At 46.6% G+C, this 141,900-nt stretch overlaps 8 protein-coding genes across 13 annotated transcripts; 3 read left to right on the top strand and 5 right to left on the bottom strand.

Moving 5' to 3' along the window:
• Nucleotides 1-44,433: 44,433 nt before the first annotated feature.
• LOC117854129 (signal recognition particle 19 kDa protein) lies at nt 44,434-48,176 on the bottom strand. 2 transcript variants are annotated; one of them, XM_034736423.2, is made up of 4 exons: nt 48,049-48,176; nt 47,708-47,930; nt 47,500-47,599; nt 44,434-44,772 (listed from the first exon to the last, which is right to left on the bottom strand). In XM_034736423.2, the coding sequence occupies exons 2-4, from the start codon at nt 47,894-47,896 to the stop codon at nt 44,639-44,641; spliced, it is 423 nt and encodes a 140-aa protein (XP_034592314.1). In that variant the 5' UTR covers nt 47,897-47,930; nt 48,049-48,176; the 3' UTR covers nt 44,434-44,638. The 2 variants fall into 2 exon arrangements, with proteins under 2 accessions (XP_034592314.1, XP_034592315.1); XM_034736424.2 differs by lacking the exon at nt 48,049-48,176 and having other exon boundaries at nt 47,708-48,042.
• Nucleotides 48,177-55,143: 6,967 nt separating this feature from the next.
• LOC117853945 (eukaryotic translation initiation factor 1A) lies at nt 55,144-55,924 on the top strand. The gene has a single exon (XM_034736222.2). It carries the CDS (start codon nt 55,250-55,252, stop codon nt 55,682-55,684), a length of 435 nt encoding a protein of 144 aa, XP_034592113.1. The 5' UTR covers nt 55,144-55,249; the 3' UTR covers nt 55,685-55,924.
• Nucleotides 55,925-59,849: 3,925 nt separating this feature from the next.
• LOC117852926 (RNA-binding KH domain-containing protein RCF3) lies at nt 59,850-65,418 on the bottom strand. Its single transcript, XM_034735233.2, has 8 exons — nt 64,532-65,418; nt 62,839-63,291; nt 61,725-61,973; nt 61,141-61,368; nt 60,691-60,770; nt 60,510-60,618; nt 60,296-60,422; nt 59,850-60,215 (listed from the first exon to the last, which is right to left on the bottom strand). The coding sequence occupies exons 1-8, from the start codon at nt 65,264-65,266 to the stop codon at nt 60,199-60,201; spliced, it is 1,998 nt and encodes a 665-aa protein (XP_034591124.1). The 5' UTR covers nt 65,267-65,418; the 3' UTR covers nt 59,850-60,198.
• A 1,392-nt stretch (nt 65,419-66,810) lies between these two features.
• On the top strand, nt 66,811-71,308 carry LOC117852927 (uncharacterized). Of its 2 annotated transcripts, XR_004639976.2 has the most exons (9): nt 66,811-67,296; nt 67,413-67,553; nt 67,690-67,782; nt 67,860-67,986; nt 69,335-69,441; nt 69,681-69,761; nt 69,892-70,097; nt 70,422-70,507; nt 70,613-70,666. XR_004639976.2 is itself a non-coding variant. In XM_034735234.2 (8 exons), exons 1-8 carry the CDS (start codon nt 66,919-66,921, stop codon nt 70,830-70,832), a joined length of 1,233 nt encoding a protein of 410 aa, XP_034591125.1. In that variant the 5' UTR covers nt 66,823-66,918; the 3' UTR covers nt 70,833-71,308. The 2 variants fall into 2 exon arrangements, 1 of the variants encoding a protein (XP_034591125.1); XM_034735234.2 differs by lacking the exon at nt 69,892-70,097 and having other exon boundaries at nt 66,823-67,296; nt 70,613-71,308.
• Nucleotides 71,309-72,186: 878 nt separating this feature from the next.
• LOC117852925 (probable pre-mRNA-splicing factor ATP-dependent RNA helicase DEAH5) lies at nt 72,187-75,682 on the bottom strand. The gene has a single exon (XM_034735231.2). It carries the CDS (start codon nt 75,560-75,562, stop codon nt 72,356-72,358), a length of 3,207 nt encoding a protein of 1,068 aa, XP_034591122.1. The 5' UTR covers nt 75,563-75,682; the 3' UTR covers nt 72,187-72,355.
• Nucleotides 75,683-105,431: 29,749 nt separating this feature from the next.
• On the top strand, nt 105,432-107,065 carry LOC117854095 (probable galactinol--sucrose galactosyltransferase 2). Of its 2 annotated transcripts, none has more exons than XM_034736384.2 (4): nt 105,432-105,784; nt 105,913-106,003; nt 106,074-106,122; nt 106,243-107,065. In XM_034736384.2, the coding sequence occupies exons 1-4, from the start codon at nt 105,655-105,657 to the stop codon at nt 106,438-106,440; spliced, it is 468 nt and encodes a 155-aa protein (XP_034592275.1). In that variant the 5' UTR covers nt 105,432-105,654; the 3' UTR covers nt 106,441-107,065. The 2 variants fall into 2 exon arrangements, with proteins under 2 accessions (XP_034592275.1, XP_072149046.1); XM_072292945.1 differs by having other exon boundaries at nt 106,074-106,136.
• Nucleotides 107,066-116,539: 9,474 nt separating this feature from the next.
• Nucleotides 116,540-136,296, bottom strand: LOC117851609 (uncharacterized). 3 transcript variants are annotated; one of them, XM_034733450.2, is made up of 13 exons: nt 135,844-136,280; nt 126,198-126,314; nt 124,401-124,465; nt 123,896-123,995; nt 123,738-123,809; nt 122,249-122,308; nt 122,006-122,135; nt 121,726-121,919; nt 121,358-121,536; nt 120,896-121,023; nt 120,100-120,368; nt 117,840-118,071; nt 116,540-117,657 (listed from the first exon to the last, which is right to left on the bottom strand). In XM_034733450.2, exons 1-13 carry the CDS (start codon nt 136,144-136,146, stop codon nt 116,951-116,953), a joined length of 2,556 nt encoding a protein of 851 aa, XP_034589341.1. In that variant the 5' UTR covers nt 136,147-136,280; the 3' UTR covers nt 116,540-116,950. The 3 variants fall into 3 exon arrangements, 1 of the variants encoding a protein (XP_034589341.1); XR_011898044.1 differs by lacking the exon at nt 116,540-117,657 and adding an exon at nt 119,535-119,656 and having other exon boundaries at nt 117,933-118,071; nt 135,844-136,296; XR_011898045.1 differs by lacking the exon at nt 116,540-117,657 and adding an exon at nt 119,535-119,741 and having other exon boundaries at nt 118,043-118,071; nt 135,844-136,296.
• Nucleotides 126,323-129,858, bottom strand: LOC140222465 (uncharacterized). The gene is made up of 3 exons (XM_072293124.1): nt 129,740-129,858; nt 129,617-129,689; nt 126,323-129,510 (listed from the first exon to the last, which is right to left on the bottom strand). Exons 1-3 carry the CDS (start codon nt 129,856-129,858, stop codon nt 128,470-128,472), a joined length of 1,233 nt encoding a protein of 410 aa, XP_072149225.1. The 3' UTR covers nt 126,323-128,469.
• Nucleotides 136,297-141,900: the final 5,604 nt, after the last annotated feature.

The raw sequence follows: 141,900 nt of genomic DNA, 5'->3' as shown, positions 1-141,900 counted from the left end.
GTAATGATTCCTTTTCCAAAATTAAATTTAAAATTCCACCTTTTAATGGCAAATATGATCCTGCTGCATATCTTGATTGGGAATTAGAAGTTGAACAGAAATTTTCATGCCATGATATTCTTGCTAATTCTCAAGTTAAAGCTGCTATTAGTGAATTTACTGATTTTGCTTTAATTTGGTGGCGTGAATATAAACACAAACATCCCAATACCATTCCAACCACTTGGGAGCAATTAAAAACTGCTATGCGCCACAGATTTGTGCCTTCTTATTATGCCCGAGATTTGCTTAATAAAATGCAACGTTTTCAGCAAGGTTCCAAATCTGTTGAGGAATATTTCTAGGAATTACAAATAGGCATGATTCGTTGTGGGTTATTGGAGGAAAATGACGCTACTATGGCACGTTTTCGTGGTGGTTTGAACCACGAAATTCAGGATATACTTGATTATAAGGACTACACAGATATGACAACATTATTTGAATATGCTTGCAAAGCTGAACGTGAAGTGCAAGGACGCCGCTCGAAGACATATTCTAACTCTTTTGCAGGACGAAGCTCGACATCCAACTCCGCACCCGCTCTCCCTGCGCCACCCACGCCCACCACTACACCGCGCGAGCGAACGGCCAAACCTGCAAGCTCTGCCCCTTCCACAGGCGCTGCCCCTCCCACAGGCCGTACACGGGATATTCAGTGTCATCGTTGCAAAGGATTTGGCCACGTGATTCGGGACTGTCCGAACAAGCGCACTTTGCTTCTTCGTGATGATGGTGAGTACTCTTCCGCTAGTGATTCTGAAGATACTCGACATGCGATGCTTGCCACTGACCATGCAGCTATGGAGGTACATGTCAACCCGGGCGACGCCGATAGGTATGAAAGTCTTGTTGTGCAGCGTGTTCTTAGTACACAGGTCGCCCCGTCCGAGAAGAATCAGCGACACACTCTTTTCCATACCAAGGGCGTTGTGCAGGAGCGGTCGATTCGCATCATCATCGACAGCAGCAGCTGCAACAATTTGGCGAGTACCACGCTGGTTGAAAAGTTGTCTTTACCCACTCGTAAGCATCCACATCCATATCACATTCAATGGCTTAATGATGGTGGGAAAATTAGAATTACTCGATCAGTCCGTGTTCCTTTCTCCATGGGTGCTTATTCTGATTTTGTCGATTGTGATGTTATTCCCATGGAAGCATGCTCTTTGTTACTTGGGCAACCTTGGCAATATGATACTGATAGCTTGCATCATGGTCGTTCAAATCACTATTCTTTCATGTTTAAGGGTCAGAAAATAATTATACATCCAATGACACCTGAACAAATTCTTAAAGATCATCTTGCTAGAGCTGCTAAAACTGCTAAACAACTTGACGCATCGCCATCTGTTAATTCTGAAATCAAGTTGAATGCTCCTGTTTTGCTTGCCACACGTGCTGATTTTGATGAGTTACGCGATGCTCCTTTGCCGTGCTATGCCCTTATATGCTCTAGTGTGCTCGTTTCACTTGATGATGCACCATCTTTGGATATTCCCCCTGCGGTTGCTAATATTTTGCAGGAGTACGCTGATGTCTTTCCAAAAGATTTGCCACCGGCACTCCCACCACTTCGTGGCATTGAGCACCAGATCGACCTCATTCCCGGCGCACAGCTTCCGAACCGCGCACCGTACCGTACAAATCCGGATGAGATGAAGGAAATCCAGCGCCAGGTACAGGCGTTGCTTGACAAGGGTTATATTCGTGAGTCTCTTAGCCCTTGCTCCATTCCCGTGTTACTTGTTCCAAAGAAAGATGGCTCATGGCGTATGTGTGTAGACTGTCGTGCTATTAATAACATTACCATTCGCTACAGATACCCTATACCACGCCTTGATGATATGCTAGATGAGCTTAGTGGTGCCATTATTTTCACTAAGATTGATTTGCGTAGTGGCTACCATCAGATTCGCATGAAATTAGGTGATGAATGGAAAACGACTTTTAAAACGAAATTTGGGTTATATGAATGGTTGGTTATGCCGTTTGGTTTGACAAATGCTCCCAGCACATTTATGCGTTTGATGAATGAAGTTCTGAGGCCCTTCACAGGATTGTTTGTAGTTGTCTATTTTGATGATATCCTCATTTACAGCAAGTCTATGGAAGAGCATTTCGAACATTTGCATGCTATTTTTGATGCGTTGCGTGCGGCCCATTTATTTGCTAACCTCGAAAAATGCATGTTTTGCACACAACGTGTCTCGTTTCTTGGCTATGTTGTTACTCCACAGGGCATTGAGGTGGATAGCAGCAAGATTGATGCCATTCGGGAGTGGCCTACACCAACGACGGTCATACAAATTCGAAGTTTTCTTGGCCTTGCAGGTTTCTACCGCCGGTTTGTTCGTGATTTTAGCTCCATTGCAGCGCCTCTACATGAGCTTACAAAGAAGGATGTTCCCTTTGCTTGGAGTGATTCGCAAGAGGTTGCGTTCAGCACCTTGAAAGATAAGTTAACCAATGCTCCTCTTTTGCAGTTGCCTGATTTTACTAAAGTGTTTGAGCTTGAATGCGATGCTAGCGGTATTGGGCTAGGTGCTGTTTTGTTACAAGAAGGAAAACCGGTTGCTTACTTTAGCGAGAATAAAAGTGGTGCTAGCTTGAATTATTCTACTTATGATAAGGAGCTTTATGCTTTAGTGCGCACTTTGCATACTTGGCAGCACTACCTTTGGCATCGCGAGTTTATAATTCATTCTGATCATGAGGCTTTAAAACATATTCGTACCCAAACAAACCTGAACCGTCGTCATGCTAAATGGGTAGAATTCATTGAGTCTTTCCCTTACATTATTAAACACAAGAGCGGGAAGGAAAATGTCATTGCTGATGCTTTGTCTCGTCGCTATACCATGCTGTCACAGTTAGATTTTAAAATCTTTGGCTTGCAAACTGTGAAGGATCAATATGTGGATGATGCTGATTTTAAAGATGCTTTCGCCCACTGTATTCATGGCAAACCCTGGGGCAAATTTCACATACAGGATGGGTTCCTGTTTCGCGCTAACAAGCTGTGTGTTCCAGCTAGCTCGGTTCGTCGTTTGTTGTTACAGGAAGCGCATGGAGGCGGTCTCATGGGGCACTTTGGCATCTACAAGACGCATGAAGTGCTGGCTGCCCACTTCTTTTGGCCCCGGATGCGTGCTGATGTTGAGTGCCTTGTTGCATGCTCCACTACTTGCCAGAAAGCTAAGTCACGATTGAACAACCATGGTTTGTACATGCCTTTGCCTGTTCCTACTTCCCCTTGGCTTGATATTTCTATGGACTTTGTTTTGGGATTGCCTAGAACTAAGAAGGGGAGGGACAGTATTTTTGTGGTTGTTGATCGTTTCTCCAAAATGGCTCATTTTATACCTTGTCATAAGACTGATGATGCTAGCAATGTTGCTGAATTGTTCTTTCGCGAGATATTCGTTTGCATGGTATTCCAAATACAATAGTCTCTGATCGTGATGCTAAGTTTCTCAGTCATTTTTGGAGATCACTGTGGAATAAAATGGGAACTAAATTGCTGTTTAGCACCACTTGTCACCCTCAGACTGATGGACAAACTGAGGTGGTTAATTGAACCTTGTCCACTATGCTTAGGGCTGTTTTAGATACACACTTGAAACGTTGGGAAGATTGCTTGCCTCATGTTGAGTTTGCTTATAATCATGCAACGCATTCTTCTACAAAGATGTGTCCTTTTCAGGTTGTTTATGGTTATATTCCTCGGGCGCCTATTGATTTGTTTGCACTTGATGCCGAGGACGCCCCACACATAGATGCCGCTGCACATGTTGATCAAATGATTAGCTTGCATGAGTAAACTCAACAAAACATTGCTGCTGCTAATGCTAAATATCAGGTTGCGGGTAGTAAAGGTAGAAAACATGTTACTTTTGCACCGGGTGATCTGGTTTGGTTGCATTTGAGAAAGGATCGTTTTCCTACTTTACGTCGTTCTAAATTGATGCCACGTGCTGCTGGTCCTTTTAAAGTGCTAACCAAGATTAATGATAATGCTTATATCCTTGACCTGCCTGCGGAGTTTGGTGTTTCCACGAGTTTTAATGTTGCAGATTTGAAACCGTATGTGGGCGAAGATGAGGAGTTGCCATCAAGGACGACTTCAGTTCAAGAAGGGGAGGATGATGAGGACACCACGAGTACATCTACACCAGCAGCACCTCAGGCACCTCCAGTTGCTCCTCCACCTCAAGCGCCTACAGTTGATCATCCAGTTGGGCCAATCACTCGGGCCCGTGCGAGAGAATTAAACTTCATCATGGTGTTAAGGAACGAAGGCCCATCGGAATAAGAAGATGGCCCAACAGGGCAGCCCAGGTGGGGCGCCTAGGGTTGGGCGCGTGTGACCTCTCCGGACTCTAGGGGCTACGCCCCCTTTATTTAGTCGGAGTCCTTTTTGTTTACGACTTGAGTTTTGTTTTACATCTAGCGTTAGCTACTCTTGAACACGCGCAAATACGCGCTGTCCTTGTGTGATTCAGAACTCCACCTTCGAGTGATATTTAGATTGCTCGCCTCTTTTTCTTGTTCGTTCTTCGATTACGGACAGGAATCGATCTTCATGATCAGGCTGATCTCGCACCGGCGAGGTTGGTAACCATCGGGAGTTGGTTCAGCGATTGCATTGGCGCCTCGGGTTCGCTCGTCGTAGTCGGATCGTGAGGGTCTACTTCCACCAAGTCGAATTTTATCTCCACTCACCGAAAGATCGGGCACTCCGACTCTATCATGGACCCCCACAAAGAAGTACTTGTGGAATTGTTTCTCCAAATCGGCCAAGTGACGATGGAGTTGGGCGACAGCGTAGTAAACCATTGAAAGGCCGACCCAAATAGGGATGATGAGAACAACTGTACCCTCAGAGCGTCTTGTGTGGCAGCTTCTCCGCACTGGATGATGAATCTGTTTACATGTTCCACCGTAGATGTATCGTCCTGACTCGAGAATTTGGTGAAGTTGAGCACCTTGTACCGATGAGGGAACGGCAACAGGTCGTAGGCGGGGGTACAACATCCTGTATGTGTAGGTTTGTACCTTTGGCTTTAGCTTGAACTTGTCTTGTATTATATCAGCTATTCTCGCGGTCCAATCCACATGCTGCTGCTGTTTCTGATGAACAATCAGCTGAGCCATCGGCATATGCTGTTGAACTTGCGGCACAGTGATTGGGTGGAAGATTGGTGCGTGCTGCAGAGTTTGCGGCTGGACAGTCGGCTGAGGAGCCAACGGCTGCTGACGAGCAGGGTCAATGTGTCGTAGCGCATCTGTCGCCTCATCATATAATACTATTGGTGTTGCGTCTTTGAGAGGATCTAGAACGTCTGCCCCCTTGCCGATTTCTGGAGAAGTCTGTTGATACTGCGGGACTGTCGGTCGAGAAGCCAATGGAAATGACGTCTGCACCGGAGATCTTGGAACGTAAGCTCCTGGAGCAGCTTCGCAACTAGTGGATGGATCTAGACTGGCAGGTATTCCTGCCGTTCCCCACTACGCCGATGTCGTTAACGGTGGTTGCATAGGAGGAATAGATGCAAGCTCGAGCGGTACTCGTGTTGGAGAAGAGGGTACACTACTATAACCTAGAGGCAATGTGGTGTTGTACCCTCCATTCTGTATCTGCATCGGCTGAGGAGCCGATTGGAAGATGCTGGGTGCCACCGAGAAGCCTTCGACCGGTGCGCTAATAGGAGGGGCGTAGGCTGGCCCCTGATACCCCTGCGCCACACCATTGGCCATAGAGCTGATGACGGCGTTGTACACTGTGTGAGTCATCACCTTGGACTGATCAATCATAGCCTAATAAATAGACTGTTGGATCATTTCGGACATCTTCCTCGAGTCCTCGGCGATGGTGATCTGGCAAGGAGTCGGGAGGGCGGTCTTCTTGATGAGCTCCCCGCTCCTGGTACGACTGTAGGATTGCAGGCATGCCTTCTTGAATTCTTCAACAGCCTTTGCCATCTCATCCTTTTGGTCGTCCTTGAGATCTGCCTCGGTGACCTCAATGATATTGTCTTCCGAGATCTCAGCAGCCTTCTGTTTCGACATGTTGGATCTTTCTTTCGTCCCACCGGGCGTGCCAAAAGTGTGTTGACGCGAAAAATCGGACCATGGTCCTGACTCCTGCATCAAGCACACGACCCAGGAGAGTATGCTTAGCTCCTGTTCGGGTTATCGCCCTAGTGCGGTTCGTGCAGCGTGCCAGTCAATCTGACCTGTTGATTGACAAGGAAGAAAAGATATCAAATTCCAGAGATTCGATCGGCTGAAGTTCCGATCTATTCCAAAAGATGTATCAGTGAATTGGCTGATTTGATGTAAGGATGACCGGCTATGAAACAGCCAATAATCACATAGCAAATGTAAAAGAAACTACTAGAGTAACTTCAACAATGCTACAAAAACAACACCTGAAATAGATCTAATCGGTTGTATGGTAATAAACAATGTATAAATATAGCCGACAGTTCGTGCCTCAAGCTGGATAACTAGTGATAAAAACTAAAATAACAGGCAAAACCTATAATTCTAACAAATATCAATAATTAGTGAATAAATCTAAACGAAATAACAGTGTTGCGCCCAAAGTTAAAGCTTAGATACTATTTGAAACGCGGAACTTACAAATTGACCGGAGGTCGTGTTGACGCAGCCCTGCCAATTCGCACCAACTCATGAAAAGAAAAAGAGCTTGGCGAATTCACCAACTTGAAAGTAAAGTTGCGTAAAAAAGTAGATCTGTATTGATGTTTTGTTGATTTTTTTTACAAGCCTCACGAGGCACCTATTTATACCCTGTTACAACTCGTTTCCTAACCGACTATGACTCCATATTCTATCTCTTATTCAAAATAACAAATATTTACATACAGATACAACCCGCATCGGAGTCGAACACCATTCAATCCTCTATGGGCCAATCCTACCTTTATCTTGTTACTGCCTTGGCCTATTCAGGCCCATATCGGCCAGTCCCCATCGATCTCATCAGCTAATCGGCTGAAACACTGTAGCTTTATCGGCCGATTCTTCTAGCCATAGCCTCTTGTCTAACCGCATCGGCCACTTTCTTCTCTTCTTGACGCCGACCCTGACACGTGTCAAAAATCGGCGTCAACAATATGCAGCGGTAAGCTTTCTGCTGCTTCGTCCACAACTAAAAATCAGTACCCATATCTTGACATGAGTACCTGCTCTATTTTGAAGGATGTAATCAAGCACTCCTGCCGAACGTCGGAGATGCTCCAAGGCTATGGAGACACCGCAATGTGAGCTCAAGCACTTGAGCGAGAGCTTTCCAAGGAACGGGAGTACTCCTCTCGGCTACTCATGAAGTACGACAGTCAAGCCGCCGAGTACCGCAACCTTGTTCAAGAAGCCACGGATGAGAAGGATCTCCTTTGGAAGTGCAATAAGATGTTGAAGCATCAGCTAAAAGGTAGCTTGTCACCTCTCACTGGTCTTCGAGTACCAATTGTACTTGATGATACTGAATTATTCCTTGTGTTGTTCTTGCAGAGCTCTAGAAGATAAAAGATGATCTCCAAGGTCAAGCCACTGACTTTTAGAACTCGTACTACAAAGTGACGGAGCAACACAACAAGTTATCCACTCTGTACGAGAACCTAGAGCACGACTTGGAGAAGGAGCGAAAGATGCGCGCTGACGGAGAGGTTGATCTGGTGAATGCCATGAAGTCCATCCGGGAGCGCAACTCAAGGAAGTACCTGCAAAGATCACCGGCTACATCCAAAAGATGGCAAAGTCGATCTTGAAGAAGTTGTTGGCAATGGTGAAGTCCTTCTACCGCAAGCTGATCTGGCTCCAGTTGTGGAGGGGATTGCACAAGACTGCTCTGATGAGCAGTTCCAACGGTAACTACAAGAGATGGCTCCTATCGCTAAGGAAGTAGCCAGTCAAATAGACCTTGAGTAGTTGTATGTAAATACATTGAATAATTGTAATATAAACATCATATGAATCAAAATGTAAATGAATTGAAGTCTTGTTGCAAATTTCATTGTTGTCGACTTGTGTGAATTTGTTGGTTTAGTGCATCTCCCGAACTACCCTGATAGTTGCTCATGCGGTAGTCGCTAATGTCTGCACACAAGGCTACTCTTGTGAGCCTCTTCAGATACATAGTGTAGAGTACATTTAGCATGCAACTCTTTCCTACGAAGTGCAAGCACTCAGGTATCTGGGTAGTCAGACTCTTTAGGCGAGTAGACTCTTCAGGACTTTGCTAGCTGAAGCTTATCTTGGCAACCTCTATGGGTTGTCTAGATGTTGTGCTCCTAAAAGCCTGTAACTATAGACTTATTATTACAAGGTGTGACTAGATAGACTTGTTTAGGTAAAAACTCGAGTAGTATAATAACTCCCAAATTACAGACAACTTCTTTCCTGGAGGTCGCCGATGGACAGACCTGTCCAAGGAGCTGAATAGCTCACAATTTTGTGCGTAGGCTTGTCTTTGTAAGTCGCTGCTGGACAATTTCGTCCAACAAGTTAAACAACTCGAAAAATGTGTGTGCAGACTTGTTATTACAAGCCGCATGTGGACAATTTTGTCCAACGAGCTGAGTAGCTTTGTATAGACTTGTGATTACAAGCCGTGTGTTGGGCGATAGTACCCGGGGAGCTGAATAGCTCTGCGAACTTGTTTTTGCAAGTTGCAATCAAGCTGAAATAGGTAATCGTTTGACAACAAACATAAATCTGCTTTGTTAAATTGTAAATGTACAATTGAGGCCGATGGCTAATTTGCATGAATATGCAAACTAAGTGTAGAATTGACAAAGGTGCTCGATGTTCCACAAGTTGTCAACTTCTTCGACATGGAGATGTTGTAGCCTGTATGACCCAAGTCCAGTGACCTTGGAGATGATGAAAGAACCCTCCCATGGCAAATTTAGCCTGTGCAGTCCCTTGGTGTCTTGGATACGCTTGAGGACCATGTCGCCTATGTTGAACGAATGTTCCTTGATGTTGCGATCATGATAGCGGAGAATTCCTTCAAGGTACTTTGCTGACTGGACGAGTGCTACACAGCGAGCTTCTTCGAGGCAGTCCAAGTTTAGACGTCATGTTTCTTCTGCTGCGCCCTCCTCATACTGCTTGACTACTAGAGATTTCCACATGACGTCGACGGGAAGGATGGCTTATGATCCGTAGACCAGGAAGTAGGGCGAGTGCCCTGTAGGCTTGCATGGGTGGGTGCAAAGCCCCTAGAGGACATTAGGTAGCTCCTTGAGCAACTTGCCTCCTTTTGAGTTTCCAATGTCGTGTAGTCTTTTCTTGAGAGCGACCAGTAACATCCCATTGGTGTGCTCAACCTGGCCGTTGTCCCACGGATGAGCGATAGAGACGTAGCGAACATCAATCCCGATGTTCTCATAGTATTCCCTGAACTCTGATCGTTGAAATTGGAACCCAAGTCTGTGATGATGCGATTGGGGAAGCCGTAGTAATGAACAATTTTGTCGAGGAAGTCGAGTACTCTGCCTGCCTCAGGGAAGGTTACCGGCTTCACCTCAATCCACTTTGTAAACTTGTTGATCACCACGAGTACTCAGTTGAACCCTCCAGGCACAGTAGGCAGCAAGCCAATCATGTCTAGCCCCCAGCATGCAAAGGGCCAAGAGGGCGGTATGGTGATCAGCTTGTAGGCAGGGACGTGTTGTTGCTTGGCGAAGAGTTGGCATCCTTGGCATCGGCGAATTAGTTCCTCAGCATCAGCGAGAGATGTAGGCCAATAGAACCCTGCTCTAAAAGCCTTGCCCATGATTGTTCGTGAGGATGCGTGATTGCCACAGATGCCTTTGTGGATTTCCTCAAGTATGTCCTTGCCATCTTGCCTTGAGACGCACTTCATGAGTACTTCTGATGATGCGCCTCTTTTGTAGAGCTTGTCTCCGACTAGTACATAATTCTAGCCACGTCGTGAGACTTGTTCTGCTTCTGTCTTGTCTGGAGGTATCTTGTGCTCCTTGATGTAGTCTATGAAAGGTGCTCTCCAGTCTACATCGATCATCATAACCTCCCGGTCTAGTGCATCGTGACCTCTATTGGTGGTTTTTTATGGCACCAACTCTACTATGGATGGCTTGTATAGTTCATGGATGAAGACCCTAGCTGGAATGAGGGCACGAGTAGATTCGAGTTTGGATAAGACGTCCGTGCATTGTTGTCACAAACCACATGGTGGAACTCCAGATCAAAGAACTTGTTCTCTACCTTGCGTACTTCCAGGCAATACGCATCCATGTTATCCTTATGGAGATCCCACTCGTTGTTGACTTGATTGATTACCACCATTGAGTCACCATAGACCAATAATCACTTGGTTGCCAGCGAGACTGCCAGGCAGAGCTCGTATAGAAACGCTATGTATTCAGCTTCATTGTTGGATACCTCCTAGAAGATTTGCAAGACATATTTGAGTTGTTCGCCTTTGGGAGAGATTAAGAGTACCCCTGCACCGGCACCCTTGAGCTTGAGTGAGCCATCAAAGTACATAACCCAATGCTCTGGGCATTCTGCTGGCGTTGGTACTTCATTTTCCCGCCACTCTGCCATGAAATCGACTAATGCCAGCAACTTGATGGAAATCCTTAACTTGAATTGCAGGGACAGTGCTCCGAGTTCTACTACCTACTTAGAGATTCTTCCTATCGCATCTCGATTGTGGAGGATTTCTCCCAAGGGGAAGTCTGTGACGACGGAGATGTTGTGTTCCTGGAAGTAGTGTCATAGCTTTCGTGAGGTGAACAGTATTGCAGATAGCAGCTTCTGGACTAGCAGGTACCTGGCTTTGGAATCTGACAACACCTCACTAATGAATTAGACAGGTCTTTATACTTTATATACATGGTCTAGTTCTGGTCTTTCGACCATGATCCGTGCTGATGACATTGATAGTCGTGACGATGTAGAGCAGCAAGTCTTCATTAGGATTTGGCGCTGTGAGGACCGTTGGCTTTGATAAGAAGTCCTTCAACTATTGTAGGGCTTGATCCACCTCCTCGATCCACTGGAATTTATCTTGCCGCTTGAGTAGTCTGAAGAAGGGTAGTCCTCGTTCTCCAAGCCTTGAGATGAATCTGTTGAGGGTCATCATGCATCCAATCAGCTTCTGGACGTCCTTGATGCACGACGAGGTGTGCAAGTTGGTGATGGCGGAGATCTTCTTAGGGTTTGCCTCAATCCCTTGGTGACTGATGATGAACCCGAGTAGTTTTTCGGAGGGTACACCAAAAACGCACTTTGTTGGGTTCAACTTCCACCGCAACTCTTGCAAGTTTGCGAAAGTTTCTTCCAGATTTGCAATCAAGTCATCGAGATTTCTGGTCTTTACGACCATGTCATCCACGTACGTCTTGATGTTGGGTGTAGTTGATCCTTGAAGCACTCATGGATTGCTCGTTGATAGGTGGCACCCGTGTTCTTCAACTTGAAGGACATTGTAGTGTAGCAGAAAGCTCCGTATGGGGTGATGAATGTGGTCTTGATTTGGTCTTCTTCCTTGAGAGCTATCTAGTGATACCCCGAGTAGCAATCAAGAAAGTAGAGTAGAGCACATCCAGTCGCCGAGTCGATGACTTGATAAATCCTAGGGAGCTCGAAGGGATCCTTTGGACAGTGCTTGTTGAGGTCTGTGTAGTCGACACACATCCTCCACTCGTTGTTGTTTTTCTTCCGCACCAAGACGGGATTAGCCAGCCACTCTAGATGATAGACTTCTTTTATGAAACCAGCCGCGAGTAGTTTGGCCAACTCTTTTTTGATTGCTTCTCTTCTATCTTGGGCGAATTGATGTAGTCATTGTCATTTTGGCGTAGCTTTGGGATCCATATTTAGTGAGTGCTCAATCAACTCCCTAGGCACCCCTGGCATATCTGATGGCTTCCATGCGAGGATGTCTCTGTTGGCCTAGAAAAAGCTAACGAGCGCGGCTTCCTATTTCGGATCCAACCCTGAGCCAATTAGGGTTATCTTGGAGCTATCACCAGTCTCAAGGTCAATGGCTTTGATATCGACTTCACTTGCTGGCTGGACCTTGGTTGCCCTTGACTTTTTCTCTGGGATCTCAAGTTCTGGTGGGGACAGTTTCTTGGAGGCGGCGAAAACTTGCATCATCGAATTCTACACTTGAGTAGTCACTGCCAGCTCCACGACTTCTGTGTCTTAGTCGTATGATCTCTTCAAGTCTCTGCGCAAGGACTGTACTCCCGTGGATCCCGGCATTTTTTAAGTACTAGGTACACGTAATGCAGGATGGCCATGAATTTGGCCAGTGCAGGTCTTCCGAGTATAGTGTGATATGAAGTTTTGAAATCAGCTACCTCGAACCGGATGTACTCTGTCCGGTAGTGTTCTTTGGTCCCGAAGGTAACTGGCAAAACCACCTGACCAAGGGGTACAACCGTGTTGCCTGGGACAATACCGTAGAACGGAGAGTTCCTTGAGGTGAGCATATCTGTAACGTCGAGGCCCATCTTTCTCAAAGTCTTGGCGAAGAGTACGTTGAGACCACTACTGCCGTCGATGAGTAATTTGGAGAGTCGAGAGCTAGCAACTACTAGGTCCAGGATGAGAGGGTAGCATCTTGGGTCGGAGAAACTAGTCCACTGATCCTTCCTAGAGAAGGTGATTGGCACCTCAGACCACTTGAGGAACGTAGGTGTTGCTGGTTCAATGGACATAATCTCTCAGAGGGCTAGTTTCTAGGACCATTTAGTAGCAGTACCCGGTGTGCCGCTGAAGATGACGTTGACGGTGTTGGACGGGTTCTGAAATTTACCGTTATCATCGTCGTCTTCATCTTCTTTGACCTTGCCCCTGTCCTTTGTTCCAGAAGGTTCCGGCAAATCTTTCATAACCCTGCACAAACTATAGCAGTCCATCACATAGTGCTTATGGTGTGGGTGCCACAGGCACTGCTTTTTTGTTAGCTCACTGAACGGAGTCCTTTCTTGATTCGTGCCACCTTTCTTGGAAGACTGGGACATTACCGTGATAGTATTGTTTGGCTTCCTCTCGTGATTTTGACCACCCGAGTAGTTTCCTCAGTTGTCATTGTTGGGGCGATCGTTACGGTTTCTTATCATTGCGCTGGCATTATTCTGATTGTTATTGTTCTGACCCCTGTTACGACTTGACGCAAACCTCTCGATCTCCTTGTCTTCTGAATCTACCCAGGCTTGTATCATGATCTTATGAGACTAGATATTTTTGGAGCGTCACCTGCCAAAATCTTGGAACATCCGGTGGTCATAGAGACTGTTCTGCAAGCAATCTATGGCGTCACGCTCCGTGATGTCCATGATAATGGCCTTCTTGTTGAAGAAATAGCATAGATAACTGTGCAGAGTCTTACCTTATTGATGTTTGATTTGAGATAAGTCGATCATGTTGCTAGGACGCTGCATTACCCCTACGAAGTTGTTTGTGAACGCCGTCTTGAGATGCTTCCACGTGTTGATGGAGTTCTTCTCTAGGGACTCGAGCCATGTGAGTGGCCCTGCCTCCATGCAGATGGGGAAGTAGATGACCTTGGTGTCCTCATTTCCTCCTACTGCCTGTACTGACAATGAGTAGCACCACAGCCATTGGGCTGGGTCCTGCTTGCCATCGTACTTAGTGATACCTGGAGGTTTAAACTTGTCAGGAAGAACTGTCTTTCGTACTTGTTTTGAGAAAGCAGAGAACCCATCAGAATCCTCTCCCAGGTACTCCACTTCTTGCTCACGCTCGCAACGGTGTCCCCCAATGATTGTACGGGAGTCGCGGCTGTTGTTGATCTTCTGACGAAGGTCACATACTAGGGGTTCAGGCTCTGGATGGGGCCCACGATGGCCACAACCTCCCGAGGGTTCCGCCTGACTACCCTCTACCCCAATTTGGCTTGGTCTAGCACCCTCAATTCTAGCACCCTTGTTTCGACTTGGTCGCCTATGGCTACTGCCATGCTGAGATGACGTGTGTCAAACCGAGTGCATTGGGCTTTGTTGATCCAAGTTCATGATGGGTAGGTCATCTGCAAGGCGATGGCGACGCTCTGCTCTTGCAGCGTTTCTTGCTCGTTGTTGATTCCTTTGAGCTTTGATCTCTTCTCCTTCTACTTTGATGGTGAGCTCATCCTACGAGACGTCGTCAAGGTGATGTTCGCGTCGCGGATTCCTTTCTGGCTGATCTTCATCCTCGCCTTCTTGTGCAGCAACAATGGTGAGGAGTTCCCGCTCTAGAGAATAACTACCCGAACTCGACATGATGATCCCTGTGGAGCCATCTTCTTCGTAGATGGGCGGCAGAGGGGTTTCCTCCTGGTACGGGAGGGTGTCAAGGTAGGCGACAAGGCATGACTCATGATCCTTGGCAAGAGCAGGTGGCTTCATGTTGGGCCAGTAGACGATTCTGCCTTATGGATTTGATGTAATGACCAGACCCTATTGTGGACCTGATAATGGAGTCTCCTTGTCCGGATCCGAGTAGTAGTCGAGGTCCTCGATCAAATCCGAGTTGAATTGTAATCTGGATAGGGTAGCTTGGTAGGTAGCACCCGAGTTTCAGAGTCCGAATGGGAATCGACTTGTATTGTAGACCAATTTGCATGATGGCTCGAGCGTCAGCTCGTGGGAACCAATCTAACTAGTGGGAGAAGTCAAGTTGTACTTGGACTCATCCCCCAAACCTCGGAATAGGTCAAAAATTTCGCCGAATTTCTTGAAGAAATCCTCCGGAGCTTGGCGGTGAAGGTTGATGTCGTACTACTTCTTCTCCAGGGCCAATGCAATGTGGTGGTGGAAGTTTCCAGCACCATCTACGATGCAAACCCAGGAGTCGAAGATGAATGCCGTGGCTGCTTCGAATGCAACGGTAGGCTTGATGATGACTTGAGCCATCGAGTTCGCCAGTGGATTCTCAGCGAGAGCCCCTACCTGGCATGCCAGCTATCGGTGTTTAGACTCGGCAACCTACCGAGGGGGGTGCCCAAGGTAGTGCTTAGTGTGTGGGGCTCACCGAGATCAGGAACTCGAAGGTGAACTCGAACACACGATTTAGACAGGTTCGGGCTGCTTGATTGCATAATACCCTACGTCCTATGTGTTGGTTGTATTGGATTGGATTGAACTTGTTTGGAGGGGATCCCTGCCTCGCCTTATATTGCCGGGGGCAGGGTTACAAGTCGGTTGTTTACAAAAATACTAGTCAGATTCGACTAGTGAGTCCTACTCTATTTGCTACGAGTAGTTTGCTAATCCTCAACTAATTATTGTCCTCCACGTAGACCATGTCATCCTACACCGTAGTCTTCATGTTTGACACATCTCGGTGTACAGCCCTGTATTTAGAACTGTCCAAACCTTATGGTGGGCCCATAGATGTATGGACGACAACACTGTTGGTGCATCGGACCATACTACTGGACATTAAATTTTGTGGGCGATCAAGTCATGAAGCTTCTGCATATCACTACAGGTGATCATTTTAGATTTTGACCACCAACATTCCATGGAAATTCTTGGTCATCAAGTTCTTCCAAGCTAAATTTGATTTAAATAATAGGTTCCACAAGTTTTGCTAAGTATTTGATTACAGGAGCCTACATGTTTTGGCCTAAATTGAGAAAATCGTTGCCTGGTCGACCTGGCACAAGGATCACCTCTATCCATCTTTAGATAGCATGCAAAGGAACATAAGCCTATTTTATCCCAACCATCCATAAGAAAGTCGGTGTGTCAAATGATCGAGAGGCCTCGCCACTTGGATCAAGGGGCATGCACAAGGGTGAATATCGATCCAACCAATGCCCAACCACCTCAAAGAGTTAAATCTCACCGTCTAGAAGTCAATGGCAATGGATTCAAGGGTTGAGAGTTGTTCCCACTAGACCATACATGTTGCACAAGCCCCACATCATACCCCAAAAAGAACCACACTAGCTGGCCTGACTTTGTCGCCCTACCATGGCAGGCTCTCCTACAAATACCCCCTGGTTTCTACCGACCTATGGGTTACATAAATACCTTCTTGGCACCACTCTTTCAAGCACGGAGAAGAAGAAAAGAGTTCTAGGAGAAGTCCTACTACACTAGTCTTAGAAAATTTGGAGGGAAGTGTCGGTGTTTTAGACCGGCAACCCATCTAGGCGGTACCCTAGGTGGTCTTTTATGCGGTAAGGGTCGTCGAGAATCTAGGAATCAATGGTGACGCAAGGAACACGATTTAGACAGGTTCAGGCCGCTAGATCGCATAATACCCTACGTCCTATGTGTTGGTTTGTATTGATGTATGTTCTGGTCCTGAGGGATCTATTTTGAGGGGGGTCCCTGCCTGGCCTTATATACCTGGGAGGGCAGGGTTACAAGTCTGAGTCCTAGTCAGGTACTGTTACAGAGTTCTACTCGGTATCGTCCGAGTAGTTTTCCATAAACATACAAGACTAGTCCGAGTAGGATACGCCCATCCTTGTTCTGATCACGTCCGAGTACGTCCCTTAGTGGGCCGCCCAAGGCCTACTCGTGGGTCCGGGGAGTAGTCCCGACAAGCCCCCGAGTACTTTATAGTCGTGCGCCATAGTCTTGGGCACTGCAGGCACTACCCGAGTAGTTTTGCGAACTGAAGTGCCCGAGTACTGTCGCGTGGCTGGAAGGTACTCTTTCTGCAGCTTCGAGTTGTCTTCGTTTCGAGTAGTTTTTATATGGTAGTGCGATGTCAATCATACTCCATATGGAGTAGCTCCCGAGCCTTAGGTTGAGTCGAAGACTCAGGCTTAGGGTCAAACCAGCTTTTGCCCATTTTACCCTCGGAGATCTTGAAAAAGAAAAAACTGACCAACGGGTACGGTACCCGCAGCCCCCGAGCACTTAGGCGATTCCTGTCGTTGAAGTGGTCAGCAATCCGTTGAATGTAGTAACCGTTGGATGTTTAATTCGCAATTTTAATATGTCCGTTGCGCAACTGAATGCGTCGAATCCGGAGCCGGTGGAGATAAATCTGGAAAACCCCCTTTTCGGTTGTTGTGACGCTGCATAGGCACTTAGATCTGTTTCTTTCCTCCTCCTTTGTGCCTTCGCTCGCTGTGTCGCCGCCGCCGGTGCTGCCACCTCCGCCACTGCCGCTTAGATCCGAGTGGAAACCTCTTAACTTGAGGTTGAGTCTTAGCGGATGCGCTCCAAGAAAATGGGTTAACCTGAGAAGATCCAAGGCAAGGCTCTGGCGACGAGCAAGGTTAGATCCAAGAAGGGGAAGGAGTTGGTGCTGCCGGCACCGAAGGTGGGGCCGATGAACCAGACAGCTCCGCCGCCGCCTGGGGCAACTTGGCAACACTCAGTGATGAAAGAAGAGGGAGTCCAAGTGCTAGTTGACGCCAAGCTCCTTCAACCGAAGGAAATCGTGCAGTGGCGCCCTGCATTTCCCAATGCGTGGCAGTTTGAAGAACATCCGGCGAAAACAGTGATGCTTGCTCACTTCGTGGAAAGGGGACTGGCCGTGCCTACCTCCGACTTCTTCAGAGGTATTCTTGAGTACTATAATCTTCAGCTCGTCCACTTGAATCCCAATGGAGTACTGCACATGGCTATCTTTGTTCATCTGTGCGAAGTTTTCATGGGAGTACCTCCAAGTCTCGAGCTATTCAGGAAATTGTTCCGTTGCAAGCCTCAGCCAAGTGCCTAGCGAACGGAGGTCTTTGGAGGCGTCGGGTTCCAACTCAGGAACTCGAGTGCATATATTGAGTACAATCTGACCGACTCCCATGGGGATTGGAAGAAAAGGTGATTCTACATCGGGAACCATGATCCTCGCCTGCCTGTGGTGACTGGTCACGCGCCCAAGAATGCGGAAAATTGGATAAGCGAGCCTGAGGATACCCCGGAACTTGATCTTCAGATGCAGCAAATCACTGAGTTGAAAGCACTCAGTCTGACTGGGATCAACGTAGCAGCCAGCTTTCTGAAAAGAAGGGTCCAGCCACTTAAAAAACGTGCTCACCCGGGCAGTGAGTACAAAGGTCTGAAAGATCCTTCACGTATGTCCAAGGAGGACATATCTGACGATGACGTGGAGGCGCTGCTGGCGAAATTCTTCAGGAATTATCAGGGAGTACCAGTAAAACCTGCGGCCCTTCGCCAGTATGAATCCTAGTACGAGCCAGAGGTGGTAAGTATTTCCTTCCTGACTTGTTTCCTTTTGACTTGTGATTCTTGTTGCTGACACCGATTTTCTATTTTAGAAGTCCCGAGTACTTGACGGCTATGTGGCATAGTCGGAAGAAGAGTCAGAAGCCGCCGTCGAGGAGTCAGAGGACGAACCTTCTCCTCCTATCAAGAGGCGCAGAGTAGTCCGCAAGATGGTTGCGGCTAAGTCTGTTGCAACCACTGAAAAGTCTCAGGGTACCAAGGTATGTAGTCGATAACTTGTATGTTACTGAATGAGCTTGAGATGCGTTATTGATGTGGTGAATCTTGTCTTGGTTCATAGAGGTTGTAGACGAGACTGTCTCTAAAGAGATGGCCGCGTCCGACCCCGAGGTCGGCAAGGAGGCTGTTGACACGGTGCTAGAGAAAGTGCCGTCAACAGCTTTGGCAGCCCCCGAGTTAACCGTGCCAACTCCATCAGCTGCCATGCCGCCCACTGCTGATCAGGCAGTTCTAGGGCTGCCTGCTGGAGTGGCAAAGGAGGTGTCACCAGTTCTTGCTATTGGCACCTTGCTGGCAAATGTGATCGCCAGCGGTAAGCATTGTCCTTGTCAAATGTAGTCTTTTGAGTAGTGCTGTAGTCTTGACTTCGATTTTGTAGGTCTTGGTGAGAAGACGGCGCTGGCGGCCGTTCCCACGGCTCCGGGTACTCGGCCGCCTATTGCCGAGAGGAAACGTGTGCGACTGCCGCCACGTTCAACCCGGTGAGCTCCCTTGTCCTTTTGAACGATGTTGCATTGTCTGGAAATCATGTAGTAACACTTTGGCGGTGTAGGGATGCAGAGGAAACTATCCCTGTAGAAACAGGGGTAGTACCGGACCCTTTGGCCACAACATCTGTTCCTTTTGAGGACATGATTGTTGAAGAAGTTCCCGAGGTTGACCCGGGTCGTCTTGGAGCTACGATGTTGATGCTTCAAGATGTAATTCGCTCAGTAGAGGAACCTGCTGCTGCATCAGGCTCGGGAAGTGCCGGCCTGTCCGCGTCCTCTGGCGGAGTGCTGGCTGTAGTTGAGAAATCCAAGCAAGCGACTGCTCCAAGTAAATGCCTGTATTTTGTTATTGTAGTTGTAGTTGGTAGCTGATATGGTGAATGTTGTAGGTGCTGCTCTGGGTACAGTTCCTCTTGTGGCGAGTACCCAAAGGCCAGTACTCAGCCCGCCTTCTGATTTGGAGCTCCAGAGGGCCATGGATGTGTTCCGAGGTGTCCAGGTAGATATTGCTGATGTTACTGCAGGACCCGAGTAGTCGTGAGGCGTGAAACTTACCACAACGCACTTGGACCTTTTCAGGAAAGAAACCACCAACTGGAGCAGGAGTGCACCCGACTGAAAGAAGCGCTTCGGGTTCATGAAGTCGGGGCGAAATCATTTGCCGTGGAACGCGCGGATCATGCCAATCTGCAGGAGAAACTCGAGAGCCGCTATAAATCCTTGAACAAGAAGTATCAAGGTAAGCATTGCGACTACTTTGGGTGTGTCCAACTGTAGTTGGCGGTGTCCTGAGTTCTTTTTGCTTTGTAGAGCTCAAGAAACAGGAGGCGTCTGCAAGGAACCAAGTCATTGATTGGAGGAACGCTCATGACTGAGTGGAAAATGAAGCCGAAAATCTTCGAGCCGTGCTCGCTGAAGCAGAAGCTGCATGCGAGCACCAGCGGGATCGAAAGATGCAGAACGGCGTGATGCTTGCCATGGCCATGGTGGCGTGCAGGGATCATGCCCAGACCTTGGGACGACTTCGTGGCGAACTCCAAGAACTGTCTGGAGCGGCGGAAGATTTGGTGAACGCTATAGCCCCCGTGGAAGGCGCAGGGCCGCAATCGCTAGTGGAGCGACTAAGAGCTGCTCCGAGTAAAGTAGCAGGACTTTGCAGGACTGTTTGCAAACAGGTGCTTGCAGTTGTGAAGTCCTACTACCCGAGGGCAGACTTGGCAGCAGCTGGTGATGGCGTGGCCCGCAACTACACAGAGGAGGCCTATGCGCAGTACCTTCAGGAGGCAGAGCCCATTGCAGCCAAGATGTCAGAGTTCGTCTCCTTAGAAGAACTTTGAGCTTTTTGTGTGTACTCTTGTTCTTGTACCAAGTATGTTGATACTTTTGAATATCAAGATTTTGGAGTTTGGGGTTCATTTGTCTTGTGAAAAAAAAAGTTGTTGAATCCCGAATTGGTGCAACTCTGCTGTGCCCAACCCTTTGAGGGAGTAGCTCCGCCTCGCCTGACCCCGAGTCCTGGGGTCGGATGTGTCCGACCCTTCGCGGGTGGAACTCCGCCTCGTCCGACCCCGAGTCCTGGGGTCGGAGGCGTCCGACCCCTCGCGGGTGGAACTCCGCCTCGCCCGACCTTAGGTCCCAAGATCGGAGTAGTCGGAGCCCCCGTCGTGTAGGTTAAACTTGTCTTGTAGTAGTCCCAAGTATCGAGTAGTCGTAATGCTGTTTGAGTACTCATCTTTTGAGGGACACGGATGTACTGTACTCAGCTGTCCTTTGTTGCCGTACGGGTGTACTGAGCTCTTTCGTTCGTTGCGGAGGTACGGGTGTACTGTGCTCCTTTGTCTGTTGCAGCATGAGTGCAGTCACATGGGTGGAGTCAGGAGTCGTCAGACTCATTGATCACGGGTACACAGTAACTCTTGGGCCGGTGGTAGGTGGAGCTTTCGGCTATAAATAGAGCCATCTGGTGGGCGAGCCAACTCAAGCTCTTGAGTAGCAATGGATTGCCTGCGGTTGCTTCTGTTTGAGTGTAGAGAGCCAGCAAAGAGCGCACTGATGCTAGAAGATTCCTCGTAGATTAAGGCCACCTTGCCTTCACAGGCTCTTGCGCTCGTAGGCATAGCCGCGATGCTAGAAGAATCCTCGTAAGAGGGTTCGTCGCCTGCCTCATCTCGTAGCTACTGATCCAGCGGAGTACGCGCTGGAACTCGCAGCGAGTGATGGGTGATGAGTGTCGCGGTCTTCATCCCGCTCTAAAAGATGGTGGAGGTGCGGTCGTAGAGCAGATAGGCTTCGCAAGGCTAGCAAAAGAGCCGCCTTGGTTCCCTCTAGGCGCGTCTTCCCGGTTTTGACGTTACCACTGTTCTGGTGATGGCCGTAATGGAGTACCTGGACGTGCCTTGGGTGTCGGGATACGAGGTAGGCTACACTAGCGCAAATCAAAATTTCTACCGCGTATAACCAGGAAGAACTGCCGTATAAGGATCACGGGATTACCACTCGACGCACTACTGGTGCAGAAGATGTACATATGCATCGGTGCAGTGAAGACGATCACGTAGTCGTACGTAGTCGATCAACATAGTCGTACGTAGTCGATCATGTCCAGCAGCTCCTCAGCAGCAAGATCGCCTCCGGTGCCGCGGCTCGTCGTCAGCTCGTCGTGGCTCGTCGGCGGCTCGTCGATGGCTCGTCCAAGTGCTGCAGGCGCAACACCTCCAAGGTATCCACACGTGCGGGAAGGAAGCGTCGCAAGCCGGACTGCTAGATCCGCGAGTTGCAACAGGCGAGGGCGTGGGAGGCGCGGCAGGTGTGTTTCGCCAAAAGGTGTGAACCCTAGGGCACCCCCACCCCTCTATTTATAGAGGTTCCTGATGGGCCTCTGGATCCGAGGCCCATTAGTACTCCTAAACCTAATCCAACTCGGATCAGATCCGAATTGGGCTTCCAGCCCCTTAAGTGTGTGACCCTATGGGTTCGGATACGTATAGACATGGCCCGAGTACTCCTACTCGGCCCAATAGTCGGTAGCGGCCTCTAGCAAGACGTGCCAACTCCTATACGCACACGAAGATCATATCAGACGAACCATCACAATATAATATACATGCTATTCCCTTTGCCTCACGATATTTGGTCTAGCTTCAAGCCGACCGCTCTTTCTCGATCCTGTGATTCGGAATCCCTTTATAGGTTAACTCTTAACCGTACGTAGCATGGCCATGCATTTTCGGATCCGATCACTCGAGGGGCCCAGAGATATCACTCTCAATCAGAGAGGGGCAAATCCCATCTTGATTGACCATGTCTCATAGCATGCTTCTTGACAAACCCGAAAGCTACCTTTATAACTACCCTGTTACGGCGTAGCGTTTGATAGCCCCTAAGTAGGTCGATCCACATCTAGAATACATGCGACAATCTCAGGTCTAAGGACAAAGCGTATATGTTGTTTAAAGAGAGAACTACTTCTCGTGTTGGGTCAGTCCTAACACATGTCTCCACATGTGTCCACATTATTAGTTCAACATCTCCATGTCCATGACTTGTGAAACATAGTCATCAACTATTACATGTGCTAGTCTAATATTCATGTGTGTCCTCACATGAACTCCGACTAGGGACAACTTTAGAATAACCATACAAGTAAAGAGTTTCACATACAATTCACATAATTGCAAATCAATTCAAGTAGCCTTTAATGGATATTCAATGAACACAATATACAAATCATGGATACAAATGGAATACCATCATCTCTATGATTGCCTCTAGGGCATACCTCCAACAGTCTCCCACTTGCACTAGAGTCAATCTAGAAGGTACGTAATACCCATAGCTCTTACATGCGCATCATGCTTAGCCTGCGGGAGTGGTTTTGTCAACGGATCAGAAATGTTCAGATCCGTGTGTATTTTGCATATCTTGATCTCACCCCGGTTAACGAAGTCTCGAATGAGATGAAATCGCCGCATTACGTGTTTGTTCTTCTGGTGGTTCCTTGGCTCCTTTGCTTGCGCAATTGCCCCATTGTTATCACAGTAGAGATTCAATGGGCTGGATGCATTCGGGAACACACCAAGCTCAATGAGGAAATTCCTTATCCAAACACCTTCCTTCGCGGCTTCCGAAGCCGCGATGTACTCGGCTTCTGTCGTAGAATCGGCCACCGTCTCCTGCTTGGAACTCTTCCAACTAACAGCACCACCATTTAGCGTGAACACAAATCCTGATTGTGACTTTGAATCATCTCTGTCGGTTTGGAAACTAGCATCGGTGTAACCTGTTACAATGAGCTCCTCCTGACCTCCATAGACGAGGAACATATCTTTAGTCCTTCTCAAGTACTTAAGAATATTTTTCACCGCTGTCCAGTGACTCTCACCTGGATCAGATTGGTGTCTGCTTGTCATACTTAGCGCATATGAAACATCTAGGCGAATACTTATCATTGCATACATGATAGATCCAATAGCCGAGGCATATGGCACTCTACTCATACGATCCCGCTCATCAGCAGTCGAAGGACACTGAGTCTTGCTGAGATGTATGCCATGTGACATAGGCAAGAACCCTTTCTTTGCCTCTTCCATGCTGAACCGCTTCAACACTTTGTCAATATAAGTATCTTGGCTCAGACCTATAAGCCTTCTCGATCTATCTCTATAGATCTTAATGCCCAGAATATATGCCGCTTCCCCTAAGTCCTTCATCGAAAAACTATTTTTCAGTGAAGTCTTTACGGACTCAAGCATAGGAATGTTATTTCCAATCAGTAATATGTCATCCACTTATAAGATTAGAAATACTACAGAGCTCCCACTAACCTTCTTGTAAACACAAGACTCTTCTTCGTTCTTGGTGAAGTCAAACCCTTTGACCACTTCATCAAAACAAATGTTCCAACTCCTAGATGCTTGCTTCAATCCATAAATGGATCTCTGAAGCTTGCATACCTTTCCAGCATTTTTCGGATCGACAAAACCCTCGGGCTGTATCATATACACGTCCTCAGCTAGGTTTCCATTCAGGAAAGCTGTCTTGACATCCATCTGCCATATCTCATAATCGAAATATGCAGCTATAGCTAGAATAATCCGAATGGACTTAAGCATCACTACGGGCGAGAAGGTCTCGTCGTAGTCAACTCCTTGAACTTGTCGAAAACCTTTTGCGACAAGTCGTGCTTTATAGATGTGAACATTTCCATCCATGTCCTTTTTCTTCTTATAGATCCACTTGCACTCTATGGCTTTAACACCATCAGGCGGGTCAACCAAGTTCCAAACATGATTGTCTCCCATGGACTCTATTTCGGATTGCATGGCACTCTGCCATTTTTCGGAGTCTGGGTCCATCATTGCTTCTGCATATGTCGCTGGCTCATCATTGTCCAACAATAATATTTCTCGCATTTCGCGGAGCCTTGCTGACCTTCGTGGTTGTGGCGGTGCTTCTCTTGCCATGGGTATCTCAACTTGTTCTGCTACGTTAGCATCACTCATTGATTCTTGCCCGATTGGCTCATCTTGAACTTCTTCAAGATGCACTGTCTTTCCACTCTTTTCTCCTTTGAGAAACTCTTTCTCTAGGAAAACCCTGTTCCGAGCGACAAACACTTTGCCTTCTGATCGGTTGTAGAAATAATATCCCAAAGTTTCCTTTGGATATCCCACGAAAATGCACTTATCCGACTTGGGTGTGATCTTGTCCGACTGAAGTCGCTTGACAAACACTTCACATCCCCAAATCTTTAGAAAAGACAGACTAGGAACCTTTCCAGTCCATATCTCATATGGTGTCTTAACTATGGATTTAGATGGTACCCTATTAAGTGTGAAAGCTGCTATTTCTAGAGCGTATCCCCAAAATGACAACGGTAGGTCCGACTGGCTCATCATTGATCGAACCATGTCTAACAAAGTTCGATTACGTCGCTCGGACACACCGTTTCTCTGAGGTGTTCCAGGCGGCGTAAGTTGTGGAACAATTCCGCAACTCTTTAGATGATTGCTAAACTCGTGGCTCAAATACTCGCCTCCACGATCAGATCGTAAGGCCTTAATTTTCTTGCCACGCTGATTTTCAACTTCATTTTGAAATTCCTTGAACTTTTCAAAGGTTTCAGACTTGTGCCTCATCAAGTACACATAGCCATATCTACTAAAATCATCAGTGAAAGTTATGAAGTATTGGAATCCTCCTCTAGTCGTCATGCTCATTGGTCCGCATACATCACTATGTACGAGTTCCAACAAGTCTACTGCTCTCTCAGGAAATCCTGTGAAAGGCGTCTTGGTCATCTTGCCTAGCAAGCAAGCCTCGCATGTCTCGTATGATTCGAAATCAAACGAAGTTAAAAGTCCATCAGAATGGAGCTTCTTCATGCGCTTTTCACTTATATGACCCAAACGACAATGCCACAAGTAGGTAGGACTCAAATCATTAGGCCGAGGCCTTTTAGCACTTACATTACAGACAGGTGAACCATCAAGATTTAAAACAAATAATCCATTCATAATGGGTGCAAAAGCCATAAACATATTATTCTTAGAGATCACACAACCATTGTTTTCACTCGCAAATGAATAACCATCCTTCATCAAGCATGAAGGAGACAAAATGTTTCGACTTAAACTAGGAACAAAATAACAATTATTCAACTCCATAATAAATCCTGACGGGAGGTGGAGTTGCATCGTCCCGACGGTCAAAGCAGCAACTCTTGCATTATTGCCCACGCGGAAATCAACTTCTCCTCTTTCCATGCTTCTACTTCTTATCATTCCCTGCATCGAATTGCAAATATGAGCAACCGATCCGGTATCAAATACCCAAGAATTAATAATTGTATCAGCGAGAAATATGTTGTCTATAACATTAACAACAAGCGTACCTGAGGTAGAAGTACTCTTACTTCCGCCGTTCTTCAACGAAGCTAGGTACTGCTTGCAGTTTCTCTTCCAGTGACCAAGTTCATGACAGTAAAAGCACTCTTTATCTGGAGCAGGTCCAGCTTTAGCCTTGGGCGCTGGGTTTGGCTTGGACACTCCAGCCTTGCCCTTCTTCTTCCAAGAATTGCCCTTCTTCTTAAAGGTAGGCTTGTTCTGTACAGCCATCACATGGCTGGTACTAGCGCTTTTCTTAATGTCTACCTCTGCTGTCTTGAGCATACCACACAGTTCATTCAGACCCTTCTCCGTCCCATGCATATGGTAGTTCGAGATGAAGTTCCCATAGCTAGGCGGAAGAGATGAAAGAATGAAGTCAATGGCTAACTCTTTGCCCATTGGGAAGCCCAGCTTCTCCAATCGCTGAGTGTAACCAACCATCTTAATTACATGTGGTCCTACTGCTGCGCCTTCTGCTAACTTGCACTCCAGAAAGGCTTTGGACACATTGAACCTTTCGGTCCTAGCCTGTGTCTGGAACATGTCCTTGAGCGCCACAATCATATCGTGTGCCTCATGATTTGTTTCGAACTGCATCTGCAGCTCAGGTTCCATGCAAGCAAGCATAAGGCAGCTTACCTCAAGATTAGCATCAAATGCCTTCTTGTAAGCAGCCTTAACAGCAGCAGATGCATCATCAGCAGGTACTGGTGGTAGTGGGGTGTCTAGAACATCTTCCTTTTTCTCAGCCCTGAGAACAATTCTCAGGTTACGGATCCAATCCGAGTAGTTTGTTCCATTCAACTTGTCCTTCTCAAGGACTGAACGCAAAGCAAACGATGCAGTGGTGTTGCTAGGTGCCATTTAATCTACAACAAAAGTAATGCAAAATACACTAAGACAAACGTGTCCATGATAGAGCAAATTACATTAAACTATTTTAACAGAATCTACTCCCACTAAAATCAATATCCCTCTATTGAAACTTAGTGATTCAGGATCCACAACTAACAAGTCCACTAGTGAGCTTTAGCATCACCGCTAGCAAACGAGGTAGATCGGTAAGCAACTTTTCCTAATCATATCACATATGACTCCTGTTGTTGGGTGACATCTCTATGTCTCGGCGCCCAACCTTTATGCCCCAAGGTCCTTAACCGTTAAGATAACCTTGTTAAGTAAACCAACCCTTATGCGTGTAAGTGTCCGACACAAACCCGTCTAGTCAAGGAAAACTAGTGGCACCCTAATTTCATAGACCCACCACTAATTGTACAAGACATGGGACGGTACAAGTTTTAGTTGGGAGGGCATACTAACTTAAAATTTGCGAGGGATCGTTCTACTTCTAACATCACAGCATGCAGAGAGTAAAACATAAACAGAATAGCATTCACACAGCTTGTGACACAGTATGGCCCGTTTTCATATGGTGATCTCCATCTCCATAGAACCTGTTCACCATGGTGATCTCCATCTCCATGTTCCATGTGCGCCATCCTCCTGGTGATGAGTCCTCCAAGAACTAGAGAATGCTATTACGCCTAATAGCTAGTAAAGAATCTAGTAATGAAGATTACATAGTTGCTTGGATCATCACAGATTGGTACGCAGACCATTAAATACAATAAAGTGACAACACATATGGCTCCTGCAGTGTTGCCGTACGCGCGACACGCAGGTCACGAATGAGTTACACACATGCATCACATACACAAGGGGGCCATACTGATCACAAGATACATACATACATCCTGCAAAAGAGAGTTAGGCGTCCTAACGTTCCAAACTTCGAAGGCCCGAAACTCCATCTTCCAAGCCGAATTTGGGAAATCTAATTTCGCCGAAAACGGCAAAGCAGTTGAAATTCATGTGAAACTTTTTCTGTAGATCAATTTTCGTATAAAAATCGCCCCGATCCGAGATCGTACTGAAAAGTTACGGCTGAATTACCAAAGCATACGCATACGGCAAAATGCCGACCCCGGCAGTAGATCCCATCTACTATTGCACATCTAATGCGCCTGGCGTATGACCCTGGATCTCGATTCGACCAATCATATTGATCTTCGCTCACTGCAACTGGATTTACGTGTATCACTTAACTCCGATGGCGGAAACCGACCGGTAGGAGTATGTCGTTACACTACCATTGCAGGAAGGGCACGAAATCAGGACATAGATCAAATAGAGAACTCGCATATCTCCATATGCACACATCCCGAATCCAAAACTAAGCAGCTACGGCTCTTGATACCACTGTTGGGATACGAGGTAGGCTACACTAGCGCAAATCAAAATTTCTACCGCGTATAACCAGGAAGAACTGCCGTATAAGGATCACGGGATTACCACTCGACGCACTACTGGTGCGGAAGATGTACATATGCGTCGGTGCAGTGAAGACGATCACGTAGTCGTACGTAGTCGATCAACATAGTCGTACGTAGTCGATCACGTCCAGCAGCTCCTCAGCAGCAAGATCGCCTCCGGTGCCGCGGCTCGTCGTCAGCTCGTCGTGGCTCGTCGGCGGCTCGTCGATGGCTCGTCCAAGTGCTGCAGGCGCAACACCTCCAAGGTATCCACACGTGCGGGAAGGAAGCGTCGCAAGCCGGACTGCTAGATCCGCGAGTTGCAACAGGCGAGGGCGTGGGAGGCGCGGCAGGTGTGTTTCGCCAAAAGGTGTGAACCCTAGGGCACCCCCACCCCTCTATTTATAGAGGTTCCTGATGGGCCTCTGGATCCGAGGCCCATTAGTACTCCTAAACCTAATCCAACTCGGATCAGATCCGAATTGGGCTTCCAGCCCCTTAAGTGTGTGACCCTATGGGTTCGGATACGTATAGACATGGCCCGAGTACTCCTACTCGGCCCAATAGTCGGTAGCGGCCTCTAGCAAGACGTGCCAACTCCTATACGCACACGAAGATCATATCAGACGAACCATCACAACATAATATACATGCTATTCCCTTTGCCTCACGATATTTGGTCTAGCTTCAAGCCGACCGCTCTTTCTCGATCCTGTGATTCGGAATCCCTTTATAGGTTAACTCTTAACCGTACGTAGCATGGCCATGCATTTTCGGATCCGATCACTCGAGGGGCCCAGAGATATCACTCTCAATCAGAGAGGGGCAAATCCCATCTTGATTGACCATGTCTCATAGCATGCTTCTTGACAAACCCGAAAGCTACCTTTATAACTACCCTGTTACGGCGTAGCGTTTGATAGCCCCTAAGTAGGTCGATCCACATCTAGAATACATGCGACAATCTCAGGTCTAAGGACAAAGCGTATATGTTGTTTAAAGAGAGAACTACTTCTCGTGTTGGGTCAGTCCTAACACATGTCTCCACATGTGTCCACATTATTAGTTCAACATCTCCATGTCCATGACTTGTGAAACATAGTCATCAACTAATACATGTGCTAGTCTAATATTCATGTGTGTCCTCACATGAACTCCGACTAGGGACAACTTTAGAATAACCATACAAGTAAAGAGTTTCACATACAATTCACATAATTGCAAATCAATTCAAGTAGCCTTTAATGGATATTCAATGAACACAATATACAAATCATGGATACAAATGGAATACCATCATCTCTATGATTGCCTCTAGGGCATACCTCCAACATTGGGTAGGACACCAGGCAGCATTTTGCGCAGCTTCCTTGCGTGTAGGCCCCTCCTGCAGTCGGCAGACCTGAGTGGCCTTGTGATATAGTAAAAGCCTGAGACTTAAATGCAGACCGCCAGTAGGCAGTTGCTTGTAGTCTTTGTTGAGCTGAGTCCCTGTACTCGTATATAATTTGATGTACTCTTGTTTCAATAAAGGAGAGTTATTGTATTGATAGCGCGCTGAAGCGAACACCCCTTGAAGCCGATAGCCGAGTAGTCATCCCGAGTAGTTGCCTGGAAGTGAGTATTCGAGTGCTGCTACAGGTAATAGCGACAAAGGTGTTCTACATTCCAAGAGTTTGGAACCTGTTCTCCTGAGAGCTCTTGGAGTCTATAAGATCCGGGTCCTGTAACCTTTGACACGATGTAAAGGCCTTCCCATGGTGAATTGAGTTTGTGCAATTCTGATGTGTCTTGAATACTCTTAAGGACCATATCACCCGAGTTAAAAGACCTTTCCTGGACGTTGCGATTGTGGTAACGCCTTAAACCATCAAGGTATCTGGCAGATTGCACCAGTGCTGCGCATCTTGCTTCTTCCAAACTGTCGATATCCGTTCGCCGTGTTTCTATGGCAAGCTCTTCGTCATATTGTTCGACGGATGGTGATTGCCACATGATGTCGGCGGGTAGTATGGCTTCTGAGCCATACACCAGGAAGTAAGGTGATAGCCCCGTAGTCTTGCATGGTTGGGTACATAGGCCCCACAAGGCATTGGGTAACTCTTTGAGCCATCGGCCACCTTTGGTGTTGCCGACGTCATGTAGTCGTTTCTTCAGAGCATCGAGTATCATGCCATTGGCACGCTTGACTTGACAATTGGCTCACGGATGAGTAACTGAGACATAGCGGACGTCAATGCCGTTGTTCTCGCAATATTCCCAGAAGTCATGATTGTTGAAGTTTGACCCCGAGATCGGTGATAATCATGTTGGGAAGACCATAACGATGTACGATTTCATCCAAGAAGTTGAGAACTCGGTCTGCCTTTGGGCAAGTAACTGGTTTGACCTTGATCCACTTGGTGAATTTGTCAATTGCCACGAGTACTCTGTTGAATCCTCCTGGCGCAGTTGGTAACGGGCCAATCATGTCGAGCCCCCAGCAGGCAAATGGCCATGTTGGAGGTATTGTGACCAGCTTGTAAGCCGGCACATGTTGCTGTTTGGTGAAGAATTGGCAACCTTTGCACTTCTGGACAAGTTGCTTGGCGTCGGCCAGAGCCATTGGCCAGTAGAACCCTGCTCTGAAGGCCTTGCCGACTAGTGTCCTTGAGGAGGCGTGGTTGCCGCAGATTCCTTTGTGAATTTCTTCTAGGATGTCTTGGCCATCTTCTCTGGTGACGCACTTCATGAGTACTCTAGATGATGCACCTTTCCTATAGGGCTTGTCTCCGACTAGAACGTAATTCTTTGCACGTCGGGAGATTTGCTCGGCTTTATTCTTGTCAGATGGTAGCTGGTGATCTTTGATGTAGTCAATGAAGGGTGTCCTCCAGTCGACTTCTATCATCATGATCTCTCGGGAGGTGTCAGTAGTTGGGACTACTGGTGGTGTGACCTGCTCGGGTATGGATGGCTTTCGTAGCTCGTGTACGAAAATTCCTGCTGAAACTTCTGCACGAGTTGAGCCCATTTTGGATAAGACGTCAGCGGCAACGTTGTTGTCGCGGATGATGTGATGGAACTCCAAGCCGGAGAATTTGATTTCCAGTTTACGGACTTCTTTGTAGTAAGCGTCCATGTTGTCCTTGTTGCGGTCCCACTCATCATTGACTTGGTTTATGACGACTAGAGAGTCACCGTACACCAGTAGTTTTTTGATGCCGAGGGAGATTGCGAGGCGAAGGCCGTGTAACAATGCTTTGTACTCGGCTTCGTTATTGGATGCTTCCTAGAATACCTGCAGCACGTACTTGAGTTGGTCTCCCTTGGGGGAGATGAGTAAGACACCTGCGTCGGCCCCTTCAAGTTTGAGGGATCCGTCGAAGTACATTACCCAATGCTCTGGTCGCTCGACTGGAGTTGGAACCTGATTTTCGGTCCACTCGGCTATGAAGTCGACCAAAGCCTGAGACTTGATGGCTGTCCTTGGCTTGAAGCTCAAAGTAAGAGCTCCGAGTTCGACTGCCCATTTGGAGATTCTACCCGTGGCATCTCTGTTATGGAGAATTTTGCCAAGCGGGAAGTCGGAGATGACTGTGATTGATATGAACCCGCTAGGGTTGATTCCCGATCTTTCGATGAGAGAGGCGTGGATAACTCGATTGGTGGATGGAGACGACGTTCACGGCCCGACTACAGCCTTCCAAGCTGTGCCTTAGCAACCGATACACCACCTCCAATGGCTGCCGCGATCTTGTGGAGCGCGTCACCCGGCCACTAGGGCACTTGTCCTGCAAGCAATCGAAGAACAAGCAAGAACAAGTAGAACAAGCAACTCAATTGCAAATATGGAGATGAAAACAAATCTGAAATCACAAAGTTGGGGTTCCGAATCGAGTAGAACGGATGGTCTAGTCGACACACGCGTCTACAAGGAAGTAGCAATGGCTAAACTTACATCAAAACAAAACCCAATCTGTTCGTGGCGGCTCTAATCCTTATTAATACCTAGGAGGACGACCAGGGGGGTGTTGGGGTCGTGCTCCAACCCTAGGACACGTCCATAATGGACCCAACTTGATACACGGCCCATCGGGCCAAAATAGGGCGACGCAGCACCTGTGGACAGAAAACCTCTCGGTAGTATTTCGATGATTGCGGCCGCCTCAGAACAGATATGGACATGAGTCCGGATCCATATGAAAATACACTTCATAAGGATTCCAAGGAGTACTTGAACGCCCAAAACGGAGTCCGGATGAGGTCGTGGTGGTCGTTGCAAGTTGGGCCAGAACTATAGTCCGAATCCAGCATCAAAACGTGTTGGATTGGATCTCTTTCTTTCCTTGGGCCAAAAGTGACTTGTGGCCTGGTGGAGGACGTTAGGAATACTTGGACTTGGCCCCCAATCTACTTCTTTGGTCCTCTATGCCTTCCATGTGTGTTTAACACTATTTTTGATCCATGTATGTATTTCTAAAATTGACAACGAATACACATCATGGTGCAGCATCAATTCATCAAATGTATCACATATAATTATGATAAAGAATTGTTTCACCTCGGAGTCAAAAGATGCCAATATGGTTGTATCCGAGCATGTGATGTCCTCATCATTCTCCCCTTCTTGGCTGCAAGTCATCCTCGACTTGCTCCAATGGCATTCTAAGGTGCTTGTTTTGATGTTGGAGCACGGAGCGACGGCCATGCTGCATGGCCACAACCAGTAATGCTCCCCTTCTTTGGTCTTACCCTGTTGCATATGGGAAAAACTAGAAAAACTTTGCAAGACATTATTAGTGTTAGTGCAGCCCTCTATTTGATCATGGTATTGTAGCCTAAAAGGATATTTCAGAGTGGAGCAAACATAAACTTTATGCACCAAATACTCTCCTTTGCTATTATATTTGCCAATTGCATGAAGCGAACAATGATTAAAACTTGGCAAACCAGAACCAAATTGAAGTTTCTCTTTTAGACAATTTAGATTACACAAAACATCAAATTCAATGTAACCCAAAGTATTTAAAGAGGATAGCAAATTCAGTTCATCTTGTGCACAAGTAATAGGATGAAAAAGCTTATCTTCAGCACATTTGTATGATTCCAAACCCAAAGTATCACACTTATTCACTACTTGTGGTATAGGAGTAAAAGAATCATCAGCACACAAGTCCTCTTTATCACAAGGAACAGCAAGTAATTCATTTTGTGACAAAGGAAAATCAGCAATGGGTTCCACTATTTGTTGCTCTTCATTAGCATGGAGAGTGGACAAATTTTGGATATAATGGGTCACATCATTCTTGCAAGTATTCACAGATAATAGAATCTCCTTTTCAACATTGAGAGCAAGGCAAAACAATTGACCAATATGTATGTATGATTTGCTTAGCAACAAGGTTTGAATTTCAGAATTGAGCCCTCTCATGAACCTACACATAACATCTTCCATGCACTCATCTAATCCACCATACATGATACAAATTTTAAAATCATGGAAGTATTCTTTTACAGTCCTACTACCTTGCCTCAAGTTGTCTAATTTAGCAAGCAAATAATCAGCATAATATTCAGGAATGAATGCATCTCTAAAAAGAAATTTAAAGTCTTCCCAAGATTCTAGAACTTTGTTGTGCCTACAAATGTGTTTCCATTCTAGCAAAGCAAATCCAGTCAAAATATTAGAGGCAATATAAATCTTTTGTTTCTCGGACAAGTCATGCTCATCAAATTCATTATCTACTTTTAGTTCCCAATCAATGTAAGCTTTAGGATCAAACTTACCATCATATAACGGCAATTGTTGAATGACATCTTGAATATGAGAGTCTAGTTTCAACAGCTCAAAAATCTCCGTATCACCTACCATGATTAGTAGAAAACAAGAAACACAAAAATAATATGTATCCTCCTGTCAACTACTAGGATGTGTCGGTTGTAATTCTCTCAAACTCAACTTGTAAAAACAAGCCCTTACAAGTTCTTACCAAGCCAAACAGGAGGTGACGGCAACCAACAAGTCTACAACCGTGGAGTGAAGTGTATCGGTGCCGCAGCAACAAAAAAACCTGTCAAGCTGTAGTCGAATATGTGGAGCTGTAGGTGGGCTTAAGCAAGGAAATATACTAGCACCACGTTAGTCACAAAAGCAAGCTGAATAATAGTTCAACGGTGGTACTGTGCTGGTCCTAGCCTAGACCGTGCTAGAGACGCGAGCCTGGACACAAAGGAAGTCACAACACACCACCGGAAAACAATAGGGAAGCACAACGAACAGCCCCTTTTCTTCCTATTTTTTTTGTCTTTCTTTTCTTCTTTTTTTTCTTCTGTTTTTTTTTCTTCTTTTTTTTTCAGGGGATCCTCAAATCTGATTATATGAACAAAAGGACTTCACAAGAGTCACACACCACACAAACTTTTGCCAAAATGATAGAAATCAGATTTGGACTCAAGATAGCAACAAGGCAGCTGTCAATTCAGACTCCAAACCGATTCCAACTCGAACTCAGCACCACGCGGGATTCGGTCTTAAACAAACTCGGAGTCCTACTCGGACTTGAGCACAAATATGTATTCAGATTCAGCCAACAAAAGGTTTTATATGGTAGCACACGGCTGTGACTAGAACGTGAAAAGAACTCGAAACTCTAAAGGACTAAAACTAAGACCAGCAACTTGACACAACCGATGCAACCAAAAACTCAACAAGCCCTAACTAAGCAGTGCTAGCAAAGGCTCAAAGGGTTTATAGGATTGCGAGTAAACTAATCTACTAATTTTTTGGCTTTTTCTGGACTATAGGAAATTAAAAACAGCAACGAACTAGAAGTCTCTCACCGATAAACCTTGCTCTGATTACCAACTGATATGAACCCGCTAGGGTTGATTCCCGATCTTTCGATGAGAGAGGCGTGGATAACTCGATTGGTGGATGGAGACGACGTTCACGGCCCGACTACAGCCTTCCAAGTTGTGCCTTAGCAACTGATACACCACCTCCAATGGCTGCCGCGATCTTGTGGAGCGCGTCACCCGGCCACTAGGGCACTTGTCCTGCAAGCAATCGAAGAACAAGCAAGAACAAGTAGAACAAGCAACTCAATTGCAAATATGGAGATGAAAACAAATCTGAAATCACAAAGTTGGGGTTCCGAATCGAGTAGAACAGATGGTCTAGTCGACACACGCGTCTACAAGGAAGTAGCAATGGCTAAACTTACATCAAAACAAAACCCAATCTGTTCGTGGCGGCTCTAATCCTTATTAATACCTAGGAGGACGACCAGGGGGGTGTTGGGGTCGTGCTCCAACCCTAGGACACGTCCATAATGGACCCAACTTGATACACGGCCCATCGGGCCAAAATAGGGCGACGCAGCACCTGTGGACAGAAAACCTCTCGGTAGTATTTCGATGATTGCGGCCGCCTCAGAACAGATATGGACATGAGTCCGGATCCATATGAAAATACACTTCATAAGGATTCCAAGGAGTACTTGAACGCCCAAAACGGAGTCCGGATGAGGTCGTGGTGGTCGTTGCAAGTTGGGCCAGAACTATAGTCCGAATCCAGCATCAAAACGTGTTGGATTGGATCTCTTTCTTTCCTTGGGCCAAAAGTGACTTGTGGCCTGGTGGAGGACGTTAGGAATACTTGGACTTGGCCCCCAATCTACTTCTTTGGTCCTCTATGCCTTCCATGTGTGTTTAACACTATTTTTGATCCATGTATGTATTTCTAAAATTGACAACGAATACACATCATGGTGCAGCATCAATTCATCAAATGTATCACATATAATTATGATAAAGAATTGTTTCACCTCGGAGTCAAAAGATGCCAATATGGTTGTATCCGAGCATGTGATGTCCTCATCAGTGATGCTGTGCTCTTGGAAGTAATGGCGCTGCTTCCGGGAGGTGAGCAAGATAGCATATAATAGCTTTTGTATCGGTGGATACCGAGTTTTGGAGTCCGAGAGTACTTCGCTGACGAAGTAGACAGGTCGTTGGACCTTGTAGGCGTGGCCCGGTTCAGACCGTTCGACTACTATTGCCGTGCTGACGACATGAGTAGTAGCGGAGATGTATAGGAGCAAGTCCTCGTTCGGCGAGGGAGCGGTCAGTACAGGGGGCTTTGACAGAAAGTCTTTGACTTGTGTAAAAGCCTGATCTGCCTCTTTCATCCACTTGAACTTGTCCTGGCATTTGAGAAGCTTGAAGAAGGGTAGTCCCCGTTCTCCCAGTCTCGAGATGAACCGGTTGAGAGCGGCCATGCAACCTGTGAGTTTCTGCACATCCTTAATGCTGGCTGGTGCCTGCATGTTTGTGATGGCAGATATCTTCTCTGGGTTGGCCTCAATACCGTGATGGCTAATGATGAACCCGAGTAGTTTACCGGAAGGTACTCCAAAGACGCACTTAGTAGGATTTAGTTTCCATCGGAAAGTGCAGAGACTGGAGAAAGTTTCCTCCAAGTCAGCGATGAGTTCCTCCCGTTGTCTTGTTTTGATGACGACGTCGTCGACATAAGCTTCGACATTGCGATGAAGCTGCTTCTCGAAGCACATCTGTATAGCCCTTTGGTAAGTTGCTCCTGCGTTCTTGAGTCCGAAGGATATTGTTTTGTAGCAGAAAGCTCCAAAGGGCATGATGAATGCTGTTTTGGCTTGATCTTCCTCTTTGAGGCTTATCTGATGATAGCCGGAGTAGCAATCAAGGAAGCATAGCAAGGCGCACCCAGCGGTGGAGTCGACCACTTGATCGATCCTGGGTAGCCCAAAAGGATCTTTCGGGCAGTGTTTGTTGAGGTCGGTGTAGTCGACACACATTCTCCATTCGTTGTTTTTCTTGCGAACAAGTACAGGATTGGCGAGCCAGTCAGAATGGAAAACTTCCTTGATGAATCCTACTGCGAGTAGCATGGCTAACTCTTTTTTGATGGCGTTGCGTCTGTCTTGAGCGAAACGGCGTAGTCGCTGCCGTTTTGGAGTAGCTTTGGGGTCGACGTTGAGGGAATGCTCGATCAGTTCCTTGGGCACGCCTGGCATGTCGGTCGGCTTCCAAGCGAAGATATCGTGGTTAGCCCGAAGGAAACTGATGAGCGCGAGTTCCTATTTAGGATCCAGCCCTGTTCCGATCAGGGCTGTCTTGGAAGGATCTCCGGTCTGAAGGTCGATCGATTTGAAGTCTTGCTCGCTGGCAGGTTTCACCTTTGTGGAGCCTGGCTTGTTTTTCGGGATCTCGAGTTCAGTTGGATGGAGTTTCTTTGAAGCTGTGAAGACTTGCTGCATGGGACTGGGAGATTGAGTAGTCGCAGCAATTTACACGGCTTCGGTGTCGCACTCGTAGGATCTCCGGAGATCTCCTCGTAGCGTGAGCTCTCCTTTGGGACCTGGCATCTTGAGTACCAGGTAGACATAACGTGGTCTGGCCATAAACTTGGCTAGTGTTGGCCGTCCGAGTATGGCGTGATAAGAAGTCTCGAAATCAGCGACCTCGAATCTGATGTACTCGGTGCGGTAATGTTCCTTAGTTCCGAAGGTGACGGGAAGGACCACTTGCCCCAATGGTATGGCCGCGTTTTCGGGCACAATGCCGTAGAAAGGTGAATCTGTTGGAGTAAGCATGTCCGTGACGTCGAGGCACATTTTCCTTAATGTTTTGGCGAAGATAACGTTGAGACCGCTCCCGCCATCGATGAGTACTTTGGTTAACTTTGAACCTGCCACCACTGGATCCAAGACTAGTGGGAAACGGCCAGGTTCTGAAAATTTTGTCCATTGATCCTTTCTGCTGAAAGAAATTGGAACTTCCGACCATTTTAGCGGTGTGGGGTCCATTGGCTCGATGGCCATGATCTCCCTGAGTACGAGTTTGTTGGCTCGCTTGGATGTTGTGCCAGGGATGCCACCAAAAATGACGTTGACGGTTTTCGAGGCTGGTTGGAAATCGCCATCTTCATCTTCGTCGTTGCGGGCTTTGTTTTTACCCTTGTCTCTGTTTTTGGCGTACTCTTCAGGAGTTGGTGGTGCTAGCAAGTCTTGCATGACGCGACGCATGCTGTAACAGTCCAATGCGGAGTGCTTGCTGGTCGGGTGCCATGGGCACTGCTTTTTGAGTAGTCTGTGAAGGTTGGTCCGTCGTCGTTTCTGCGCTGTCCCTTTTTCCCGGAGCTGCTCATGGCAGCAACAGTGTTGTCGGGCTTCCTTTTGCGATTATGATTACCCGGATAGGAATTCCGAGCATCGTTATGATGAGTTTTATCTGTGTCATTGTTGTGGGTGTTGTCACGTCCGCGGTTACGGTGGGAACCGAACCGCTCACGTTCTTTGTCTTCTTCATCGACCCACTGTTGCACCATGAGCTTGAGTTCTTTGACATCGGCTGGCCGTCGGCGACCGAAGTCTTGGTATGTTCGTCGATCGTAGAGTCCGTTTTGGAAACACTCGATGACGTCTGCTTCGGAGATGTCTACTATGGTAGCCTTCTTTTCGAAGAACCGTCGTAGATAGTCGCGCAGGGTTTCGCCCTCTCTCTGCTTAATTTGTTGTAAGTCAATCTTGTTGCCTGGTCTAGCCATGGAGTCGGCGAAGTTGTTGGTAAAAGCCTTTGTCAAGTCTGCTCAGGAGTCGATGGACTTGGGTTTAAGTGACTCGAGCCAGGTCAGTGGTGCGGGCTCCATGCATATGGGAAAATGAATGACTTTGGTGTCGTTGTTGCCGCCGGCTGCTTGGACGGCTAGCGAGTAACAGCGTAGCCATTGAATTGGATCTTGCTTGCCATCGTACTTGGTAATGCCGATTGGCTTGAACTTTTCAGGTAATTTTGTTTTCATTACCCGGTTTGTGAAAGCAGGAAAGTGATTTTAGTTGTTGACTTCCCGTTCACGCCGACTGTTGAGGATTTCTCGTAGATCGCTGATGTTGGACATCTCGCGGTTCTTCCGAGTAGGGCGAACACTTTTAACCGAGTTGGTGCAGCTGGCTTCACCTACATCCTTCTGTTGAGTAGGAGTTTTATGCTTGCTTGGACCTTGGCTGTGTTGCCGGGGCTGGTTGACAACATCATCATTTCGCGGAGCGACATTTTTATCTGCAGCCCCCCTGCTTCCGTCTGTAATGCGAGGAACGGACGGGATTGGTGATTCTTTGTCAAGCAGTTTGTAAGCTTGCTCCGCGAGTTGTGCGATTAGTCCGTTGCCACGTTGTACGAGTTGAGTTGTGGCTGCGTTATCCTTGTCTTGAGGCATCAGTGTCGTCAAAAGGTTGATTGAAGCGATAGCCACGAGTGGAGTATTGTGCTCCTGAGCCTAAACTGCGTTGAAAGCCCATTCGAGATTTGTAATAGGGATATTAGTAGCCATTGACTGTCGACGCTCAGCTTGAGTAGTATTGCGCGCCCTTCGTTGCTTGCGCTGTTCAGGAGTTTCATTGTCGGCTGTAGACTCATCATCAGAGATGTTGTTGACTTGTGCTAGTCGCCCGGGGGTTCTATTCTGGCTAGTTCCCGGGTTGTTAACTGGAGTAATAACAAGTATCTCCCTGTCCGGGTAGTAGCTTTCGGAACTTGATGTAGCAATCTCTGTGTAGCTTCCTTCGTGGTTGGATGTAAGTGGAACGCCTTCTTGATATGGCAAGTTGTCTATATGGGCGATGAGGCGCGAGTCGTAGTCACGGTCGAAGAAAGATGGTCGCAGTCCCGGCTAGTGGACGAATCTGCCTTGCGGTGTCGAAGTTATTACCAACCCTTGGGCTGGACCGGATAATGGTATTTCTGGTGAGTAGGATAAGTTGGAGTCAACGTCCTCGTCATGCCCGAGTTCAACTCGGGTTCGAGCAAGAAAATCTTGATAAACTTTTGTCGTGTTGCGAAGTCCGTGCGGGAACCGCTTTGAAGTTGAAACTGATTTGGATGCTGACTGGGGTCGCCGAATCCGAAGCGAGTTCGACCCTGAGTCCAGGGGTCAGCCGAGCCCGACCCTGTGAGGGAGTAGCTCCGCCTCGCCCGACCCTGAGTGGAGCGCCGCCTCGCCCGACCCCAAGTCCTAGGGTCGGGAGAGCCTGACCCTGTGGGAGGGTAGCTCCACCTCGCCCGACCCCGAGGCCTGGGGTCGGGAGTGCCTGACCCCTGAGCGAGACTCCGCCTTGCCCGACCTCGAGTCCTGGGGTCGGGAGTGCCTGACCCCGGAGCGAGACGCTGGGGTAGTCCGAGGCGAAGTCGAATCCGACGTGTAGCCGAACTCGAACTTGTTGACTTTGAAATCTTGTTTTTTTCTGGTCAGGTTTTCTGGTTTCCTCTCCTGAGTGTCGACGATCTGGCGCCGGAACGATCCCGAGCCTTCGGCGACGCAGAGCTAGGATCCGAAAACGAAGGTGGCGCCGGCTTCGATGAAGAAGACAGGCCCGATGATGACTTTCGTCATTGAGTTCGCGCTGAGAAACTCGACGAGTCCCCCTACCTGGCGCGCTAGCTGTCGGTGTTTTAGACCGGCAACCCGCCTAGGGGGTACCCTAGGTGGTCTTTTATGCGGTAAGGGTCGTCGAGAATCAAGGAATCAATGGTGACGCAAGGAACACGATTTAGACAAGTTCGGGCCGCTAGATCGCGTAATACCCTACGTCCTGTGTGTTGGTTTGTATTGATGTATGTTCTGGTCCTGAGGGATCTGTTTTGAGGGGGGTCCCTGCCCGGCCTTATATACCCGGGAGGGCAGGGTTACAAGTCTGAGTCCTAGTCAGGTACTGTTACAGAGTTCTACTCGGTATCGTCCGAGTAGTTTTCCATAAACATACAAGACTAGTCCGAGTAGGATACGCCCATTCTTGTTCTGATCACATCCGAGTACATCCCTTAGTGGGCCGCCCAAGACCTACTCGTGAGTCCGGGGAGTAGTCCCGATAGGAAGCAAGGTGAGAGTGTCGAAGAGGAGCCGAAGGTTTTGGTGCCTCTCCAACTTTGTACCTTGGAGGAACGAAGGTCAAGTTAGAATGATTTCTTCATCATTCTTTTGGTAACCCTTATCCTTTCCATTTTACTTTAGTAGTACTTGAATACTTACTCGCATACTTGAATACTTACTCGCTTTACTTGCATGTTCCTCATTTGTGGTACGTAGCTTATTCGCTTATTTATATTTGTTTTTGTCGATACACCGGAGCCAAGAACGCATTTATCCTCGACCCCGTCAGACCCTGAACAAGCGAACCTCATTTACAAAACAACAAAAGATTAAGGATCCACAGTCCAAATCACCAAAAAATTAACAAAACATCACCACATCAAGCTTATGTATCAAAATTTCTTACAGAAATAGAGCAACCAAGACTTAAATAATGCATTATGTTGAACCAATCAACAAGGACAAGCATTCAAGGATGAGGAGATGTTTCTTCGTATCTAGGAAGAGAAGGAACGAGGCTAGGGTTCTAGGCATGCAATGCATGGCTGGGATCACATGCGGTTAAGTGGGCTTGCAGGTGAGCGAGCCAATTTGAGATAAGTGGCCCAAGCCTTTGCAGGTATGCAGGCTCCAATTAAGATTTGGGCGATTTTCATGCTGGGCCCAACAGTAATAGACCAAAATTAATGAATGGGGATAAGTGGACTCAATTTTCAGACTTAATCTCTACTGTTAGGCCATTCTTAGTGGAGTTTCACTTCACCGTTTTGAAGAGTGCCACATCATCTTCAAAGATTTAAGTTGGTGAATGAAATAGCCCCTCACAATGCATAGTATCATGTCATGATTTCATAGGCTATTCATAGTATTTAATTATTGTATGGTGTTGAGATCAAATATGCCATATAAATATGTAACCACTTGTAATCGTACCTAAATTGTAATTGTACCTAAATTAAATAGTGGCACACTAACCATATGGCCACATAAGATCGACAAAAGTTATGGAGATAAAATAAATTGCTCTCAATGGGGGTTTTACCATAATTTCAAAGTCTAGGTAACCGTGTACATAGGGTTTCATCCTTATGAAACCCAACTCTTCTCTCCCTTCATAAATTTTATGCCATGTCACCATTTTTGCCTATGTGGCATGTCATTTGATGAGTTTGAAAGCCTCGTGAAGCTTGCATTGAAAATGGCCCTATAATATAAAACAAATAGTTCTATGGGTTTCTGGCATACATGCACAGATGATCTATTATGAGCAATAAAAAAATTGATGGCAAAAAATTTAGTGAGTTCTAGAAAAATAAGGTAACTAGAATTTCAACCCTAATAATGTACGAACTTTATTAAAATCATGTTTACCATAATAAGGTAACTAGAATTTCAACCCTAATAATGTACGAACTTTATTAAAATCATGTTTACCATAATATATATGTATAGGCTTCGCCTATTAATAAAGCAAGTAACACTTATTTTATTTTTTACGTCATCTGAAACTAGAGAACACGGTTTTTAATAAAGCAAGTAACACTTATTTTATTTTTTACGTCATCTGAAACAGTAGAGAACACGGTCAAAAACCGGAGTAAAACCTCTTATTTGTACGCTAAACCGGAGTAAAAAAGTGAGTTGGGGAATCGAACCCACAACCCTCCGTCTCCCCGTCAAAAGATACAACCACTTGAACTAAGTTTTGATTTAATTCTAAAGCACAGTGTGACATTTTTTAACCGGTGCAAACGGCTGTCCAAAAACTTGGATCGTACAGCTATCTGTTCCTTGGTAGTACAAAAATTCTTTTCCTTGCATAAAAACGTATATGCATGCACACGTAACAGTCAAGTATTTTTTTTAAGTTGTATTTGTTTATCACCTTAAAAGAAAAGGGAACGTGTGGGGAGTTCACTTACACATGGCAACGTTGCACGCTCATCAGCGTCGGTGCAGGCTGGTTTGTGCTTAGAAACAGGCCCACGCCTACTTAATACATGTACGCTTGCTACCCTCTCGATGCTACTTAGGTTGGACCATGTGTGAAATATAATTATTGCTGACTTGGATAGAGATTAGAATTGTACCTGTTTTGTCTAGCGGCCTTGCTTAAATGGAGAAGGAATAATGAGTATTGGAATAGAAAGAAATGTGTATTGATTTTCAGCAAATATATATTGAGTGGACTAAAAATAGGTAACGGGGATAAAAAAAAATTCACGAGTTTTAAACCTAGCTCAACTGGTTAGGGTGGGAGGTGTGGTCATGTACTCTAACCATCCAGATTCGAGTCCCCCTCTAGCTCAAATTTAGATGCCTATTTCTTCCTTGAAAAATTGCTTATCTCCTTCTAGGTTGATCTAAAAAGTATTGTAGATTTGAAATATTTATGTTGTTCAACCTAGATGGAATGAACTCATCTATTGATAATTAAACCTACATAAAGGTATATCACTTAGATAAGTAGATCATTATTGTAAAAATCATGAAGATTAAATAGTTGTTCATGGAGAATGATGTGCAGAGAATACCATATGACCAAAAAGCTTAATGTGTTATACACTTTTTTCCTATGTGATTTTTTACTTGGGACCTTTTTCTCACATAGATTTTAACAAGCCTAACATATGCAATGAAATAGCGGTGTATGTACTATTTTTCTCCAAGAAGCTTCCTTTAGGCTTTTGGATAGAGCGAATTTTTAACAAATCACAATATTTCCCCAAGGGAGACATGTAAAACGGGCCTCTCCGAAAAAATGCTAAAAGGGGACTATTGTAAAACTGGACTCTCCAAAAGAGTCCTACCTGGCTTAAACCAAAGAAAATAGGGAATAGGTTGCAAACTCCTAGTTCAGGCCTACATGTACAACCGCATTGTAATGTCAAAACAAAATTACTATGCAAGGTTCAAGAATATAAGGACCAATGCTTTTCAACAGTCTGTGGAGGATATGACGAATGAGCTAACTTGAATGGTAGCATCCAAAATGAGTACTAGGGCGACACGTAATGCACAAGATCAGTCTGAGTTTCTGAGGGGACACTAAGGTAAGAAAAGCAAAAGCATGTAAACAACCTCACCTTGTGCACATTACATTAGTTACAGTAATTAATTTAACCCACGGAATGAACAGCCTCAAAAGGCAGCTCTTTGCTGCGATGTTAGAAACATATAGAAAAGTAAACGCACAAAAACTTTGTTATCGTAAAAAGATGACGACGTCCAGGCGTCACCTCTAGAAGTTATGTATGAAGAATAAATATCATCTATGGGTCCCGGATGCAAAACCTGCTCTATTGTATTCATGAAATTTAGTGAAGCATCTCAGCTGGATTAGTAAAAGTTCTATCAAACAGCAGCATCTGTAAATTGGATCCCATGGTCATGGCTGCCACATTTTTAGGTGTACCATCTGAATCTGGAGACTACAAGAAATATGGGTATGGTAATTTTCAAATGGATCAAAATCCCACCAAAAGTCGCAATGATTTTTCAGGCCTCAGAAAGACAACTTCCACAGAAACTTAACATGAGGTTGAATAGAAAAAACAACAGGATGATACTGCCATCACTTTTTCTTTTTCCCGCCTTTTGTGTTCTTCGAACTGCCGCTGGCTGAAGAACTGGGTGCTGATTCCTGCTTCTTTGTCCTTCCATGATGCTTGGGAACTAGCTCTGCTATTTGGATCATCAGCTGCTTCTCTGTAACATGTTAAAGCATGTCAATAAGATACAAGTCTAAAAATATCTCTTACAAAGACCAAACCTTGGCAGTGCATGCTAGCAAAATATAGCATCGAATTTCAAGATTAATTAGAATACAGCATCATATCGTTGCAATCAGCCTTTAAAGTCTTTCTGGACAGTCCTTAAAACCTCTATTCAGCTTAATGAAAACCTCCTCCAGGTGATAGATGTAGCCAAGATGCTACAAAATCAGGTATAACCAATCCAACACTAAAGAAACATGTAAAACAACTATTCCACCATCCATTCACACAATTGTGCTGATCTACTGATTGTTCCGCAGTAGTACTGCAAGTAATAATATACCGGAAATTCATATCAAGATCTTTATCAGATCATGCAGCATCCAAAACGAGTTCAGAGATAACTCATTCAGCTGTGCATATTTGAAAGATGCATTTGGCCAACAGAAAAGCTACACATGGTGGAAAATTTCACTAAGACACTAGCTAATTAATGAAAGAAGAAGCTGAATTTGAAAAGAAGCACAATATATCACATCAAACAAGATGAAATAAATAAAAAGAACAATTGATGAGATAGTTAAGACACTTTCCCATAAACCCAACATATGAACAACAGAGGCATGTTATGTTTACTGAACAATTTAATGCAAGTACCACCTGGGACTCTTGTAAGGCAAAAAAATTTTCCTAGCAAGTCAGGATAAGAATCATGGCACCTCGAACTAACAATAACGGAAGTTCCCAGAGCATCTTTGTCAACATGATAGATGACACAAAAGATCCATGTCAACAAGGAAACTTGCCTCTGAATCTAGTTTCTTTAGATCCATATACATGTGTTTTTTTCCCTAGTAGCTAATGTCAAAGGTCAAATAGAACATGAGGGGAAAAACTGGCTATTAACTCAAACTAGAATATTAGGCATGACAGTAAGTCCATATAAGACAAATAAGGTGCAAATAACTAGCCACTGACTTCAAATAAGACACATATTACTTGTTTCAATAAGAAAAAATTTACTAATATAAAATATGCTTTTCTTAAACATATATGCTTGCCCTCATAATACTGCAACAACTGCTTCTCCAGACAACCCAAAATGTTTGGCAATTTAATCACATTAGAAATAAGCATTGCGCCAATCAACCATTTCTCAACCATTTCTTTTCCCTAAATGGTATACCAGTGGGTTAAATGTATTGAAGACTTTACCATGACTAACAGTAACAGCAATGCCCTGAACTTCATTGGATATTCACTAACTATGATCCTAGAATATCAACAGTTATACAAAAGAAAAGACATATGCAGGGCACAGAGAAAGGAAATTCAGTAAAAGTAGGTGACAAAAATATGAAGACCCTCAATTACTTAATCCAAATGGAAACGAGAAGAGCCCAACAAAGACGTGAAGATTGTAGTAATTGAAAGTCGACCCAGCTAAGGGAAGGTTCACAGCTGAAAAATTCCAGTAACCCAGATTCAAGGAGTTCAAACAACAAGATGGAAAGTGATGAGCCAAAGCCAATTGCCCCCAATCTCTGAAATTAGTATTGTTACCAAGTGACCCAGATTCAAGGAGTTCACCCAACAAGATGGAAAGTGATGAGCTAATTGCCACAATCTCTGAAATTATTACTGCTAAACCTAGTGAATTAGTGGTAAAACAACTCCATTCATATAAACTTGGATTTTAGTAATAAAAGAAAATCTAGCAAAAAAAAAAGAAGAGTAGTCAAAAAGAATCGTAGAGCTAAACCAAAGCGAAACATTCAGCTGGACATGCTTCTGAATGACTGGAACATAGATGCACTACGTCACCAAGACTTAGTCAATTAGAGAAATCATTTAGCATCAATTCAAAGCACAAACAAGAGCCAGCTAATTGAGGAGGTACCGCACATCCGAAAAACCTAGTATTTTTTTTAAAAAAAATAGGCCCATGTTACCAAACATTTGAATGTGGATGACTAGCTCTGTGATGGGGAATAAAACCACAAAGCGTTTCATGCAACTATTGTGACATTGAGGTTAATAGACAGGAATAGACACTGAACCATGTCAAGTAGAACCAGACACATAGGTTTTCCTTGATTTTGTGAAGTGATTTAAACATGAGTCTAGCAAATACCAAACCAAACAAAGAGCAGAAAGAAATTGATTTAGAAAAATATGTATAAATATCTATAACTATAACATGAAGACATGCATGTTGGTGTTAATAGTCAATATACATAAACATTGAGGCATCAAGACAAAGCAGCAACATAAGTTTTCCTGATACTGTCAAAGTATGCATAATGAGAATTTGGCATACATCAAACCAATCCAAGAGCAGAACAAATCTTGGTTTTAAAATAAAAGGTACACTTATGTATGCATTCATAAACAACAGCATCAAGGCATGGACATAACAATAAAGCGAGTAAATCAACAAAAGTGAGATTACTTGACAGTAAGAAGCAATTCATGAAAATCATATTTATCAAAGATATTAGCATGTACCACTTTATTATCTAACTAATATCAACATCAGTGTGCCATTCCCTTCCTTGATGTGATCAACAAGACTAGGATTAGGGGAAACACTGAATACTGCACACTTGTTCTTCTTAGCTTAATCGATAGGAAATGCTTGCAGTCCCATTCCAAATAAAGCATAGGTGAAAGCAAGTTGCCACCAGGATTAGAATTATGTCAGTACTTCGGCACTCACTCGTTTTAATAGCAGGATTGACGGGGGAGCCGTCATCCTTCTTGAGCTGCACCCTGACCCTCCCCACCTGGAAGAAATCCCGAGGGTACGCCTTATCCAGCTACGCATAGAAAACAATCCACACAAGAACGCCCATCAGATGTGCAAATTAAGCAAGAACGGCTAGACTGCAAAAAGAAATAATCGAAGAAGGAATCAGGGTGGGTACCTCGATGGCGTAGGGGATCTTGAGGTGCGAGCAGCAGTCGGCGATCTCGATGCAGGTGGGGTCGGGGCAGGCCTTGCTGGCGGCGATGCGGCGGCCCTCGGCGACCGTCTTCTTGGAGTTGAGGTAGACCGGGTAGATGACGTTCCACTTCTTGATGGTGCTCCGCAGGTCGCCCCCGCCGCCGTCCATCTGCGCGCCGTTCGACGCCACCACGGCACAGATCCTGGCACAAGAACCGCAGGAGGAGCGAGGTTGATGCGGGCCTGAATGTTTCGAGAGATCCTTCGGCAGCAGAGGGTAAGGAAGCCGAGGGAGCTGGGAGGGACCGAAGGAGACCTTACCGTAGGAGAAGAGATGGAGATCCGGTGGGTTTTGACGGAGCAGTCGACAGGAAGAAACACAGGGTAGAACGGCGTCAATGAATTAAAAAGAAATGCTTTTCGCGCAGAAAAAGCTATGCCAAGTGATTTTGCAGCAACTACTGTACAGATTTTTGAGCTGGTTTTTTATAAAAAACATTTAAGTGGCGTAGTAATGATTTCTGGAAAATACGTTCCAAGGATGATGCAATTAGCACAAGTAATGTTTTATGATTAAAATGTGTTAAGTGGCGTAGAATGAATTTGCCACTTTATTCTTCAAGGAACATAAGTAAAGGGGGTGTTTTTGTAATTTTTAGTTGAAATCATATTGAATACCAATTAGAAGGACTAAACGTGAACTAATTATAAAACTAATTGCATAAGTCGTGGCTAATTCGCGACACGAATCTATTAAGCCTAATTAATCCATTATTAGCACATATTTACTATAGCACCACGTGATCAAATCATGGACTAATTAGGTTTAATGGATTCGTCTTGCGAATTAGTCTTCATTTATGCAATTGGTTTGTAATTACCTATATTTAATACTCTTAATTAGTATCTAAACATTTGATGTGACATGGACTAAACTTTAGTCCTGGAACCAAAGGGAGTGTTTGGTTCCTTGAGCTAAAGTTTAGTTTGTGTCACATCGAATCTTCGGAGGCTAATTAGGAGGACTAAACATGAGTTAATTATAAAACTAATTACACAGATGAAGGCTAATTCGCGAGACGAATCTGTTAAGCCTAATTAATCCATCATTAGCAAATGGTTACTGTAGCAGCACATTGTCAAATCATGGACTAATTAGGCTTAATAGATTCATCTCGCAAATTAGCCTCCATTTGTGCAATGGGTTTTGTAAATAGTTTATATTTAATACTTCTAATTACCATTTGCTAATGACGGATTAATTAGACTTAATAGATTTGTCTCGCAAATTAGCACAGAGTTCTGCAATTAGTTTTATAATTAGCTCATGTTTAATCCTCATAGCATCCGAAAATCTGATGTGACACTGCTAAAATTTAGCCGGTGGAATCCTGCTTAGTAACCTCGTATATAGGAAGAAAAGGGAGGATCGAGAGTGACGCACTTTTACCGTTCTCACCTGCTAACATCTGTACATCTTCTTTTGTGTGTTCTTTTTTACAGTCCATGGGCCGTTCCATACCTATCATAAATATCCGCATGTTGAGCTTAGGCCGAGTTACGCGTCGTCAGTGCGTCGCCACTGTTTTTGGCCTCCTACCATTTTGCCGTGAGATGTATGTCTGTATGGACACATGTGTATCATTTTTTACATGTAAGACATATTATGTAGCTGCAAAATAAATGATTTATTGTGGCTCATGTTTAACTTCCATGCACACCAATAGAGAAACACTCGTTCATATCGAATCATCTGGGGTGTTTGGATACGAGGTGCTAAACTTTAACAATGTCATATCGGATGTTCGGATACTAATTAGGAGAACTAAACATGAGCTAATTATAAAATTAATTGCAGAACCCTATGCTAATTCGCGAGACGAATCTATTAAGCCTAATTAATCCATATGGTGGATTAATTAGGCTTAATAGATTCGTCTCGCGAATTATACTCCAACTCTGCAATTAGTTTTATAATTAATCTATATTTAATACTTCTAATTAGTATCCAAACATTCGATGTGACGGGTGTTAAACTTTAACATGTTGGAGCCAAACAGACCCCGTACAGATAAGTCATCCGTACCGGTTGAAAATGAGCTAGCAGAAATATTCAATTGTCTGTGTCGGCTCTCTTATTCCTGGTGTAATTTTGAGTTAGTATGGATAATCCATTTTCGTGTCGGCTCGAAATTGCATCCCTATCTATGCAATTGGAATTTCAGCTTATATTCAAAAAAATCGTAACTTTTGCATTCGAATTCAGATAGAGACAAATTTTATATGAAAATTGTACAGTTTCACCAGGTCTACAACTTAGTTGAATAGTTTTTTATTGAAGTCATTTAGATGCTCAAATATTTAATCAAAATACTAGACAACATGCGAAAAAATTCCCTTTGTGTGCTGATATGTGGTATACGTGGGATGGTAATGAGGTATCGTGCGAGAGGCGAGGTTGTGAATTCGAAGGCTAGGCACCTCACACACGCATATCTTGCGTGAAATACGTGTGACTTGTGACAATAGAGTGGCCTTCATGTCTAAAAAAAATATTTTTGCTATCTTAATTTGTAAACTTCTATTTTTACTATTTTAGTCAGTGTAATTTTCTACATGTTGGTATAATCCGTTATTCATGCTGGTGCAATTGTCCACGGTACGAATAATGATGTCGGCATGTATAATCGTTCGTATTTGCATTGGCTTTGTGGTGCCAGTTTGTTTACTGGCATGAATGAGATTTTCGTGCCGGCAAGAATGAGGTGCTCTGCAGTAGTGGTGGGCCACACATTTACCATGTAACTTTACATATTTATTTATTTACATGTATAGTTCGTTCGTTTAATGTAATGAACTAATGATCACTTACTTATTGTGCCTCCCGCAGGCCACACATTTACCATATAGCTTCACCTGCATAGCGTAATATAATGAATTAATGATCATTTCATTTGATCTGCACTTTTTAGTCTATGGTTGTTAAATCTAAGAGAGTTTTCCACTATGCCAATTTTTAAATGTCCTAATTAGGTAATTACATAGACCCATTTTCGCACTGTGCGCCCTTTTAATTCAGTTCAAACCTGCTAAAAATTCAAACGTATGAGTAGGGAGAGACTTGCCGCCCTTTTAATGCACTACGCCGGTCTTCCTACTACCCATGTGGTGCTAGTGATACCCATGCAGCCATGCCCATGGTGTGAGATATCGTTGTGAAATTTGGCTAAAATAGGCGTGCAACATTTATTAAATTATATGAAAATTGGTTTGTTTTAAAACATACTTTGTAGGGTGTAAGTGAATTTTGGATTTGTCATGGACTATGAGTTGTGGCCTGGCTAATTGACTGCTCCCTCCATTTCAAAATGTGTATCTTGACATAACCTTACATTTAGATGCATAGCAAAATTTATATATCTTAAAAAGGTAAAACGACCTACATTTTGGAATGAAGGAGTAGCTAAGTAGCAATTGTGTTCCCTTGTTCAGATAAATCAAGAGAAATTAAGACGAAAGAATCATCTGGTTTGGAGCATCGAAGAACAACAGCTAGGTATGCGTGGCTACCGGCTAGATTGCCAAAGCAACCATCTTGACTCAGTTGTAAATCACGCTATTAAGTAAGGCGGAGAAAAAACACAAAATGCATGCACATGGAAGTGTGGAACTGAACAGTCCAAAATTTATAATGGTAACGTATTAAGCAGATGGATCCGTGGATCTCCTTCCGGCCAATAATTCTTAATTTTTTGTCATCAACTATGTACCGAACTTATTTGTTCATTTCTTAAAATTCAATCAAATTCTAGATGTACGCCATGATATTAAACGCTGAAGTCCATAAGAGACCCATGGACTTTAGATTTGTTCTACACTTCTACTCATGTATTTAACAACGGTACAGAAGCATTTTGTTTATATTCTTTTCGCTCATTTCCCTTTCTAAACAAGTACAAAAAGATTTTTAAAATGTTTATACCAAACCCCTAAAACATATTATTAGTAAGTATCCACATATTTGTTTCTTTTTTGTGTAACTGAACAATGCATATAATTAAACATGTAGAATCAATGAATGCGAATTTATCAAAATTGAATATGAAATTAAACATTCTTAAATTAAAATTAAATCATCATATAAAAAATTAATATAAACACACAAAACTAATTTTCTAAACACGTAAGGTACTTGTCTTGGCAAAATACATTACCACGGCGATGTGAATATCCATGCCAAATAATGCTACCGACACGAATATAACCTTGACTGTGACCCGGTGTATTACCACTGTAATGTTTGGGCTATGGATGCACAAATTTGCTAAGTTATATTGCACTAAATTGAGCATTTTACAAGTTGTTGAACCAATATGCATTAATTGCTAAATTATTGGACTAAATTGAGAATTTTACAAGTTATTAGACCAATTCGCACCCAACTACCAAGTTATTATATGGTAGGTGCAATTTACTCAAAGCTATTTATAAATATAGCAAAATTATACTTATATAAAACAATATACCAAAAAAAATATTTATATCTTTTCAAGTATCTAATACAACCAAACGTCGCAAGCTAATTTTTTGGAGCAAGCTATTTTTAAAGTAAAGTCTATTTTTGACCATCCAATTATCGTGTCAGCTTGGTTTTGACAATGAAACCCCAAAATCAGGAATCTTTGACCACCAAACTATTAAAACCGTTCACGGTTGGCCATCGAGCTGTTTTGATGGATTGTTTTGCTGATATGGATGCCGCATAGCGATGGGCCCACAAGGAAATAAATAATCTTTGAGCTAGATACCATCGTTTCCCTTCCCCTCCACCCATTACCTTCACCGCGTGCTCCTCCGGCTTCTGCTCATGCCGCCCCTACTACGCGGCCCCATCTCGTCTCTTTTGGCCAAATCAAACTGTAAGCCACTGAATCAGACTCCCCGTCCAGCCAAATCATGTTGTAATCTCGTCTCTATCATGTGGGATTAAACCTTCCCCATGCTTGGTATTATCGAATCCATGGTGGACGTTGCCCCTTTCAAGTCATCTTCCCCAAGTCTGATTGTATCCCAAAATTGGCATTGTCAAATCCATGATGCCTACGAAGGACACCAAGGACCGCGGTAGTGCCAGGTGACGGGCACAGGTTGTTGGTGCTCATTAATGATACAGTTTACCCCTGTTGACATGAATCTAGTATCATAACCATTGATCATACCTAATAATCGTGTTGTTTTCACATATGCATTGTATTTTGAAGGACATTCTATTTTCGCAGGAATTTGGATTATAATGGAGCATAATTGGATGAGGCCTAGAACCAGCGACAGCCTAGAGAAAGACAAAGGCCAGAGTACCCAAAAAGGACCTAGGCCGATCTCCTATGGAGCCCAAGCCAATCGGCCTAGGTGCCCAAGATGCCCATTCATGCTTATTTTTGGCGAGCAATCCTCCAGGAAGATTTAAGGGCTAAGTTTATGAGGATATGGCAAGTTGATCTTGAAATCAAAGCGAAGCAAGTGAAGATTTTGGAGGTTATCAAAGAACCATTCTTATCCCGAGATTATTATCGAGCCAGGTTAAGAAGACTTGGGAACGAAGGGAGGCGCTAAATGCTAAAAGAAAGGACCAAGCCGATCGGCCTGGACCCTCCCAAACTGATCGGTCTGGGCTATTCCTCGATTTCCCATTTCAACCACGACTTCCCAAGACTATAAATACCCCCATTCTCCATTGACATGAGGAATCCATTCAACGCATTCATCGCCAAGCAACAGAGAAACAGAGGAGCCTGAGGAATACCATTCTGGAGAGCCGATGGCCGTGCTGTTGTCTAGGGATTAGCCAAGCTAAGCCCTAGCCGACGTGGTAATTCTGCGAGGTAGATCCACGCCGGAGTTCTGGAACTAGAATCAACATATCAAATAGGATCCTGGTGGAGATCTGGTGATGTACAATCATTCATGGTGAAGTAGTAAATATGTTCCGATTCTTGAGCGATCAAAGTGCCTCCTTCTATGATTTCATGCTTTATCGGGTTTACTTGCTTTCAATCTATGATTAATGATAGATTGCCTGGGTTGTTCATGTGGTAGTGGTGGCTAGATTTACATACCTGATCTACCGGTGAGTATTACATGTTATTTATGCTCATGCTCTTAAACTGCCTGTGTCGATAGTGGTATCGTGACAGGGTCTACTTTCGTGTAAGGTGAGGATTTTCGGGAGTCAAACCGGAGGTGTAGATTTAAAGAGGCTTTGAATGAGAATCTCAACTTTGCTATCTTGCTCAGAATTACAACATATGCATAGTTTAGATTTCTCTAAATTAGTTATCTCTTGCTCATATCTACTATCTATGTGTATATGCTAGATTAGACCTGAATTCTTCATAAACCTGAATCATGTTGGCAATCCTAGTTAAAATAGTTTTTCATTATATGTTCTATGAATTGTTAAACCTTAGGGGAATACTCTAATGCAGGGGTGGATCCAGCTCCACAAATTAGGAGGCTCTTTTTCTCCTTCTTCTTTCTCATCACTCTCTTTTCCTTCTTCTTCCTCCTTTTGTTTTCCTCCTCTTCGTCTATGGTTAAAATTTGCAGGGGGCTTTGGGGGCTCCATGGGGATCCATGGGGTAGGGGCTTTGAGGGAAGAACTACAACTGATGCATGTGTTTTGCGGTTCATGAACTGGCACGCTAACAACCACCACACAGGGCGGTAATGCGAAGAAAAGGAGAGAAGACTGGGAAGAAAGAAGGAAGCGAAATGGGATGACGTGTGGGGCTCAAGCATCAGCGAGGTGGAGAGGGGGAAGGAAGATGAGGTGCTGACATGTGAGCCCAATCGTCACGTTGCATCCACCAGCAAAATTATCCATCAAAATAGCCCAACGGTCAGATATGAACGGTTTCAATAGTTTGGTGGTCAAATATTTCTGGTTTTAGAATTTCATGGTCGAAACCAAACTGAGACAATAGTTGAATTACTAAAATAAAGTTTAATCTATCTTTTTAATACCTTTTTAATACCGTCTCCGGAGAAACCAAACCCAAATCGTAGCGGAAATTGCTAACGATTGACCATCCCCTCCGATTAGGTTTCCAATCGATTCCGTGCGTGATGCGGCAAAAATCAAAAGTAGAAAGGATTCCCAATCCACGACGTATGCAATACTTTTGGGGAAAACAAATAAAAAAATCGCAAAGGACTCTTCCTCGAAGCACAATCGCGTATCGGATACGAACTCTTTTCCTTTGCCACGACTCCGTGTGTGTCCACCACTCCCCCCGCTTATCCAGAAACCGACCCCGCTCTCTCGATCCCAGCCGTCGACGACCCCCAACCCTAGATCCAACGTCTCAGGCCCCTCCTCCCCCCGTCCCCCGCTTCCCCGCTATAAACTCTCGCCGCCGCACCTCCCGAACAACCACCCCACGACCGCAAGCCGCACAACGCCCCTTTCCCCACCTCCATCTCGCGCGCCTAGGGTTTCGTCTCGCCGCTCCCCACCGCCAAGATGCCGAAGAACAAGGGTAAGGGAGGCAAGAACCGGAAGAGGGGAAAGAACGAGGCCGACGACGACAAGCGCGAGCTCGTCTTCAAGGAGGATGGGCAGGAGTACGCGCAGGTGACCCGCATGCTCGGCAACGGCCGCTGCGAGGCCATCTGCGTCGATGGCACGCGCCGCCTCTGCCACATCCGGGGCAAGATGCACAAGAAGGTCTGGATCGCGGCGGGCGACATCGTCCTCGTTGGCCTCCGCGACTACCAGGACGATAAGGCCGACGTCATTCTCAAGTACATGAACGACGAGGCGCGCCTGCTCAAGGCCTACGGGGAGCTCCCCGAGACGCTCAGGCTCAACGAGGGTGTCGACGTCGACGGGCCCGAGGACGGCGAGGAGGGCAGCGACTACATCCAGTTCGAGGACGAGGACATCGACAAGATCTAAGATTTCTGTTCCTCGCGGTTACTTTCTTATATGTGACTTCTTATTGTTATGTTCTAGTAGCATGTGGTGATATGGTTTAGGCTGGCTGTTATGGATTTGCACTTTTGCCAGCATAATCTTGTGATGCGACGAGAGATGTGGTTAGGGTCTGAGGTGGTTAAATAATGGCGGATTAATTTCGTTTGAATCTGGTACATGCTGTTATTACAAATGCTATACTGGTGGTTTGCTATTGTTGTTCTCGATCGTGTTCTCTGGTTGGTTTATTTGGCCGATTGGCAGCAATTCTGGTTTCGGTCTATAATAATTTGGGGATGTGATGGCTTCCTGGGGGAATTTCAAACCTAAATTCCAATTCACCGGATCCTCCTGCCGGTGAATCAATGTTAGAAAAGGATTCCTTTGCCCCTTTCTATGATCCGGTTGCAGTGTAGAGCTAATTTTAATTTGGTATAGGGAGATTTGTGGTTTGATGCTTGTCTACACAACTCTGTTCATATCAATCATAGCTCTTCAGATTAAATGTTTGAGTAATGTTAGAAAAAGGGTTCCTTTGCCCCTTTCTATGATCCGGGTTGAAGTGTAGAGCCAATTATAGTTTGTTACTAGAAGGGTTAATGATTTGTGGTTTGACACTTGCCACTCTGTTCATATCAATCATAGCTCTTCAGATTAAATGTTTTGAGTTGACTATGTAGTATGTACATCAGAAATTGTTTCTTTTATTCGAAATATTGGTCTGTGCTTTCTTGTTCAAAGGCTTTCTAGGCATGTGAGACATTTTGAGAGATTTCGAGACATTTGCTAGTCTGGTTTAAAAATTCATCTAAGATTGAGATCCTATGCACATTTACTGGGTGGTACTTTGGTGGTATGTTGATTTTTAGTTTGATTCATTGCATTAGGTGTTACAAATCAGGGCTTTCTTTGTACATCAACACTGAATTGTTAATGTAAGTAGTAACATTTGTCTTTTCCTTGTTGCTCTTGCTTTATTCCTGGCTACTGTTGTTCAACAATTTGTATTTGTTGCTTGTTTTTATTTTCTCTGTTGTTTCCCTTATGATACTTGTCGTTGGGTTTTTCTTTGGTGCCATCTATGTGTTGATTTGTATTTTTTTTATTTTATAACAATATTGCAAACAATTCTTGACTCTTGGAAGGCTTATTATTTTGTTCAAATTATTTTTGTTTATCAAGACATGGTGATGTTTGTTGTTGCATGCAGAATTTATAGCCTTGTGATGGAATGTTTAGGGGGTGTTTGGATCCTGGAGCTAAAGTTTAGTCCGTGTCACATCGGACATTCAAATACTAATTAGGAGGACTAAATATGAGCTAATTACAAAACTAATTGCAGAACCCCTAGGCTAAATCGCGAGACGAATCTATTAAGCCTAATTAATCCATCATTAGCGAATGTTTACTGTAGCATCATAGTGTCAAATTATGGACTAATTAGGCTTAATAGATTCGTCTCGCGATTTAGCCTAGGGGTTGTGAAATTGGTTTTGTAATTAGCCTATGTTTAATACTCCTAATTAGTGTCCAAACATTTGATGTGACAGGGGCTAAAATTTAGCCCGGGGATCCAAACACCCCCTTAGATGACTTTGCTGATTGCTGTTTGGTTTTAGCTGACAGTATCTTAGTTCCATCAGACTATCAGAGCGTGTCTCATCTGCTGTGTTCTCTGTCGTCTCTCTTGCTGAGGGGAACTTTTTAGATGCTATCTTGTACAATCATGTCTCGAATGAATAGCCAGAACGCAATCTTGTAGAATCATGTTAGCCAGAACTACAAGCGTGTTACTGATCCAGAGGTCATTACTTTCTAGAAACACAGAGAAGTAATTCAGCCCTAATGAATCTTTGCACGCCTAGCTGAAATGTTATATTTTGACACAATATTTGGTGAATCAGACTGTATGGAACTACATTGGAAAATTGTTCTCGAAAAGTCGGAGAAATTTAGAAAGCTGTAATTGCTCGATAGACTGTTATGCCCTCTTTTGATTCTCCATAAAAATACGAGGGAAAACGAGCAGCCCTAAGAGCAACTCCAAGAGTTTTCAAAAAATTCTTCCTCAAAACCTCGTTTTGTTATGTTAAATTTTTTTTCCCCCAAAACATATCAGCTATAGCATAACGCTAAAAACTAACCTCCTAATATTTTAAATTAGGTCACGTCATCATATTGAATCTTTTTAGTTAGGCCGCTGCTCATATGTTTTGGTCCGTATTTGAATTGACAACTACTTCTTCGTGTGGATACCATGGACGCAAGGAAACGACCAATCCAACACGGTAAGAATATCGGAACACCAAGGGCATTCACACCTGGGACAGCACACACAATATCTGTGAACTCCAGAAACCTGATGGAGGGCCCCATAATTGCTGTGGCTGTGAAATCATCTCTGCTTGCTGGGGCGGCGGCCTAGGTTTAGCGTATTCGGCAAAAATAACTCATCCATCAAGTAACTGCACCAAAAATGGAGCTGTCAGGGGGAGAAAATAATTGCATATCTATACGCAATGCAGCATGACTGCAAAAAAAACTGAAAGAAAAACCTTGGACGGCGCTGCTCATCAATATCTTTCAAATAGGGATGAAAAGAAATGCTAGTAAGACAGAACCCAAAAAGAAACCAAACCAATTTAAATTTTTTTTCTTGGTTGATATGCAAAAGCTTCTGTAGGCTGATAGTTCAAACATAATAAAAAGCCAAATACATAAGCTGATAAGCAAAGTTGCATATCATCTGGGCAACAAGGCAACATAAGAAGAGTGATCCACAAAATGACAGAACAAGGCAACATCAGAAACTACAATGAGAATTTGAAGAGCGATAAAAGATGCTACTTGTAGAAGATGCTACTCTGCAGACTGACAGATTCAAGAGCACGATAAAAGAGCTCCTTTTCTAGCTGTATAGACTCCTTACGCTAAATAACTAGATAACCATACTGAGATGCATAGAACTGGAGGAACCAAGTTCTACAAATTTTACATCGCTTTTTAATAGTATAATCATAGCATAGTTTCATTTATATGTCAGGTCATGCAAGATTAAGCAGAAACAGTAGTTGCTAACTTTCACACAGGAACATTGAGCACCGTATTCCTGTGAGCCAAACTGACACTAAAGCCAGTCTGATGGAAAGGCAAGATGTACATAAAATTGTGGTTAGGCCACGACGAGATCCAGAGCTACCAGGCCTAATCGACAGGTAAAATCAAGACCACATGACCACCCACCGGCATCACTGATTCAACATTCGAGCTAAATCAACAGAGCAGATTGCCTCCATAGGTCTCACTAGAAAAAGGGAGCGAAGAGGAACGGGGAGGAGGGACAGTACCGGAGACGAAGAGGTTCACGGAGGGGTCGGCCTGGGGTCGCGGGACGGGTGGCTTCGGCGGCACGAAGGCTGATATGGAGAACATGCGCTGGAAGCCGGACCTTGCCACAGCCGTCGCCCCTCGCTCTGCCGGCACCACCCCACCGCTGCAGCCGTAACCCCGCCGCCGCCAGCCCTCACCCCGCCGCTGCCGCGGCGCGCGCGGGAAGAGGCCGCGGGGGAAGGGTGGTGCTCGCGCGTGCGGGAAAGGTCGGGCTGGCGCGCGGGAATCGCGATTCGGGGAGGAATCCAAACACTAAAATATACACGGTGGGTGGCTGTTTTTTTTATCGCGAAAAGATTGGGAAAGGTGTGGGGGAACTGTTGGAGTTCTTTTTTTTTTCATTTTTTCCTAAAAAGGATATTAGGGGTAAGATTAACAGTCTTTTGAAGTTGCTCTAAGCCACTAACAGTTTGGCTGCTTGACCACCGAAATACATCTCACTCATCAGTCAGTACTTGTTAAATTCTTTTGCCACAACTCACAAGCATGAATAGCTCAGATATACACACTGTTCGCTTCAGCTTATCAGTCGACTTACCAGCCACCGAACAATGTTTTCCTCTCACAGCAAATCAGCCGTTTCAGTTTTTCAGCCGGCTTATAAATCCAGCAGGCCGACACGGATGTCGGATGCAATACACGCAGGGATCACAAATTTGCAATTAAAAAGGAGAACAGAGGAATCCAGTACGGCGACCATCATGCATGCATCAATGCTTTGTACTGTGTTACCTTGGAAGGTCAACAAACCGCATAGTTGAGCTTGAGCACTCAAATGACTAGGAAGATATATTCAAGTTCTAACCAAACTACCTGACCAATTAGGCCAGCAGCCATCTATGAATATGGAAATTGAATCAATCGATAAAACGTCTACTATCTTACAACGATAAACTAGAAACAAAACACATTTTGGCTACTTAGCATTACACCTAGGGAAAAGATAAATGTGAACTTATCCTAACACTTCGCACACGGAAACATGACCCTCCATTAGACAAATTACAAATAATCACATGGACACAGAGGTATTCTACCTAAAGGCCATTAACTGGAAAATTTGACGATATAACACCTACGACATGCAGCAGAGTCCACTTAAGTCTTCAGCTGTCATCTTGGACTGAAATTTTAAAAAAAGAAAGGGGAAATAGTTATATATTGCTGAAAAGGAAACAAAAAACTAAAGGAAATGATACTCACTGCTAAGAATAAATCCCTGCAGCAAACTCTTAGCTTTTTCAGTCTGCTCAGGGGTACCAGATATTTGTACAACTTTCTCTAAGACGTCAGGTCTATCATCAGCGAGCTTTACAGTAGCACCAGACATCTGTTTCCAACGAACAGTTAGAAGGCAATAGTAGATGTAACTGTCCTCCCTTTGGTACTAAAGAAAACCCAGAATGTTATACTGCACCTCGCTTATTTGGGCAAGCTTGCTACCAGCCCTCATGGTGAGGCTTGCAACAGCACTGTTCGGTATGACAACTTCTAATGTGCTTCTAGTCACTAGAGGAACGGCAAATCTGATGGAGGACAAAAGGATGTGGTTAAGGAACAACCTAACATAAGAAACAAGAGGAAGGATAAAGCATTACCTTTTTGTAGCATTTTGCCTGATATCATCATTAATGTTGCTACCTTGCTCATATGATCCACTTGCACTGCCTCCACTATCCTGCAATTGAAAATAACATATTGCACAGTTCAAGCAATCGCTAGAGGTAACATGAACACAAAAGTGACTATAACATAGAACGAACATTATGGATCATTTATTATTTCTAGCATTGTTTTTTCAAGTAGAAATGCAGAATGCAAGGTTGCTGATGATAATTAACCAAAATTTAAAGAAATAGAGCGAGCACATTTGGAAAGAAATAAACAAAACAAAATATAACAGAACATGCAGCAAAAAAGGAGACCAGTGCAAAAGATACATCAAAGAAAAATAAAGTTTATATAAGCGTCTTTTAAACAACAGTCCAATAATGTATAAAAATCTCTTCCTCTACTGACATCAAGGAACATTTGTACATCAGATCTACCTTTGAGTGCCACGAAGCTGCCAGTTGTGGTGCTTGGTGGTAAGCACCCATTGGAATATCATTTCCCTGGTATGGTCCTCGAGGTGAGCCTGTTGCTGGAGAAATGGCTCCATGTACATTAATGTTGCCGACTTGAATAGGACCAGACATCTCACGGTATAGATAACTCCTTAATTTTGTGGTTACTTGCATAAGAGCATTCCGAGCAGCTCTAATCTCTCCAACAATCTGCAAGAATATAATGGATCAGCCACTAGATAAAAAGGCTAATGAACTTAAAACTCAAAAAGATATAAAAATTATATCCATGCATGCAAAATCTGTGATGGCATGTATAATCAAAAGTTCTCTGCAAATAAACAAGCTACTGATCTGAGCCTCTGAGCTCATGTCCTGGTACAAGGTACATAAATAAAACTTTTGGTTGGTTTAGAAAAACAAAATAGCCGCTATTCAAGAAACCCCAATTCGCAATCCTCCTAATTGCCAACGCATTGCTACCGGAACAAACTGCCTAAATTAACATGTACTTATCTTGCTAAACATTGAAAATGGAAAAGTCTTTTCCTGGGATGAGGACAAACCTGTATGAGTTCATCAGACTCTAGGGCGCACAATGGAAGATCTTCTCTTGGTAATATCTGCACATTTGCACTAGTCTGTCTCTGTATATCAGATAATGACCCCTCCCTTCCATCAAAGCAAGCAATTTCACTTGAAGGTACAAGTAGTCTTGTTGTGATAATGTTATCCTTATCAGGGCCAAGGTCTACAACATGAGTTTGGATGTGCAGCAGTGCTTCCTGAGCTGGAAAAAGCTCATGGTCTGGGCCCTATATCAAAAGCACACACAAAACCATATAAAAATGGATCCTTCAGGATGGAAAAGCAATCTTACAAATCAGTTAAGATGATAATTAAGATAAGGTACAAATAGACAAACATTCCCAAAGTAAAGAATAACAGGATATTAAAACCAAAAACAGACTAGAATATTTGAAATGCAGATAGCAAAGCGATGAATTGTGACAAAAGGCCAAACTAACTTTACGTGCAAGCACTGCTGTAAACTTTCTCAATTAGTAGTAGTTAACTCAAAAATATCCTAGGGAATGTTGTCCCTTGTATAAAATCATATCTGAAACTGGAGAACATCCTAGAATAACAAATAGTATAAAGCCCTATTAATTCATTAACAAGTACAAAGCACTATCTGACTGTCATCAATCGATGTCGGAAAGATTTGGTTTAAAAAGGGGCAATTTTAGCTAACAGCCCACTGTAAATCTGTGTTAGCGGGCCAAGAATTCTACTTATCATCAGTGAAAACAATCACTACATTGATAATCAGTACATTGAAAATATGCGTCCTTATTCGAGTCGAAGACGACTGGAACCTAGGTAGTGGGGCATAAACCCGTAACACCGAGTTGTGATCCACGTCACTTAGTACTAAATTTAAATATAGGCCTCATTTTTACCTAGAATAATTGCATTTTACAGTGCCAAGAACATATGACTTTATAGGAGCAATATAACTAATATCAGGAATGTAATGTGAGAATGTTCCCAAATTCTATCATGTCACCTTTGTATCACTCAGGTAGCAATACCATGATATACGTATCAGAGCTCAACTGGTATTCACACTCAAGCCAAAATAACAAAAACAGAGAGACACAAAATTATGCGATTTACCTCTCTGGATGTGATGATTACTACCCTTTCGTCAGAACCAGCAATAATATCAGTAAGCCTAACATCAACACCAACGTCTGCCTGTAGCATCTCTATTATTCCATCACGTGTTGAAACTAAACTGCTAGCCTTGTCATTTGGGCAAAGAATTCGAAATACGATATCATCGTATAGAATATCTGGATGTTCAATGACCTTGCCACCATTTGAATCAAACTCATATCCTGGTGGCTCCAGGCTAATGTTGTTCCTAATCTGATCAGGTCGCCCGTAAGTTTCTTCATATACAGGCATCTGCTGAACACCACCCAAGTATTCATCTTCCTGAGAAATTCGAGGCTCTGGTGAATTCATTCGCCCTCGGAAAGGACCACGATCACGGTGTAAGCTTTCCTTTAGGCGATCAGTGATTATTGCTACAGCCTTCCTAACACAATTTCCATCTCCAACAACCTGAAATATCATGAGGTACACCATAGAATGAGAAGAGAGTTATAGTAAAAGAGATTTTTCAAATAAAGAATGTTGTTTATCCTTTTTTATGCATATATATTCGCAGTGATATGGCTAAGTATAGAGCACAAGCCTGATCATTTTATTTAGTACTCACTTGTGCAACCGGCGTTCTACCCACTTCTAATACAAGAGCAAATAATCTCCTAGCCTGATCTCAAAGGTGGTTTTCCCACCATGGACATGGCATTTACTAGGCATGATGCAGACACGTAGTTGACCCAGCAAACAAATAAATGGTGTACCCAGTGCGAAAGCTCCCACACAAGGTGGGGTCTGGGGAAGGGAATTCCTAGATAGTCTTACCCTTGCAAAATTCTTTTAAAATTCTGCAAAGAGGCTGGTTCGAACCCAGAACCTCTGGGCCACAAGTGGAGAGTTTTACCACTGCGCCAGGTCCACCCTTCTCCCAGCAAACAAATAAACACACCAAAAATGTCCCTTTTTCTCTCAATCATGTTAGCTTCATGGGCTACTGTGGAGCATCCAAATTCCAAGCATCTCAAGAAAGGTGCAGAAGGGGGCAAACTTTCTTCATCTGCTCAGTTAATAGTAGGCGCAAGGCACTGGCACTCAGGTCAGAAGGGATTCTCTGGCCACGGCATGCATTTCCACATCAAGAAGGTTATCAGTGTTACCACTGACCTCTGCTTTCAGAGAAGTGACCACTGTTAGCACTGACCTCAACTTTCATCAGAATATAGATTACCCAAAATTAGTCAAATCAAACCTATGTCCCAAGAACTGGGCAAGCAGCAAATGCGCAGCATAACCACCAGTACTTTGGTGCTTCATTACAATGCACAGCCACTAATGCGGTAGATCTTGGGAATCAACGTGTTCAATAGACATAATGTGAAAGCCAGTAGGAAGTGGTCATCTACAGAATCCTCAATCTTGAGTTAGAGATAATGCATTTTTATTTCATGACGCTTGCAGCCTTACCTATGTTGGCAGATGATGCATTTATGGAGCTTGAAGAGTAGGGAACTATTTCCAATCTCCCTTTGGTTTTGACTTCTAATCTTATTGTTCACTGATAATAGTTTACCTTAATTAATCTCTGTTCTCATGCCTATTGCTTGCATCTTTGAACATTCATGTGTGTTCTTACCATCCTCTTGCACGAACCAAATTGGAAAAATCACTAGCACATTATTGTAGCAAGCAATTGTCATACCTGTACAACCTCCTCGGACAAGGACACACAGCGTGGAGTGTTCTGGTCGCGCGGCAGAATCCTGATGTGTGTCTTGGTCTCCATCCTCATCTGCTCGATGATCTTGCCACCCTTGCCGAGCAGGCATCCAACGTGCAGTTTGGGCACGATGAGGCGCGTTGTGGTCTTCCCCCTGTCCCGCGGATCCTTCCCCCTGGGCCCGTACTCGCCGTCCTCGTCGCCATCCTCGGCTTCCGTCTCAAGGATCCGGCGGTGCACCATGAGGAGCGCCTCCTGCGCCGGGGAGTACATGGGCGGGCGGCCGTCGGCCTCGCGCCGCACGCCGTCGACCGTCTCGATGATCCGGACGTAGTCGCCCGCGAAGGGCGGGTGCACGGTGACGAGCGCGCCACTGTCGTCGCGGACCTTGGCGATGAAGCCGGACGGGAAGCCGTAGGCCTTGCATTCGGGGCACAGGATGCGGAAGGAGGTGGTGTTGGACGCGGCGCCCGGCGGCCCCGCGGCCGCCGACGGTGGGGGAGGCGGTGGCGGGGGCGGGGGCGGCGCGGCGTCAGGGGGGAGGAACCCGCGGCGGTCGGAGCCGCCGCCGGGTGGCCCGCGGCGATGGTAGCCGGAGTTAGGGTTCTGGCCGCCGCCGCCGCCGCCGCCGCTGCGGCGGTCGAAGCGCTGCTTGGAGCGGGGCGGCGGCGAGTCCTGGTCGTAGTGGTAGCCGCGCTTGGAGCGGGAGCGATCCATCCTGCCGGATCCGGGAGCGGCTGCTTCGTTTTTCGTTCTGCTCGTTCGATTTGATTCGGATTTTGAGCCGCGGAGCGACCGATACGGAGAGCTCGGGATTGATTTGGTAGGGTTTACAGAGGGGAGGGAACCGGGGGAGGAAGGGGAGGCGCCATGGCAGCGGAGGCCGTCTCGCTGGTGGAACGGGATTGGGTCTGGTCCGGTCGGGTCGGGTCGAGGAGCGTGCCCTGAGATGTGCCCGTGTGAGTGCCATGTTATTACGTGGCAGGTTAGGATCCGGCAAGGCAATGTTATCGAAGACCGGATGCCATCAATTTATGGTACTCCATGTGTAACAATAAAATTGAGGTACAATGTGTTCTTTCATATTTCGATGCGAACTCTAGATGAGCACCGTTGTAAGTCACATTAAGTTTGCAAAATGACCATGCACGGCATAAATTATTTCTACTACAGTTATTGTTGTTCAACTTTAACATTTGTATATGATATTATCCTGATAATTAGCAAGCGGTACCAACCAGAGTCGCAATGCACTCAATAAAATCTCGAGAGTCGCAGGAGACTAGGGCCTGTTTGAAACTGATTCTCCGAGGCTCTCAAAGTTCAATTTTCTTCGATATATATTTTTTCTCCTTTTCTTCTCATGTATACGAGTCCTGTAACATTGGCGGCAAACAATGCTCTCCATTATGGGAATAAAGGTCAATAAGCTCGAAAGGAGAGTCGTGCCTAATACTCGATCTCTGAGCCCTGTGCTTTGCTTAACTATGTTCAAGTGTACAACTAAAGATTCATGACTGGAGGATGGCAAGAGCAGAAGCGGGCAAAGCACGACTCGACTACATGCCTTGAGACATCAATCAAAACACTGCCTTAAAATATTTATCACTTATTGGGGATTCATCTAGAATCAATAAATGATAGTACCAAGATTACCCTTAGAATTGACAATAAACTACCTACCTCCAGCCCTCATATAAATATGTCTTTAGTTGTTTCACCCCATCCTCCCACCCTACTGCATCGCGCAGCGCCGCAAGGGGTAACTCAGCATGTCCCTCCACTCTCATTTATCCGCCACCTCTACACTCCTCGGCTGCTTCTCTCACCATCAGATTCTTTCTCTTACCAGCAGATTCTGTGAGCATTAATTTTTCATCGTAGCTTAATTTTTAAAGAAGCGCTACTCAGACTGGTCCCAATGGAAGGTTTCATAATAATTTCATGAACATTAAACTGTATGTCGCCTCAGCAATTTTGCTGACTTGACAAGGTTATTATGAGGAGGGAGAAGGAGAAATTTTATCAGATGTGAGAGGAGTTTCGTCTCAAGTTCTTGGAAACCCATCAAACTTTTATTTGGAATAGTCCTTGTGTAATGAAACAATGTATGGGGACTTGCCTGAAAGATTGCTGAGGCACAGCAACGCTGTGGCGAGGCAGCAGAGGATTCGCCGGCGGGCGGCTAGCGGTACGTGGCGACGTGGCAGGTCGCTTGGCTTTGCCTCCGCGCCGGCAACCCTGCAAATTCACTCCTCTCACAGAAGTGCGTTCCCCAATCCCCACGGTACCGGGCTACCGGCGCACCGAGGCGGCGCTCCCTGCCTGCTGACAAACAATAAAAAACAGCAGACTAGCGGAGAAAAAAAATGCTGGCTCTGCTTCCTCCCGCCTCCTCCATCCGTGCCCTCGCCTTCCACCGCCGCCTCCCAGTTCCCCTCCTCCTCCCCCCGCCGCGGACGCTTCCCCGCCTCGGCCCGGCCCCCGCGCGCTCCTTCATGGCCTTCTCCGCCGAGCCGGCACCGGGGGAAGAGAAGGCGGAATCGGAGGAGGAACCCTTCCCCGCCACCGCCGCGGCCGGCGGCGGCGCCGGTGACGCGGGCGAGGTGAGCCACGAGGAGTGGCGGCGATGGGGCACATCCTCGCCGCTCCCGGGCGCGGTGGCCGCCGTCGTCCGCGAGCTGCTCGAGATGGAGGCCGCCGCCGGCGAGAAGATGCGCTTTGGCGGCGTCGGCTCCAAGCTGAAGGTGACGTCATCACCTTCCATTTTGTGGGTTCGTGAAGGTTCTGGGAGATCAATGCAGGAGTTGAACTCATGGCAGCGCTGATGGCTACGCGGTCTGATTTTATCTGGTCTTCGCAGGGTGATTTCAAGGACGTGGAGGACAAGAAGCACAGGGCTGTCTATGAGACGCTTGCCGACTCCGACCAGAAGCTGCAGTATTTCTCGGCGCGGCAGATTGGTTGCCGTTTGCTAGGGAGCAGAGGGTACCTGTGCCAGAAGGTAATGTGATGCCTGATCTCTGTTCATTAAGCACTTGAGCACTGATACAGCAACGCAGCATCTTGGGGTTTGATGGTCATAGGACTGAACCTTCAAACAGTCTGTCTAACTGATCCATTTACTTCTGAAATTGCAGTGCTGGCTACCAGCTGAAGATTGTATGTGCGCAAATGTTTTTCCTTGCAATCTTTGGAGGGGGATGAAATTCTGGTTATATATGCATCCAAAGGTTTTTCTGTAGAGCATCGTGCAGTTTTTACTTATGTACTACCTTCCTATTGCGTATAAGCATCTCTGTTTTTGCAGGACTTTCTACGCCAAAACAACACTGGAAAGTTACTCTGGCAAGTATTTGGCATCCAAGCTGCACAGCTATGCCTCTTTGGTATCCAGGAGCATGAAGATATAATGTGGGATGCATTTCAGCGTTCAGGTGACCTTAAAACCATCTTTGGTTTCTCAATTGTTGAATAGTATTGCAAGTACTTGCCTTGATTTAATCATTTCTGCTTGGTAGTTTAGATTAACTTTCACTTGCTGCAATTGATCCTTTGTAGAGTTGTAAATTTCTTGTTAGGTGTGTAAAGCATTCTTTTGTCAACTAAGCTCAACTGATATGCTTAATCCTACTTAGGATACAAATACATGACATACTTTTAGATTTGTGATGTTGCTGTTTATGTTGTGATTGCTTGGTGCTGAAAGAATAAGAATGTGGCTTCCAGTGGAATGGGGAGGTGTTGATGACTCTGATGGCATTGCCCTATTGTGAATCCAGAAATCAGTTTTAGTGTAAGAGGTCAATAACAGATCACCGTGTTATGATACATCTTGAGCCTTGTTATTAATGCATTTAGTGGATTTGATAGAGTATAGACTTCTTATGGGGCCATTGCCCCATCTTTGTATGATGCATGCATATTATATATTTTGAATTCCGAAAAGAAGAAAAGGGGTTGCAATTTTGGACATTGGAGGTTCTCTTGTGCTGTTTTGGTCACATAACACTTAGTCTCTTAAATTCACTTCATTTTCCGAAGTTGCATTAGTGACGACGAGCAAATGTCCTCATTTAAAGACTAAAGCCAATAGATGATGTATTCTCCGAGCTCAGTTGTTTACTTGTCGACTTTTCTTCCTACCTCATATTGTACATATAAATATTTATGTTTACTTAACCTGCTTCCGAGGTTGCTTACCAGTTACCACTGCAGCGAGGTTCAATTGTTGATCTATGACATGGTAATGTCATAGTTTCATGGAAGCAAAAAATAAGATGCTAATTTGTGATATTGATCATAGTTTAAATGAGTGTTGAGTGTTAACATGTTTAAGAGAAATAGAGCCTGTAACCGTCCATGTTTACTGACATCCAGGACTTTATGGTTCAAATTCTGTGCATAGTTGGGTTTTCTTTTCTGTTTGCATTTGGTTCCTTTTATTTTGATCATCGTGAATGGTTCTACTGATGCATTGTGTGCTTGACCTGGATCTAATAGCATTAAATTGCATCCTTTGATGCATTGATTGTCTATGGTATGAGCTGATATTTCGCATGAACAAAAGCAGAATGCATCTATATCTGAACTGATCACTACAAATGAAATGCTGAGTGGACTACATTTACTTTATGATCTGCAGAAGATTGCTGAATTAATCAATCATTTAGTATGCCCATATACTGAGTCATTGGTATCTTTAGCTAGAACATGTGTTTTTCAGTGCTTTTCGTTGTTAAACTTAAATATCTCAGTTTCCATTCTGATGTGGTGTTCCTCCAGGAAAGGGGAAGATCTCATTTCTATATCCAAACAAGAGTACCATTCCCAAGTCAGTCAAAGACCTCAAATTCGATGGTTTGTCCTTGAGTTCTGACCTTCATGACATGGTATGTATTATGTTCTTTTAGCTGGCATTCCATGATTTATACTGTAGCACAGATGACAGTAAGTAGTACTCCCTTATATACATATATTCCATGTGGATTTTTTTAATGAGCACCTTTTGTTCATTATGTTAAGTATTGAGTGATTTAGTTTGTTGAGTGCGTTCTGGTTTTGGAACTAACACGTCATATCAACTTTCAACATTTTGATACATGGTAATGATTTAATTTCTGCAATGCAGAGTTCACAGGATGAACCTTTCAACTTCATTTTGCTTGATGGTACCTGGAGTAATTCTGCTGCACTGTACAGAAGGTTGAAGGTACAGTTCAATGCGTTTCTCATCTGACACATGCATTCCATTCTTAGGCTGTCTAGACTACCAGTAAACACAAAAGTGCTCATGTTTTTTCTGCTGGCTGGTGTTTTCAACATGTCAATTACACAAACAGGCTGTTCCCACCTGTCGACTTCACAACAACAACAACAACAACAACATAGCCTTTCAGCCCCAAGCAAGTTGGGGTAGGCTAGAGTTGAAACCCAACAAGAGCCACAAATCAGGCTTCGGGCACATGAATACCTGTCGACTTCACATCTAACCAAATTACTGGATCGTGCTTTGTTTACTATAGCTTCATGAAATTCAATTTGAAAGGTGTAGTTTCTTGACTATTATGCCAAATACTTCAATTCTTACCTGAAGGGTGGCATGGTAGTCTTGTAGTAGGTTTCATATCTAAAGTGTTACTTGAAATCATGTACCTATAGATTGTATATTTTCTCAGATGATTCTTGATTAGATCATACAAATCTATACTTCCAAATCCTCAACCCAAGACCATTCACAAAAACTGAGAGCAGACCAGAATAGGGTTGGGTTGCAAGCTACTTGCCATTGTCTAGTTTCAAGGTTTGAACTTGAAGTCCCTATGTGAGATACAAGTAGCTATATGACCTAACATCTATTATTTTGATACAGGAGAGATGGACTGCAATATGGGGAGATGAAGATATTCCTTGTATCTCACTATCTACGCTTAGTGCCTCAGTGATGCATAAACTGCGGTGAGCAAAAAGCTTTACTTGTTCTTATCAGTTACTCCATTTCTAGTTACTTCCCCCCTTGTCAAATGCTTATTTTAAGTATGTTATGCCTTTTCATATGAACAGACCGCAGCCAGCATGGGATCGCACCTGCACTGCAGCAGCTGCAGCTGGACTCCTCTGGGAGTTGAATTTGCGGCCTGAGCTCAGCACATTAGAGTTTGAAAAGCAAGCTGAGGCAGTGGAGTGCTCATTAGATATCTTGCTGGATGCTCTCACCACTCGACGGGTTCGTCTGGGTCGATCGATAACCCGAAAACAGAGACATAATAGGAACTGCATATAGGGAAGCATATACATTAAAGTGGAAGGCTGAGGGTGTGTTTGGTTTTATGCCCATGCCTGCTGATTGATTTTTTGGTTCTTGACTGTGATTGCTCCCCTCGTTCGGATGGGCGCCAACCTAAGACGTGCCCACATGCTTGCTCTCACGCCCAGGCGGTGGCTGATTCCTCCCAATTATTTGGCAATCCAACGGTTTTGGCAGGGCAGGGCATGGGCACAAACCGAACGCACCCGCATGCTGAGTTCATTCTTTTTATAGAATTGCATAGCTGATTAGCTAGTCAAATATTTCCCCCCTCCTTTTCTGGTTGCTAAATCTTTCAGTGCAGTATAGTTTTTTATAACGATAATTGTGATGTTGCTGATAAGCATGAAGAAGAATTTTTTTAAACGAACTTATACAGAAACCAGATCTGTATGCCTGTAGGTTCTGAGATGTTAGACTGAAAATTTGCCTATACGGTACTGAAAGTTGTATCCACCAATTGTTAGACGCGTCTGGTCGGTTTTCTTTTTGTCTTTGTGGCGCGTCTGTAGTCCAATGTCCTGGTGTGCGGGTGGTGTGTTCTTTGTAGTCAGGTTAGGTCCATTTTGGATTCGTGTACTCCTTTTTTGAACTTAAATGAAATGACACGAGAAAAAAGAAATAAGAGTATTTGTGCAAGAGAGCTGAGCCATATAACTGGTCCATCTGATAACGGCCTCAGGCCTCAGCCCCTAGCAACACGTTTGTTTTAGAATTCGTAGCCTCTAGCAACACGTTTGTTTTAGAATTCGTTCTTCTGAACGAACGGGTACAAGAGTGTGCCTATTGCCTATTTGATGGATAGTTACAGCTGGCTAGACAAAAAACGAAATGAAAACAGAAGTATGTACAGACTGCTATACATATTTTAGAATTCGTTGGCCAAAATGAAGTGGTTAAGTCTTTATTTTAAGGCTAAAAATATATTAAGAATAGCTAAACACCCACGTACTTTCACTTTCTAAGTTTTACATAAATGTAGCATTTCATTGTCGATGAATAGTTCAACAATCCAGCCGGTGGAAATACATATTGGCATGGATCAAAAGAAAAAAAAAAGTTTCCTACAAAACAAAGCTCAAACAGTAAAAAGCTCATACAAGGACCGAACCCCACAAACGACCCAAATACCAAGGTTTCCAGGCCTTCCAGGCCTCCACAATTCCGGTGGGCCGTGGCAAGGTAGCCTCCTTGAGTAAGATGTGCTATCACTGATCCAGTGACAAGATATATCAAGAAAAGAAAATGATACCTTGCTTAGATGCAACAATACCCAGATTTGATGTGTAAAAATTGAACTAGTTTCAATCCATGCAACAGTTGAAACAAATTGTTGCGGTAACATGCTTTTTGCCTCACAGGGCTTCCAACTTTAAGGAACAAAAACTATACATGCAACACCGCACTGCAATCATCTGAGCACATGGATTAACAGAGCAGCTTAATATCTACAACTAGAGTAACATTACATGGCAGAGCTACAAGAAAGGAAATACAAATCACCAACGGCGCTTGCTTAGGCGCCATGAGTTCGGCTCACTGTGTCTATCATACAGGGGTTCGATCCTCTCCTGGCGCTTCCGCTTACTGATCTTCGTCGGGTCCACCGATCTGTAGAACCTTGGTGCCAACTCTACTAGCCATCTCGGGTCAACGGCTGTGACCTCCCTCATGTACTCCTTCGTCGTCATGACGATTTCATGGTAGATCACCCACTGCGGCTGCTGGTGAAAGAGGGCACTGCTTGGGTGGATATATACTTGCTGATGATCAGAGAGGGTCTGGTATCCTCCACTGGGATCCTTCCTTGCCGCGTGGAAGAAGAATCCAGCGGCAAGGGCTTTCCCTATCTTGGTGGGATTGTTCCCTGCTGAGACAACATCAAGCTTATACTTATCCATGATCTCGAGGAGCTGTTTCCGCACGTCCTGAGCCCTCCTTAGGGAGTTTACCTGGATAAAATTCTCAAAGCACCATGGTCCTGAAAACCCCTTTGCCTTCCATGCCTCATACACAGTGAGTAGGGTGAGATGATCACCTTCTGGCTGGAAAAAATTTGATCTCTTCCGATCTGCTTGAGCTTGCTTCTCTCTTGGCCGATAGAATATGTTCCCAGTTTGTATCATGGCAATGATTGTCAGTATTTCATCACTGCATCCAAGGTCTACACTAGCAAGGAGCATCTTTGAAAGGGGTGGCTCCTGTGGAAATTCAGCCATCTTTCTCCCTAGCCTAGTAAGAAGACCCTCTTCATCCAAGGCGCCAAGACTGTACAATTGCTCCATAGCTGACACGAGTGCTTGAGATGCTGGTGGATCCATGAAGTCAAATGTCAATAGGTCATTAATTCCCATTGCCTTCATATTAATAACCGTCCACCCCAAGTTGGCCATCTGGATTTCCGGAGTTGTTGTGGGGACCATTTCATTGCGATATGCACTCTCAGTGTATAGACGATAACACTTGCCTGGGCCTGTACGTCCAGCACGCCCTGCTCTTTGCTTAGCTGACGCCTGAGAGATCGGAGTGATAACCAGTGAATCCAGCCCTAGTTTTGGGTTATAGACATTAAGCTTTGCAAAGCCTGGATCAACAACATAGTAAATCCCATCTATGGTAATAGATGCTTCTGCAATGTTGGTGGCGACGACTACCTTCCTCTTACCAGGAGGAGCAGGTTCGAAGATCTTTGACTGAACTTCAGTAGGAAGAGCACTGTACACAGGACAAATTATCAGCTCTGGTATGTCCCCACCAAATGCCTTCATCCTCTCATGGAGACGCTCACAAGCATGTTCAATCTCTTCCTGGCCAGTCAGGAACAAGAGGATATCCCCTTCGGGCTGAGTCAAATGAATTTGTAATACTGTGATCAGCGCAGCATCCATGTAGTCACTCTCTGGCTGTTTTGTATGCAGTATCTCAACTGGAAAAGTTCTTCCAGGAATCGTGAAAATATTGCAATCAAAAAAATAACCAGAGAACTTCTCAGCATCAAGAGTGGCTGAAGTGACTATTAATTTGAGGTCACTTCTCCGCCTAATTAGCTGCTTTAGCAAGCCGAAGAGAATGTCTGTGTAGATAGTTCTCTCATGTGCCTCATCAAGCATAACCACCGAATAAGACGACAAATCTCTGTCCACCAAAATCTCTCGTAGGAGCATACCATCTGTCATATACTTGATGACAGTTTCAGGCCCAGTGCGGTCGTCAAAGCGAATAGAGTAACCAACTTCTTCACCTAATCGACATCCAAACTCCTCTGCTACACGCTTTGCGATTGACTCTGCAGCAACCCTGCGTGGCTGAGTACAAGCAATTTTACCCGTTGCAGTATACCCTGACTCAGCAAGGTATTGCGTAACCTGGGTTGTTTTCCCAGAGCCAGTCTCACCGATAACAACCAAAACTTGGTTGTCATGAACAGCATTAATCAGCTCCTTCTTGAGTCTGAATATTGGAAGGCTCTCTCTTTGCTCCTGAATTGAAAGCCTTGACCTCTGCCCATATGTTCCAGCCTTCCCATATGTCACCTTCCATTCTGGCACACTCTGTGCTGTTAGTCCCATGCCCATCAACTCCTGCATCAGGTACCGTCCACCTGACATGGGGTCCTCCCACGACCGATTAAGGTCCTTAGGTATTGCATCAACCATTCCTCTTTGCTCCTGGGTGTGAATATCACGCCTCTCCTTAACAAGTGCAGACTGCAGTGCCGCCGCATGGCTCATCGACCCCCCAGGATTCTTGGAAATCCTCACTGGAGACAAGTCAGCCGTGGAGCGCCCCTTTCCCTGCAAGAATGCAGGCTCATCCTCATTGAGTTCGATCTCCAGCTCCTCCTCTGGTTCCTCCTGGTAAAGCATCCCATCGTCATCCTCATCAATCCCTGGATAGTCCTTGGCATCCAACACCCCCGACGCAATCAGCTGCTTCATCTCCCACCTCTCTGGCGAGCTCATCCGCCTAGTTGGCCGGCGTGGCACAGGGCCGGCCTCATCATCATCGGGAACAAAAATCCCCGAAACCCCCTTCCTCTTCCCGGCGGCCCTGGCGCGATCAGCTGGTGGATTGGCTCTCGGCGCATCGTCCTCCCCAGAACCCCGACGGAGTGGGAGGAGATCCCTACCCGAATCCTGATCGACGTCTCGCATCGACAGCCCCAGCTTGCTGCCGTCCACCGAGACGACCTTGACGAACACCTCCTGACCGCGAGTGGCGGATACGCGGCGGCCGGGAATCTGGGAGACGTGCACGAGCCCCTCGCGGCCGCGCGCGCCGTCGAGGCGGACGAAGCACCCAGCGTCCGCAACGCGGGTGACCCTCCCGCGGTGCACCTGGTACAGCTCCGGGTCCCCATCACTCTCCGCCTCCTTGTCCCCGCGTCTCCCCTTACCGGCGCCACGGGAGGTGGGGTTCTGGGCGGCGGGCACCGGGGCGGGGGCGTGGTCGGGGATGGCGGTGATGACGGCGTGAAGGGAGCGGACGAGGTAGTCCGGGAGCTCCGCGCCGTGATCCCTGAGCGCGGCGGCGAAGTCGGCGGCGGAAGCGGAGGCGCGGCCGAGGTCGACGACGAACTCGGCGAGGACGCGGTCGGCGACGCCCAGATGGGCCTCGAGCTCCGAGCAGACCTTCGAGACGAGCGAGAGCTGCGTGAGCCGCCGCATACCCTCGCCCACCGCACCGGCGCTGGTCGCCGCCGCCATGACCGCGCGCGCGGCGGCGGGGTGCCGGGCGGTCTGGGTGCGCGTTGGTGTCGTGTCGAACGGGAGTGGAGATGGAATGAAACGGAACGGTGAGAGGAAGGCGGTGGGGGGCGTCAAAGCCACGAGGGCGGCCGCAGATATACGGATCGGTGCGGCGCGTCACTCACGCGTGGGCGACTGGGCGTCCGATTCGGGCGGCCTGCGAAAGAGGCTCGAATCCGCGGTCGAGTCGGTTACGGTGAACCCTCGTGGCCACGTGCCCACGTACGCTCGGAAAGAACTCTGCAGGTTCTGGTTCATTTTTCAACTCCAAATTTCCTCAATAAAAAACAACAATTTTCCAAACCTCTTGTGGGGCCAGTTAGAAAACAACGGTGGGTACCTTCGACCCAAATACTCCCTCCCTCCGTTCCTCCGTTCCAAATTATTAGAAAAACCAAAACGATCTACAATTTAAAATAGAAAGAGTAACTATTTACTCCACCATCATAGGATCGGTTTGAGTGTCAGAAGCTACTACCAATTTTCTTCAAAATTTGGTTGAAAATTTAAAAATATCATTGAAAATTGTCAAGCCATAGGGGGCCTTTCAGTAGGGCCCCCCTCCTGTTTCTTAAAAAAAAGCCATGGGGGTCTGGTCCTGCCCCCTTCCTCTATCACTACCTAATAGTAAATGAAACTATTGTTCATTTATGGGAAATGTAAATGAAACTATTTTTTATTTGTTTTGTTGTTTCATCTTGATAAATTCTTTCAGTATAATCATTTATGAGAAAATGTAAATGAGACTACTGCAGTAAAGCTGCCGAAGAAGATGAGCTTGCCCGACGTCTGCCTGGTTGGCTCAAGGCGTAGCCGGCCATCTCAAAAGGCCTCGTGTAGCTAGAAAAAAAGAGAGGAGAAGATAAAAAAAAGACCTCACCTGTTTATCGTTAGTAGCTCGGTCTTGCTGTAAACCTCATAGTTGAAATTTCCTCGCAGTCAGGTTCAAGGGAGAGCCACCCCAGAAGAGTCTGATGAGGACATCCCTTCCAATGATACAACCACGCCTACTACGCAGCAAGGACCAATGACAAGAGCCCGTGCACGAGAGCTAAATTATCAGGTTAACTCGTTCCTCGCTGTCCATAAACCCTCATCTCATAGTTGGATGCTACTAAGTCATTGTGATGATTTTATTATTATTAGGAATGATGGAGAGGAGTCTAATGGATCAACCAATCAGTTTGGGCATCAAGATCACACAATAAGAAAGCACAAGATCGGACATCAAGTTCAGACTTCAAGTTCGTACAGCCAGGCAACATCAAATTAACGTGGCAATATTTCTCAACTCCGGATGTTGTTTGGGGCATATGAGTACCCATTGGAAAGATCTTGAAGTCTACTTTCAGATGGATCCAACCTCATGACGAAATTCCACCGGAGCTGAGCAGAATTGACGAAGAGACGTTCGACCTTCCAGTCTTGGGATGAAACCCTTATATCTTGTGCAGCCCACTAGGGGCTCTTCCAGCTTAGGGTTTACACCTTCCCACGCCTCCTTGCTGTTGCCCATGTATAAATACATCTAGCAGCTACCAGGATGAACTTGGGTTTTGTTTAGATGCAAGTTTAGCTATTGCTACTTCCTAGTGAACGCGTGTGTCGACTAGACCACCCGATTTGCTTGATTCAAGACCCCAACTCGTGATTCAGGTTTCATTTGGTTCAGATCTGTGGGTTTATTTGATTGTTCATATTGTTCTTGTTTGTTCTCAATTGCTAGCAGGTTCAAGGGTGTTCTTGGCTCGGCAAGAACAGCCAACGTCGAAATCGGTGTACCTGTTGCTAAGGCGCAACCTCCTGTGATTGTTGTAGTCGGATAGCCAATGTTGATTCCACCCCCAAAATCGAAGTTACTCCTCTCATCGAAAAATTGGGAAGGGGAGGGATAGTGTCTTTGTGATTGTGGATAGATTTTCTAAGATGGCACATTTTATACCATGTCATAAGACCGATGACGCTACTCATGTTGCTGACTTGTTCTTTCATGAGATTGTTCGTTTGCATGGTGTACCAAACACAGTTGTTTCAGATCGGGATGCAAAATTTTTTAGTTATTTTTGGAGAACTTTGTGGGCTAAATTGGGTATTAAGTTGCTTTTTTCCACTACTTGTCATCCCCAAACTGATGGACAAACCAAGGTTGTGAATAGAACTTTATCTACCATGCTTAGGGCAGTTTTGAAAAAGAACATAAAAATGTAGGAAGAATGTTTGCCTCATGTTGAGTTTGCTTACAATTGTTCACAACACTCTACTACTAAAAAGAGCCCTTTTGAGATTGTTTATGGTTTTGTGCCTCGTGCCCCTATTGATTTGCTGCCTTTACCAACTTCTGAGAGATTGAATTTTGATGCTAAACAACGTGCTGAGTTGATGTTAAAAATGCATGAGACCACAAAAGAGAACATAGAGAACATGAATGCTAAATATAAACTTGCTGGTAGCTTAGGAAAGAAGCATGTTACTTTCGAACCGGGTGATTTGGTTTGGCTGCACTTGAGAAAGGATCGGTTTCCTGATTTGAGAAAGTCAAAGTTGCTTCCGAGAGCTACTGGTCCTTTTAAAGTTGTAGCTAAGATCAATGATAATGCATACAAACTTGAGTTGCCTGCAGATTTTGGGGTCAGCCCCACATTTAACATTGCAGATTTGAAACCATATTTGGGCTAGGAAGATGAACTTGAGTCGAGGACGACTCACATGCAAGAAGGGGAGGATGATGAGGACATTCCTTCCAATGATACAACCACGCCTACTACGCAGCAAGGACCAATGACAAGAGCCCGTAAACGAGAGCTAAATTATCAGGTTAACTCGTTCCTCGCTGTCCATGAACCCTCATCTCATAATTGGATGCTACTAAGTCATTGTGATGATTTTATTATTATTAGGAATGATGGAGAGGAGCCTAATGGATCAACCAATCAGTTTGGGCATCAAGATCACACAATAAGAAAGCACAAGATCGGACATCAAGTTCAGACTTCAAGTTCGTACAGCCAGGCAACATCAAATTGACGTGGCAATATTTCTCAACTCCGAATGTTGTTTGGGGCATATGAGTACTCATTGGAAAGATCTTGAAGTCTACTTTCAGATGGATCCAACCTCATGACGAAATTCCACCGGAGCTGAGCAGAATTGACGAAGAGATGTTCGGCCGTCCAGTCTTGGGTTCAAACCCTTATATCTTGTGCAGCCTACTAGGGGTCCTTTCCAGCTTAGGGTTTACACCCTCGCACACCTCCTTGTTGTTGCCCATGTATAAATACATCTAGCAGCCACCAGGATGAACTTGGGTTTTGTGTCGACTAGACCACCCGATTTGCTTGATTCAAGACCCCAACTCATGATTCAGGTTTCATTTGGTTGAGATCCGTGGGTTTATTTGCTTGTTCATCTTGTTCTTGCTTGTTCTCAATTGCTAGCAGGTTCAAGGGTGTTCTTGGCTCAGCAAGAACAGCCAACGTCGGAATCGGTGTACCTGTTGCTAAGGCGCAGCATCCTGTGATTGTTGTAGTCGGACAGCCAACGTTGATTCCACCCCCAAATCGAAGTTACTCCTGTCATCGAAAGATTGGGAACAACCCCTACCATATCAGAGTCGATCTTCCTATTCCAAATTCTCCGACCTCGGTCAATCAACCGTTGTATATCCACATGACCACCTCAACCTTGCTAGACTCACTGGTGCATCTTGGCTTCCCATGTAACTTTCAGAGATGCACAACACACGCGACGCCGCAGTGATTAGCCCCAAGCCATGCACGATTCCCTCCACAAGCGGTTGAGGAGGCCATAAATGAATTATCAATGGGCAAGCACATCTCTTATTATTATTTATTGAACACAACGAGAGATGGCTCTCCCAATAAGCAATGGTGGAGAGCCCCCAACCCGTAGTCCTGTGCTTATCTGTTCGCGAACCTGCGCGCTTTCGCTAGTGCCGCCACCCCCGCGGCCGACGGATACCTCCGCGGCCGACCGCCACCTCACCTCCAAAGCTGGCGAGGTCCGCCCTCCACTCCTCCTCCCCCTCCCCCTCCTAATTCCTATCCCCCTTTCACCCTCTTTCTCGAACATCCCTCTCCCACTGGCCACGGCCGGTTGTGCGCCGCCATGCCGCATTGCCCACCTTCCACCCCACCACGCCTCCTACCCTTCCTAACCACTCCATGCCTCACCCCCACCGCCTGACCCATCCCAACCACCATCCTGCACCGCCCGACGTCCTCGCTGGCTCGCCTCTGCCGCCAATCCAGCCGCAGCCCACGGACATCCCTCTATGGCCGCTGGCCATGGAAGCTCCTCCCATCCTGAACTCCCAAACCCTAACCTTAACCCTAACCCGACGATCTCTACCGCTGGTCGCTCCGCCCACAAGCTGCCGGAGATGGAGGAGATTGTCGGAGATGAGTGCTTGTTACTTGCTTTTATTTGATTTGTTACTTTTCAATTTTTTTTCCTTTTCTGGCATCCGACATCTTTCTCCCTTTCCTCAGATTGCTAAATCGAGAGGGTTCTCGCGGTAAGCTTAAACCGAGAGCCACTCAGTTTAGCATTTGCGTTATTTTAAAAAAAATAAATGGTCATTAGAATTACTGATGCATCGAAAGTACACTTTTTTTTGATTGCTGGCTGAAGCCACTACCTTTCGAAATGTCTGTGCAAGTATGTGACCAGTGACCACAGTCGTTTTTGTTTAGTTCAATAGATGACGGGCAGTAATCGGCAATTGCAATTCAATTTGAGATTTTGGGGCACAATGTTAGGGCCCACGAAGGTCGTTTTGTTTTTGGTTGGAAGCAGTTCAGGAAGATCAACGAGTGAGGCGAATACTATAGTGTACAGATTTTTTACAACCATGTTAAATCCTACAGCAATGCGAGAAATCCTCGCCAATTTAAACTCCACAAGTGAGAGATAACTCCCAACTATCCTGGTCGGCCTTACAAGTGAGTCCCACCTGACCATAGCGTGCGGAGCAAGGCATGAAGATACGTAGAACGCAAGCTTGGAGGCCGGACGAATGGATTCTGCCCAGATACTCCGACTAAGATTGGTTTCCATGTAACAACTGATTAGGATTAAATTCTATTAACTTGTAACCCTAAGTTGTCAGCCTATATAAGATAAGGACCTTGACTCTTCCCAGCGCATCGCATACCAACAATATAATCCACTAGTACATAAGACATATGATATTACTCTCCGGAGATCCAAACCTATCTAAACCTTGCGTCTCTGTGTTACTATTCGAGTTCTTGGTCTTGTGATCTTCTCCGCTTACAAATCTACCACCTAGGTACCCCTTGGTGGACCGCCGATCATTAAATTCGACAGTTGACGCGTCAGGTAGGGGTGATCGCGAGATCCCAGTGAGCTCGATGGCAGTAATCATCAACCGGGTGAATTGTTCTTGTCATCGCTCTCAAATCGATCTACTCGATTTTGTACTTATGAACTTATTTTTCACGTACGCCGAGTCGTCTTCATCATCCGCCGATTGCTTCATCATTATGGGTTTCGGCGCATACGTGCCTCTGCCGTACGCCGTGCCGCCGCCGCGGGATGCTCGACGTCATGCGAAGCGAAGATGCTATCGCCGGGATTTGATCGAGTGCAATCATCATGCGTGGTGGAATCAAAGCCTGTTGGAGATTCGATGCGTTTTTGGACTCCTGGCCGAATAAAAAGTAGGCGCTTCTGGATGGGATCCTTGCATGCAGACATGTCGGATCTGCCACGCAACCAACATGGAACAATTCCCCCTTCCCTTTATTATTTAACCTATTCCATCCAATCTCCTACTTTGCTTGTTGCTTAATACGGCAGCTAACAATTTTTTTTCTTATATTATTTCCTTACTACGTGAGGGCTTCCTTACGAGGTTCGCAAAGATTCACCCGGTTTGCGCAGCATCGGCAGCGCAACCCATGCACGCTGTACTGCGAGCGTGGCGCCAGCCGGCCACGACCCGATGGCCGCATCGACTTGGCTGCAGCATACCACGACCGCAACCACTGGCGTGGGCGACGCCAGACGCGCCGCTGATAACTCCAACAACTCGAACTCGACATGAATTAGTTAGGCATGGAGCCCAACTAGTTTGCTTCACTGACAACAGCAGCTGACCACGACAAACTAAGATGACGTCCAGGGACTCCTTAAGCCTAAACATCTTCGCCGCTAACAACTCCAATAACTCGGACTCGACACGAATTAGTTGGGCATGGAGCCCGACTAGTTTGCTTCACCGACAACAGCAGCCGATCGCGACAAACTAAAATGACGTCCACGGGCTTCTTAAGCTTAAACGTGAAGACGACACGCAGATTCTTCGACTCGACCACGAACCAAGCTAAGTCATATATTCAATTAAATATTTTACGACTTCTGTATATCTCCACACGCCTCAATTCTCTTATTTCTCCGTGACTTTCGTCGACCACCCTGTCAAACCTACTCTGCTTACACAGCTTGGTTCATCCACTACACGGGCAGTTGGGGCTACGACCTACGAGTGACCAGCGCACGTTCTTGCTTTTCCCCACAATTCGGACTGCTTTGCGGCTGTTCGTCTCTCTTAACTGTTGCTAAAGTACTCAGGTAGCACGCGTCTTAATCCGTGAAGCTTGGCCCTCATGTGTTGCTTCCTGCTAAGCACTCTCGAGCCCGCTTTTGGCAACACCTCAGCAGGGTCAGGTGCTTAAACATAACGGGCTAACTACTTGTGGGAAATAACATGACCTACGGGAGCACGCACAAGAACTTACTTTTACGCCGAATAACAACTCTGAGTTATTCAATTATTAAATGTTCGACATTATGCTACATAATCTTTGTGTTGTCCTTGTACAACTCCGAAACTAGTCGGCGTGCCTCCTGCCACCCGGCCAACTTCTTGCCACCTGGCCGACCTCCCAGGCTCGGGGGCTGGGCGCCACAAACGACTTGGTGTGACTCCCGTTGCTCGACTGACCTAGGCTAGGCGGGTGGTGACTCAATGTGCTTCTGTGGTTCGGTCGGCTTCCAGGCTCGGGGGCTAGGCTCCACAGATGACTCGGCATGCCTCCCACTGCTCGGCCGACCTAGGCTGGGTGGGTGGTGACTTGGCGTGCTTCCGAGGCTCAGCCAGCTCCTAGGCTTGGGGGCTGGGCGTCACAAACAACTCGGTGTGCGTCGCGCTGCTCAGCCGACCTAGGGTGGGCGGGCAGCAACTCGACGTGCTTCTGTGGCTCGGCTGGTTCCCAGGCTCAGGGGCTGAGTGCCATAGATGACTCGGCGTGCCTTCCTCTGCTCGACTGACCTGGGCTTGGTGGGTGGCGACTCGATGTGCTTCTGTGGCTCGGCCGGCTCCCAAGCTTAGGGGATGGGCGCCACAGATGATTCGGCGTGCCTCCTGCTGCTTGGCTGACCTCTCAGGCTTGAGGCGGGAGGTGGCTCAGCATTCCATTGGCGTGCCTTCATGGCTCCAGCTCCGCCAGTCCTCGTGCAGGGCGCTTCATTATCATTAATGATACAACAATCACACGGCCGACAAAACTTTTAGATCCTTGGACCAATTATATTAATCGCTTCAAGGCTCGGGGGCTACTCCATACGGAGTGCGTCTTATGATGCCCTCTACATGTTTCCCTTCGATCTGCAGGATGCCTGACATCTTGTAGCTCGGTAGTCGCTCGTGCCACACGCACTTGGTCACACGCTTGCTCAACTCTAAATTTTTTCTTTCTTTTTTGAGCACTGCACAGCCTCTTTGTCACCATGACGAAACCGCAACTTCAACCGAGTACATTATAAGCTTCGTTGTGCATCAGTCAGGCTCATGTTCGACTCCACATTGTTCGGGAGCTTGAGGGATAAGGGTACCCACAGATCCCCACTGACTAGGATACTGGTCGGCCTAACAAGTGGGCCCCGCCCAACCATGACGTGCAGGGTAAGGCATGAAGATACATGGAGCGCAAGCTTGGAGGCTGGGCGAACGGATTCTGCCCGGATACTGTGAGATAGATGTTGTAGTTCGATCATGTAACAATCGACTAGGATTAGATCCTATCCACTTGCAACCCTAGGTCGTCATCCTGTATAAGATGGCTAGGGGCACCCCCGAGGGGACTTTGACTCTTCCCAGCGCTCGCATACTAGCAATACAATCCACCAGAACACAGGATGTAGGGTATTACTCTTCGGAGGCTCGAACCTGTCAAAACCTTGTGTCTATGTGTTATCATTCGAGTTCTTAGTCTTGCGATCTCCCCCGGCTACAAATCTACCACCTGGGTACCCCCTTGGTGGACAGCCGGTCACTAAATTCGACAACAAGGATGAGGTTTTCTCTTTCTCTTAATAAAAAATGTGCTGAGGCACGGTCGTGAAAAGAAGAATGAGGTTTTCTTGAGATAAAGCATGGTTTCCTCGAAAATAATTTCAAGCATCAGATAAAAATGGCTACCAACGTCATTATAATAACACAGGGAGCAACTTTGAACCGGTCATTCCAGGACATTTAACAACACAAACAAAGACAAAACCACACGGTTAATTTGGATGCCTTTTTTTTATAAAGGACTTCCTTCTATATTAAAAACAGTGTACATGGAGAAGGGTCAGAAGACCCCAATTTACATAATGGAGTGCTGAAAGAACTGCACAACCATGAATATGTAGAGGATTGGTACAAACATGAATAGGTAGTCCATCAGAAACTACATTTCGAGCTCTAACAACCACAAGATGAGCCGCCTGGTTTTGGGTTCTTGAGATTTTGATCACTTTCAAAGCTTCTTGCAAACCAATTTCCTGAAATTGAGAAATCCATGCGCGAAGCCTCCATGGAACATTCTGAAGTGCATCATGTAGAAATCTAACTGCCAAAAGACAGTCAGAACCTAAACCACCAGATGGAATCTGCAACATAGAAATCATTTTTGCAGCCAAAAGGTGTCATGTACGGGCGTACATACGGCAGGCGCCGTCGGGCCCGCGACATACGCCGCGCTGCCGAGCGTGCGGATCAAGCGCTGCTTGAATCAAACTCTAGCGACTAAGGATGGAAACTTAGCTTTACTTTCTATATTTCGGTTAGGCCTTTGGCCATATATAAACTGCTGTACTCGTGAGATCAAATAAGCAAGAATTATATTTCCTATCTCCTTTATCTCCTAAAGCCTACGGTTGAGGGGTATAACCTCGCCGGAGAAGACGGCCGACGGCTACGAGCTTCGTAGCCGCGGTCCGGCCAGCCGAGGACTCGACGTCCTTGACAACTTGGTATCACGGTCTCGCCGATCCTCGCCCGCCCGCTCCACCTCTTCGACCGCCGCCGATTCCCACACAAACCCTCCACGATCCCCACCGTCTGCTGCGACGTCCGCGCCACCGCCGCCAGCCATGGGCGACCCGTCCCTCGCCGATGTGATGGAATTACTGAAATCGCTTTCCACGGAAGTAACAACCCTGAAGGCTGACTTGGCGGCCATCAAGGAAAAGCCGTCCTCGTCGTCCACCAGCGCCACCGGTGGCCGTCCGGAAGGGCCGCGCGATGCCGAGCGCCCCCCCAAGTTTCACAAGTTGGATTTCCCCCGCTACGACGGCAAGTCTGATCCGCTCCTCTTCATCAACAGGTGTGAATCTTACTTTCGTCAGCAACGTACTATGGCGGAGGAGCGAGTGTGGTTGGCTTCGTATCATCTGGAGGATGTCGCCCAGCTATGGTATACCCAACTCCAGGAAGACGAGGGACCGCCGCCGTGGGGGCGTTTCAAGGAGCTCCTGCACCTGCGTTTCGGGCCTCCCCTCCGCTCGGCTCCGCTATTCGAGCTCGCTGAGTGCCGGCGTACAGGGACGGTGGAGGACTACGCCAATCGCTTCCAGGCCCTCCTGCCTCGCGCCGGCCGGCTGGATGAGGCCCAACGTGTGCAGCTCTTCACCGGGGGTCTTCTGCCGCCGCTTAGCCACACCGTCCGCCTCCACAATCCGGCAACGCTAGCGGCCGCTATGAGCCTGGCGCGTCAGGTGGAACTCATGGAGGCCGAACGACCGGCGCCGCACCCTCACCGGCCTCCGCAGCGCGGCCTTCTGCCCGCGCCCGTTCCCAGGGCCGCCCTGCCGGCGCCACACCAGCCGCTGGCCCTCCCCGCCCCTCCGGTGGCCGGCCAGCAAGGCCGCAGCGAGAGTACTCCGCGGCGTCTGACTCCGGACGAGATGGCCGAACGCCGTCGTCTGGGGCTCTGTTTCAATTGTAATGAAAAGTATACTCGGGGCCATAACCGATTTTGCAGGCGCCTCTTCTTCATTGAAGGTGTGGAGCTCGAGGACACTTTGGACGCCGCGGATGACGTGGAGCGTGAGGCCGAGGCACCATGCTTCTCCTTACAGGCCGTAGCCGGGGTGCCGATGGCCGGCACCATGCAGATCGCTGTGGTCGTCGGTGCCGCGTCTCTCGTCGCCCTCCTCGACTCCGGCAGCACGCACAACTTCATCTCGGAGGAGGCAGCACGGCGCTCCGGTCTTCCCTCCTGCTCCCGTCCCCGTCTCACTGCCTTGGTCGCTAATGGCGAACGAGTCTCCTGCGCCGGCGTCATCCGCAACGCTCCCCTGATCATCGACGGCGAGTCGTTTCCGGCCGATCTCTACGTCATGCCGTTGGCGGGGTACGACGTCGTCCTCGGCACCAGGTGGCTCGACGAGTTGGGCCCCATCGTCTGGGACCTTGGCCATCGGCGCATGCACTTCCTGCGCCACGGGCGCTTCGTCTCCTGGACCGGCGTGGCCAGCCCGTCGGTACCGGCCCTGAACGCCACCACAACAGCATGTTCACTATTGGAGGCGCTGCTCCGCTCCTTTGAGGGCCTCTTCGCGGACCCAGCAGGCCTCCCGCCCCAGCGTACCCATGATCATCGCATCCTCCTCAAGCCCGACGCCCAGCCGGTCGCCGTACGGCCGTACAGGTACCCTGCGGCGCACAAAGATGAACTGGAACGGCAGTGTGCTGCCATGATCGACCAAGGCATCGTCCGCCGCAGTGACTCCCCTTTTTCGTCTCCCGTCCTCCTCGTCAAGAAGCCAGATGGGTCCTGGCGCTTCTGTGTCGACTACCGGGCGCTGAACGCCTTCACCGTCAAGGACGCCTTCCCGATCCCGGTGGTCGACGAGCTCCTCGACGAACTACACGGCGCCAAGTTTTTCACCAAGCTGGATCTGCGCTCGGGGTACCATCAGGTGCGCATGCGCCTGGAAGACATCCACAAGACGGCGTTCCGTACCCACGACGGCCTATATGAGTTTCTGGTGATGGCGTTCGGCCTGTGCAACGCTCCGGCAACATTCCAGGCTCTGATGAACGACGTGCTCCGGCCGTTCCTCCGTCGTTTCGTCCTCGTATTTTTTGACGACATTCTGATCTATAGCAGGACATGGGCTGATCGTCTTCGTCATCTTCGGGCCGTCCTCGATGAACTCCGCCGCCACCAGCTGTTCGTCAAACGCAGCAAGTGTTCCTTCGGCGCCTCGTCCGTCGCATACCTCGGCCATGTCATCTCCGCGGCAGGTGTGGCCATGGACCCTGCCAAGGTGTAGGCCATCCACGATTGGCCTCCTCCACGTTCCCCCAGGGCGGTGCGCGGCTTCCTCGGCCTCGCCGGGTATTACCGCAAATTCGTCCACAATTACGGGGCAATTGCGGCTCCCCTGACGGCCCTTCTCAAGAAGGAAGGCTTTTCATGGGACGACGCGGCAGTTGCGGCGTTCACTGCGCTCAAGGCCGCCGTCACTTCTGCTCCTGTCCTCGCCATGCCCGACTTCACCAAGATGTTCACCGTGGAGTGCGATGCGTCGTCCATCGGCTTCAGTGCCGTTCTTGTCCAGGAAGGCCACCCTGTAGCCTTCTACAGCCGGCCTGTGGCCCCTCGCCACCGCTCGCTGGCAGCTTATGAGCGCGAGCTCATCGGTCTCGTCCAGGCCATTAGGCACTGGCGACCATACCTTTGGGGCCGGCGCTTCGCCGTCCGCACCGATCACTACAGCTTGAAGTACCTGCTCGACCAACGCCTCGCCACAATCCCTCAGCATCATTGGGTCGGCAAGCTCCTGGGCTTTGATTTCTCAGTGGAGTACCGCTCGGGCGCCACGAATGTCGTCGCCGACGCCCTGTCCCGTCGCGATGATGACGCCGGGGAACTGATGGCTGTTTCGGCGCCCCGCTTCGACTTCATCGAGCGTCTCCGCCACGCCCAGGCCACTGATCCCGCCTTGGTCGCCATCCACGACGAGATTCAGGCCGGCACCCGCACCACGCCATGGGCGCTGATGGACGGCATGATTGCCTTCGATGGCCGTTTGTACATTCCCTCGGCATCCCCGCTGCTGCCAGAGATCGTGGCCGCCGTCCACAATGATGGCCACGAAGGCGTCCACCGTACCCTCCACCGGCTCCGTCGGGACTTCCATTTTCCTGCCATGCGCCGGTGGGTGCAGGACTTCATGAAGGCATGCGTCACTTGTCAGCAGTACAAGTCCGATCATCACCGGCCGGCCGGACTGCTTCAGCCTCTGCCAGTTACGTCGACCGTTTGGGCTGACATCGGCATCGACTTCATCGAGGCCCTTCCCAAGGTACAAGGCAAGACGGTCATTCTTTCTGTCGTGGATCGTTTTAGCAAGTACTGCCATTTTATTCCCTTGGCGCATCCCTACACGGCCGAGTCCGTCGCCCAAGTCTTCTTCGCCGACATTGTTCGTCTCCACGGCGTGCCGCAGTCCATCATGTCGGACCGCGATCCGGTGTTTACTTCAGCATTTTGGCGCGAACTCATGAGGCTTACAGGGACCAAGCTCTTCATGTCGTCTGCCTTCCACCCCCAGACGGACGGCCAGACTGAGGCAGCCAATCGGGTGATTGTTATGTACTTGAGGTGCTTCACTGGTGATCGTCCCCGGCAGTGGCTCAGATGGTTGCCTTGGGCCGAGTACACGTACAACACGGCGTATCAGACGTCCCTCCGAGACACTCCATTCCGTGTGGTGTATGGCCGGGATCCTCCGTCCATTCGTTCCTATGAGCCCGGGGACACCCGTGTCGCCGCCGTCGCCCAGGAGATGGAGGAGCGCACAGCTTTTCTTGAGGACATCCGCAATCGTCTCGAGCAGGCACAGGCGGCCCAGAAACGTGTCTACGACCAGCATCACAGGGCTGTCTCCTTCCAGGTCGGCGACTGGGCTCTTCTTCGTCTACGGCAGCGGGCGGCCACGTCTCTTCCACGTTCCGCCACAGGGAAGCTCAAGCCGCGATTCGTCGGGCCATATCAAGTCACGGAGCTTATCAATGAGGTAGCTGTCCGGCTCCTGATTCCTCCCGGGGCTCGTCTTCATGATGTCTTCCACGTCAGTGTTCTCAAAAAGTTCGTCGGCGTTCCACCATCCGCGCCCCCATTGTTGCCTCCACTTCTACATGGTGCGGTGGTGCCTACCCCAAGTCAGGTGACGCGCGCTCGTCTTGCTCGTGGCGTCTGTCAAATCCTCGTTGAATGGCAAGGTGAACCTCCTGAGTCGGCCACATGGGAGGATTTGGACGACTTCCATGCTCGGTTTCCTTCATTTCAGCTCGAGGACGAGCTGGACTTCGAGGCAGGGGGAGATGTCATGTACGGGCGTACATACGGCAGGCGCCGTCGGGCCCGCGACATACGCCGCGCTGCCGAGCGTGCGGATCAAGCGCTGCTTGAATCAAACTCTAGCGACTAAGGATGAAAACTTAGCTTTACTTTCTATATTTCGGTTAGGCCTTTGGCCATATATAAACTGCTGTACTCGTGAGATCAAATAAGCAAGAATTATATTTCCTATCTCCTTTATCTCCTAAAGCCTACGGTTGAGGGGTATAACCTCGCCGGAGAAGACGGCCGACGGCTACGAGCTCCGTAGCCGCGGTCCGGCCAGCCGAGGACTCGACGTCCTTGACAAAAGGAGAGCAGCCAGCTCTGCCATAACCACCGAGTCTTCCTTGACAGAACCAAGCACCTGCAAACGACATGAAAAAGTAGTGGATCTAAGTTCAATCAATGCTCCCAGGCCTGCAGTTCTGGAATTACAACTTTGTCCATCAGGTTGAAGAGCTGCATATGCATAAGCAAAAACAAAAGGCTGCCAAGAATGGCTGCAATGTGGTTCCTGAACCACCAATAAAGAAGGAACAGGCGCAGGGAAAGAGGTACTGCTGGTATTAGTTGCAATATTGCAATGTTAATTCTAGAAGCACTATTTCTGTTTTGACTTGCATTTGAGGTAAAAAGAGTGGAAGTAGCAATATCAGCTTGAACTTCATGATTTACTCTACTCACAGTCCATCTAATATTATTGAACCTGGAATCATTTCTTGCTTTCCAGAGGTACCACATGTCGGGACTACTCCCCAGACCCACGAGTAGACCTTGGACGGCCCACTAAGGGACGTACTCGAACTTGATCAGAACAAGGATGGGCGTATCCTACTCGGACTAGTCTTGTATGTTTATGGAAAACTACTCGGACCGATACCGAGTAGAACTCTGTAATAGTACCCGACTAGGACTCAGACTTGTATCCCTGCCCTCCCGTGTATATAAGGCCGGGCAGGGACCCCCCTCAAAGAACAATCCTCACGACCAGAACATACATCAATACAAACCAACACACAGGATGTAGGGTATTACGCGATCTAGCGGCCCGAACCTGTCTAAATCGTGTTCCTTGCGTCACCATTGATTCCTTGATTCTCGACGACCCTTACCGCATAAAAGACCACCTAGGGTACCCCTAGGCGGGTTGCCGGTCTAAAATACCGACAGCTGGCGCGCCAGGTAGGGGAACTCGTCAAGTTTCTCAGCGCGAACTCAATGGCAAAAGTCATCATCAGGCCCGTCTTCTTCATCGAAGCCGGCACCACCTTCGTCTTCGGATCCTGGCTGTGCGTCGCCGAAGGCTCGGGATCGTTCCGGCGCCAGATCGTCGACACTCAGGAGACAAAACTAGAAGAAGTGACCGGAAAAAATCAAGATTTCAAAGTCAACAAGCTCAAGTTCGACTACGCGTCGGATTCAACTTCGCCTCGGACTACGCCAACATCTCGCTCAAGGGTCGGGCTCCGCCGACCCTAGCACTCAGGGTCGGGCGAGGCGGAGCCTCCCTCGGGGTCGGGCGAGGCGGGCTACCCTTCCACAGGGTCGGGCTTCGCCGACCCCAGGCCTCGGGGTCGGGCGAGGCGGAGCTACCCTCCCACAGGGTCGGGCTCTCCCGACCCCAGGCCTCGGGGTCAGGCGAGGCGGAGTCTCGCTCAGGGGTCAGGCTCTCCCGACCCCAAAACTCGGGGTCGGGCGAGGCGGAGCTACTCCTCCAAAGGGTCCGGCGCTCCCGACCTCAGGACTCGGGGTCGGGCGAGGCAGATTTCCACTCAGAGTCGGGCGAGGCGGAGCTACTCCCTCAAAGGGTCGGGCTCAGCCGACCCCTGGACTCAGGGTTGGACTTGCTTCGGATTCAGCGCCCCCAGTCAGCATCCAAATCAGTCTCGACTTCAAGGCGGTTCCCGCATGGACTTCGCAACGCGGAAAAGTCTACCAAGATTTTCTTGCTCGAACCCGAGTTGAACTCGGGCATGATGAGGACGTTGACTCCGACTCATCCTACTCTCCAGAAATACCATTATCTAGCCCAGCCCAAGGGTTGGTAATAACTTCGACACCACAAGGCAGATTCGTCCACTGGCCGGGATTGCGACCATTTTTCCTCGACCGCGACTATGACTCGCGTCTCGTCGCCCATATAGACAACCTGCCGTACCAAGAAGGCATTCCACTTACATCCAACCACAAAGGAAGCTACAGAGAGATTGCTACATCAAGTTCCGGAAGCTACTACCCAGACAGGGAGATACTTGTTATTACTTCGGTTAACAACCCGGGTACCAGCCAGAATAGAACCCCCAGGCGACTAGCACAAGTCGACAACATTTCTGACGATGAGTCTACAGTCGACAATGAAACTCTTGAACAGCGCAACCAACGAAGGGCGCGCAATGCTACTCGAGCTGAGCGACGACAGTCGATGGCTACAAATATCCCTATTACAAATCTTGAACGGGCTTTCAACACAGTTTAGGCTCAGGAGCATAATAGTCCACTCGCGGCTATCGCTTCAATCAACATTTTGATGACATTGATGCCTCAAGATAAGGATAATCCAGCCACAGCTCAACTCGTGCAGCGGGGCAACGGACTAATCGCACAACTCGCGGAGCAAGCTTACAAGCTGCTCGACAAAGAATCACCAATCCCGTCCGTTCCTCGCATTACAGACGGAAGCAGGGGGGCTGCAGATAAAAATGTCGCCCCACGAAACGATGATGCAGTCAACCAACCCCGGCAACACAGCCAAGGTCCAAGCAAGCATAAAGCTCCTACTCAACAGAAGGATGTGGGAGAAGCCAGCTGCACCAACTCGGTTAAAAGTGTTCATCCTACTCGAAAGAACCGCAAGTTATCCAACATCAGTGATCTACAAGAAATCCTCAACAGTCGGCGCGAACGGGAAGTCGACAGCTACAACCACTTTTCTGCTTTCACAAATCGGGTAATGAAAACAAAATTACCCAAAAAGTTCAAACCGACCGGCATTACCAAGTACGATGGCAAGCAAGACCCAGTTCAATGGCTCCGCTGTTACTCGCTAGCCGTCCAAGCAACCGGAGGCAACAACGACACCAAAGTCATTCATTTCCCCATATGCATGGAACCCGCACCATTGACCTGGCTCGAGTCACTCAAACCCAAGTCCATCGACTCCTGGGCGGAATTGACAAAGGCTTTTACCAACAACTTCGCTAGTTCCATGGCTAGACCACGCAACAAGATCGACTTACAACAGATTAAGCAGAAAGAGGGCGAAACCCTGCGCGACTATCTACGACGGTTCTTCGAAAAGAAGGCTACCATAGTAGACATCTCCGAAGCAGATGTCATCGAGTGTTTCCAAAACGGACTCTATGATCAACGAACATACCAAGACTTCGGTCGCCGACGGCCAGCCGATGTCAAAGAACTCAAACTTATGGTGCAACAGTGGGCCGATGAAGAAGACAAAGAACGCAAACGGTTCGGTTCCCACCGTAACCGCGGACGCGACAACACCCACAATAATGACACAGATAAAACTCATCATAACGATGCTCGGAACTCCTATCCAGGTAATCACAACCGCAAAAGGAAGCCCGATAACACTGTTGCTGCCATGACCAGCTCCGGGAAAAAGGGACAGCACAGAAACAACGACGGACCAACCTTCATGGAGCTACTCAAACAGCAGTGTCCATGGCACCCGACTAGCAAGCACTCCGCATTGGACTGTTACAGCATGCGCCGAGTCATGCAAGACTTGCCAGCACCACCAACTCCTAAAGAGTACGCCAAAAATAGAGACAAGGGCAAAAACAAAGCCCGCAACGACAAAGATGAAGACGGCGATTTCCAACCAGCCTCAAAAACCGTCAGCGTCATTTTTGGTGGCATCCCTGGCACGGCATCCAAGCGAGCCAACAAACTCGTACTCAGGGAGATCATGGCCATCGAGCCGACGGACCCCACACCACTAAAGTGGTCAGAAGTTCCAATTTCTTTTAGCAGAAAAGATCAATGGACGAAATTTTCAGAACCCGGCCGTTTTCCACTAGTCTTGGATCCAGTCGTGGTAGGATCAAAGTTAACCAAAGTACTCATCAATGGCGGGAGCGGCCTCAACGTTATCTTCGCCAAAACATTAAGGAAAATGTGCCTCGACGTCACGGACATGCTTACTCCAACAGATTCACCTTTCTACAGCATTGTGCCCGGAAACGCGGCCATACCATTGGGGCAAGTGGTCCTTCCCGTCACCTTCGGAACTAAGGAACATTATCGCACCGAGTACATCAGATTCGAGGTCGCTGATTTCGAGACTTCTTATCACGCCATACTCGGACGGCCAGCACTAGCCAAGTTTATGGCCAGACCACATTATGTCTACCTGGTACTCAAGATGCCAGGTCCCAAAGGAGAGCTCACGCTACGAGGAGATCTCCGGAGATCCTACGAGTGCGACACCGAAGCCGTGTAAATTGCTGCGACTACTCAATCTCCCAGTCCCATGCAGCAAGTCTTCAAAGCTTCAAAGAAACTCCATCCAACTGAACTGGAGATCCCGGAAAACAAGTCGGGATCCACAAAGGTGAAACCCGCCAGTGAGCAAGACTTCAAATCGATCGACCTCCAGACCGGTGATCCTTCCAAGATAGCCCTGATCGGAACGGGGCTGGATCCTAAATAGGAACTCGTGCTCGTCAGTTTCCTTCGGGCTAACCACGATATCTTCGCTTGGAAGCCGGCCGACATGCCAGGTGTGCCCAAGGAACTGATCGAGCATTCCCTCAACGTTGGTCCCAAAGCTACTCCAAAACGGCAACGACTACGCTGGTTTGCTCAGGACAGACGCGAAGCCATCAAAAAAGAGTTAGCCAAGCTACTCGCGGTAGGATTCATCAAGGAAGTCTTCCATCCTGACTGGCTCGCCAATCCTGTGCTCGTTCATAAGAAAAACAACGAATGGAGAATGTGCGTCGACTACACCGACCTCAACAAACACTGCCCGAAAGATCCTTTTGGGCTACCCAGGATCGATCAAGTGGTCGACTCCACCGCTGGGTGCGCCTTGCTATGCTTCCTCGATTGCTACTCCGGCTATCATCAGATAAGCCTCAAAGAGGAAGATCAAGCCAAAACAGCGTTCATCACGCCCTTTGGAGCTTTCTGCTACAAAACAATGTCCTTCGGACTCAAGAACGCAGGAGCAACTTACCAAAGGGCCATACAAATGTGCTTTGAAAAATAACTTCATCGCAATGTCGAAGCTTATGTTGATGACGTCGTCGTCAAAACAAGACACCGGGAGGAACTCATTGCCGACTTGGAGGAAACTTTCTCCAGTCTCCGCACTTTTCGATGGAAACTCAATCCCACTAAGTGCGTCTTCGGAGTACCCTCCGGCAAATTACTCGGGTTCATCATTAGCCATCGCGGCATTGAGGCCAACCCGGAGAAGATATCTGCCATCACAAACATGCAGGCACCAGCCAGCATTAAGGATGTGCAGAAACCCACCGGCTGCATGGCCGCTCTCAACCGGTTCATCTCGAGATTTGGAGAACGGGGTCTACCCTTCTTCAAGGTTCTCAAACGCCAGGACAAGTTTAAATGGACGGAAGAGGCAGATAAGGCTTTCACACAACTCAAAGACTTTCTATCAAAGCCTCCTGTACTCACCGCTCCCTCGCCGAACGAGAACTTGCTCCTATACATCTCCGCTACTACTCATGTCGTCAGCACGGCAATAGTAGTCGAACGGTCTGAACTGGGCCACGCTTACAAGGTCCAACAACTTGTCTACTTCGTTAGTGAAGTACTCTCGGACTCCAAAACTCGGTATTCACCGATACAAAAGCTATTATATGCTATTCTGCTCACCTCCCGGAAGCTGCGCCATTACTTCCAAGAGCACAACATCACAGTCATCTCCGACTTCCCGCTTGGCGAAATTCTCCATAACAGAGATGCCACGGGTAGAATCTCCAAATGGGCAGTCGAACTCGGAGCTCTTACTTTGAGCTTCAAGTCAAGGACAGCCATCAAGTCTCAGGCTTTGGTCGACTTCATAGCCGAGTGGACCGAAAATCAAGTTCCTACTCCAGTCGAACGACCCGAGCATTGGGTAATGTACTTCGACGGATCCCTCAAACTTGAAGGGGCCGGCGCAGGTGTCTTACTCATCTCCCCCAAGGGAGACCAGCTCAAGTACGTGCTGCAGATATTCTGGGAAGCATCCAATAACGAAGCCGAGTACGAAGCACTGCTACACGGCCTTCACCTTGCGATCTTCCTCAGCATCAAACGACTACTGGTGTACGGCGACTCCCTAGTTGTCATAAACCAAGTCAATGACGAGTGGGACCGAAACAAGGACAACATGGACGCTTACTGCAAAGAAGTCTGTAAACTCGAAAACAAATTCTCCGGCTTGGAGTTCCATCACATCGTCCGCGACAACAACGTTGCCACCGACGTCTTATCCAAAATGGGCTCAACTCGTGCAGAAGTTCCAACAAAATTTTCGTACATGAACTACGCAAGCCATCCATACCTGAACAGGTCACACCACCAGTAGTCCCGACTACTGATGCCTCTCGAGAGATCATGATGATGGAAGTCGACTGGAGGACACCCTTCATCGACTACATCGAAGATCACCAGCTACCATCCGACAAGAATCAAGCTGAGCAAATCTCCCGACTAGTACAGAATTATGTTCTAGTCGGAGACAAGCTCTACAAGAAAGGTGCATCATCTGGAGTACTCATGAAGTGCGTCACCAGAGAAGATGGCCAAGAAATCCTAGAAGAGATTCACAGAGGAATCTGCGGCAACCACGCCTCTTCAAGGACTCTAGTTGGCAAGGCTTTTAGAGCAGGGTTCTACTGGCCAATGGCTCTGGCCGACGCCAAGCAACTAGTCCAGAAATGCAAAGGTTGTCAATTCTTCACAAAACAGCAACATGTGTCGGCTTACAAGCTAGTCACAATACCTCCAACATGGCCATTTGCCTGCTGGGGGCTCGACATGATTGGCCCATTACCAACTGTGGCAGGAGGATTCAACAGAGTACTCGTAGCAATTGACAAGTTCACCAACTGGATCGAGGTCAAACCAGTCACTTGCCTAAAAGCGGACCGAGTCCTCGACTTCTTGGATGAAATCGTACATCGCTATGGTTTTCCCAACAGGATTATCACAGATCTCGGGTCAAACTTCAACAATCACGACTTCTGGGAATATTGCGAGAACAGTGGCATCGACGTCCGCTATGTCTCGGTTGCTCATCCGCGAGCCAACGGTCAAGTCGAGCGTGCTAATGGCATGATACTCGATGCTTTGAAGAAACGACTACATGACGTCGGCAACACCAAAGGCGGCCGATGGCTCAAAGAGTTACCTAATGCCTTGTGGGGCCTGCGTACCCAACCGTGCAAGACTACGGGACTATCACCTTATTTTCTGGTATATGGCTCAGAAGCCATACTACCCGCCGACATCATGTGGCAATCACCATTCGTTGAACAATACGACGAAGAGCTTGCAATAGAAACGCGGCGAACGGATATCGACAATTTGGAAGAAACAAGATGCGCAACACTCGTGCAATCTACCAGATACCTTGACGGTTTAAGGCGTTATCACGACCGCAACGTCAAGGAAAGATCTTTCAACTCGGGCGATATGGTCCTTAAGCGTATTTAAGACACGTCTGGATTACATAAATTCAATTCACCATGGGAAGGTCCTTACATCATATCAAAGGTTACAGGACCCGGATCTAAGACTCCAAGAGCTTTCAGGAGAACAGGTGCCAAACTCCTGGAATATAGAACACCTTTGTCGCTATTACCCATAACAGCACTCGAGTACTCACTTCAAGGCAACTACTCGGGACAACTACTCGACTACCGACTTCAAGGGGTCTTCGCCTCAACGCGCTATCAATACAACAAGGAAACTTGCCTTGATACAAACTCTTCATATCAATCTTTACTGAAACAAGAGTACATCAAGTTACATACGAGTACAAGGACTCGGCTCAACAAAGACTACAAGCAACTGCCTACTGGCGGGCTGCATTTAAGCCTCAGGCTTTTACTATATCACAACGCCACTCAGGTCTGCCAACCGCAGGAAGGGCCTACATGCAAGGAAGCTGCGCAAAATGCAGCCACACCCAGGTATCCTACCCAAGGCACGTCCAGGTACTCCATTACCGCCATCACCAGGACAGCGGCAACGTCAAATCCGGCAAGACGCGCCTAGAGGGAACCAAGGCTGCTCTTTTGCTAGCCTTGCGAAGCCTATCTACTCTACGGCCGCACCTCCACCATCTTTCAGAGCGAGATGAAGACCGCGGCACTCATCACCCATCACTCGCTGCGAGCTCCAGCGCGTACTCCGCTGGATCAGTAGCTGCAAGATGAGGTAATTGATGAACCCTCCTACGAGGATTCTTCTAGCATCGCGGCTATCCCTACGAGCGCAAGAGTCTGTGGAGGCAAGGTGGCCTTAATCTACGAGTAATCTTCTAGCACCGGTGTGCTCTTTGCTGGCTCTCTACACTCAAACAGAAGCAACCGCAGGCAATCCATTGCTACTCAGGAGCTTGAGTTGGTTCGACCAGCAGATGGCCCTATTTATAGACGAAAGCCACAACTACCACCAGCCCAAGAGTTACTGTGCACCCGTGATCAATGAGTCTGACAACTCCTGACTCTGCCCATGTGACTGCACTCATGCTGCAACAGACAAAGGAGCACAGTACACTCGTGCCTCCGCAAAGGACAACAGAGCACAATACACTCGTACATCAAAGGACAGCCGAGTACAGTACACCCGTGTCCCTCTGAAGACGAGTACTCAAACAACATTACGACTACTCGACACTCGGGACTACTACAAGCCAAGCTTAGCCTACATATCGGGGGTTTCGACTACTCCAACCCCAGGACTCAGGGTCGGGCGAAGCGGAGCCTCCCTCGGGGTCGGGCGAGGCGGAGCTACCCTTCCATAGGGTCGGGCTCCGCCGACCCCAGGCCTCGGGGTCGGGCGAGGCGGAGCTTCACTCGAGGTCGGGCGAGGTGGAACTGCCCTTCCAGAGGGTCGGGCTCAGCCGACCCCAGAATTCAAGGTCGGGCGCAGCCGACCCCAAACCTCAAGGTCAAGTGAGATAAATCCCCTCCCCAGGGGGTCGGGCACAGCAGAGTTGCAATACATCAAGTTTAGACAAAATGGAGTAAACAACAACTACTCTTTGCAAGACAACGACAACAAATCCAAAAGGCTCGACATTTCAAAATATCAATGTATTCAAATATAAGAGTACACAAACAATTCAAAGTTCTTCTAAGGAGACGAACTCCGACATCTTGGCTGCAATGGGCTCTGCCTCCTCAAGGTACTGCGCATAGGCCTCCTCTGTGCAGTTGCGAGCCACGCCATCACCAGCTGTCGCCAAGTCTGCCCTCGGGTAGTAGGACTTCACAACCGCAAGCACCTGTTTGCAAACAGTCTTGCAAACTCCCGCTACTTTACTCGGGGCAGCTCTTAGTCGCTCTACTAGCGATTGCGGTCCTGCGCTTTCCTCCACGGGGGCTATGGCATTCACCAAGTCTTCGGCCGCTCCAGACACCTCTCGGAGTTCGCCCCAAAGTCTTCCCAAGGTCTAGGCATGATCTCTACATGCCACCATGGCCATGGCGAGCATCACGCCATTCTGCATCTTTCGGTCCCGCTGATGCTCGCACGCAGCTTGTGCTTCAGAGAGCGCGGCCCGAAGATGCTCGGCTTCATCTGCCACTCGGTCATGGGCGTTCCTCCAATCAGTAACTTGGTTCCTTGCAGACGCCTCCTGCTCCTTGAGCTCTACAAAGCAAAAGAACTCAGGCCACAACCAACTACAGTTGGACACACCCAACGAAGTCGCAATGCTTACCTTGATACTTCTTGTTCAAGGACTTGTAGCGGCTCTCCAGTTTCTCCTGCAGAACGGCGTGATCCGCGCGTTCCACGGTAAAGGACTTCGCTCCGACTTCATGAACCCGAAGCGCTTCTGTCAGTCGGGCGCATTCCTGCTCCAGCTAATGATTTCTTTCCTGAAAAGATCCGAGTATGCCGTGGTGAGTTTTTACGCCTCATGACTACTCGGGTCATGCAGTAACATCAGCAATATCTACCTGGACGCCCCGGAACACATCCATGGCCCTCTGGAGCTCCAAGTCAGAAGGCGGGCTGAGTACTGGCCTTTGGGTACTCTCCGCAAGATGAGGGATTGTACCCAGAGCAGCACCTACAACATTTACCATGTCAGCTATCAACTACGACTACAATAACAAATTATAGGCATTTACCTGGAGTAGTCGTTTGTTTGGATTTCTCAACCACAGCCAGCGCTTCGCCAGAGGATGATGATAGGCTGGCACTCCCCGAGCCTGATGCAGCAGCAGGTTCCTCCACTGAGCGAATCACGTCTTGAAGCATCGACATCGTAGCTCCAAGACGACCGGGGTCAACCTCGGGTATTTCTTCAACAATGAAGTCCTCCAGCGGAACAGATGCTGTAGTCAAAGGTTTCGGCACTATCCCTGTCTCTCCAAGGATAGTCTCCTCTGTATCCCTGCACCGACGAAGTGTCACTACGTGGTTTTGAGAAAACTCAACGGCATCCAATAAGACAAGGAGGCTCACCGGGTTGAACGTGGCGGCAGTCGCACATGCTTCTTCTCAGCGACAGTCGGCTGAGTACCAGGAGCCGCGAAAACAGTCGCCGGCACTGTTTTTTCACCAAGACCTGCAAAATCAAAGTCAAAGACCAACAGTACTACTCAATTGAAGACAATCGGAAGAGACAACGCTTACCACTGGCGATCACGTTGGACAGTAAGGTGCCAGTAGCAAGTACTGGTGACACCTCCTTCGCTACTCCAGCAGACAGCCCCAGAACCGCTTGGTCGGCAATGGGCGGCATGGCAGCCGGAGGAGTTGGCGCAGTTAACTCGGGGGCTACCACAATTTCTGTTGATGGTACCCTCTCCGGCACTGTGTCAACAGTCGCATCACCGACTTCAGGGTCGGACACAGCTATCTCTTCAGAAACAGCCTCATCTACAGCCTTCGCGAACCAAGTCAAGATTTACCACATCAATGACGCATTTCAAGCTCCTCAGTAACATACAAGTTATCGACTACATACCTTGGTACCCCGAGACTTCTCAGTGGTTGAAGCAGACTTAGCAGCAGCCATCTTGCGGATAACTCTGCGTCTCTTGACAAGGGGAGAAGGCTCATCCTCCGACTCCTCAACGACGGCTTCTGACTCTTCTTCCGACTGTGCCACATAGCCGTCAAGTACTCGGGACTTCTAAACAACAAATTGGTGTCAGCAACAAGAATCACAAAGTCAAAAGAAAACAATTCAGGAGGGAAATACTTACCACCTCTGGCTCGTACCAAGATTCATACTGGCGAAGGGCTGCAGGGATTACTGGTACTCCCTGATAATTCCTCAAAATTTTAACCAGCAGTGCCTCCACGTCATCATCAGATATGTCCTCCTCAGACATACGCGATGGATCCTTCAGACCTCTGTACTCACTTCCCGGGTGAGCACGTTTCTGAAGTGGCTAGACCCTTCTCTTCAGGAAGCTGGCTGCCACATTGATCCCAGTCAGACCGAGTGCTTTCAACTCGGTGATCTGCTGCATCTGGAGATCAAGCTCCGGGGTGTCCTCGGGCTCGCCTATCCAATTTTCCGCATGCTTGGGCGCGTGACCAGTCACCACAGGCAAGCGAGGATCATGGTTCCCGATGTAGAACCACCTTTTCTTCCAATCCCCATGGGAGTCGGTCAGATTATACTCAATATATGCATTCGAGTTTCTGAGTTGGAACCCGGCACCTCCAAAGACTTCCGTCCACTGGGCACTCAGCTGAGGCTTGCAACGGAACAGTTTCCTAAATAGCTTGAGACTTGGAGGTACTCCTAGGAAAACTTCGCACAGATGTACAAATATAGCCATGTGGAGTACTCCATTGGGATTCAAATGGATGAGCTAAAGGTTGTAGTACTCGAGAATACCTCTGAAGAAGTCGGAGGTAGGCACGGCCAGTCCTCTTTCCACGAAGTGAGCAAGCATCACCGTCTCCGCCGGATGTTCCTCAAACTGCCACGCATTGGGAAATGCGGGGTGCCACTGCACGATTTCCTTCGGCTGAAGGAGCTTGGCATCGACTAGCGCTTGGACTGCTTCTTCCTTCATCACCGAGTGTTGCCAAGTTGCCTCCGGTGGCGGCGGAGCAGTCTGGTTCATCGGCCCCACCTTCGGCGCCGGCAGCACCAACTCCTTCCCCTTCATAGATCTGACCTTGCCCATCGCCGGAGCTTTGCCTTGGATCTTCTCGGGTTTCTTGCCCATCTTCTTGGAGCGCATCCGATGGACTCAACCTCAAGTTAAGGAAGAGGCTTCCACTCGGATGTGCCGGCAATGGCGGAGGCGGCGGCACTGGCGGCGGCGAAAAAGCGAGCGAAGGCACAGAGGAGGAGGAAAAACAGATCTAATGCCCTGCGGCGTCACAGCAACCGAAAAGGGGCCTTTCCAGATTTATCTCCGCCGGCTCCGGATTCGACGCGTTAGTTGCGCAACGGATAGATTAAATCACGTATTAATCGTAATAAACACCCAACGGTTACTACATTCAACGGATCGATGACCACTTCAACGACAAGAATCGCCTAAGTGCTCGGGGGCTGCGGGTACTGTACCCGTTGGCCAGTTTTTTCTTTTTCAAGATCTCCGAGGGTAAAATGGACAAAAGTTGGTTTGACCCTAAGCCTGATTCTTCGACTCAACCTAAGGCTCGGGGGCTACTCTATATGGAGTGCGATTGACATCGCACTACCATATAAAATTACTCAGGAACAGAGACAACTCGAAGCTGCAGAAAGAGTACCTTCCAGCCACGCGACAGTACTCGAGCACTTCAGTCCGCAAAACTACTCGGGTAGTGCCTGCAGTGCCCAAGACTATGGCGCATGACTACAAAGTACTCAGGGGCTTGTCGGGACTACTCCCCAGACCCACGAGTAGGCCTTGGACGGCCCACTAAGGGACGTACTCGGACTTGATCAGAACAAGGATGGGCGTATCCTACTCGGACTAGTCTTGTATGTTTATGGAAAACTACTCGGACTGATACCGAGTAGAACTCTGTAATAGTACCCGACTAGGACTCAGACTTGTAACCCTGCCCTCCCGTGTATATAAGGCCGGGCAGGGACCCCCCCTCAAAGAACAATCCTCACGACCAGAACATACATCAATACAAACCAACACACAGGACGTAGGGTATTACGCGATCTAGCGGCCCGAACCTGTCTAAATCATGTTCCTTGTGTCACCATTGATTCCTTGATTCTCGACGACCCTTACCGCATAAAAGACCACCTAGGGTACCCCTAGGCGGGTTGCCGGTCTAAAACACCGACACCACAGCCTAGTGAAGACTTCCTGCAAGAGATCATCAGAAACAGTATTTGAAATGACTGAAGCTAAGGTGCTTTGAAGACCATCAAGCTCCGGAGAAAGGCGATCTGTTCTCAAAGGGATAGCTGCAGAGAACCAAACAACTCTAGCTAAATCACACTAAAAAACAGATGAAAGTAAGTTTCATTGGAACCGCAAACTTTGCAAGTGTTATCAATTCTTGAACTAAGATTAGCAGCTCTATGACCAGTAGCAAGAGAGTATCTGATAAGCCTCCAAGAAAAGGCTTTGATTCTAGGAGGAATGGTTTGGTGGTTCCATACCTTGTTCAGGATGGAAAGAGCATCCAAAGAAATGGAGTGAGGACCCTGACTAGGCAAAGAAAAGGAAGTTTGAGCAGTCAGGTACTTGTAGGTTTCTTTGGTGGTACAAGTTCCTTTGACAGAAGGTTTCCAACACAAAGTATCCACAGAATTTGAAGAAACCTTTGCCATTTGAAGGATAGAATCAGCAGCTTGCTGATGGAAAGTGGAATTGATCATATCAACATTCCAAGAGGACTGCTGATGATTCCACAGGTCTGAAACAATGCTGGGAAGCTGTCTTTGGATGTGGGGATTTTTCAAATGGGTGTGGATACTCTCCCAATTATCAAACTAGGGATCAGTCCAGATATTGGAGTTACCTTTGTGAATCTGTAGGACACACTGTTCCTGAAGATGATGCTTAACCTGCATAATAGAAGACCAAAAAGCAGACCTGGTTCCATAGCATGCAACTCTCCAAAAGATAGTGTTTGGAAAATATTTAGCTTTTAAAACAGCTGAAAGGAAAGGATCGTTGTTGGAAGCAATAAGCCATGCAGAATGTAAAACTAAGCTCTTATTAACAGTGTAAAGATTTCTTATACCAAGACCACCCACTGACTTTGTTTGACAAATGTCCTCCCAAGATCGGAAATAAAAAGGTTTAGTAGAATCCTCCTCCTGTACACCTTGCCACCAGAAACGTCTAAGGATGAAATTTATCTTCCCAATAAAAGTTCTGGAGAACAAAATATTCTGCATATAATAGATAGGAATTGAAGCCAGCACAGAATTAATGTAAGTTATTCTTCCTGCATGATTAAGTTTATTAGCCTTGATCCCAGTCAGTTTAGCTCTAAACTTGTTAAAGATGAAATTGTAAGCTTGGGCTCTGCCTTTGTATGAGAAAATGATAGGATGACCAAGATGAGTCGTGTGTGAGGTCATCATAGGAACAAGGAAAAGGTTCTGAATTTCTTGTTTGGTGTAGGCATCAACATGTTTACTAAAAAGAATGGATGATTTGGCCCAATTAGGAGTCTGACCAGAGGCTTGGCAAAAACTATGAAGGATAAACCTAATTTTAGAAGCCTCAGGTATAGTTTCCTTGCCACAGATAAGAAGATCATCAGCAAACAGCTAGGAATGAATGGGTGGACAGTTTTGGCCAAGGGAAATACCAGACAGGTTATTGTTCTGCAAGGCTGTTTGAAGAGTGAGGGAGAGTTCATTCATGGCCAGAACAAAAAGATAGGGAGATAAAGGGCAACCCTGTCTAATTCCTCTTTTAGAAAGAAAAGAAGCAGAAGGCTGACCATTAACAAGAACAGAAAAATCCGGGGTGGATATACAAGCTTTAGTTAGATTAACAACCTGCAAGGGTAAAGCAATCCTATGCATAGCATTAGTAATAAAACTCCATTCTATTCTATCAAAAGCTTTAGCTAAATCAATCTTGAGAAGAAAGCCTTTATGTTTCCAAGAATTGAGACTAAAAGAGTAAGTAATTTCCTGGGCTATGATAATATTAGAAGAAATGTGTCTACCAGGAATAAAAGCAGACTGAGCTAAATGCACTCTATTAGGAAAGAAAGGCTTAATTCTATCAGCTAAGCTTTTAGCTATAATCTTGTAAATAACATTGCAAAGACTAATCGGTCTGAAATCCTGAGAAAGCACAGGAGCATTCTTCTTAGGGATAAGAACAATGAACGTTTCATTGAGATCAGGTGGAAGCATACCTGTGCCTAAACAAGATTCACAACATCATCACCAATCCAATCCCAAGATGCTCTATAAAGAGGCAACATTGAAATCCATCGGGATCTGGTGCTGCATCCTTCCTCATGTTCTTAATAATTCCCATAACTCAAGCTTTATCTGGAATAGAGCTAGTGAAGTCATTATCTAAATCTTCCTGTGCCCTGTTTTGCTGTGGTAGATAATGTAACTGATGTTGATGAACTTGACTTGTGAACAGATTTCTGAAGTAGTTATTGAAACAAGAGGCAATCTGATCTTGAGTTGTTAGTGGATTTCCAAACTCATCTGCAAGGAATAGAATCCTGTTTCTTCTAGCCCTCTTAAGTAGAGGTCTTTTACGGGACACAATACTACCAAGTGGTAGTATAGAGTATAAGCTATTTTTGATATGGGTAAAATTGTAATTAGCATGACATATCTTATTCGAGAATTTTTTTCCGCACCCATTTTCCCGATCTCACAACGCACCCGCCCGCCACCACCCGCACGGCGCGCCGCCAGTCCCGCCGCGCACACCCGCCCGCACGCCGCCCCGTCCGACGCGCCACCACCGCCCATGTTCCTCGACGCCAAGGCGGCGGCGCCATCCAGCCGCCACGTGTTCCCCATCGGCACCCTGGCAAGGTAAGCCTGCCGTCGCCTGGCACGCGCCGGGGCGCGACCCTGTGCCGCCGATTCGATTGTGACCGATAGGGTTTCGTTCTTGGATCGGTGGCTGCGCAGCGGGTGGAGGTGGTTGTCCCTGTTCAGGTTCAAGATCTGGTGGATGGTCCCAGCCACCGGCGCCAGCGCCGCGGCCGTGCCTGCGGAGACGCAGATGCTGCTCATAGAGTCCAGGGATGAGGAGGGTTGCGCTGCCGCGGAGGGGGGGTGCGGTGTATGCACTGATGCTGCCGGTTCTTGACGGCGATTTCAGGGTCAGCCTTCAGGGGAGCCCTGAGAACGAGCTCCAGTTGTGCTTGGAGAGCGGTGAGCCTTGTCTGCTGCGACCTACTGAATTTCAATTTTCAAGTACTTGATCGAATAGATTGTGCGAAGTTTGTCATTTTGGCAAGAGTTTCTGAGAGGGAAAATGGTGTACTGTTCACTCTTGGTAGGTGATCCTGAGGTCCAGACGATGGAAGCAGCTGATGCGGTATTCATCAACTCAGGGGATAATCCATTCAAGCTAATGAAGGAATCCATCAAGTAATGTCATGCTCATACTTTTAAATGTAATAAAAAAAAGATTTTTGTTCTCACTTGTAGCTTTATTCAGGTTGCTATCAAAGATCAAAGGAAACTTCAAGCATATTGAGGACAAGGAGGTAACTCTATGCAGGTTTTTTTATGCCTATATCATCTAATTTGTTGATGTTGTCAAGTCTCGGCAGCTTTTGCTCATTCTGTTTTTCTTATGTATTGCTTAAATATATCACGAATATCAGATCCCTGCAAATTTGGACTGGTTTGGGTGGTGCACCTGGGATGCATTTTACAAGGCTGTTAACCCAGCAGGGATCGAGGAGGGCCTTAAGAGGTATATTGTACATTTCCTTTTTCACACAATTGTTTATGTAATATTAGAAGGGAATATAGATACAGAAGGGCATCTTTTGCCTCATTTATATTGCTATATCATCTAGTCTTTGCTCCTCAGGTTCGCTGTTAGCTGTGCCAACACTACTTATAGGATCTCGTAATCATTTCTTCGAATTGACATATTTGTCTTGTTTTGTGAGAATGGTGCCTACAGCGCTTTTTGCATGTTGTTTCTTATAGCTAGTACCTCTGTTTATGCATGTGTTGTTGCTTGTATGCTGCAAATGATGGAATTAGAGCTGAAGAAGCTAGAGGAAACCATCAAAAATATACATGAAGAAATGTTTTATCTCCGCGAAAGTAGTACGTAGTATCGACTATGACTGGCAACATTGAAACTAACGTTGGCAAAGCATTTCCTGTATCACATTGTGGCCATGTCATGTGTCCAGGGAGGAGGAAATGCAGGACCTGAACAGGCGAACACACTCGAGGATGGCTTGGCTCGGGTTCCTCTCGCTCGGCATCTGCTTATCAGTGGCAGGCTTGCAGCTGTGGCACCTGAAGACTTACTTCGAGAGAAAGAAGCTATTGTAGTTCCCCAATTATTCACGATAGTACACAGCACTAGAGCGAACAGGTGTAACTTTTTTGTGTGAATGGTTAATCTATGTTACACACAAAATGATAGTTGAACTGCGACACAAAATACATACTCGTAGAAACTCAGTAACTAGCATTAGAGGCTTGGTTTCTGTAACTGCTCCAAGGAACTGGACAATATTAGGATGTCTCAGCTTCATTAGCAAGTTGACTTCATGCTTAAAATCTTGGCTGCAGATTAAGCAAAAGTTTTATAAGAAAATATTAGATAAAAACACATACACAAACATGTGTCCTACAACTAGAACACCTACAGTTACAGATTCAACCAAAATTACTTTGACACAATTCATATTAAATTCATATAATCAAATCGGTTGGAGTACTCAGGGAGGTTAACAGTTATTCTGATAGTTTACTTACATCAAAATGAGCCCTGTTGTAGGTAGCAGGTTTGATGAACTTAAGATTAACATTTAACCCAAATACAAAACGAACTAAAAGTGAAGTACCGTACATCAGTAAACTATCTCCAGGCCTGTTCGCTTCAGCTTATCAGCCGGCTTATCAGCCACCAAACAGTATTTTCCTCTCACAGCAAATCAGCCGTTTCAGCTTTTCAGCCGGCTTATAAGTTCAACCGAACAGGCTTCTTTACAGTAGCTTCAGGATCCAGATCGGGCAATATATCATGCTAAATATAGCTCAGGGCAGGGGGGCACTGGAGCACCACTGTCAAACAGCACATGGCCTAGAGCTCATCTTCTGCCCCCTCTCACTCTCATCTAAGGTCAGGCTATGAACAAAGCTCGGTAGGCAACAGCGCCCGTGCTGGATAAGTCTTTGCTGGTTGTCTTGCTGCTGGTCTTCAAGGACCAGCTGCTGTACTGGTCCTGCTGGTCCTCAAGGATCAGCTGTTGTACCAGGCCTTGTGCTGCTGGTCCTGCCTAGGTCTGCAGCTGTTGTTGACTAGAGGACGGTGGGACTGCAGCATATGCTTGCTGCAGCACCACCTTTGTTGACTACTTTTAGGGTAGGATAGTCCTAGGCATCTTAGACTAAATAGGACAACATCAAAAAGGCATCTTAGACTAGCATATGCCTTGATGCTTGGCTGGTTGGCTGCTTGGCCAGCTATAAATATGTATCCCCAACCTTTGGTTGGACATGGTATTGTGGAAAGAAAACCCAGAAAATTGCCCCAACTCTTCCTAGTGCCATCCTCTCGATGAGAGTTACAGTTCAGATCCTAACAACTAGTATTAGAGCCGTACTATCCTGTAGCTTGAACATCTCCTGCTCACAACCCTCCCCAGCCACCTTTCGTCCCCAGCCGGTAGCAGAAGCACCGGCTGTCCCTGCTCACTCCTCTCCCTCTACGCAGACGAGCGGCAGCTCGTCGGAAGCAGCCTCTTCCCCACGCAGCACCCCGGTGGCGCGCTATGTCCGCAGGACAGTCTCAGCACTCGGTCGCCTCGAGCGCGCGGCGTCGGCAGGAGGCCGAGCTCGCTGCGGCAGTGGAGCGTACCCGAGTGGCGGCGGAGACCGCTGCGGCGGCGGCAAGGGCGTCGAGGCTGGCGGCGGCGGAGCTGGCTGCAGCAAGGGCGGAAGCGGAAGCGGCGGAGGCGGTAGATGCTGCACGTGCGGCGGCAGCGGAGCTCGAGACTCTACGCGGCGGTAGCATCAGCAGCGCTACCTCTGCCGATGGCGGTACCGACGTAGAGCTCGTGCAAGCCAGGGAGGCGGCGCAGGAACGGGCGGCGCAGTGGGCAGCCGAGCACCCTTGCGGGCGCGGCGGCGGCAGCCCAGACGGGCGTGCACGCGCCGGCGGCGCTCCAGGCGGGGGCGCGCGCGACGACCGTGTTCCTGGCGGACATGGTGACCGCGACTTCCAGGGCGACCCGCACATCGCCGTCGCACTGGAGGTCCAGCGATTGCGGGAGAGGGCTGCCCAGCTGGAGGCGGAGATGGAGTTCGATCGGCAGCACGGCAGCCGGGTCGACGGAGAGCGCGACCCTTATAGGCAGCGTGGCTCTCCCTCCCCGGACCGCCGTCATGGTCGCCACGGGGCCCATGCTGTTGTCAGGGAAGTCGGCCCTGGTGGTGGGTGGCCTACCCTCACCAAGACCAACTACGTCGAGTGGGCCGCGGTGATGAGGGTGAGGCTCCAGGTGCGGCACATGTGGGAGGCAGTCCGGTACGGCGACGTCGACTACGATGAGGATCGACGGGCGCTGGACGCCCTCATCGCTGCAGTCCCGCCCGAGATGCAGTTCTCGCTTTCCCAGAAGCGGACTGCCAAGGAGGCTTGGGACGCCGTCGCTGCGGCACGCATCGACAGCGATCGCGCCCGCAAGTCCACACTGCAGGCACTTCGCAAGGACTGGGAGAACCTGGCCTTCAAGCCAGGTGAGGACGTTGATGACTTTGCTCTCCGTCTCAACACTCTGTTGCAGAAGATGGTGCAGTACGGCGACGACACCTACGGCGAGGAGAGAGCTGTCGAGAAGCTCCTCCGTTGCGTACCCGAGAAGTACAAGCAGATCGCTCGCTCGATCGAGTCTCTACTGGACCTCTCCAGGATGTCGATCGAGGAGGCGATAGGTCGCCTCAAGGTCGTCGACAGCGACGAGTCACAGCCTCCCTCAGGGCCTGTCATCATTGGCGGGAAGCTCCATTTCACTCAGGAGCAGTGGGAGGCCCGCCAGAGTGATCGGAAGAAGGGGGAGCCTTCTTCCTCGACAGGCGGCCGCAGGCGCGGCAAGCCACGCAAGGCGCCCAAGGCTCGACGAGGTGCCGAGGGCGACGCGCGAGGAGGCGCCTAGGGTGGTGCTGGCGGCGCGCGAGAAGGCGCCCAGGGTGGTGCCGCCGGCGAGCACAGGCCGCCACGCGACGACACGTGCCGCAACTGTGGCAGGCTTGGCCATTGGGCCAAAGACTGTCGACAGCCAAGACGTGGCCAGGCTCACGTCGCACTAGCGGAGGAGGAGGAGCCAGCTCTACTTCTAGCACATGCTAGCATCAAGCTAACTCCAGCGGCATCGGCCGCAGCGGTTCTCCTCCACCTTGACGAGCCGAGGGCACACGCCTTCCTCGGCGATGGCTCCAGCAACGATAGGACTGAGGGGTGGTGCCTCGACACCGGCGCTACCCAGCACATGACCGGTCGGCGAGAGTTCTTCACCGAGCTTGACTCTAGCGTCCGAGGCACCGTCAAGTTTGGGGATGCCTCCGGCGTAGAGATCAAGGGCGTCAGCTCCATCATCTTCACCGCCGAGTCTGGAGAGCACAGGCTGCTCACCGGAGTGTACTACATCCCCGCGCTGAGGAACTCTATCATCAGCCTGGGACAGCTGGAAGAGAACGGTTCGCGCGTGGTGATCGACGACGGAGTCACGAGGATTTGGGACCGTCGTCGTCGCCTTCTTGCCAAGGTAACCAGAGGCACAAATCGCCTCTACATCCTTAACGTGCAGGTGGCACAACCCTTCTGCCTCGCTGCTCGTCGGGACGACAAGGCGTGGCAGTGGCACGAGCGCTTCGGGCACCTTCATTTCGAGGCCCTGAAGCGGCTCAGTGCCAAGGAGATGGTGCGAGGCCTACCATGTCAACGTGGAGCAGTTCTGCGACGTCTGTGTGTTGACAAAGCAGAGGCGGCTCCCCTTTCCCCAGCAGGCGAGCTTCCGAGCCAAGGAGCGGCTCGAGCTCGTGCACGGGGACTTGTGTGGCCCGGTGACACCGGCCACACCTGGAGGACGACGCTACTTCTTGCTGCTCGTCGACGACCTCTCCCGCTACATGTGGGTGATGGTCCTCGGCAGCAAGGGGGAGGCTGCAAACGCCATCAGGCGCACGCAGGCTGCTGCGGAGGCGGAGTGTGGCCGCAAGCTGCGCGTGCTGCGCACCGACAACGGTGGCGAATTCACGGCGGCTGAGTTCGTGTCGTACTGCGCTGATGAGGGCATTCAGCGCCACTACTCCGCGCCGTACAGCCCACAGCAAAACGGCGTTGTTGAGCGGCACAACCAGATGGTTGTGGGGATGACTCAGGCCCTCCTCAAGCAGAGGGGGATGCCGGCTGTTCTCTGGGGAGAGGCTGTGGTGACGGCTGTCTATATCCTCAACCGCTCGCCCACCAAGGCGCTCGACAGCAGGATGCCATACGAGGCTTGGCATGGGCGCAAGCCGGCAGTGTCCCACTTGCGGGTCTTCGGCTGCCTCGTGTTTGCCAAGGAGCTTGGCCACATCGGCAAGCTTGACAACAGGGGCACTCCAGGAGTGTTCATCGGCTACGCGGAGGGTTCGAAGGCCTACCGCATTCTCGACCCGGAGACACAGCGTGTGCGCACAGCGCGCGATGTTGTGTTCGACGAAGGGTGAGGATGGGCGTGGGACAAGGCGGTAGATGATGGTTCGACTCCGACATACGACGACTTCACTGTCGAGTACGTCCACTTCGAGGGAGCTGGGGGAGTAGGCAGCTCTTCTTCGCCGAGCGTGCCTACCCCAGTCCCCGAACCTCCACCGACTCCGACGCTTGCTACTCCGGCGTCGCCACGCTCTTCAGCCGCGACTTCGGCTGCGACGAGATTCTCGCTGGCACCACCACAGCCGGCGACGCCACGTACTCCAGCACCGACGGCCACCCCTCCGAGCACGCCTACTTCGACACCAGCTCATGTCGAGCACAGCCTGGTGGAGTTCGCTACTCCACTCTCTCACGACGAGGAGCGCATCGACGCGTACCACGACGGCGAGCAGTTGCGGTACCGTACGATGGAAGACCTCCTCGGCGACCAGCCGGTGCCAGGACTGGTGCCTCGCGACTTGGAGGCACAGTTGCACCTTGCATGCGACGACGGCGAACCTCGGTCTTTCGCGGAGGCCGAGAGGCACGCGGCATGGCGCGCTGCGATGCAGCCAAAGATGGACGCGGTTGAGAAGAACCGCACCTGGGAGCTTGCTGACCTCCCTCGTGGTCACCGTGCAATCACCCTTAAGTGGGTGTTCAAGCTAAAGAGGGATGAAGCCGGTGCCATCGTCAAGCACAAGGCTCGCTTGGTGGCACGCGGGTTCGTGCAGCAAGAGGGGATCGACTTCGATGATGCTTTCGCCCCCGTGGCACGGATGGAGTCCGTGCGACTCCTCCTTGCGTTGGCCGCCTAGGAAGGCTGGCGCGTTCATCACATGGACGTCAAGTCGGCGTTTCTTAACGGCGACTTGAATGAGGAGGTCTACGTACACCAGCCGCCGGGTTTTGCGATCCCCGGCAAGGAGGGCAAGGTGCTGCGCTTGCGCAAGGCCCTCTATGGCCTGCGGCAGGCTCCGAGGGCGTGGAATGCCAAGTTGGATTCCACGCTCAAAGGGATGGGCTTCGAGCAAAGCCCGCACGAGGCGGCCATCTACCGGCGGGGCAATGGAGAAAATGCCCTGCTGGTGGGTGTCTACGTCGACGACTTGGTGATCACTGGCACCAAGGATGCGGAGGTGGCGGCGTTCAAGGAAGAAATGAAGGCCACCTTCCAGATGAGTGACCTGGGGCTTCTCTCCTTCTACCTGGGGATCGAGGTGCACCAGGATGATTCCGGGATCACGCTTCGACAGACCGCCTACGCCAAGCGCGTCGTGGAGCTAGCCGGGCTCACCAACTGCAACCCAGCTCTCACTCCGATGGAGGAGAGGCTGAAGCTGAGCCGCGACAGCACGACGGAGGAGGTAGACGCTACGCAGTACCGGCGTCTTGTGGGGAGCCTTCGCTATCTCGCCCACACACGGTCGGATTTGGCATTCTCCGTCGGCTACGTCAGTCGGTTCATGCAGCGACCGACGATGGAGCACCAGCAGGCCGTGAAGAGGATCGTCCGCTACGTGGCGGGGACCCTCGACCACGGTCTCTTCTACCCGAGGTGTCCCGGGGCGGCACACTTCGTCGGGTACAGTGACAGCGACCACGCCGGCGACATCGACACCAACAAGAGCACGAGCGGGATTCTCTTCTTCCTCGGCAAGTGCCTTGTTAGCTGGCAGTCGGTCAAGCAGCAGGTGGTGGCGCTGTCCAGCTGCGAGGCCGAGTACATCGCGGCCTCCACTGCTTCGACTCAGGTGCTTTGGCTTGCCCGACTGCTCGGTGATCTCCTTGGCAGAGACACTAGAGCGGTGGAGCTCAGGGTGGACAGCAAGTCCGCTCTAGCCCTGGCAAAGAACCCTGTTTTTCATGAGCTGAGCAAGCACATTCGGGTGAGGTATCACTTCATCCGAGGCTGCTTGGAGGAAGGAAGCATCAAGGCGAGCTACATCAACACCAAGGATCAGCTTGCGGACCTACTCACTAAGCCCCTTGGGAGGATCAAGTTCCTTGAGCTCTGTTCCAGGACCGAGATGGTCCAACTTTCCCACAAGACGACGCACAAGACTTAGGGGGAGAATGCTGGATAAGTCTTTGCTGGTTGTCTTGCTGCTGGTCTTCAAGGACCAGCTGCTGTACTGGTCCTGCTGGTCCTCAAGGATCAGTTGTTGTACCAGGCCTTGTGCTGCTGGTCCTGCCTAGGACTGCAGCTGTTGTTGACTAGAGGACAGTGGGACTGCAGCATATGCTTGCTGCAGCACCACCTTTGTTGACTACTTTTAGGGTAGGACAGTCCTAGGTATCTTAGACTAAATAGGACAGCATCAAAAAGGCATCTTAGACTAGCATATGCCTTGATGCTTGGCTGGTTGGCTGCTTGGCCAGCTATAAATATGTATCCCCAACCCTTGGTTGGACATGGTATTGTGGAAAGAAAATCCAGAAAATTGCCCCAACTCTTCCTAGTGCCAACCTCTCGATGAGAGTTACAGTTCAGATCCTAACAGCCTGGAGTACCATGCCTTCTCCTTCCGGCTCTTGGCGACCACGGTCGGCGTTGGTTCCGTGCTGCAAGCAGAGCTGAATGTGGATTCAGACACCGGCTTCCCGTCTGCAGCGAAGGTTGTATCATCAAGAACCTATCACAGCACATGCAATTTGCGCGCAACAAGTGGAACAATCCACATGCACATGCTACTGATATAATAATAGGACAATCTAAAAAAGGGAATGGTAAGATAAACTAAAGCACTGTTGCAAAAGTAATCACAGTATGATGGGCCAGGACAATTGCACACAACACAACTATAGAAGAAAAAAACTACATTGAAGCTTCTTTAGGCGGTTACCAAACATGTTAACCGTTAGTCTGAATCTAACCAAGCTCGAGACTCGAAGAACACTTCATCCTGCAAATTAAATTCCATAAGTTGCACTCTTGATTAAAAGAGTCACTGTATTCATGTTATTGTACTTTCAGCTAAGTGGAGAGATAAATTCAATCAGCTTGGTATATGAGTGTGTATCAGTGAAGAGAACAATTTCAACTAAGCGAAATTCAGAACCATCAAGAGCTAGCAATTGATTTTGGGGAAAGAAACATTGAAGCACAGCCCATTGCAAGTAAGCTATTCAAGAGGTTATTGGCAAGATCTTGATTTGCTCAACAAAGCCGTGTGCCATTTCAATTTAGGATTTAGTCAGCAATTTTACACGCACAAAAAAAAAACTCCTCCATCCTAACGAAACAACAGAAATAATCAGGCTGTAAAAAGCCTTCAGTCAATAGAGTAATCTACTTTGGATAGAAGAGAGCATCGTCATTTAGAAAGCTTTAAATTTTCAAGAACAAATTGTAACAGCTAACTCCTTCTCCATTAAATGAAACCAAAATCAGTCAGTATATCAACAAATATCCTTTTCCGTTCAAGATCGTCAGCCCCTGCAAAATTACGAAGCTACTGATCTCCAGAAGAGATGAATGCAGCGATAACACTACACTTGGCTATCAAATCTTCCACAGCCCAATAAATCAATAAACGAACCCAAAAAGTCCCTTTTCATATAAAGAACTGACTGCCCATCTGCTTATTTACTTCCAAAGATCCTCTCAAAACTATAGTAATAACTGACTGAAAAGATAAAGATCGGGACCTCACTTCAGAAAACAACCAAAGAAAGCAAAGATTCATCACGCGTACCAGAATCCGGGCTCTTTGGGCCAAAACCTGCCCGCTGCTACTCCCCCTCGGCCTTGGACTTGAGATCACCAAAGCCATCGCCAAGCGGAGCAACGCCGCCGCCGCCCTTGCCGTTGGCGGCCTTCGCCTTGGTGGGCGACGTAAGAAACTGCTTCTTGGGGAAGCCTGGATCCTTGTTTTGAACCGAAGCGCAAGAACCCATCCCCGCTTTTCTCCCCTTTCAAGCGATGACAGCGGCGACGAGAGAGAGAGAGAGAGAGAGAGAGAGAGAGGCCGCCGTGGACAGGTGGATGTGGCGCGGAGTCTCCGGCGGCTCGGATGGATCTTGCGCTTCCGTGGACGAGGCCGCCGTCGGCCCCCACCGCCCACCGCCGCCAGTCGCCGCCGCCATCGCCGCCAGTCGAGAGGTGCAAATGAGGAGACGCGAGGAGTGAAGGAAACAAGGATATAAGATTGGATAATTAAGAAAGATGTGATATATTTTAACAATACCATTATACATATTTCCAAACGTACCCGTCTGCCACCCATACTACTCATGTATACTACCTATACTACAGCTTAAGATTTTAGTACTATAATTTGAACCGTCAGATCCTTACATACGAGTCCTTTTCGAATGGTAGTATAAAGTAGTATTGTGCACCGTAAAAGACCTCGTTAGATATGGCCTGTTGGAAGAAATGTGAGTTTCTATCTCTCTCAGTAACCCAAAGTTTCTTGTATCTTTGCTTATGAAATTCTGTTTCTTTGTCCAGAAGCACCTGATGCTGCTGAATTAGGTCTTTTTCTAAAGAGTGATTCTGAATATTAGGAGGGAGACTCTATAATTTGAGAATGCTCTCTTCAATTGCTTGTAGTTGAGAATTGAGATTAGGTTTTCTCTTCCTCCATTTTTGCAAATCAGAAGACTAAGAACCTTGTTTTCAGATGAAAAGGACGAGAGGAGGATTTTCTCCAACTATTCACAGCCTCCCGCTGAAAGTCCTCTTCCATTAACCATTAGTTCTCGAATCCAAAAGGCTTCTTTGTGTTTGTTATATTTGCTTGTGGAATTGCCAAAATAGGAGCATGATCACTCTTAATCATTGGAAGATGAAAGACAACAGTTGATGGAAACGCCGCACACCATTTTGCATTACCTAAACAGCGCTCAAAAGTGGGATTAGCATTGAATTGTTTATTAGACCATGTGTAAGCAGGACCATTATAACCCAAATCCATAAAACCACATTCTTTAACAAGATGACAGTAATTAGACATACGAGCCGCAGTAACAGGTCCGTTACTGCATCACATTATTAAGATCCCCCATACAGAAAGCAGAAAGCAGGAAGATTAGGATAATTTTCAACAAAAGAGAGCACATCCTTCCAGATCAAAGCAGTCCTTCTATGATAGGGATCACCATATACACAAGCTAGGATGAAGTTTGTAGCAGTAGGTCTATACACACAACGAAATGCAGCTATCTTTTGTTTCCAATGAAATTCCTGTGTTCTCATCAGATCCTTATTGCAAACCTCCTGGATCAGTAAATGTGAGCATGATTCGTTCAAAAAAATAAATGTGAGCATGCAGATTGCGGAACTTACACAGAAACACCAAAGATATCCAATTATGGGAATCACTCCTTATGTTCACTAAAAACTCTATGCATTTAAATTAGAAAGAAAACAAAATACAAGAAATGACCGAGCAGTTTGCTCTGATGAACGAGCATTCATCGTCCTGCTCACCATTACAAAGTTGCTGGGCACTAATGTCCGTGAATCCCACATTCATGCTGAGTACCGGCGGTCTTCTTGTCATGATTTTTTTTTTCTGTATTTCATCTCTTCACATTTGTACAACATAATCATACATGAAACCTTTATGAATTCCAAATGCCCCCTTATTGTATCCCAAAATGGAAACTTCCTCAATTAACTCAATACACCAGTAGAAGATTCACAAGCCGATCTTCTAATCAGATCCAGGGTCAACATCAACCATGTCCGGGAAAAAACCAGGATCAAGATTAGCATCACCGATATCCAGCAATGGGTCAAGAGAGTCCCATTCAGAATGACACACACTTGCTGCAGTGGAGGTTCCTGAAGCATGATTTGGCACATTCTGCCTGCTGGAAGCATCACCTGACAGAATGCACTTCTTGGTTGAAGTTTCATCCCCAGGGTTATAAAAATCTGGTGGAGTAAAGCTGAAAGAGTCAGGAGGAATGGAATTCCCCAATGTGCCAAAATCAGAAGGATTACCATATAATCCATCTGTCATTTTAACAGCTTGTACTTCCTCGGTAAGACAATATGCAGTGATTTCTGGAGGATGTTCTCCAGTGATTATGTGTGTCTGCTGAGCATCATTTTGCATTGAAAGTTCTCCGGACAACTCAACCGGTGTACAATTCTCTACAGCATTGTCTTTTGTCAAAGGATCTACTGGTTCTATAGCAACAGATACTAGACGGTACATGCAATCATCTCCCAAATCATCGGTGGCTCGATGCTTGCGTACAGAATGTGAAGGTTGTGATACAAATCCAAGGTCATCACGAGCCACTATTTTTGAAATATACTGTGGATGGAGTTGTCGAGGGTGTATACGAGCATCCAAAGCTAGCAAAGCATGTGAACAAAATTTCGCCAGCTCAGTGCCAGTCTCCAGCTTCCCTATTAGAAAGAAAATATATAAATACTACAGAAACATAATTTATGTGGACCTCAGGTAATTCAATACCTGATCAAATAAAATTCAATATCGAGAAGTTATTCTAACTAGGAGAACAGTTTTCCATGTGAATGTTTCCTTGTGAAAACCTAGTCTGTGAACCATGATAAATTAAGTAGCATACCTCTATTAAAGAGTTCAAGACCTTCTTCTAAATAAAGAGGGCGTTCATGATGAGTGGAAAGAAAGGATGCCAAAAGTGCTCTAAATGCGGCTAACTGGAAGTCTGATATACTTGGGTCTTCAGTCCAGGGTGGACTTTGTTCATACATCCCTGCTTTGTAACAGGCTTTAGTAGCAACATCAATAAGGAGCAGGTCCATTTCTGATCTCCAGGAGCCATTAAATAAACCCCCCTGCTCAAGTTTAGAGAAATGAGCACCAAACTCGCCAGAACATATGAAAGATCAAGTGCTACAGAACGAGCTAAAAACTAAGGGCAACCTCAAGTTTTTCTTGGATAAAATGATGATACTGAAAAAGACATTTATTACATTAAGGAACTACTGAGGTGTTTTTGTAATAAATGTAACAATGCAAAAGATTGTGCCAGAAGTTCAAATAGAAACACATGGGAATCGGAACTAAAATTAGAATTTCGTGAAGACAAGCACACAACTCAGGAAAAAAGTACCAGAGTTGTGGACAAAGGGCAGTGTGTTTGTTTCCTTTCTTGTTTAACGGCTCGTATTTTGGGAAGCATCTGTAATCTGACTGTTCTTCTAACTTTTCACAATGACATGCACTTCTCATGTGTGTTTGAGAAAAAGGAGAAGTGGTGGACAAAATGGGCAAAAGGCAAAAGAAGATCCACTTATGGGATGAGTTTATGATCCTTGCTATATGCAAGAGTACATTTCACAGTAAATGCTTGAACATTTTAACCTTAGGTGGCTTTGACCATGATGTCAATTTTGATTCAAGTCTTGCAGTCACATGACCCTTTTACCCTAGATTTTATGAACAATCCAACCAAATTTAAAAAAATCCTAGTTATTACACTGTCAAAAAATTCTATTAATTAGTTATTTGAGTTTTCTAAACTTTCTTTACTTTTTTAACTTTCAGTTAAATGAACTCTACAACAATGAGCTTGGCATCTGAATGAGTACCCTTTTACCCTAGATTTTACGAACAATCCAACCATATTTAAAAAATCCTAGTTATTATACTGTCAAAAAATTCTATTAATTAATTATTTGAGTTTTCCAAACTTTCTTTACTTTTTTTTAACTTTCAGTTAAATGAACTCTACAACAATGAACTTGGCATCTGAATGAGTACCGAGTTTTTAAGACTGCCAACTGCATATGTTGTACAACTTAGACAGACATGTACGAAATAGAAAGTAACCACATTGACATTCAAGCACTTCATTATCATAATGACATCTTCAAATTATATAATTGTTGATTGCCCTCTGCGAGGAGCGCAGACAAAACCAATACCAGTTAAAAAAAGGAGAATCTGCACAAGAGTATATTGGTGAACATTGCATGAACTCAATAACCTCAGTGGGATCCAATCTGAATGGCCCATGTAAGGGATGGGAATTCCCTCATCCCCTCATCCACCTTTCAATTGGACTAAATCCACACACACAATCCACTCCGATTACATTAAAGGAACAAGATTGAGCATATGTTCACTAATATACTCTTGTGCATCTGATACTTCCTCAAAACTCAGAAAGAAAACATGTAATTGACACCAGCTTGCATCATCATTACCCAATCCCTGCTTCTGGATTTGAGATTAGCTTTGGAAAAATTATATAAGATGTATCCTGCAGTGTAACTCTATAGAACATGAAATATACCTTTGTTTTTGGAATTCAATAACTCGCAGGACTAAGCACATTCTGTTCTCATTGCATGAGTGGATTCCTTAAGAAAACCAAGAGAATGCAAGCTGTGGACGGTGTCCATCTGAGAGTGGATTCTGTTCACAAGTCGTGGTAGAATGAAACTTTAACAGTTTATCTTTTCGTTCAACTGAAAAAATGATAAAAAGGAAGACTGTCCAACTGAAAAAATGATAACAAAAAAGATGGTATAAGTAAATATTTGACATTAACATCACAGAGGCAACAGACAGAAGATAAGATGTGGAATTTTAACTCCCATAAGATCGTGGATTGTCAACCAAGAAGAAAGTTGAACTTTTAAATATTTGACATTACCATCACAGAGACAACAGATGGAAGATAAGACGTGGAATTTAACTCCCATGAGATCGTGGATTGCCAACCAAGAAGAAAGTTGAAGTTTTAAATATTCGACATTAACATCACAGAGGCAACAGACAGAAGATAAAACATAGAATTTAACTCCCATGAGATTGTGGATTGCCAACCAAGAAGAAAGTTGAATTTTTAACCTTACCAAATTCAGTATTAATTCCAGCGTCTCCAGTGCAGCAATTTTGACACATAGTGGAGGCATCAGTTGTCTATTACATGTAGGTTCAGAACTCACAGCAATTGAGCTTTGCAGTTGCTGTGTCTGCCTCCTGTTGTCTGAACTTTTTGATGATGACCAAATTGTTGCTTCTATTGGATATGTTCTTAATGAGTATGAGCTACTTCCAGCATCATCATCCAGATCAGCAAAAATATTGCTGACGACCACCTGAAATAATTGCACAGCCATACCTGGTCCAATACGAGAGAAGAAACTCAGCAGCTTTAACAGCAAAAGTTTATAATGAACAACAAATATCAAAAATGGCCTAAGGTACTCATGGAACGCAATGCTATGGGATCTGGTTGTTTGGGAGTCTACCAGTACCTTGACTTTCATTGTATCCATTTGCATCTCCAAAATATAGAAAGCGTACATGCACACATGTAATATCTATATGCACATGCGTATGTAAATGCATAAGGGTTCCCTCACAAGTCGCTACAGGCAACACATCATAACAGCAAAAATAGTAAAGCATACAACTAAATGTCTTCCTAAAATATGTTTCACCCAATTTGCACAATGTGACTCAAACAGTTAGCAGCACAAAACATATAAATATCACATATACATAGCCTGTAGACAACAAGAAGATAAGGAACTCTAGTTCTCTCTCTGTTCTTTTTTAGCCCACTGAGTAATGTGCTAGTTTGTCTCTACTACTTACATATGCTGGGCTCTAACTATGCTCTGGTATGAACCAAGAACCACCTACCGACACCCATGGAACTCAGCAATAACTGCACAATGGTGTAGAGTTTTCTTCTTAATGCAGGCAGTTTTGCTTTTTTGAAGTACTCAGCTATGAGCATTACGACAGTACCAGCATGTGGTACGAGTGAGCTGCAGTAGAGTACAAGAGTTCCATATTAGAGTTCTATTCTATTTGTCATAAGAAATTCAGTGGCTGCTCAAGTGCTTAGCAGACCTACAGTACTGATATAATTGATAATACTTTCAGAAGAGATATAATGAATATGGTGGTAACTAAGTTTCTCTATAGAGAACTCGAAAGTATTTTGGGTTATTAAATTTCAATCACTCAAGAGCCTGTCTTGCTCTGTCAGTATTCATCTAATGTGCATGTATGAAAGGCCACATATGTTCTCCAATCCCAGGTGATAAGTTTTTTCAACTTATTAGAACAAAGGCATAGAAAGAAAATGATGCAAATTACCTGCGCATTCCTTTAATAGTGGAAGCAAGCAAATCCAAAAATATTGAATGCAATGTTGGAATTTCAGAACAAATAAGCTCCTGACACAAGGGAGTATTTGATTGCAACAGCAAAGATCCATCAATCAACAGAACCTTTTGTATTAAAGTTACCAATGCACGAACTGGAATATTGATCACCTTAGTTGCAAATAGGAACACAAGGGCATGCTTTAGAGAGCTTAAATAGTGAAAGAGAAAAGAAGGAATAAGTTCATATTTAGCCCCTCAACTCTTGTGTTTGATGGTTAAAACTAGACAAATGCAAGAGTTGAGGGGGTTAAGGATGGACTTATTCCAAAACCCAGAAATACATTATGTCCAACGAACCTGAGCTGGATAAGGACTAGTTAGCATCATAGAACAACAATGTACGAGAGCCGAAATTGTAGGTACTATATATGCATGAAATTTCTTTGTTGAATGAATGTGTTTATCTCCACAAGTTGTCTGTCCTCCCAATGGAGGTACTAATTTACTTCCAGGTGGAGCTAGCAGCATCATTAGCTCATAATCAGTATCTTCTGCAAAGTGGGCATGATAGTTTAGATATTGCACCGAGTTGACTAAAATAAATATTAAAGAAATAAATGCAATTGAGGGACCTTGCCTTTTTCAAGTCCAACAAAAGTGTCATTCAACATATTGTTTACCATAACCAATAACTTTTGAATCATCAGCGACGTACTACACTGAGAAAATCTGACATAAGGTAACAGTGCTAAAGTGCTGGCAAGTTTCTAAAAGAATAGAAAGCAGAATAAATCAGTCAAATGGGAAACTCTTATGAAAAGGAAGGAAAAAAAGTGTCTATTGAGAAAAACTGTTATGCAATCTCACGAAAGTGTCTGACCTTTAATTCTTGAAGATTGCATTGACCACTCATAATTTTTGTTGTAATGGTGGATTCAACCTGAAAGCACAAATATAAGTATGCAAACCCCCATAGTTCATGCAATATAATCATGCTGTAATAAATTTGCATGATAGCACTACACATATACTTGTGAAAATATCATCAAGGAACAAATTGCTGTGGGAAATGTGGATGACATAATAAGTTCAAAGCTGTCAAAGATGAAACATGATCAACCCGATTGCTATACTCCTCTTCCACATGTGACACCCCAAACCCTAGAATTAATATAATGACTATTTTATCCTTAGCCATTGTACTAGTTCTAGGGTTTAACACCCTCATAATCCTGAGTGCCTGGATCCTTCGGAAGTATAGAAATAAGCATGTCTTTGGTGGAGCCTCTCCTTGCATCCAGGAAGCTCAGAGAAATCTCAAAGATGAGGCTCATCTCTGGAGCTTGGCTGGTGCTACAGGGCTAGAGGCCTTTAGGGAGTTTGGTCTATGCCAATTTTGTTGGTTTTGGTGTCTATTTTGGTCCGGTTGTTTCTGTCTGTAACTGTAACCAGTGAGTGTGTTTAATCTTTCCTGCAACTTGCTCAAGTCTTCCTAGTAAGGTGAGGCAGTTGATTTGGAAGGGTGTGGATGTATTCTCTCTCTTGATACAAAGATACACATATCTCCAGCATGTTTTACCATAGATATCTAATACCAAGTCCCTAAGAGTAATCTAGAACCAGTACAATGGCCATTTTACCTTTCACACTGCCAACCATAGATCTCTTCTATACTAACATGTGTCATACTGGTCTGCATAGCAATATAAGATTTAAATTTTCTAAACCAATTGGTATCTCAAGTTCTGCATCTCTTGGATTTCCTACTATTGGATATAGGTAGATGGATTCTTCCTATATCTGAAATACTAGAAATATTGATATGCATTTTAGTACTTGTCAATTGTTGCTGTACATGAGAATCTACGTGCCAGAAATAGCAACACTGCCATTTCTCGGAATCAATTTCAGCATAACTTCCTTCTGATACTAATCATGTAAAAGCCAATAACAGAAAAGGAAATATCATAATGAAGGATTAAAGGCCAGGCCACCATATAAGCAAAGAGGACAGACTATACACTGATTCCTTTATCCAGTTACACCTCAGTTTAATTATACTAGACATTCTCTATGGAAAAAAAAGAAACATGCTTTAAGTATCTTATGCTTCTTTCTTTCTTATTGAGGTCTAAGATACCCAGATATCATGGAGGTTATAGTGCATGCCATGTAAACACTGAATTGATATGTGTTTTGTATATTGGATATCCTATAAAATTGCAGCTCAACCTTATCAACAGGAGACAACAAACTATTCTGATTTCTTGTGAGTTCTCCTTTTGTTTTCCCTTCAGAAAGGTAAGCATCTGAAAAGGTGGGAGCACTACAATTACCATAAAAAAGTTGAACAAAAGCTGAACTCATACATTATTGAAGTGCCGATATACAGATGAGGGGAAGAGTTTAATAAGTAAACCCAGTAAATCAACTGCTTTCTCCTGCAAAAGCAGATACCATTATGTTTCTTATCTGAGAAATTTATATCTGAAAAATTAGCTTTCATGAATGTCAAAGAAATACATACTGCAACAGGACCATTCTCATCCGACAGCTGAAGCAATGGTTTCACAACTTTCTGGGCAAAAGAAATGGCCTCATCCTTTAAATTTGGGAAAGTAGCCAATCTGATCATAAAGATGAATCATGTTGCTAGTGTGTTGCATTTCTACAGTATGTTTTGCATCTCTATGCTTCTGTGTATTACACCAAACATGTTATATTTTGTCATACCAGATGTTTGCCATTTCAGGGATATGATTCCTTTCTTGTTTAGGGGCTACATATTTCTATTTGAAGGGTTTTTTTTTGGTATTCAGTTTCAGGGAGTTATAATTGTCTCTTTCAAGGTGTTGTGTAATTGTCTCTGCATTCTTATGATTGCACAAGATTTTCAATTGCCTCTGAAATTACTATCTGTAAGAATAATGAACATCATGATGCTGCAGGATCGAATGCCAAGTCATTCGCACAAAAAGTGTTATTGTAATACATTTGTTTCTCTAAAAAGGGAATTGGATACAGTGACATACCGGAGAAATAAATCAGACATAGTAGTACATGTGAACATGTTTACCATTTTGTTGCAAGATGGTTCCTGTTCGAATAGAAAAGTAGGAACTATCAGTTGAGATGTAAAAAAAGAGAAATCGACTCATGTTTTGGCATTAAAAGTATTGCGCACAACACCACCTATTTGATATTATTTCCACAAACACTGGGTTTTGCCCAACTTTCACATCAACAGTGTGTAATGCCATGCATTATCACTCTGCATTACCCTTTTCAATCTGGTTGAACCACAGCCTCTTAACACCACAGGTGAACATGTGCATCATGTCCGCATTGGCAAGGGCAACCATTTTAGGCAATATGGCAAGGTGCTCGGAAACTTTACATGCAACCAGGGATACCAGGACACAAAGCACTGCAGGCCTATTTTCATGATATATCGAACCAGGGGCTTGGCCAGTTGGCCTGACTTACATTGGGTAGGCTGTGTTGCTAATTTGTTGAGCTTTTATAAAGTGAAAATATATGGTAAAAGATATGGCAATTGCGAAAGGATTGCCAAGAGGTGGTGTATTGTGCAGTTCATTAAAATGTGCAATTTACTCAAAAAAATAAATGAAGGATGTGATATCAGTTCTAGAGTTCTACAAAATGGTATGTGCTCAAAATGTACTTAACCAGATGACACTGGGGTCTGTTCTAGATTGCTAACATAATAATAAGGTTCTGGGATGGATGCAACTGCTGCTTGATTGTTGCAGGAAATAACATCATGAACAAATGGAAAAAATGATACAACGACGAAGAGTGCAAAAAAAAAAAAAAAATCCTGTGCGATCAAGTATATACTGAATCATCAGGCCAAAAGCACATACAGGTTGAAGTAGAATTAAGCTATGGTCACCTACTGTAGAACAACAAGAAACAATGTGGCAGAACTTTTATGTACCACTCCACCTTTAAAAACAGTCAAAATTTCCCAGCTTTTGTGAATATGACATAACCTGATACAAGAATCAAAAGTACTATATACTGAGTTAATGTTGTTTGCTAAGTGCAGCCAGTCATGTACTATATTTAGAATTTGTTCCTGAGTTGCATCTAATTGGACTTGCGTCAAAGTTTTACCTACAGTCAACACCTTATGGTTTTGAACATCCGAATTGCAGCATAAACCAGATTATCTTTCTCCAGTTTATAAGTAACCTTCTTGATTGTGCATAATTGTGTTTCCTCAAACACATTACACACAAATTAAGTGAAAGTAGAATGTTCAATACACTAGAAGGGAAAATCATGTCTGCAAGAATAGTTTTGGTAAGTAATCTTTTTGGCATAATATTTCTTAACAAAGTGGAGTTTTTTTTTTATCATGAAACAGCTGCAATAACTAAACATATAGATCATAGGCTCCATTTAGCATTGTAGTGGATCACAAATTCATGACAACATTTTTTAATGGAATTGCTCTCAGAAATTTCTGATCATGTTGCAAAAGAAAGTTCAGATAGGTTTCCACTTTCAAATAACTATTAAGTGTTTCAGTATTCACTGAGGACAGTAGGAAAGTATCAACTATTGCAATCTCACTTGCCAATGGATGCAAAAGATCTTTTACAAATCCCGTTCCACATCAATGTAAAAAAGAACGAAAATATCATGGTAACTTAACTGCAAAATAGCCATTATTTCCCATCAGGACAATAAAAAGTGAAAATCCAAAAATTTGTAGTAAATAGAAATAGAACAAACTAAATAAATCGAATCATTTAAACCTGGAATCCATTTCTGAAATTGCAAGAAATCATGTATGTTACCTTCATCTTTTTTAAAACCTTCTCAAACCAGTCTGAGTATGTTTTTATAAAGCGCTTGTCACAGCACTCTTGGATTGTCAAACCAAGAAAAGAAGTGCCAACCCAACAATAGTATTCCTGCAGGATAAAAATTAAGAAAAGGTAATATATTACTAAATGCAGTGATTATATTGTCACATCGAATTATCACATGAGCAAGCAATGAAGAGATGCACACAATTCTTATCCAAGGTTTTTAATTTATCATTCCAACAAGAAAAATAGTATCTCGCAATACCACATTGACAAATTAGGGTGTGTGTGTGTTGGTTTAAGGCCCAATGGACTTTATTGTGATAGTATATCAGCTTTAGCATACTCAAAAGACTCCAGTATCAGTAAATTTAGGGCTTAGGATAATATATAGGAATACCAATTTGAAGGATGGCGCTGAAGTACTGAAGGAAATGGCACTCTACTACTGCAAACAAGTTACTGGGCAGGAGCAGTCACGAGCCAGTGATGACCATTGAAGGTGCAGCGACTTGAAGCATTCTGTCAAAAGGAGGATGAACTGGCGTGGTGCTTGCTCAAGTGCATGCGGCGTGGCCGGGCTTTCATCCGGAGTGTTTTTAGTTCTCATGTCGATCGTTTTTGTTTGGCACCTATTGATTTAGCTTCTTCTAACATGTTGAGTCGCGACATGACATTGTTTCACGCTTTTCCTTTGCTACTAGAAATTTCATTTTCTATAGTATTTCTCGTTGATTTGATTCCTCATCTCCATAGTTGAATAATAAACCTAGACACAAACTGTGATTTGGAAGGTCCCTCCACCCCTGTTGTGGAGATGTCTTTTGATATACCTGGTTGTAAAGGGAGCACTGCATGCTCCGCCTGTGTTTAGGACTTCGCCCTCTAACTATCATAGTGCGACGGTTATCTAGCTAAGAATTTTGGAGACCCTTTGTTACTTTCTTAAGTAATGAAATTCGGGTGCAGTCCCCTACGGTGGAAAATATAGGAACACCAAGACATGGAAAACTACAAAAGAAAAGCAAGTGTGATTCAAAATGTTGAAATGGCCAGGAAGAATAGCATACTATAGAGAAGTAGATGGGAAACACCACACACCCTAATGAGGAAGGGTGACCTCTCTATATATATGGCCAATATGGCTTGGAGTACAAGAAATACATCAAGTGTACAAGGAAAGGATAAATACATCCTAATATACACATATACTTCCTAATACCCGCCTGCAGTCGAAGCAGGAGGGTCACAGACGCACAGACTGGACCTAAACTCAGTAAACAAAGGAGTCGGCAGGACCTTCGTCATGATGTCTGCGAACTGGTGAGAGGATGGCACATGGAGGACCCGGACCTCACCCAATGCCACCTTCTCACGGACAAAGTGAATATCAATCTCGATGTGCTTTGTGCGCCGATGATGCACCGGGTTGGTTGTCATATAGAGAGCACTCACGTTGTCACAGTAGACAACAGTGGCCGAAGCAAGCGGGACATGAAGCTCTTGAAGAAGTTGGCGCAGCCAGCAACACTTTGCCGCAGCATGAGCCACAACCTGGTACTAACGAGACACCGTGGTTTGGCGCTTGGAGGACCAAGACACCAGATTATCGCCGAGGTAGACGCAGAAGCCGGAGGTGGAGCGTCGAGAGTCCGGGCAGCCAGCCCAGTCGGCGTCGAAGTAGGCAGTCAGAGATTGAACAGGGCCGGTGCTGATGTGAAGCCCGGAGGAGAGCGTGCCCTTCACATAGCGCAGGATGCGCTTGATCAGGGCCATGTGGGGCTCGCGCGGGTCATGCATGAAGAGGCACACCTGCTAAACCGCATATGCCAGGTCAGGTCAAGTCAGAGTGAGGTACTGAAGAGCCCCAACAAGACTCCGATACTCAGAGCCGTCCTGGAGTTTGGCGCCGTCGTGTGCTGAAAGCTTGGCATGAGTGTCAACGGGAGTCGCTGTAGAGTGACACTCAGCCATGCCAGCACGCTGAAGAAGATCCAAGGTGTATGGTCGCCGAGATAGGAACAGGCCCTAGGAGGAACACATGACGGATGCCGAGGAAGTGGTGTCGATCGCCAAGATCCATCATGGCGAACTCGGAGTGCCCATGATGTGCCGAAGAAGAGTCGAGGACGAGGTGGTGAGGACTATGTCGTTGACGTAGAGTAGCAAGTAGGCGATGCTCGGCCCCTCTTTGGAGGCGACGAAGCCGAACTGTCGAAGGAAGGAGGCGAACCGCTGTACCACGCCCTCAGGGCTTCCTTCAGTCCATACAAGGACTTCTGCAGGAGACAGACGTGATCTGGGTGGTAGGGTCGACGAAGCCGGGAGGTTGTTGGCAATAGACAGTCTCTGTGAGGTGTTTGTGAAGAAACGCATTCTTCATGTCCAGCTGGTGGATCGGCCAGGCGCGAGAAGTGGCGATGCTGAGGACGGTCCGTATCGTCACCGGTTTGACAACCTGATTGAAGGCCTCGTCGTAGTCGATGCCGTGGCGCTGGCAGAAGCCACGAACCACCCAGCGCGCCTTGTGCCGGGCGAGGGACCCATCGGCATGGAACTTATGCCGGAAGATCCACTTGCCCGACACGACATTAGCACCGGGCGACCACGGGACGAGGCGGCAGGTGTCGTTGTCGATGAGGGCCTGGAACTCATCGACCATGGCAGCACGCCAGTTGGCGTCAGCTAGAGCACTGCGGTAGTTCGCCAGAATCGAAGAAGGCGAAGAAGTCGAGGCTATCAGGCCCTGGTAGTGCACCCGCTCGATGGCTCCAGTCACAGACCGAGTGACAGGGCGCAGAGGAGCAGGAGGTGGCAACGAGGAGGGCACAGGAGGCGCCAGAGGTGCAGGTGCCGGGGGTGCCAGGGCCGAGGGCACCGTGGGCGCAGGGGCCGGCGCTAGAGGAGTGGGCGCCGAGGGCGCCAAGGCCGCGGGCGTCGACGGTGCAGGAGGCGTCGGGGCCGCAGGTGGCCGCCGGATGTAGTGACGAGGTAGAGGTGCAACCAGCGGGCCGGGAGGCGTCGGGCGACGAGGAGGGCCCCCGACAGCGGGAGCAGGGACGGCGCCCAAGGGGGCCGTGCTGGCGGAGCCGCCGGTGGGACTGACGAGCGAGGGAGAGGGCGGCGTCCCGCCCACAGACAGAGCGGGGTACACGGTCGGTCTGCGTACCAGGATGGCGGGGTCGTCGTCAGTGAGTTCCTGCAAAACAATGGGTGAGGGCCGCGACTGTTCAACATTCGAGGACGGAGCGACCAAGGTGGGAGCAGGAGCATCAGAGGGGGTTGACAAAAGGAAGTAGAGCTATGACGGGTGAGTGGGATGGTAGGAGAAGGGAAAAACGGACTCATCGAAGACAACATGGCGAGAGATGATGATTCAACAAGTGGACAAATCAAGGCAGCGGTACCCCTTGTGAGATGAGGGATAACCGAGGAAGACATAGGCTGTGGAGCGAGGAGCAAGCTTGTGGCGTGCCGTGGCTGAGAAGTTAGGGTAGCAAAGACAACCGAATAAACGCAAGTGAGAGTACTCGGGAGGCTGAGAATAGAGAAAGCGGTAGGGAATGTCATTCTGAATGGCAGAACAGGGGCGCCGGTTCAGAAGATAGGTGGCGGTGGCGAACGCCTCGGCCCAGTACGGGGTGGCCATGGAGGCGTGAATAAGCAGGGTGCGACTCACGTTATTAAGGGTGCGGAGGACACGCTCGGCTTTCCCATTTTGGGGAGAAGTATAGGGACACGAGAGGTGCAAGTGGATACCTCAAGAAGTCAAAAAAGATGTGAAAGTCTTATTGACAAACTCAGTCTCGTTGTCAGCCTGGACGCTTCGAATGGGAAGACTAAACTGCATATGAGCATAGGCGCAAAAGTCAGTGATGTGTGAGGTGACTTCAGACTTGTCAACTAGAGGAAACGTCCAACAAAAATGTGAGAAGTCGTCCAAAATGACTAGGTAGTAGCGATAACCAGAAACGCTAGCTACGGGAGGAAGTCCAAACATTATAGTGAACTAACTCAAAAGGAGCAGAACTGCGAGAGCTAGAATGTGAGAAAGGTAACCGCACATGTTTCCCTAACTGACATGAATAACATAAGAGTATGACCGTCTTTATTACAAGCAATAGATGAAGTCCGTCTAAGTGTAGCGATGGTGGCAGGACCAGGATGACCAAGACAGAGATGCCACAAATTGGAGGAGATGGTGAGGCCGGCATGGGATGCTGCAAAGCTGGCTGCTGGAGGCATGGTGTAAAGATCGTCGACGCTATTGCAGCCAAGGATCACGCGTCTAGTCGGAAAATCCTTGACAGAAAAACCAAAAGCATCAAACTCTATAGTGCAATTATTGTCCTTAGTAAACTAAGGAACATAAATCAGATTATGAATTAAAGATGGGACAACAAGGACATTGTTAAGATGAAAGTGGGAGGTGGGGTGGTGAGGGTGGAGTTGCCACGACACGTGAGGGGAAGGGTGTGACCATTACCGATAGTAATGGAGGAGTGAGAGGGAGGAAGGCGGGAGAGAAAAATACCATCCGAAGACGACATGTGGCCGAAGGCACCTGAGTCAACGACCTAGCCGCCATTCTGCAGCGCCATCTGGTTCAAGGCGACAACCAAACCCGCTTGGTCCCAGATTGTCACTTGAGTGGGCACCTGACCGCCGGCCTGCTGGAAGCTCGGAGCGCCGTAGGAGCCAGCCTTCGGATTGAAACAGAACCACGGGCCGGTGGGCCGTGGGGGCTAGCCACCGCCCTTCTTATGCTGCCACTTCTTGCCTCCGCCACCGGCGCGGCCGCCGCTGTCGCCGCCAATCTGGACAGAACCAGACGACACAGACGACAGGCGACACCCGCCTGTACAGCCAGAGGATGAAGACAACAAAGAGTTCCCGACAAGGAGGGCGGTGGAGTTAGAGATCTTCTCCTCGTTGGCGAGGTGAAGTTCCTTTAGGGCGAGCATGTCCCGCGCCTGTGCGGAGGAGAGGGTGGCCATGGTGCGCGGGACAAGAGGTGCAACGGAGGGGGTGGTGGCGGCGCAGCAGGAGGGGCGCCACCCTAGGGTTTCGTGCGGGATAGGAGGGAGGCGCGAGGGAGAGGAGAGGAGGCCCACGATCTAATCTCGTGATACCATGTAGAGAAGTAGATGGGAAACACCACACACCCTAATGAGGGGGGGTGACCTCTATATATATGTGGCCAATATGGCTCGGAGTACAAGAAATACATCAAGTGTACAAGGAAAGGATAAATACATCCTAATATACACATATACTTCCTAATACATACATCTATTGAATCAGGATATGTGGCCAAGAAAAGTTCGCCAGCAGCCAATACACCCAGCAATAACAGTAGCAGAAGGCACGAGACAGGAGCAGGTGTTTTATCTTCTGGGTCCACCTCTGCTATTGATTCCTAAGTTTAATGGTTGTACCACCAGGCCAACCAGTTAAAACACTTCAAATGCACTGATTTAATGTGTACAATGCCAGAACAAAAACTTGGTAGGATGGCCGTTGGAGTTGGTTTCCACCTGGCAGACCTAAGGTCAACTCGCTCCCACTTCTTTTCTCCATATTTCCTGTAGAACAGTGTGTCTCAGACTCCCGGTACTTGGTCGTGAGTCTGGGACAACTTTTGGGGCCTCAGAGGGGAGTTTGGGCCAGCATTTGACCCATATGTATGGCTTGATGGCTGTTTCTGCATATTTCTCAATTGCTCTATTTTTGTTTTTTTCCTGTTGCTGTTTCCATATTTGCAAGCCACTGGTTTCAGGTCAGATTTTGTATTGTGACTATTTATTTTCTGATTTTCTCAGAACATGCAGGTGAGCTGCATATCATTTCATTAAGAAGAAATGTTATAATACGAGGATTGGGGCTTGGAGTCCCTCATCCCCACGCACACTTGGAAAATAAACTAGAGAGGATCTTCGTACTTGCTGATAAAACACGACACGATCACCCACTAACAGGACTAAGCGCCTGTGGTGAGCGACCGTACAAGTAGTTCGCAGAGCCCCGAACTCTCATTTGCTACTACCTGTAAAACCAACATGATACTCAGGCTTGCCCATTAAACACACAATGATTTCGATGTGCCCAAATTTCAGGTACAGCACTCAATAGTGGAAATTCAATATTAGTGGCTTTATGTTTTACTAACACGTAGCCCAAAACCCTCAAGTCAATTTGAAATAGAGCCAGTTGTTGGACAGGACCGAAAAGGGATTGACTGCCTCATCATCTTGGGAGCTTGGACAATTTGGAAGTATCAAAATTGATGCCTATTTGATGGTGCCTGCCTCCCCTAGTTTAGCTGAACGTTTGTCCCTTGCTGGGGAGGTGTTATATTTCTGGGGTTTGGCCGGGGCTAGAGGCATCTCATTTTTCCTTGCCCGTGGGCTAGACAGCGGTGAGTAGGAGTCCTTTCCCCTTGGTTAGGTCGAGGTTGTTCAGCGCTTTCAAGGGCACGCATGTATTCAAACTTCTAATGGTGTGTGTGGGTTTTTGTTTGTAGGGCCTTTTTCTTCTTCTTAATATAATGATATGCAGCCCTCCTACATGTTCAAGAAAAAAATGGAAATAAAGTAAAAAATCCTGAATTCTTACTTTAATACCATGTGACAATTCAGGGAAACTTTTCCATCTCAGTGCAGATTGAAACCCTAAACCAGGGTCATGATGTCTTATATTCGTACATAGGACTAACTGGGATAAAGGATCAAATCAACAAGAAATAAGAAAACAATGAAAAGCTGAGAAGTAGAGGAAACTCATAATGCCCTTACTCTGGCTCCTCACCTTGTTGCTTTGCTTATTCGAGGAAAAAAAAAGACCCTTATTGCTCTGGTTGCTAAGAGAGCAATCAATCAGAGGACAGTTGCATATGGACTTAATAACTGCTGATGAATTGCTGACATCAAAGGAGCCATGAGTGTCCAAGTAATTGAAGAACACTTGGTGTGGGATCTGATGGAATATGGGGTTCTACAACATGACATCCAGGACCATAATACTTGGAAGATAACTAGATCAGGGTCTTATTCCTGCAAGTCAGCTTATAAAGCTTTCTTTGTGGGCACGGTCAGGTTTGTGCTGTGGAAACAGATTTGGATGATGTGGGTACCGCTGCCTTTCAAATTTTTCATGTGGTTGGCCCTTCCTAATCGATGTTGAATGGCTGACAGCCTGACAGGTTAGTGAGGCAAGGTCTTCCACAGCCTCTTCACTGTCCTCTGTGTGATCAAGTGGACGAGACCATGCAGCACCGTCTTATTTCGTCCATGGTTTCCCGGCAAGTTAGGTTCATCATTCTCCAGCAGGCCAGGCTTGAGCTGTTATCACCTTCCCCTGATCCAGTAAGCCTCCCTTGTTGGTGGAGTCAATCGCTGAAACAGGTGGACAAGCAACTGAAGGCCCTAACTCTCTGATCATTCTTGTTCCTTGGTGTCATGTGCATGGATGCACATCTGGTGCAGCCAGCCGGCGGCAGGGGCCCAGCTGCTGGCGCAAGGAGCAATTCAGCAACAACCTTGTCTCTAGTTGTTAGGTCTATCTGCTACTTAGTTAGCTACTAGATCTATTTGTTGGTCTTATTTCCTATCCGCTAATATGGGCTATAAAAGGAGGCCGTGTATCCATTAGTTGGGAAGCAAGAAGAAGAAACCAATCTAGTCCCATTCCCCACTTCATCACCCCAATCTAAGCAGCCAACATTGCTTGGCTATCCTCCTGGTGGTACTTACCCCATTGATGAACTAAGGTTTATCGCACTTGGGTCCTTTGGAACCGTCGCAAGGATCATGTCTCCCATGCTGCCTCTCCGGATGTAAATAGGGCTGTATTGGTAGTTGAGGAAGGATGCACATTGTCGCCTTAGTTTTTTTTTCTTAAAATCCCAGTTGAATAGTTTCTAAAATCTGTAGTGCAAATGTTGTCAAGTATGTTAGGGCGTGATTGATTACGGTATATGCACGGGCCAGGCTGTTCGCCAGAATCAGGCTGAGCATAACCAGGACGTGGGCGTGCAGACAGGCTTGATTGGTTTGCCTGTTTCACTTGGGCCAGGCTGCACTGCAAAGCTGGAGAACTTGGTCCCTAGATGCGTGAGCTGCAGCACACGAGCCAGGCCCGCAAGAAACGAGTTTCGTTTCTGTTTCAGCAGAGCCAGGCCGCAAGGCACCTCTTGCATCTGTTTAGCCAGACCCACCTCCTTTCCCAGGCAACCAAACATCCAGACGATGACTCCCGTGAGCCTGGTTGGGCCATATGTACCCAACCAATTACGCCCATAGGGGCCGGTGTTGTACTTGTTACTTCTTTAAAAAGTGATACGCAGCTTTCCTGCATATTCGAGGAAAAAATGCCCTTCCTCTAATTCAGTAATTCTCTTCCCTGATTGGAGGGAATCAAAGACACGAAATCACCTTTGACCAAGCACATTGTCAATTAGAGGAGATATTGCCCAATAGCTAAAGCCATAAGAACATGGACAGTTCGTACATTTCCATGTTAGTACTATGTCACATCATTCAGTGTTGGTGTCAAGCTTTCAGCTATGCCCAACTCAACTTTGTTCTTGGAACATGAAATTGACATGTAAACCTACTACCTAAGGTGAAGTAGCCCTGCAAGTATTTGAAAGTTCTCAATTTTCTGTGGATGCAGGGTGGGATGTCTCAACACCAAACTTGATTGCATTCAGAACAAAACAGATAAAGTGTAAGTAAGACTTTATATTGGTTTGTGTCTTTATTGGTGTTTTGACGATTCCACTGAATATTTTCCTGAGAAAAGAAGGAACAGCTTAATATTTCCCTCCTGGAATATATTATATAGCATATAGATTACCATCAACCTGTTTTAAGGATTATTGCAGGCTATTTCAAGCACTCAGGAACCTGGTTTTCATTGATGTTTGCCACCTTTTTCATATACAAGATATCCACAGACCTTCCTCTTCTTCAGAAAGGAATGCAGTATTGCATGTTTAGGGAGGGAATAAACCTGAATTATGCTACTGCAGGAGTAGAGGCTAATGATCATCCCAGATTCACAGTACTACATGGTTAACTAGGGAGTAATAATGCATCAGTACATGAATCAGCTGGCGTTAAGATGGATGCACCTGCATGTATGGGTGCGAGTAGGACACTCAGAACAGGTCGTGATAGATGCAGTAATTTTAGCCAAAGCATGGAGCATTACACTGGCAAGACTCTGTTCGATTCTCTATTCTATAATTTGGAGTTGTTTCTCGGTTCTAATTGATCCTAAGAGATTAGGAACTGTTTGTAAAGAGATCAGGAAACACCTGTACCAAAGGTAATACAACTACTAACTATGCGAAGCCTCCACCTTATGCCAGGAACTATATTCCTCGTTAGACACGAGTACAAAACAGTCGAATAGCTAGTCTGAAAATTCCTCAGCACAGCGAAAAGTCCTGCTAAATTGGCATTTCGCACGATAAGGCAACTAAAGCGTTCCAAAAGAGTTGCCCCTAACAATTACCAGACCATCACGCAGCACATCAAAATTCACAAGCAAAATCAGATATTAATCGGAGATCGCATAAGACGGAAGAGGTGGCGAAAGGACACGGCCGGATAGGATGCAGCGCATATACCTTGTCGCTGCCGATGAGCTCCAGGAGGCGGTGGACCCACGCGTCGACGGCGGCTTCCCACTCCTCGAGGACCCCCGGGTCCGCGCGGCCCGCACTGGGCTCCGCGAGGAGGCCGTGCGAGCAGACCGCGTCGGCCGCGTAGGCCAGGTCGGCGGGGCGCCGCGGCGGGGACCGGCCGGGGACCGGGAGCGGGAGGCAGTCGTCCAGCAGCGAGCGGAGGAGGCGCGGGCGCAGCCGGAGGTCGTGCATCCCCGCGAGGGCGACCCCTCCCCCCGCGCCCGCGTCCGCGGCGGCGCACGCCATCGGGGAGGTGAGGTGCCGTGAGAATTGGGGGGCGAGGAGTGCCTGAGTGGGGAGTAGCCGTTGCCAGCTGCCCGCGGGGTTTGTTCGAGCCGTGAGGACACCACAGCAGTGTCGCGGTGTCTGCGCGTCGCGCCGCTCGAAACGCATGCCGCCGCTCGTGCTCTGCTTGTTGGGGAGCCACCAGCCTTGTGTCATCAACGGATCGCACTGCTCGTGATAACATTGTGACCTGGCCCCGTTTGCAAAGACTAGAGTTCGGCGCTAATTTTCTGACAAAATTTTCATCAAAAGAATTCATATTTATGTATTAGTATCAAGAGTGTGATATATCTTAGGGAAAAAAATTACTGGTAGGCAGCTACATGCGCTTATATTGAGATGTGACGGTAGAAATTATGATTTTAATAACGACGATTAATGTCCGCATGCAACGGTACAAGCATTAACTTTGAAGGAGTTGCGTAATTAATTCTACATATTCATCAGTGTGGGATAACTGCATAACAATCACATTCACGTTGTCTTTGCTCGTATGGAAAAGTAAACCAGCTATTACTAAAACACAAGTGATAAGGTAACATAGTACATAATTACGTAGTAGTGATAAAAGCGAGTATTAAAATAACTAAATACATCTAACAGCAGTGCTAGTTGACTAAATGGACAAACTTTTCCTGTGTATGTAAGTATGACGGCGTTCGAAGCAGTAGCGTTGTTTGTATTCGGAGAAACTGCAAGAGGAAGTATGTTGCTGTAATCGGCGGATAGCTCTGCAATCTCAGCGATGAAGTTGCGATGTTGATTTTCTATCTTTTTCAAGCGTTTCATGTGAGCGACACATGTATCCTCAAAAATTCATGCCCAAGACATAGCTAATTAATTCTCTTTTTAAGTCTTCAATAGATTGGCGTGGTTGTGATCAACTAAAGTTAATTTGCCTTCACTTGTGATATTGTGAATGACATCGTCCTAGGCTGATTCTATTGCTCCGCCTACGATATTTATGAAATCGTTGTAGTAGGTTGCTTGCTTATTTTGCGAAGGAGGTGTTCGCTGCGTTGGTATAATAGTAATGAAGGCAGTAAAGATAGAATGATTCATTTCTCTCACATCTGTTCTAGATACATAAAGACCTAGATCTTGCGCAATTTGATCCAAAAATAGCTTCTTTGGTATCTGAACAAACGACATAGTTCTGCGACATTTAAAGTAGTTCCCCAGCTTTCATGTTGGAGTAGTAGAGATTTGATGCATTGCAGAAAAGAAGAAATGATTTAAACAATGGAAAGTTCATACCTGCGGTTTTGGTTGCGATATTGCCTTCATGTTTACATCGTTCTGAAAGTGATTACCACGTGGAAAGGTCGTAGCTTGAAGAGGTGGAAGTTTGCATCTTGGATAGCTATTTATATAAGATATTCTTAGTTACAAACACCTATAGGCAAAGGTGGACACGTATGAAATATCGTGGCAGCTAATCTTCTTGTCGTGCATTCGTCATGTCATGCAAGTGCTGCGCATGAAAGTTGTGTTTATCCGTGTGTCTGTATCTTGTGTATGTGTGATATCCTCCAATCAACAACGTAAATTAGGCCTAAGATGATTCCAAATAGAAAAACTTCAATCATTTCGATTTGTTCGAGGGGATAAAAAAAAAGAGGTACGATCTATCTCTAAATAATAGTCTAAATTATTCACGAATCTCAATGACCAAGAAAAGAATTGATAATTAGTGTGGAAAAGAGTCTAGAATACCAGGAATCCAAAAGAAAGATTATTGTTTTCTGACTTATTCATTCAATTCATTTCAAATAAGACGTATCTTGTTCAAGCCAATAAATAGAGCTAGGGTTATAGTTAAAGCAGCTAGTAGAAAACCGAAATAACTAGTTATAGTAAGCATGAAGGGGTTAAATTCCATTTATTTTTTTACTAAACTACATATGTTGGTAAAGCACTTACCTAAGTTATGGAAAATTCATAATTCATCGGTTATTTTAGATAATACTAAAAAACAAGATAGAGTGAGATACAAAAGTGTAAAAGAAAATCGATTTTTCGAGTTGATTCATTCAACCGTGAAGCCCCATGCATGGGTGTCTAGGAAATAGTTACTTCCAAGTGAATCTTCCCTAGATACCTAAACTCTATTTTATTATGATCCATTTCACGAAAATATAGATTGTGCCAAAGATGTCCAATGGCTAGCCCACGGGGCTCATACTTCAGCGCTGCAGCGCTTGGTACTTGGACCTCGACTCGAGGCATTTTCTCTACCACTTCTTACCCTAAAAAAGCATGGTCACCTTGTGTCCTTAAACCTATAACCATCTTTCGGCTAACCTAGCCTCCTCCGTCCCTCTGTACCAACAAGGGGTAGTACAGGAATATTGACCTGTTGTCCATCGACTACGCCTTTCGGCCTGATCTTAGGGCCTGACTCACCCTCCGTGGACGAACCTTGCGGAGGAAACCTTGGGTTTTCGGGGCATTATTGGGCCGGGATCAGCCCATTCATTTTTAAAAGCCCAGTAGTTGGTGTAGCAAAGAAACACGAGGTCACCAGTAGCTTAGACTTCCCGCGTCTTCTTTCGTGTGTTTGGGTACTCACTCCGTGCAGAATCTAGCGTTGACGGCACTTAACATTCTGAAAACCTAGGTCTAGAAACAGAGCGTCACTGTGGACAGCACGCGAGGGGCAGGCACGCGGTGGCGGTCAATAAGAGAGAGGAAGTTGGTTGGTACGCAGTGGATAGTGAAAAGCTATCTAATGATGCTTGTTGGATTTGATTCGTGATGAGGATCAGGAACGCAAGTTAAAGGGTCGTCTGTTCTGGCAGTCATCTCTCTTGAGTTATGCGCATCAATACAAAAGATTTCATAGATTTAAAAGGTGAGATTAGAAAGGGTATCAGGTCTTATTTCCAATGGACCAAACCTTACAAGATTTGGAGTTTTGTACCAAGAGTTATGGCAATTTCATTGAAGGCTATGCAGGTTGTCACTTTGACGAGCATGGATTATAAAACGTGGAGAGTCTCTAATCTAGAAACTCTTATTTATCATATCCAACTCTACCATAAATCTAGAAGAGATTTAAAGACTTCATTGTTCAAGTTTGGCAAGAATTTGGTTCGGAATTAAGAAGGAGTTCGAAGATTGGAATTAAATTCGGATTGCCACGTCATAGCGTGACAATCCTGGATTAAGATGTCCATATCTCCTACGTATGGAGTCCGTTTTGGATGTTTGAGTACTCTTTGGAAAGCTAATTTGATTTCCCATGTGATAGATGGAGTCCCAAGCCAAGGTTCTTTAAATATGCACCGCAATTTAGAAGAGAAGATGACAGCCCATTGAGTCCAAAGTTTATGAGAGTCCAGGTTTTAGGTTTTAGGTTCCCTTAGGTACTATATAAGTTAGGGGTGTGCATCCTTGTAACCTTAAACTCAAATTATGAATTGATTTAGCTATGTGCTTATCCATGATGAGGGTCTCATGCCTGTTCTTCCTATGCATATCATAGAAGGGGAATCGGGCACTCCGCCGAAGATCATGCTTACTTTTCCGCTGGGAATTGAGGGTCCGATGGCAACTTATCAAGATTGTGCTTGCTGGTCCATGGAGATCAGAGGGTACAATAGTTATCTTTCTACCACTACATGTTGTTCAGCAATCCTACGTCGAGAAGATCGGGCCATCTCCGTATCCTTTGGTATCAGTTTTCTGGTTTGACTCGGTAGGATCTTTATCCTTCGCAAGCTTGTTTTGCAATTGAAGATTTAGTTTTAGATTGGTGTTGAGAAAATACCGATGTTTTAGAATAGGATTGGATGAGTTCTGAACTTTTGTTTATTCTCATCATGTGCTATTGTCATTGGATTTGTTTCACATTTGATGGAATTGTTTCTGATTTGTAATGCTAATTTGTAGTTATCAGTTGTGTCATCGAGTCTGTATTTTTTAAGTCATGTTTGTGGTTGAATCCATGTTGGGACGGCAGCATGGTTAGTCAACATAGTGTGTTAGTCGTCATCTTAGTCGTCGACCAAAGCTTCAACAATCAGCAAGAGTCGAGGACAACTCGTTTTGAAGAAGGGGAGAACGATGAGGATCAGGAACGCAAGTTACAGGGTCATTTGTTCTGGCAGTCATCGCTCTTGAGTTGTGCGCATCAATATAGAAGATTTCATGGATTCAAAAGGTAATATTTAGAAAGGGTATCAAGTCTTCTTTCCAACGGATCAAACCTTACAAGATTTGGAGTTTTGTACCAAGAGTTATGGCAATTTCATTGAAGGCTATGCAGGCTATCACGTTGACGAGCACGGATTGTAAAACATGGAGAGTCTCTATTCCAGAAGCCCTTATTTATCGTATCCGACTCTACCATAAATCTAGAAGGGATTTAAAGACTTATTTGGTCAAGTTTGGTAAGGATTTGGTTTGAAATTAAGAAGGAGTTCGAAGATTGGAAAATTTGAATTAAATTCGGGTTGCCATGTCACAACGTGACAACCCTGGATTAAGATGTCCATATCTCCTACGTATGGAGTCTGTTTTGGACGTTTGAGTACTCTTTGGAAATATAATTTTATTTCCCATGTGATGGATGGAGTCCAAGCCAAGGTTCTTTAAATATGCGCCACAATTCAGAAGAGAAGATGACAACAGATTGAGTCCAAAGTTTATGAGAGTCTAGGTTTTAGGTTCCCTTAGGTACTATATAAGTTAGGGATGTGCATCCATGTAACCTTAGACTTGAATTATGAATTGATTTAGCTATGTGCTTGTCCATGATGAGGGTCTCATGCCTGTTCTTCCTATGCATATCATAAAAGGGGAATCGGGCGCTCTGCCGAAGATCGCGCTTGCTTTTCCGCTGGGAGTTGAGGGTTCGATGGCAACTTATCAAGATTGTGCTTGCTGGTCCATGGAGATCAGAGAGTACAATAGTTATCTTTCTATCAATACATGTGGTTCAGCGATCCTACGTTGAGAAGATCGGGCCATGTCTGTATCATTTGGTATCAGTTTTCTGGGTTGACTTGGTAGGATCTTTATCCTTTGCAAGCTTGTTTTGCAATTGAAGATTCAGTTTCAGATTGGTGTTGAGCAAATGCCAATGTTGTAGAATAGGATTGGATGAGTTCCAAACTTTTGTTTATTCTCATCAGGTGCTATTGTCATTGGATTTGTTTCACATTTGACGGAATTGTTTCTGATTTGTAATGCTAATTCGACTAATTGATCCCTGTTTCTTTTCGAACATATTGGAGTAAGGAGGACAGGGAGGAAAGGTACATGGGTCTCGTAGTAAAGTGAAATGTTCGCTGGCACTGTGTTAGGATTTTCACTGGAACCCAAGTGATTCACATGTTAGTTTATCAGTATTTAGTCTCTGCATACAAAAATAGGAATAGATCTATATAGTTTTGCTTACTCTATAGAAATGGACACGAATATTCACTATAAAGAAATGGAAAAGCAGTTGACTAAGTAGGAAACGCCATTACTTGAACTGAAGGGGTCATAGATATATGAAGTTTTCCCATAGATTATGTGTATAAATAATTAGGGATTGTAAATCATGACCACACTTTTTGTGAGACTTGACGTTGTTATAGTATGTTGATGTTGTCAATAAATTGTCGATGTCAAATAACTATGTACTCACTATGTACTCACTATTATGTTACTAAAGTAAATTGAAGACATAACCTGAATTGTGTCAATAGTATTATAGTGTGCAAC

Source organism: Setaria viridis, chromosome 4 (genome assembly GCF_005286985.2).
Source record: "Setaria viridis chromosome 4, Setaria_viridis_v4.0, whole genome shotgun sequence".
NCBI classification, from domain to species: domain Eukaryota; kingdom Viridiplantae; phylum Streptophyta; class Magnoliopsida; order Poales; family Poaceae; genus Setaria; species Setaria viridis.
Note: the sequence above shows the minus strand (reverse complement) of the source record. Positions and strands in the feature narration are given on the sequence as shown.

What these genes read in the sequence shown, in the direction of transcription:
- LOC117851609 (XM_034733450.2), bottom strand. Translation starts at nt 136,146, where the DNA reads ATGGCGTGCGCCGCCGCGGACGCGGGCGCGGGGGGAGGGGTCGCCCTC. An exon ending in GCTGAGTTCCATGGGTGTCG is followed by an intron (nt 120,369 to 120,895) that starts GTAGGTGGTTCT and finishes GTATTGGACCAG; the next exon opens with GTATGGCTGTGCAATTATTT. An exon ending in TGGAATTAATACTGAATTTG is followed by an intron (nt 118,072 to 120,099) that starts GTAAGGTTAAAA and finishes AAACTTGAGCAG; the next exon opens with GGGGGTTTATTTAATGGCTC.
- LOC140222465 (XM_072293124.1), bottom strand. Translation starts at nt 129,858, where the DNA reads ATGGCCACCCCGTACTGGGCCGAGGCGTTCGCCACCGCCACCTATCTT. An exon ending in CTCTATTCTCAGCCTCCCGA is followed by an intron (nt 129,690 to 129,739) that starts GTACTCTCACTT and finishes CTAACTTCTCAG; the next exon opens with CCACGGCACGCCACAAGCTT. An exon ending in TATCCCTCATCTCACAAGGG is followed by an intron (nt 129,511 to 129,616) that starts GTACCGCTGCCT and finishes CACCCGTCATAG; the next exon opens with CTCTACTTCCTTTTGTCAAC.
- LOC117852926 (XM_034735233.2), bottom strand. Translation starts at nt 65,266, where the DNA reads ATGGATCGCTCCCGCTCCAAGCGCGGCTACCACTACGACCAGGACTCG. An exon ending in TGTCCGAGGAGGTTGTACAG is followed by an intron (nt 63,292 to 64,531) that starts GTATGACAATTG and finishes ATGATATTTCAG; the next exon opens with GTTGTTGGAGATGGAAATTG. An exon ending in TAATCATCACATCCAGAGAG is followed by an intron (nt 61,974 to 62,838) that starts GTAAATCGCATA and finishes CTTTTGATATAG; the next exon opens with GGCCCAGACCATGAGCTTTT.
- LOC117854095 (XM_034736384.2), top strand. Translation starts at nt 105,655, where the DNA reads ATGAGGAGGGTTGCGCTGCCGCGGAGGGGGGGTGCGGTGTATGCACTG. An exon ending in CTAATGAAGGAATCCATCAA is followed by an intron (nt 106,004 to 106,073) that starts GTAATGTCATGC and finishes AGCTTTATTCAG; the next exon opens with GTTGCTATCAAAGATCAAAG. An exon ending in AGCATATTGAGGACAAGGAG is followed by an intron (nt 106,123 to 106,242) that starts GTAACTCTATGC and finishes CACGAATATCAG; the next exon opens with ATCCCTGCAAATTTGGACTG.
- LOC117852925 (XM_034735231.2), bottom strand. Translation starts at nt 75,562, where the DNA reads ATGGCGGCGGCGACCAGCGCCGGTGCGGTGGGCGAGGGTATGCGGCGG.
- LOC117852927 (XM_034735234.2), top strand. Translation starts at nt 66,919, where the DNA reads ATGCTGGCTCTGCTTCCTCCCGCCTCCTCCATCCGTGCCCTCGCCTTC. An exon ending in GGATGCATTTCAGCGTTCAG is followed by an intron (nt 67,987 to 69,334) that starts GTGACCTTAAAA and finishes GTGTTCCTCCAG; the next exon opens with GAAAGGGGAAGATCTCATTT. An exon ending in TCAGTGATGCATAAACTGCG is followed by an intron (nt 70,508 to 70,612) that starts GTGAGCAAAAAG and finishes TCATATGAACAG; the next exon opens with ACCGCAGCCAGCATGGGATC.
- LOC117854129 (XM_034736423.2), bottom strand. Translation starts at nt 47,896, where the DNA reads ATGGACGGCGGCGGGGGCGACCTGCGGAGCACCATCAAGAAGTGGAAC. An exon ending in AGATCCCCTACGCCATCGAG is followed by an intron (nt 47,600 to 47,707) that starts GTACCCACCCTG and finishes TTCTATGCGTAG; the next exon opens with CTGGATAAGGCGTACCCTCG. An exon ending in CAATCCTGCTATTAAAACGA is followed by an intron (nt 44,773 to 47,499) that starts GTGAGTGCCGAA and finishes AACATGTTACAG; the next exon opens with AGAAGCAGCTGATGATCCAA.
- LOC117853945 (XM_034736222.2), top strand. Translation starts at nt 55,250, where the DNA reads ATGCCGAAGAACAAGGGTAAGGGAGGCAAGAACCGGAAGAGGGGAAAG.